Raw genomic sequence first — 144,179 nt, 5'->3', positions numbered from 1 at the left:
ATGTGCTAGTTAAATAATAACACATGAGAGCTTGGGCAATATCACGATTTATTGCCTGCCCTCGGGCTGGTGGTCATGATCGAAATACTGATGATGCCCGAGCCGTAGGCGAGGGCATCATCAGTATTTCGATCATGACCACCAGCCCGAGGGCAGGCAAAAAATCGTGATATTGCCCAAGCTCTCATGTGTTATTATTTTTATTACACCGAACAAGCAAACATGCAAAGAAACAAAAAACACAGACTTCTTCGAGTACAGTTCGCTTTCTGAGTCCGGACCTCAGCGTAAAATGTTGTGCCGAGTCTAGGGTTGCCGCTAAAGTTTGCCGATCTCCTCGGTGGCGTTTCCAAATTTGTTGCTTGCATAGTCGCTGAACACAGAAATTGCATTCCTTGTTGCCATTTTCGCTCGTTTGCTGTTTACTTGCATCAAAATATCGTCTAACTGTGCCGGTGACAGCTCTGCATGACGTTTCGCAGCCATAAGTTGCCAACTGCAAAGTACAACAAGCGAATGTCAATTTGTTTTGCGCAGAAAGGATGCGCAGTAAGTAAAATGACGTCATCCATGTAATATCAAATGCAGAGGGCATCATCAAGTTCGCAGAAGGCATCATCACATTCGCAGAGGGCATCATCACGTTCTTTTACATGTCACGTGAGTCGTGTTTAACCAATGGCAGTGCACGCTGAATGAGTGAGGTGTAATAATTTACTTTAATCTTAGCTACATCATATAACGCTTAATAGTCAATTTTCGTTGAGAGTTTGTCGATGAGGTGAGCAAAGGGCAGTCGACGCATGATATCCTCAATATCAGGTAATTACTCAATAAAAATAAGCCTCTCCTCAAGCATTAGACGTAGACATATTTTTTAAATATGAGATTAAAGATAATTTGCGAAAGAAATCTAACAGCTGTCACCACATCTCCTTTCCAACATTGAGTTTTAATCTAACTGAATCTGTGCGTTTGAATGTCGGACGATTGCTGTAAATTTAACCTAAAATAAGATTATAGAGGTGAATTATAGAGTGAAATTTCAGCAAAAATATCAATGTGTTATACATTGGCGTGTATGGGCAACGGATACAGAAATTCAGTACAAAACTAGTTACATGTGCTAGATTACTTAGCTACATCATATAAGGGTAAACAGTCAATTTTCGCTCAGAGTTTGTCGACATTCTCCTTGTTAGGTAATTACTCAATAAAAGTAAGCCTTTCCTCACACATTAGACATATTTTTTAACATGTGATTAAATATAATTTGCTAAATGAATCTAACAGCTGTCACCACATATCCTTTCCCACATTGATTTAAATGAAAAACTAACTGAATCTGTGCATTTGAATGTTGGACAATTGCTGTAAATTTAATCTAGAATAAGATGATTAGAAGTAATTTATATAGTGAAATCTCAGCATAAAATATCGATGTTTTATACATTGGAGTGTATAGGCAACCCATAAAGAAATTCAGTACAAAACTAGTTATATGTGCTACATTACTATTTTCCCCCAGCCCCTTGTCTACCTTTTTAGTAGACCCTTGATATTCAACACTTTCTGTCGTTTCTCATGCCTACACTTTGTCAACATAAGAGTGTTTACAAGAACAAACTATTTATGATCATCAGTCATTAAAACACGGCTGTTCCATTAGGTAACCTTAAGAAACTGGTTTATTAAAGAATATTTTTCTAGAAAAGCCCATACAGTGCGATTTATCAGTATGAATTTAGTGAATATTTCAATTCCCGTCTCATGGTACTCTCTTGATTCTGGAACTTCAAAGGCTCCCTCTTGACAGTTGAACAAACAGTTTTTCTGTGCGCCACCTCATTTTCTGTTCCATCCTTGCCGTTCATTGTGCTCGTTCCCTATAAAGAGTACACTGATCATTTCGCGATCGTGCTTACACGTGACAGGAGTTTAGAGCCGCGGGACTGCATCTTGTCGATCAAGGCAAGATGATGTGGCAGCGGTGATGCGGAGAGATACTTTGACAACAGATAGTATTAAAGTTTAGTGAAAACACATTACTGTTTGTCGCAAGCTTTCGTCATCATGCGATGACGTGGCTTACACGCGTACATTGTGGCTGAATGTCTGTTTCGCAACAGTAAATTGTTGGCGACATGTGAGCTACGATTACGTCATTAATTGTAAAATAAAATTGCGCGTAGTGACGTTTATGGTAACCTTATACCACAATAATGCTAATCTTCAAAATTAATGATAATCCGACATCATCATCGAACATTTGTTGGCAGATTCCTCAATATGTGACGGCAAAAAATAGTATTCCCCGACTACTGTAAATTTTATATTATAAGGTTTGGTTGAAGGCCGGAGAGAAAGATGCCCGACGCATGGCATCCACAGTATTACTTGTACAATAAAAGCCCTTGTGTTGTGACTAATCAAAATTTAAATTTTGAAATAGCTTCAAGTAAAACCATCCGCTGAAATACAAATAACGACTACACGAAGGCAAATACCGTCACCAGCAAGACTTAAGTAATATAAAATTGTATAAATCCTAAACATTGAGACATATGTCGACATTAAGTGTATTCTGACATATTGCCACGTTGTCAACGAATCTCATGGCAACAAATTAACGCCTAGCCCAAACCCCGCCAAATCCAATGCGGAATTCTGCCAAAAGATATTTCTATGAGGCTAAAAGCCAAAATACCGAATTCACACTTATATCACTTGCATTAGGGACTGGACAGAAATTACATTAAACGGGCGGTGTTTTTAAATGACACTTCGCGAATATAGTGACCCATCAAAAACATTTGCAAGAAAACGAGTGACTCTCGACAATTTTTATGCGCAAAAATCAGTAACCCTTCTTTTGCGTGTCACAGTCCGTATAATTGATAATATCTTAATTGGCATATAATTTCTCATTTGACCTTTGAACTTTCACAATTAATCACTTTGGTGAAATTCAAATATCATGTTTTTTGTTCTAATTTACCGGGTACTCTATCAAACACCCAATTCTCATCACGTATATTTATAAAAATTGCCAAACATTCTCAAAAGCACAGATTTAACTAGTTTTGTATTGTAAGAATATTATTCAAAGTTACCTCATAAACTGCAATATATTGTGAATCAACATTTGGTAAAATTCCAAAATTAAATTTCTTCCCACACACATGCACTTGTAACAGCCCTGGTCTGATCAAGTACATAAATTAAGCTTTTATGAATACACAGATTTCGCTACTTTTGTATTGGAAAAACATATTCATAGTTTCCCCATAGACTACAATATAAGGTAAATCAACATTTCGGTGAAATTCTTCCACACACACACATACACTTGTAACCGCCCTAGTCTAATCAAGTACATAAATCAAGCCTCTATGAATACACAGATTTAGCTACTTTTGTATTGAGAAAAATTATTCATACATTTCTCACAGACTACGATGTCTAGTGAATCAACATTTTGGTGAAATTTCAAAATCAATTTCTTGCACACTAATGCATTTGTAACCACCATAGTCTAATCAAGTACATATTTATCACTAATCAAAAGCTATAAATGCACAGATTTAGGTAGTTTTGTATCGGAAAAAACTTATTCATAGTTTTCTCATATGCTTACATTTATGTGTCAACATTTTGGCGAAATTCAAAATTCAAGTTTGTTGTACCCATATGTACTTGTTACCGTCCTATTATGACCAAGTGCATTAACACGTCTATAAATGTACACATATTCCTAGTTCATATTGGAAATATGTTCATAGTTTCCTCATACTCTACCATGTACAGTGAATCAACATTCTCTATGGAACACAAAAATCAGGTTTCGAGTGTACACACACGATGTACTTTTTTTAACCTCAAACTTCAAGCAAATTATATTTGCATAAATTATAAAACATATGTAAATGTATAGATACAGCTTGTTTTGTAGGGAGAATGTTTTATTAGTTTATCCAACAGATGCCAATGTATTGTAATTTGGTTATTTGAGAGAAACACTATATCAGTCACAGCTTGCCTTCTTATAGTTGCGCGAGTTGCGCAAAAATAATGACCCTCCCCTAAAGGCATGCGTGAAATTTCATGACCCTTCAAAATACTGGGCCGAAAAATTGCGACCCACCCAAAAGAAACAACGGCCTATCCCTATGATATTTCTGTCCAGTCCCTTAAATCATATGTCTGGACCAACTGATATACGTATTCGTAAAATTCAAACGGGCTGAATGAAATAATCAAACGGCCACCGCATACCCGTCTATAAAGGCATTTCGATAGAAAGGAAAATGAAATTTTAGCAATAAACATATACGTCGATATGTCTATTCGAGATACATATATTGTTTGGCCGTGAAATGTCACCGGTTGTTAGGTAATTTAGTATTACTCAAAAAAATGATATATATTCGAATTCGGTGATCCGGTTTTAAGACTAACAACTTTATTCATTGTTAGAATTTCCAGATATTTTGCGGCCAATCTATGATATATAATTAAAAAAGATTTGCAAATATAAATTGATTTTGCAGAGAGACATAGCCATCTCTCTTGTAAACACCAGAGAAAGACTTGTCTAAAATTCAAACGCTTTTTTGCAGGTATCACAAGCTGGTAGAGAAGTGTGATATTACTCTTCAATAAAGATCGCTGAGTGACATTGGTCCTTAGTTGGTGACCAATGCCTATTTGACTTAGAGATTGATACATGTGGGCAGGATACGCTTACTATTTGGTCTTTGCAAGAGATCCATATATCTGTTCTTTCACGAATTTGACTTTTGTATGTGTATACCGGTGCTTTGCTGTCTGTTCTGTGCTGTTTATGTCTATGTTTATAACAATTGACTATGTACTACGAATTTTGACCTAGTGTTATTGGATTATGAATGGATAAGATTGTGATAATTTTATAATTTTACTTTCTATGACATTAAGTCACGAGAACATGTATTTGCAAATTTGAAACAGTCCATTCCCTCACTGCACATAGTGCAGCTGTCGGATTGTTCAATCATTACGTTTGTTTGGTGAATACATGTATCACTTGGTAGAGAAATATCGTTTTACATGTATATTTGTGCTGAATGTGCATTCAGTTTTTGACCGTGGAAGATGGCGACAGTTCTTCGTACTGTCACAGTCCCCAGAGGGACTGAGGTACTAGTTACAAGTTCTCTGCTACGATATGTTCTCTGCTCTCCTGTTTCAAATTCCTCTCTACTGTATAAAATTAGTCTGCTACGACATTGGCGAGGGGTAAATTATTTCCATCACAACATAATTTCCATCACAAGTGTACATGTACATGTAGTACGAGCAAATCTCTATTCAGATTCTCTCCATAGGAATGAAACTTCGTTGTCCAATATTGGCAATCGTAGGTTTACGTGCGTAGTATTTCATTTGCGTGGAGACCATGAAATGAATTTCACTCCAATAAAGAAAATGTTAACTTCAGAAAGAGTTCAGACAACGGGAGACTGTGGTGGTCGGAAGTCAAATGTTGGCAGCACCTTTGCGCATGTCTCTCGGCTCTTCTTCCAGTCATAATAGTTCGAGGCTAGGGGGCGCTGTCCATTCGTCCAGAAGCGTTTTGCAAGCCCGAACTGCTGCAGTCGGTGCATTAGCACAATCAGAAATATGTCGGCTGTGCTTACATCTTTCCCGCAGAGAAAACTGTCTCCTACAGCAGATAAAAATATAAGCAAAAATCTTTCAATTAAACTGGAATCGATAAGCCTGTTCAGTTTATGTATTGTAAGAGCATATGATAGTTTTAAACATACACATTTTCTTAAAATTATTAAAATTATGTACCCCTCCTTATTAAATTATGTACCCCTCACAATTGGTAAAAGCGAAGGTTGCACGACATAATGAACGAGGCAAGGTCGAGTACATCATTGAAAGCAAAGTTTGCTTGAGTCCATTATTGGTCGGGAGGGGTACATTATTGCAATTATTTTATACTTTTGGCAATACCAGTGATTTGTAGTTGTAGAAACATTCTGTCAAAATGCTGGATATCGGATATATTATCAGTAATAGTCCCGGTCACAAAATTCACTGGTCATGATAACGCTATAATATAATTGTGAATGCTGTGTTGCATTACGAATGAATAAAAGGGACAAAAACCGAAACTTTTGATACATATTTCATTACTTTGTTCAAGAATCAAGTGCATTTTGCCCTTCTTCTCTTCCTCCTAAATTTGTGGTCTTTAAAATACAACGTTTTGATAAGGGAGCAGTAGACATTCCGAGACACATAAATTATAAGATTAGAATAAGAAGCTGTTTTTCGGTGAGAACAAAAGTGATGGAAAATATCAAAATTTAAAGGTAATCGAGCTTCTAATTCATTAAAAAAATATAAATTTACCGTCGGGAAATCTTCGTTTTGTTTCCTTTAGCTCGTCTTCTACTTCTATCATCAGCGTGTCAACTCTTGATAACGGTCTTGAAAACCGCCCTCACTAGGCGTATCCCATCTATTACTTTGTTTGTCTTCAATAAGTTGTTGGAAGACGGTACTCAACCCAGGATTTTCTGATGCTAACTTCCGTGCTTTCTTCGGAGCATCCTCGTGATAAACTATGGATGTTAATGAGTAAATGAGTATGTCTGAGTGGAATAAAAAAGACTAGTTTTCACTTGTCCATACCCTAAACACGACCTTACCCAATAGCTGATTCAAATACCTCAAAGCGGATACAAGTATATAACTCTTAGTATTTACCTAGTATAATATCTACAAAAAAAAAACTAAGTAAATTCTTTTTTCCTGGGTCTATGGCTAGAGGCTTGGTTTTGTTGGATACTGATCAGTATGGGGCCACGATTTGTCCCAACTATTTCAATTATTGCAGGATCGGGGCAGGATTCATTTATACAAATGAGCTTTCCCGTTGAGAGGATAGTTGAGGTAGTGGGCCATGATTTGAAAGTTTTATTTATTGAGCAATTGTTTACTGTAAAAGTATATAATTTGCTAAATGTCAAATTTTGCAAGGAACTTTCAAATTATTTACCTTACTTTCACTATCTCCACGAATACAACAGATACAGTTCTGGTATTTAGTAGGACAACTACTACATCTGTAGCAGCAAGAACGCTGCAGGGTACTTTGACACTGAGACATGTCTCAAACAGTTGAGCACACATAATGAATGGAAATAGATGCCAACCAGTGCTGCTTGCCGCCTATTAGCTCACGTGTTCACACACGTGAGCTAATGTCATAGCGACATCTGTCCGTCTTTCCATGCGTGTGTTTGTTTGTGTGTCTGTGTCTGTCTGTCTGTTTACACGATAACTCAAAGACGCCCTAACAGATTCGAGTCAGATTTGCTAGACAGGTACCATATGCTACTTGCCAGAACTGATTCGATTTTGGTAAGTGTGGCTTGCATATTAATGAAGTAACGATGTATCATTTTGTGTCATATAATGGTTTCCTATAGGGACAGTAATTATAGTGTCGACATATATCAAGAAATACTGCACAAAATTTCATGAAACTTTTCACAGATGAGAATCCAAGAATATTATGATGATACTGTGAGTGTCAGGTCAATTATCTGCTCATTTGCATATTTAATGAACTTTTGTAATTAGTGATATAACTCTGAAGTTTCTGCACCGAATTTGATGATACATGCAACAAATATTGATCTAATATATATATAATTGTACTTAGAAGCATTGGGCGGTGTCAAGTTAATAAATAAGTCATTTGCATATTTTATATAGTTTTGTAATTAGTCTTATAACTGCACAAAATGTAATGTGCTGCAGATACTGACCTCACAGATATCTAACTGTGGTGTAAAGCATTTAGTAGTGTGAAGTTCATTAAGGGTTCATATGCATACTTAATGATCTTTGTAATAAGGTATATATCTCTCAAATTACGCACAACATTTTGTGAAACCTGCAACAGATATTGATTTGATAAATATCTAATTGTGCTATGAAACATTGCATACTTTAACGATCAAGTTAATTAATGGTTCATTTGCATATTTAATGACCTTTGTAATTAGTGATATTACTCCAAAATTACAGCATTAAATTTGTTGAAACGTACTACAAATGTTGATCTGATAGATATCTAATTGTCCCGTGAAGCATTGAGCAGTGTCAAGTTATTAACAGCTCATTTGCATATCACATAATTTTTGTAATTAGTGATTATAATCTGAGAGTACTGTGCGAAGTTGACAAAACCTGCTACATATAATAATATAACAGATATCTGATTGTTCTGTGAAGTGTACTACTATTAATGAACCTGTTGTAAAACACGTGAGCACATTCATTTCACACCTGGTTTTTAGCGCACGTGTGTAAACACGTGGGCTATTGTCATAGCGATGTCTATCTGTCTGTCCGTGTGTGTGTGTGTGTGTCTGTGTGTGTATTTTAGTGTGTGTAGTGTGTGTGTGTCTGTCTGTCTGTCTGTTTACACGATAACTCAAAAACGCCTGAACGGATTGAAGTCAGATTTGGTACACAGGTACAATATGCTACTTGCAAGAACTGATTAGGCTTTGGGAAGTGTGACTTGCATATTAATGAAGTAATGCAAGATTGTTTTTTTCCGTAAGGAGACGGTAATGACAGTGTAGACATATATCAAGAAATACTGCACCAAATTTCATGAAACTTTCACAGATGACAGTCTCAGATTATTATGATGATACTGAGAGTGTCATTTCAATTATCTTCTTATTTGCATATTTAATGAACTTTTGTTATTAGTGAGATAACTCTGAAATTCCTGCACGAAACTTGATGATATTTGCAACAAATATTGGTCTGATATATATCTAATTATACTTAGAAGCATTTGGCAGTGTCAAGTAAAAAATAGCTCATTTGCATATTTTATGAAGTTTTGTAATTAGTCATATAACTCCGATATAACTTCATCAAATGTGATGAAATCTGCTGCGGATACTGATCTGACTGATATCTAACTGTAGTGTAAAGCATTTAGTAGTGTGAAATTAATTAAGGGTTCATTTGCATATTTAATGAACTTTGTAATTAGTGATATTACTCCAAAATTACAGCGTTAAATTTGATGAAACTTGCTACAGATGTTGATCTGATAAATATCCAATTGTACTGAGAAGCATTGAGCAGTGTCAAGTTAATAATTAGTTCATTTGCATATATCATGAAGTTTTATAATTAGTCATGTGACTCCGAAATAACTGCATCAAACGTCATGAAATATACTGCAAATACTGATCTGACAGATATCTGTTTGTAAAGCATTTAGTAGTGTAAAGTTAATTAAGGGTTCATTTGCATATTTAATAAACTTTGTAATTAGGTATAAAACTCTGGAATTACGGCCCAAATTTTGTGAAACGTTCTACAGAAATTGGTTTGATAAATATTTCATTGTGCTATGAATCATTGAACAGTGTCAAGTTAATTTACGGTTTATTTGCATATTTAATGAACTTTGTAATTAGTGACATTACTCTAAATTACAGCACTAAATTAAATAAAACGTGCTACAAATGTTGATCTGATGGATATCTAGTTGTCCCATGAAGCATTGAGCAGTGTCAAGTTAATTAACAGCAAATTTGCACATTAAATAAAATTTTGTAATTAGTGATTAAACTCTGAGAGTACTGTCCGAAATTGAAAAAACCTGCTACATATAGTGATAACATATATCTTATTGTTTTGTGAAGGGTATTACTATTAATGAACCTGTTGTAAAACACGTGAGCACATTCAGTTCATATCTGGTTATATTTGCATTTATGTAGATATCATCTGGAATGCAGTGCACAATTCTGGACTTTGTGTTTTTCCTCTTAATTTCGGACATTTGTCTTCAGATATTTATCTTAGAGTTCATTTTCCTTAACCCAACGTGTTCACACTCTTGATTTAGATCTCTTGGGTATCCCTGATATTTACCAGAAGATGAAAAATCGAATTCCCAAAGGAATTACAATGTTACCAAGTTTTGTGGTCATACAATCTGAAGATTGCGTTGATCGTTTTCAGCTGCTATTGAATTAAAACCTCTTTAATAGCTTATTATAATGCACTGGTGTAGTTCACATTCTCTTTTAAAGAACAGGAATAATTTGATGTGTCACATATACATGGTCTATGTGTGCCGTTGGAGTGGAACTGCTCCGAAGTCTATGGCTTAAATTACAAAAGCTATCATTTTATCTCACGGTAGACACTCCTTGATTTCTTCCATCTCTAAGTTTGATCTTTAAGCTCGGAAGAAGCGTTCAATTGGTAGACAGGTACCATATGCTACTTGCGAGAAAATTCGAGTGTTGGTTATGAGGAATCAATGACCGTTGGCGATTTGAACCGACCGTCAATCAAACGCTTGTATAAACTCTGTTTGCGGGATTAACAAAAGGCGCCAAAAGGTTGAGATCAGTTTGTGTAATTAATGTTATAGAAATCAAACATCGTCGTACTGGCCAAGTGTTTGACTGCGAGGAGAACTCCACGAATGCGAGAACCTGGGATTGAAAATTGCGGCTTTAAGTCATAATAAGAAGTTCAAAGCTGTAAGAAAGTGATGTGAAACGAATAGAATAACGACAGATACCTTCATTATTTTCTTTAAATTGCCGTTTCAAGTGACCAACCATTTTCCTTCAGAAATTTTCAATTTAAATTTCTACATAGGATATACCCATACAAAGATTTCTTCTTCTCGGAAATATCTCTGATTCTGATCTTTGTACGTTTTGTGAAGGAGAAATTGAAATAATTGAACATTTGTTCTGTTGGTGTACAATTAATCATCAATTTTGGAATTCCATAATTCATTTATTAAGAACGCAAAGTGGAATTTGCCGTGAGTTAGCTAAAGTTGACCTTTTACTCAGTAAGCCAGAGTTTAAAGCTATTGAAAGTGTTTTAATTATATTAACCAAAGATATATTTTCAGTTGTAAATGCCAAAAAATAGTTTACCGAGACAAGTGGAATCGTTAAATAAGTTGAGATATGAGTATGAGGCCGAACGAAAGGCTACTATGACAAATGCAATTAGTACATTCTAGAGGAGTTGGGCTGTCTTTCTTCTGTTTTGTAACTTTCTTTTTCTTTTCAATAAGTTGCATGTTACAAAACAATATTACGTAATCATATGTTTCATTTCCTTGCAGCATAAAGGCAATATCAAATCATATATTGCCGTCATGTAATTATATATTGACGCTATCTAAATAAGTAATTGTGTTTCCTAATCATATATTTACTTTACTATATACTATAAAGATAGTACCTAATAATTTGACAGTACATAACCAAATAACATGTTTCCAAAGAACATGTTGACATTACCCTGTAAAATAAATGCGACACTTAAAAATATATTGATGTAAAGTAAGGATAGGTTAGCATTGTCTTATGCTATAATGAAGTCATCTCATTATATACAGCAAAGCAATCTCAGAAGTCAGTAACGGCGTTCACTAGAAAACAATTACTTAACCTTTGCTAAATTGAAATCTACAATACTGCTAAATCCATCTGGCAGGCGTGTTAACCGGAAATGGTGTCAGAGAAAAGTACAGCATCATCCTCATAAAAAATAACAACATCTCTGCTAAATCAGGATAAAATTCATCCCTCAATAGCCGGTATAATATAATTTACGGGATAAATCCAATCAGTGGGCTGACCATGATCATTACGGACACCGATGGGGCAAGAAAAATATTATGTATATACCATTACAAGCACGCATAATTTAACACCTTCTTTAAAGCATGCAAAATTTTAAACATTTTATCTTTATTCCTCTTTTCAAAAGCACACTGATAAAGTTCTGCTAAAGACAAGGGAAATTCAGTCGTGAATTTTCAGTGTTACTTAAGATAATACATTTCTCCGAAAATCAAACTTAAGCTTACAGGTATAGAGCAGTGCTCTTTATAGACCATTTAACCTTCGAAATAATTTACAACTACTACACAAAATGTACATCTGAAAAAATTATCATACTTACTAAAATCACTGTCATGAAATGAAAAGTTCGGGTGTTTATTTTCAAAAGAGTAATTTAAGAACCCATTATTCACTCTCTTTCTCTCTTAATGTTGTACATATTTTATGTCAAACGTGAAACATGCGCGTTCTGACCCGGTGCTGGGCAGTTCATCAAATAAGGAGACAACGCTCGGACGCGGCGCGACACCGACCGATTATTTACTGTCAAAAGTCCCACATGTTTGTCAGAAAAAAAAGTCAAATTTGAACGTTACGTATTGGCATTTCGTGACACCCGAAATAAGAGCTTACATTCGGATGAATATCATTAACTTTATGCCAGGTGGCCTGAATATGACGAACGACAGAAATAGTAAAGTAACAATTTACTACTATGTACAGATTTAGTAGAGGCTGAAACATTTGTTCAAACTGTTCTCACAGGGAGCCTTTAACAATTCATTTTCGAAATAAATAATAAATACCTCGGGTGACAGAGAAAAAGTTTGGTTCTAGAGCAACGGATTACCAAAACCTAGAGACGGGGCCACCACTACAACCACTTTTGTTTGACATCATTGCAAGAAATCGCATGCGAAAGTTCTGTATCACAGGAGATATTCAGAAAGCTTTCCTGCAAATCAGAGTGCACGAACAAGACAGGGATGCACTGCGAGTTCTGTGGTATAACAATCTACAAGATCGTGAGGTGACGGAGTACAGATTCACACGAGTGATCTTTGGAGCGACGTCAAGTCCATATATTCTCGGTGTAACACTGCAGAAGCACATTGAGGACTATGAACAGGAATATCCAGCAACAGTACACAGCTTGCTGGAAGATACATATGTTGATGATATTCAAGGAGGTGGAGATCAAGAAGATGATGTTGCGACTTTCAAGGTGGAGTCCACCAAAATACTGTCAGAGGGTGGTTTCAATCTTCACAAATGGCATAGCAACATCGATCACCTCAGCGCAGAGAACGACAAGAAGGAAGAAGATACTTACACAACAAGGTTTCTTGACAACACATCTAGCAACGAGACAAAGATTTTAGGTATTCCATGGAACAAGGAGGAGGACACATTGACGATCAGTTTTGAATCATGTCAGAAGAGCAGTGAACCAATCACTAAAAGGACGATGATTGGGAAGAATGGGGAGATTAGAAGAGTACGATGAAATCATAAGAGAACAAATCAACATGGGAGTGATTGAGCCTTTACCAGCCAATCAAACGGGGGAGACAGTACATTATGTCCCACATCAGCCGTCATCCGAGATAAGGCAGAAACAACAAAGATGAGAATAGTGTATGATTGCTCAGCAAGAGCCAACGTGAGAAGCCCTTCACTCAACAACTGCCAAATTGCCGGAATCATGATAAACACGATAAACAGCAATAAACAAAATTCAGTTTTGGTCTAAACAACAACAAACAACAAATAATAAAGTCGGGAGGTTTTCCACACCCTCCCCCTATTAAAGTTACTTCAACTTTAATATAGAGGTTTCCTAATCGTCCTCATTCTCGTTAGCAATGACACCAACAAGGCGATCTACCGCAGCAGTCTTTGCCCGCCGAGCAGGGCGTCTCAACTCTTGGTTGGTTTGAGATCTTTCCTCTTCATCAGCTGAAGTGCATGTCTGGTTAATCACAGGGTCAGCTTCTGGTTCAGCTATAGTGCCAACCCCTGTTGCGTCGTTAGTTCCGTTGACTTCCAGATCACACACCAACTGGAGTGGCCTCTCAACAACATAGCCACTGCCTGTCCGGATCTTGTATCCTCTTATCACTCCATCTTTTCCTACGATGTTGTCTACAATCCGTCCTATCTTCCAATTTGCTCGATTCTTGGTTGTGTCTTTGAGTAGAACAATCGAGTTCTTTCCTGGTAACTCCTGATCTTTGGCCTCAACCCTCTTACTGCAACGTTCCTGCAAGGCGTGAAGGTACTCATTCAACCAACGTTTGCGAACATTTTCTCTACAGGATCTCAAGTACTTCAGCCGCTTACTCATCACATCTCTCGAGTCATCCATGTCATCGATGCTCTCCTCCAGAAACCGCGCTGGTTGTCCACGCAACAGCAGGTTTGGGGTGATCACTACTTGCTCGAAGTTTTCTTCCATATAGCACAATGGTCTGTTGTTCATGAACGTCTCCACATCGAGTAGAACTTCCTCAAGCTCTTCAAATTTCAGTAGTGCTCTTCCTATAGCTTTCGACAGACTTCTCTTCATGATGCCGATGAGTCGTTCAAAGAATCCACCCCACCATGGAGAACGTGACATGTTGAACTTCCACTCTATGTTATGTGTTGTCAAATAGTTGAACAAATCTTCATCCTTTTGCAACGTCGACAACCACCGTTTGGTCGCGATGAAAGTCTTTGCGTTGTCGCTCACCATGACTCTTGGTGATCCTCTTCGTGCAACAAACTCCTTCAACTGTCGCTTGAATTCATTCACAGACAGGTCTCTGCAAAGCTTAAGATGCACAGCTCTGGTGCTGGCACACGTGAAGAGGGCAATGTAAGCCTTTCTGGTCTCATACTTTTCTGATTTGTACATCAGTGGCCCTGCAAAGTCCACACCTGTCACATCGAACGGCTCAGTGAATACCGTTCTGTAGGTGGGCAGGGCTGATGTAGCTGGAGCATCTAACACCTTTGCACGATACTTCACACAGTAGCCGCATTCGTGTCGTATAGATTTGACTATGGATCGTAGCTTTGGGATCCAGTATTTCTCTCTGATCTTACTCATTGTTGTTGCAACTCCCCCGTGTAATGTCTGAAGATGGCAGTGCTCAATGATACGTCTTGCCAGGGCAGATCTTCTTGGGATGAAGATAGGGTTGTAACCTGGAACTCTGCCATGACACCTCAGTATTCCATCTTCATCTGCTGCTAATGTGACATCTGAAGTCATGTCGTTTGTTTGCTGTGTTATGTGGATCCATATCTTCTCTGATGCTGTGATCTCTGATTTAGTGAGTGGTCCCACTCGTCTCATCCCCTTACAGCCATCTATGAAACGCTTCATATATGACGTTATGCGTAGAAGTTTCCAGAATTTGAACTTGCTCAGAAGCTCTTGTGACCATGCTATCGTCTCATTCTGAGTTGCATCTTCCAGTAGAAGCATCACTTCTCTTTTCTTCGTTGACTTTTTCTCTGACTTTGCTCCCTCTGACTCGGAAATCTCTGGTTGAACTGGTCTGTCACCTTCACTTGAGAGCCAGTTTGGCCCTTGAAACCACATCGTCCCGAGTCGACTTGGTGCCGACCCTCTAGTTCCCAGGTCGCTTGGATTTTCTGCTGTTGGCACATATCTCCACTTGGACTCTGTCAGCTCGTCAATCTTCTTGACCCGATTGCGCACAAATGTTGACCATTCTCCACGGTTAGACAGCCAGTATAAAACAGTGGTGCTGTCTACCCAACTGTGACAAGCTGTGATGGGGAAATTGGCCAAGGCTTTGCTGACGTTATTCTGTAGTTTGGCTAGGGTATGTGCAGCAATCAACTCCAACCTTGGAATGCTCATGTGTTTAGGAGCTATTCTTGCTTTAGCTGTGAGTAGATTCTGGCTGACCGGTGTTGAGTTCTCATACGCAACGATGTATATTGCAGCACAAACCGCAGTCTTGCTTGCGTCAGCAAATCCATGCATCTCATAATGTGTTGGTTGTCAGTGAACACACAGCGTGGTACAGTTATGGTTGGTGTACGAAAATTTGCACTGTGGAAAACCTCCCGACTTTATTATTTGTTGTTTGTTGTTGTTTAGACCAAAACTGAATTTTGTTTATTGCTGTTTATCGTGTTTATCATGATTCCGGAAATTTGGCAAAATATTTTATACTACAGTTGATGCTCTGAACACTTACTGCGCATGACATAAAAACTTCGCTCAACAGAGACTTTTCTAGAGCTTTGACACAGTTATGAGAACCTACGTACAGGCGATGGCTGAACTTTGACCAAAATGCACATTTTTCAGGACACTCATTACTGTGCATGTACTATGATTTATTTGCGCGGACTGTGTGAACATGGACATATTTGTCACAAAGTTTCCGGCAACAGTTGCTTCATAGTTGAATTTATTCATGTTATTTTGTCGTGATTCTGGGGTTAAATTCTCATTACTACCAGATTTCCCATCATGCTTTTTAAACCTACAATGGCAACGCACATGGATGCGGCGTGCTGCTCTGTACCGTGAGTTTAAACGTAATAAACCAATGTTTTTTGTTGATCGAGAACTGTGAGTTTCTTCAGTGTCACTGGGAATGATCGGCGGCCAATATCTCTACACTAAATATTCCCCACACTGAACGGTGGCGACCACGACGGGAGAAAGAGCGTGAGTACATCATATAGGACTTTATAGTGTTGTACACAGCATTGCATCATCAATCAAATTAGATGAAAGTTACCGTGGGAAAGCAGAACTGACGCAGTTGCAACGAGGTTTTTGCAGTCGAATAACTGTTGATCGCAGTGCTTACAAGCGTGTACAAAACATGGCATTTACCGAGGAGAGATTCAAACGACAGCTGGCAATTGCCGAAATCAAACTTGATGAAATTGCAGAGCTATCCAACAGTGAGGACACGGTAGATATTACCACGGCATATGAACAAATAGGAGAGTTGATCAAGCGATTAGACAAATTGAAAGACGAGACAGCCGAATATCTGTTGGAAGCAGAGTCAGACTTAGAACATGTGAAGGAGTGGACATCAACACAGAAAGTGTCAATCCAGGCATTTAGGGAGGCGCGGCAGCGTATCAGAAAACAGCTGGACGAAGCTGTGGAAAGAGACGTACAACTCAAGCTTGAAAAAGAGCTACATATCCAGCGCGTGGTAAATGAGCAACAATCAAAATACAGAGTTCAACAACAAATGGAAATTGAGATGGCAACTGCACGCCAACAAAAACGAGAGGATGAGTGGTATAGACAGAAACTAGATTTCGAGAGACAGATCGAAGCCAACCGTGCCGAACGAGTTGACCACAGGGGGGAGCATGCATCTTCAACAGCGCCCTCAACACAAGCAGTGAAGCTTCAGAAATATACAATCACACCATTCTCTGGTGACTACAAGGACTGGTTACGTTTTTGGAATCAGTTTACAGTGGAGGTGGATGGTTCCAATCTTGCAGAAATCAGTAAGTTTAATTACTTACTAGAGCTAGTGAAAGACAAACCAAAGGAGGATATCCTGGGGCTACCACATACCTCAGAGGGATATCAGGAAGCCAAAAGAATACTAGTCGAGACATATGGGAAGGACATTAAGGTGCACAAAGCCTTGATAAAGGAACTTGAGGAACTACCAGTAGTGACCAACATTCACAAGTTGCGTGACATTCATGACTTTTATAACAGGCTTGCCAGGATAGTTCGCACTCTCACAACAATGAGGAAACTGACTACTGCACAAAGCTCAGTCTACACTCTGATGGACAAGCTTGGCCCAGTGCGAGAAGTTCTCGTACAAAAGAAGAAAAGTTACTTCTTGGCAGTAATGGAGAGTCTAAACAAGGTCGCAAAACTAAATGTGTGTATTGCAGTTCAGAAGATCATTCGAGTAACGGCTGTATGAAAGTACTGGATGTGGCCACCAAGAGAGCAATACTGAGAAGAAACAGGATGTGTTTCAACTGTACAGGATTTGGTCATCTTGCAGTCAACTGCAGATCCCGGGGATGCAAGAACTGTAAAGGAAAGCATCATACATCAATTTGTGACAAAGGGAAATCAACGCTTGATGTGTCGGACAATACCAAAGTGGAAAAGGGATTGAGCTCAGTGATGGATCATGCCTCAGCATTACATGCCACTGTTATTGCCAAAGTGGGGAAGGAGAAAGTTCGAGTCATGTTTGACACAGGTGCAGGGAGTTCATACATATGCTCAGACTTGATCACAAAATTGCACTTGAAGCCAGCGAAGACAGAACAACGTTGTATTGAACAGATGTACGGCACTGTAAGGAAGATTGTTGAGGTGTACAGTATCACATTACAGTCCTTAGCAGTTGATGGTTTCTCATTCAATGTGGAGTGTGTGAATGCTGAGAAAGGTATATTAACCCACCTACCTAACCCAGGCATTCCTGCATTGAAGAAACAACACAGACGACTCAGCCGGTTACATTTCAGTGAGGAAGAGACAACTGAAGTTTCAATGCCAGTTCACATCATCTTAGGAGTCGCAGACTACCAGAGGATTCGCACAACAGAACCTCTAGTCCTTGGAACCCACCCAGATAAGGATCCAGGAGCAGAGTTCACGATGCTGGGTTGGACAATTTCTGGACGGCAGTCAGGGAGAGAGAGTCAGACAGAGAAACAGTTCTTTTTGAGATCCAGCCAAGAAGAATTTGAGAAGCTGTGCTCACTGGATGTTCTTGGAATCAAAGACACAGATATAAAGGAAAGTGCAGCAATTCACGAAGAGTTCAAGAAACAGTTGACTAGGGCAGAGAGTGGATACTATGAAACAAAACTACCTTGGAAAGAAGATCATGTTCCACTTCCTACAAATAAGAGCTTGTGCACAGCTCGGCTATACAGCACAACAAAGAGACTAGAGAATAAGTCGGGAGGTTTTCCACACTTTTTTTTTTTTTTTTTTTTTTTTCGATCAAGAACTGTGAGTTTCTTCAGTGTCACTGGGAATGATCTGCGGCCAATATCTCTACACTAATATTCCCCACACTGAACGGTGGTCCTTCGAACCGATGGTCACAAGAGCTTCTGAGCAAGTTCAAATTCTGGAACTTCTACGCATAACGTCATATATGAAGCGTTTCATAGATGGCTGTAAGGGGATGAGACGAGTGGGACCACTCACTAAATCAGAGATCACAGCATCAGAGAAGATATGGATCCACATAACACAGCAAACAAACGACATGACTTCAGATGTCACATTAGCAGCAGATGAAGATGGAATACTGAGGTGTCATGGCAGAGTTCCAGGTTACAACCCAATCTTCATCCCAAGAAGATCTGCCCTGGCAAGACATATCATTGAGCACTGCCATCTTCAGACATTACACGGGGGAGTTGCAACAACAATGAGTAAGATCAGAGAGAAATACTGGATCCCAAAGCTACGATCCATAGTCAAATCTATACGACACGAATGCAGCTACTGTGTGAAGTATCGTGCAAAGGTGTTAGATGCTCCAGCTACATCAGCCCTGCCCACCTACAGAACGGAATTCACTGAGCCATTCGATGTGACAGGTGTGGACTTTGCAGGACCACTGATGTACAAATCAGAAAATATGAGACCAGAAAGGCTTACATTGCCCTCTTCACGTGTGCCAGCACCAGAGCTGTGCATCTCAAGCTTTGCAGAGACCTGTCTGTGAATGAATTCAAGCGACAGTTGAAGGAGTTTGTTGCACGGAGAGGATCACCAGTGTCATGGTGAGCGACAATGCCAAGACCTTCATCGCGACCAAACAGTGGTTGTCGACGTTGCAAGGGATGAAGATTTGTTCAACTATTTGACTACACATAACATAGAGTGGAAGTTCAACATGTCACGTTCTCCATGGTGGGGTGGATTCTTTGAACGACTCATCGGCATCATGAAGAGAAGTCTGTCGAAAGCTATAGGAAGAGCACTACTGAAATTTGAAGAGCTCGAGGAAGTTCTACTCGATGTGGAGACGTTCATGAACAACAGACCATTGTGCTATATGGAAGAAGACTTCGAGCAAGTAGTGATCACCCCAAACCTGCTGTTGCGTGGACAACCAGCGCGGTTTCTGGAGGAGAGCATCGATGACATGGATGACTCGAGAGATGTGATGAGTAAGCGGCTGAAGTACTTACGATCCTGCAGAGAGAACGTTCGTAAACGTTGGTTGAATGAGTACCTTCACGCCTTGCAGGAACGTTACAGTAGAGAGCTGAGGCAAAGGATCAAAAGTTACCAAGAAAAAACTCGATTGTTCTACTCAAGGACACGACCAAGAATCGAGCAAATTGGAAGATAGGACGGATTGTAGACAACATAGTGGGTAAGGATGGAGTGATAAGAGGATACAAGATCCGGACAGGCAGTGGCTATGTTGTTGAGAGGCCACTCCAGTTGGTGTGTGATCTGGAAGTTAGCGGAACTAACGACGCAACAGGGGTTGGCACTATAGCTGAACCAGATGCTGACCCTGTGTTAACCAGACACGCACTACAGCTGATGAAGAGGAAAGAGATCAAACCAACCACGATTTGAGACGCCGTACTAGGAGAGCAAAGACTGCTGCGGTAGATCGCCTAGTTGGTGTCATTGCAAACGAGAATGAGGACGATTAGGAAACCTCTATATTAAAGTTTAAGTAACTTTAATAGGGGGGGGTGTGGAAAACCTCCCGACTTTATTATTTGTATTTGTTGTTGTTTAGACCAAAACTTAATTTTGTTTATTGTTGTTTACCACGTTTATCATGATTCCAGAAATTTGGCGTCGATTTCCCGTAGGATGGCTTTGCGCAACTCTGGTAAAGTCCAAGCCTTGTTTCCGTGATATTAAAGCACGATTTCGATTCTGCCGAAAGCTCGGATTTGTAGGCAAAGTTTACACAGTTCGAAGGACGAGAATCTTTGTTGTCCTACAAGCGTGTATACTTTGCCTACAAAGCCGAGCTTTCAGCAGAATCGAAATCGTGCTTTAATAATCTTACACTCGTGTGTGTGAGATTATTAAAGCACGATTTCGATTCTGCCGAAAGCTCGGATTTGTAGGCAAAGTTTACACGGTTCGAAGGACGAGAATCTTTGTTGTCCTACAAGCGTGTATATCTACTAAACCTGATTGTTACTGTTCCTGGCGTCCCGTCCGGTAGCGCGGCGTAGCGTTGAAGGTGCATAGAAGTTCCATTTACAGGCTGGTGAGTTCCCACTCGCGCCGAAGCTTCCGGTCTGTCCTTTCACTCGTAGCTACGTCACTCGCCCACACGTGGTCGGGCTCGATGGATCGTTCTGTCAGAAATTGTCTCTCTTACCACATATGAATGTTCTCTAAATGTTCCTGAGTCTCACCCGTATCCCTTTTCCACTTTGGTATTGTCTGACACATCCAGTGTTGATTTCCCCTTGTCACAAATTGATGTACGATGCTTTCCTTTACAGTTCTTGCATCCCCGGGATCTACAGTTGACTGCAAGATGACCAAATCCTGTACAGTTGAAACACATCCTGTTTCTTCTCAGTATTGCTCTCTTGGTGGCCACATCCAGTACTTTCATACAGCCGTTACTCGAATGATCTTCTGAACTGCAATACACACATTTAGTTTTGCGACCTTGTTTAGACTCTCCATTACTGCCAAGAAGTAACTTTTCTTCTTTTTTCCTCCATGACGTGTGTCTTGCTGTATCATCTCTTCTCCCTGTGGTAACCCTGTCGTCACTAACTCTCAGGGGATTTCTCTCGACATACTTTCGTAGATTTTCAACAATCTGTTCCAAACCCCACTCTTCCCAATCATCGTCCTTTTGTACGAGAACTTCTCGCACTGGGCCAAGCTTGTCCATCAGAGTGTAGACTGAGCTTTGTGCAGTAGTCAGTTTCCTCATTGTTGTGAGAGTGCGAACTATCCTGGCAAGCCTGTTATAAAAGTCATGAATGTCACGCAACTTGTGAATGTTGGTCACTACTGGTAGTTCCTCAAGTTCCTTTATCAAGGCTTTGTGCACCTTAATGTCCTTCCCATATGTCTCGACTAGTATTCTTTTAGCTTCCTGGTATCCCTCTGAGGTATGTGGTAGCCCCAGGATATCCTCCTTTGGTTTGTCTTTCACTAACTCTAGTAAGTAATTAAACTTACTGATTTCAGCGAGATTAGAACCATCCACCTCTACGGTAAACTGATTCCAAAAGCGTAACCATCCTTGTAGTCACCTGAGAATGGCGTGATAGTATATTTCTGAAGCTTCACTGCTTGTGTTGAGGGCGCTGTTGAAGATGCATGCTCCCCCCTGTGGTCAATTCGTTCGGCACGGCTGGCTTCAATCTGTTTCTCGAAATCTAATTTCTGTCTATACCACTCTTCCTCTCGTCTTTGTTGGCGTGTTGCTGCCATCTCAATTTCCATTTGTTGTTGAACTCTGTATTTTGATTGTTGCTCATTTACCACGCGCTGGATATGTAGCTCTTTTTCAAGCTTGAGTTGTACGTCTCTTTCCACAGCTTCGTCCAGCTGTTTTCTGATACGTTGACGCGCCTCCCTAAATAACTGGATGGACACTTTCTGTGTTGATGTCCACTCCTTCACATGTTCTAAGTCCGACTCTGCTTCCAACATATATTCGGCTGTCTCGTCTTTTAATTTGTCTAATCGCTTGATCAACTCTCCTATTTGTTCATATGCCGTGGTAATGTCTACCGTGTCCTCACTGTTGGATAGCTCTGCAATTTCATCAAGCTTGATTTCGGCAATAGCCAGCTGTCGTTTGAATCTCTCCTCGGTAAATGCTATGTTTTGTGCACGTTTGTAAGCACTGCGATCAATAGGTTATTCGACTGCAAAACCTCGTAGCAACTGCGTTTGTTCTGTTTTCCCACGGAAACTTCGTCTAATTTGATTGATGATGCAATACTGTGTACAACACTATAAGTCCTATATGATGTACTCACGCTCGTGCTCCCGTCATGGTCGTTCCTCGAGCTCTTCAAATTTCAGTAGTGCTCTTCCTATAGCTTTCGACAGACTTCTCTTCATGATGCCGATGAGTCGTTCAAAGAATCCACCCCACCATGGAGAACGTGACATGTTGAACTTCCACTCTATGTTATGTGTAGTCAAATAGTTGAACAAATCTTCATCCCCTTGCAACGTCGACACCACTGTTTGGTCGCGATGAAGGTCTTGGCATTGTCGCTCACCATGACACTTGGTGATCCTCTTCGTGCAACAAACTCCTTCAACTGTCGCTTGAATTCATTCACAGACAGGTCTCTCTGCAAAGCTTGAGATGCACAGCTCTGGTGCTGGCACACGTGAAGAGGGCAATGTAAGCCTTTCTGGTCTCATACTTTTCTGATTTGTACATCAGTGGTCCTGCAAAGTCCACACCTGTCACATCGAATGGCTCAGTGAATTCCGTTCTGTAGGTGTGCAGGGCTGATGTAGCTGGAGCATCTAACACCTTTGCACGATACTTCACACAGTAGCCGCATTCGTGTCGTATAGATTTGACTATGGATCGTAGCTTTTGGATCCAGTATGCTTGGCCCTTGAAACCACATCGTCCCGAGTCGACTTGGGGCTGACCCTCTAGTTCCAAGGTCGCTTGGATTTTCTGCTGTTGGCACTATCTCCATTTGGACTCTGTCAGCTCGCCAATCTTCTTGACCCTATTGCGCACAAATGTTGACCATTCTCCACGGTTAGACAGCCAGTATAAACAGAGATTTCCGAATCAGAGGGAGTCAAATCATGAGAGAACAAATCAACATGGGAGTCATTGAGCCTGTACCAGCCAATCAAACAGGGGAGACAGTACATTATGAGATGCATGGATTTGCGGACGCAAGCAAGACCACTGTTTTATACTACAGTCGATGCTCTGAACACTTACTGCGCATGACATAAAAACTTCGCTCAACAGAGACTTTTCTAGAGCTTTGACACAGTTATGAGAACCTACGTACAGGCGATGGCTGAACTTTGACCAAAATGCACATTTTTCAGGACACTCATTACTGTGCATGTACTATGATTTATTTGCGCGGACTGTGTGAACATGGACATATTTGTCACAAAGTTTCCGGCAACAGTTGCTTCATAGTTGAATTTATTCATGTTATTTTGTCGTGATTCTGGGTTAAATTCTCATTACTACCCGATTTCCCATCATGCTTTTAAAACCCTACAATGGCAACGCACATGGATGCGGCGTGCTGCTCTGTACTGTGAGTTTAAACGTAATAAACCAATGTTTTTGTTGATCGAGAACTGTGAGTTTCTTCAGTGTCACTGGGAATGATTGGCGGCCAATATCACTACACTGAATATTCCCCACACTGAACGGTTTATATTGCTATCCATTTATTTCTGGATCCCAATGATAACTCTACATGAAAATACCAAATTTTCGATTTCACTCTCACAAGAAGATTGACTCCACAAGCTTTAATCAGCATTCTCCTTTTAAGCTGAAATACATTTAAGTAGTTCTCTATTATCTTTGCACTGACCGTCGTTTGTTAGGTACCAATGCCCCATGTCTGCGCTCGCCCAATTTTGGCGTCAACTCCTAAGATGTAGTTGTTTTGGATGACTATGGGCTTTGTAATCTCACGCAGTGTTGCATTCTTGTACCAAAGACCTGACACAAAATTCTTCAGAGGCAATGTTTTAACTTTCACGTGAGTCTTTTGTATAACCCTTGCAAGGGTTTTCATTTCGGATGGGTACTAGTCATCATGGCAGATTCGTTAACCTGTGTTTCCATGTACGCTCCAAATTCTCTGAACATGTTCAACCATACCCTTTTACCCGATGCAGTTGTATTAATGTATATGAATCCCGTGGAAATACCTCCTTCATGTATGGAGTTTGATGTCAACACGATGTCAAAGCCTTTGCATTTGCTTATAAACGGAAGAGCGTCATCAAACCATACTGCGTCAGATTCAATGACAGTGACAGGAATATTTCTCTGAAGTAAAACAACTACCAGCCATGTCCTCAAGAGAACGAACCGATAGTAACGAATCTGTCCGAAATACAACTTGAAACCTGTTTCGAAAGGTAGGAGTAACACTTGAATATCGATGTCCAGTTTGGATAAACCATCCATTGCATACTGATCTGTTGCTAGGAAGAGAACCCGAGGTAGCACCCCATGCATTGGACGTTACATGCCCAGCTCTTGGTGAGGTTTAAATAGCCACGATTAAGGAATTGTAAGGTGACAAAGCCATACTGCTTGGCGATCTTCCTTGAAAAATGAACAAACGTAGAAATGAATTCCGTTTGATCCAACAGCGTTTGATTGCCGATCACGAGTCTATCCTCTATGACCTGCTGCCCATCTTCCGTCTGTTCAGTCTGCTTTATATCGCATTTGTCCTCGCTACGGACAGTTGTGGATGTTGCCTTGTGATTAGGTGTTGATGAAGCAAGCGAATGATCTAAGTGGTTACTAGTACTCTCACTGTTCAACAGCTGCGACGGAGTCTCATCATCAGCAGAATTTGTCGGCATCTGATCGCTCTTCGACAGACGATCACGATGTAAATATGTGTGATCTTCATCGCGATGCAACAGTTTTTCAAAAAGTAGTAGTCAGAGGCAAGTAGACAAAGGACAACAACTATCACGAAGACTAGCAAACACTTTCTCGTACTAGGGGAAATCATTTTTGTGTTAATACTTGCTTCTAATGACGTTTTAGCTATTATGGCTTGCGTGGAGCTGACGGGGATGGTGCTATTCCTATTGGTCACATCACTTTTATACGCGCAGGGGTTTATGGGAGGGTTATGCACAAGTCATGCGGAGGGTCTCATTATTTCCAAAATCATAACGCTTATTCAAAGTTGACAAAGTGCTCGAAATGATATGAAATTGTACGATACGCTAAGAGTCAGAAATTGTGGCATTGAAATACTTATCTTCCAACATATTATTTTCATACGTATCCATTCAAAACTCAATTTTACATATGCAAAGAGATACACAAGTATGCGGTATGTATCCGACGTTTGTAATAATGATTCTGAGCATCATTGAATGAACAAACGCATAAACTCTTTCCAACTTAGAGTGATTCACAATCAAGAGAAGATAAAAGATCACCACATCGTGAATTTTCAAAAACGCTAATCTTTCTCTGTCCTTGTCTCTGTCTCACTCTGTCTGTCTGTTTCTCTGTCTCTGTCTGTCTGTCTGTCTGTCTTTTTCTGTCTGTCTCTCTTTTTCTGTCTGTCTGTCTGTCTGTCTGTCTGTCTGTCTGTCTGTCTCAGTCTCTCTTTTTCTCTGTCTCTGTCTCTTCTGTGTGTTTGTCTGTCTGTCTGTCTTTGTCTGTCTGTGTGTCTTTGTCTGTCTATCCGTCTGTCTGTCTTCTCTCTCTGCTCTCTCTCTGTCTCTCTCTCTCTCTCTCTCTCTCTCTCTCCTCTCTCTCTCTCTCTCTCTCTCTTTCTCTCTCTCTCTCTCATCACGTGAATGCCACATTTTATGGCGTATTTTTACCCACTCTTACGTAGGGTCGCTTGGAATTAATTGATTTCCATGCAATAACAGTTCCAATGTTCATGTAAGAATCCTGCAGAGAACTTAGCAACATTCACACACCCTCCATTTTAGAATGACCACTTTCCATCTATCCTGCTGAGGCATATAAATATACTACGTGATAGGGATTACTACGTGATAGGGATAAGTGACGCTGAATAGCGTGTATGCCGGCAGGTGCTTATAGTTACATCAAAATTAAATACACATGTCAACATTATGGGAAGAAATAATGCTGAATATCGAATTTTCCCAGCCAATGATCCTCTGTATTTCTCTGTAGAATGCATGGTATACTTCTTTCATGAACCTTCAAAATATCGCTAAATAGCCATTCAGCTTCGTGCCTTTCTGAGGAACTGACATTTAGCCAAATTACATGGATCTTAGCTACACCATAATAACGCTAAATGGTCAATTTTCGCCAAGAGTTTGTCGGTTCAGTTGGCAAAGAGTGCCCGACGCTTGACATTCTCGGTGATAGGTAATTATAGGCGATTAAAATACGTCTATGCTCACACATGTGAGTAATAAGCTTATATTTTAATGATTTAATTTTAAGAGGATTTTTTTTGCAAAGAGTCTAACAGCTGTCACTACATCTCCTTTCCCATATTCACTTTAGCACGGTCGACGAAAACGGTTTCAATTAACAACGTCTATATACAAAGAAATACAAAATAGGTACTTCAGACGCAGTTGCCGCATATAATAGGGCTCCATAACATTGCGTTGTATCGATCCTTAAGACTTTGACATCGTATTTTTATATCTTTCACGTTATGTGTCAACGAAGTCAGTCTTTAACACACCTCGGCCAACACCCTAACAAATGTAATATGACACATATTCTGACAAAAGAACAACTTATTAGGCTGAAAACCGAATCATAGAATGCACATTATCATGCATCACGTATGGAAAAACCATATTCTAGAAATAAGTGTTATACGTATTTATCATTACCGAAAGGAATTAAGGAAGTAATTGATATATATATATATATATATATATATATATATATATATATATATATATATATATATATATATATATATATATATATATTTATTTAATTAATATATATATATATATATATATATATATATATATATATATATTATATATATATATATATATATATATATATATATATATTAATGTCGTTGGCGGGTTGTTGCCGCGGGTTGTTGCCTTCGTTGCTAGATGATTAGGTGCCGTTTTGACAAGATTCAAAAATCTAAATATCAAGGTGTTTAAGGATCGATACAATATCTATGATGTTACCGGAGTCTGTAGTTAGCCATGTGCATTGGTTCATCCCCAGTCCCTTAACCACTGTGAGTCATTTTTATTTTCTTTATGGATGATTTTTAGTTAGGGGCTGGTCAGTTTCTTTTGGCCTATTGGTGGATTCATGGGGTCACTCTGTTTTTGACTTTGGTGATTCCATTCTTCCAACGGCCAAATATTCATTCTGTTTAAATTTGTGTGTGGAGAGACTGTTATTTGATGAATGCTTCTATCACTTTGGGCGGATTCCGTGACATCTTGCGGCGAAATGATATATCTAGTTGAAATAGGTATATCGATATATCAGTACTTTGAAATAACCAAATATCGAATGCTCGATATTGTGATCAGAGTATTTCTTGAAAATGACCATCACTGCGGAACTACAGCACCCAAAACGTGACCGCAGGCAATTTTATTGTGAAGTATATAGAATCAATTCATCATCAGAAACGTTATTACTTGAGCAATAAAAATAAGTAGCCAAATGTTACAACTTATCAAATATAATCATGCGAATGAGACACTTTACACAGTGACTTTCACAGCCGCCATATTTCCTTTTCCACGTTCACTTTTACTAAAAAAAAAATCACGCATAACGAACCAAAGGGACACAGATGCCACAAGCAAGGCTCTATTAACATAAAAATTGTATAAATTCTGAACACTTATCGATATTTTTCGACAATTTTTGTATTCTGACACATTACGACATTGTCACAAAATCGCTTAGCAACAAATTAAGCCCTTAAAACACCCTCGGCCAAATCCTAGCCAAATCGAATGCGACATTCGGGCAAAAGATAATTCTATTACGCTAATACCGAATACGCATTATCACTTGCATTAAATCATATGTCTGGACCAAATGATATAATGTAAAAATGAATGAATGAATGAAATAATCAAACGGCCGCCGCTGAGTACGGCAAAAAATGGTATATTGTAAGTCAGTGAAAAACAGTCGTTTTGTGGAGGGACCGCGTTTAGACGTACTTGATAGAAAGGAAAATGACATTTTTAGCGATAAACAGGCAAGTCGATACGTCTATGCGAAATCAATATATTGTTTAGTCGCGAAAGGTTACTGATTGTTCGGAAACATGGTATTACAAGAAAAAGAATAATTCGAATTCGGTAATCCGGTTTTAAGACTAATAGCGCTATTGATTGTTAGAATATTTCCAGACATTTAGCGGCCCATCTGTGATATCTACTTAAAAAGAGATTTAGTTAATTTAACAATTTTATTTTCCATGATATTAAGTCACAACAACATATGTTTGCAAACTTTAAACATTCCATCCCTTCACTGTACGTACATAGACGGCTATTAGATTGTTTCATTCATTCATTCCGTTTGAATTTGGCGAATACATGTATCACATGGCACGGAAACTTCGTTTTATTTTAATGGTAAATGTGCGTTCTATATATGATAAGCCACATCGGGGCTCGTGCAGGCATTCTTTGTAACAGCTTTCTACCTATTCAGTCAAATATCTAATCCTCGGCTAGCAGTGCAACCGCAATGTTGATCACGTCAGTCCAGGCCTTTCCGACAACCCCCCCCCCCCCCATGGCAGTACGTACGTACGCGTACGGCAAATCGTCGGCATACGACCACAAAATTACCTCTGAAAACTGTTTCACGCTGCACAATTCGATGACCCTCTGCTGGGAAGTAGCTATCCGACTGCTGCAGTCTTTTTGTTGAGGCTTTCCGTTTGTTCTCTATTGCCTTTATCAATGGGACAACGCGAAATGTTTTGCCGTCGCTAGCCATTGTTTACGTATTGATTTTGAAATTCGCTGGATATTGCGGGGGCAAGTCAGGTCGTAAGCCATGTGCGCATGAGCACCAAATTTACCCAGCAGCCTCGGCGAAAAGTTATACGGCCATAGGGCTCTATGGGGAAAGTTGTTTGTGATGATATTTACCAGAAGATGAAAAATCAAATTCCCAAAGGAATTACAATATTGCCAAGTTTTGTGGTCATACAATCTGAAGATTGCGTTGATTGTTTTCAGCTGCTATTGACTTAAAACCTCTCTAGTAGCTAATTATAATGCATTGGTGTAGTTCACATTCTCTTTTAAAGAACAGGAATAATTTGATGTGTCACATATACATGGTCTATGTGTGCCGTTGGAGTGGAACTGCTCCGAAGTCTACGGCCCAAATTACAAAAGGTATCATTTTATCTCACGGTAGACACTCCTTGATTTCTTCCATCTCTAAAATCGATCTTTAAGTTCGGAAGAAACGTTCAATTGGCAGACAGGTACCATATGCTACTTGCGAGAAAATTCGAGTGTTGGTTATGGGGGATCAATGACCGTAGGCGATTTGAACTGACCGTCAATCAAACGCTTGTATAAACTCTGTTTGCAGGATTAACAAAAGGCGCCAAAAGGTTGAGATCAGTTTGTGTAATTAATGTTATAGAAATCAAACATCGTACTGGCCAAGTGTTGACTGCGAGGAGAACTCCACGAAAGCGAGAACCGAAGATTGAACATTGCGGCTTTAAGTCATAATGAGGAGTTCAAAGCTGTAAGAAAATGATGTGAAATGAATGAAAAAACGACAGATACTTTCATTATTTTCTTTAAATTGCCGTTTCAAGTGACCATCCATTCTCCTTCAGAAATTTTCAATTTAAATTTCTACATAGGATTATACCCATACAAAGATTTCTTTTTCTCGGAAATATCTCTGATTCTGATCTTTGTACGTTTTGTGAAGTGAACATTTGTTCTGTTGGTGTACAATTAATCATCATTTTGGAATGACACAATTCATTTATTAAGAACGCAAAGTGGAATTTGCCGTGAGTTAGCTAAAGTTGATCTTTTACTCGGTGAGCCACAGTTTAAAGCTATTGAAAGTGTTTTAATAATATTTACCAAAAGATATATTTTCAGTTGTAAATGCCAAAAGAGTTTACCGAGACAAGTGGAATAGTTAAATAAGTTGAGATATGAGTATGAGGCCGAACAAAAGGTTACTATGACAAATGCAATTAGTACATTCTAGAGGAGTTAGGTTGTCTTTCTTCTGTTTTGTAACCTTTTTTTTCTTTTCAATAAGTTGCATGTTACAAAAAATATTACGTGATCATATATTTACATTTTACATCTTACAGTATAAAAGCAATATCGAATCATATATTGGTGTCACACAATTATATATTGACACTATCTAAATAAGTAAAGGCGTTTCTTATCATAAACTTACATTACTCTATACTATAAAGATAGTACCTAATAATTTGACAGTACATAACCAAATAACATGTTTCCAAAGAACATGTTGACATTACCCTGTAAAATAAATGCGACACTTAAATATATATTGATGTAAAGTAAGAATAGGTTAGCATTGTCTTATGGTATAATGAAATCATCTCATTACATACAGCAAAGAAATCCAAGAAGTCAGTAACGGCGTTCACTAGAAAACAATTACTTAACCTTTGCTAAATTGAAATCTACAATACTGCTAAATCCATCTGGCAGGCGTGTTAACCGGAAATGGTGTCAGAGAAAGTACAGCATCATCCTCATAAAAAATAACAACATCTCTGCTAAAACAGGATAAAATTCATCCCCTAAATAGCCGGTATAATATAATTTACGGATAAATCCAATCAGTAGGATGACCATGATCAATTACGGACACCGATGGGGCAAGAAAATTATTATGTATATACCATTACAAGCACGTTAATTTGACATCCTTCTTTAAAGCATGCAAAATTTTAAACATTTTATCTTTATTCCTCTTTTAAAAAGCACACTGATAAAGTTCTGCTAAAAACATGGGAAATTCAGTTGTTAATTTTCAGTGTTACTTAAGATAATACATTTCTCCGAAAATCAAACTTAAGCTTACAGGTAGAGCTCTTTATAGACCATTTAACCTTCAAAATAATTTACACCTACTACACAAAATGTACATCTGAAAAAAACTATCATACTTACTAAAATCACTGTCATGAAATGAAAGGTTCGGGTGTTTATTTTCAAAAAAGTAATTTAAGAACCCATCGTTCATTCTCTCTGTTAATGTTTTACATATTTTATGTCAAACATGAAACGTGCGCGTTCTGACTCGGTGCTGGGCAGTTCATCAAATAAGGAGACAACGCTCGGACGCGACGCGATACCGACCGATGATTTACTGTCAAAAGTCCCACATGTTTGTCAGAAAAAAGTCAAATTTGAACCTTACGTATTGGCATTTCGTGATACACCGAAATAAGAGCTTACATTCTGATGAATATCATTAACTTATGCTGGGTGGCCTGAATATGTCGAACGACAGAAATAGTAAAGTAACAATTTACTACAGATTTAGTAGAGGCTGAAAGAATTGTTCAAACTTTTCTCACAGGGAACCTTTAGCCATTCTCTTTCGAAATAAACAATAAAATACCTCTGGTGACAGAGAAAAAGTTTGGTTCTAGAGCAACGGATTACCAAAACCTTAATCGAAATTATCATTTTATATTGCTATCCATTTATTTCTGGATCCCAATGATAACTCTACATTAAAATACCAAATTTTCGATTTCACTCTGAGCAAGAAGATTGACTCCACAAGCTTTAAAGAGCATTCTCCTTTTAAGCTGAAATACATTTAAGTAGTTCTCTATTATCTTTGCACTGACCGTCATTTGTTAGGTACCAATGGCCCCATGTCTGCGCTCGCCCAATTTTGGCGTCAACTCCTACGATGTAGTTGTTTTGGATGACTATGGGTTTGTAATCTCACGCAGTGTTGCATTCTTGTACCAAAGACCTGACACAAAATTCTTAAGAGGCAATGTTTTAACTTTCACGTGAGTCTTATGTATAACCCTTCGAAGGGTTACCATTTCGGAGTTGGGACCAGTCATCATGGCAGATCCGTTAACCTGTGTTTCCATGTACGCTCCAAATTCTCTGAACATGTTCAACCATACCCTTTTACCCGATGCAGTAGTATTAATGTATATGAATCCCGTGGAAATACCTCCTTCATGTATGGAGTTTGATGTTGACACGATGTCAAAACCTTTGCATTTGTTGATAAACGGAAGAGCGTCATCAAACCATACTGCATCAGATTCAATGACAGTGACAGCAATGTGTCTCTGAAGTAAAACAACTACCAGCCATGTCCTCAAGAGAACGAACCGATAGTAACGAATCTGTCGAAATACAACTTGAAACCTGTTTCGAAAGGTAGGAGTAACACTTGAATATCGATGTCCAGTTTGGATAAACCATCCATTGCATACTGATCTGTTGCTAGGAAGAGAACCCGAGGTAGCACCCCCATGCATTTGACGTTACATGCCCAGCTCTTGGTGAGGTTTAAGTAGCCACGATTAAGGAATTGTAGGGTGACAAAGCCATACTGCTTGGCTATCTTCTTGAAAGATGAACTAACGTAGAAATGAATTCCGTTTGATTCAACAGCGTTTGATTGCCGATCACGAGTCTATCCTCTATAACCTGCTGCCCATCTTCCGTCTGTTCAGTCTGCTTTATATCGGATTTGTCCTCGTTACGGACAGTTGTGGATGTTGCCTTGTGATTAGGTGTTGATGAAGCAAGCGAATGATCTAAGTGGTTACTAGTACTCTCACTGTTCAACAGCTGCGAAGGAGTCTCATCATCAGCAGAATGTGTCGGCATCTGATCGCTCTTCGACAGACGATCACGATGTAAATATGTGTGATCTTCATCGCGATGCAACAGTTTTTCAAAACTTCGTAGTCAGAGGCCAGTAGATAAAGGACAACAGCTATCACGAAGACTAGCAAACACTTTCTCGTACTAGGGGAAATCATTTTTGTATTAATACTTGCTTCTAATGACGTTTTAGCTATTATGGCTTGCATGGAGCTGACGGGGATGGTGCTATTCCTATTGGTCACATCACTTTTATACGCGCAGGGGTTTAAGGGAGGGTCATGCACAAGTCAGAGGGGTCTCATTCTTTCCAAAATCATAACGCTTATTCAAAGTTGACAAAAATGCTCGAAATGATATGAAATTGTACGATACGCTTAGAGTCAGAAATTGTGGCATTGAAATACTTGTCTTCCAACATATTTTTTTCATACGTATCCATTCAAAACTCAATTTTACATATGCAAAGAGATACACAAGTATGCGGTATGTATCCGACGTTTGTAAAATGATTCTGAGCATCATTGAATGAACAAACGCATAAACCTATTTCCAAATTAGAGTGATTCACAATCAAGAGAAGATAAAAGATCACCACATCGTGAATTTTCAAAACGCTAATCTTTCTCTGTCCTTGTCTCTGTCTCACTCTGTCTGTCTGTTTCTCTATCTCTGTCTCTATCTCTGACTCTGTCTGTCTGTCTGTCTCTCTTTTTCTGTCTATCTATCTGTCTGTCTGTCTGTCTGTCTCGTCTCAGTCTCTCTTTTTCTCTGTCTCTGTCTCTTCTGTCTGTTTGTCTGTCTGTCTGTCTGTCTGTCTTGTCTGTCTGTGTGTCTTTGTCTGTCTGTCCGTCTGTCTGTCTGTCTCTCTGTCTGTCTCTCTCTCTGTCTCTCTCTCTCTCTCTCTCTCTCTCTCTCTCTCTCTCTCTCTCTCTCTCTCTCTTTTCTCTCTCTCTCTCTCATCACGTGAATGCCACATTTTATGGCGTATTTTTACCCACTCTTACGTAGGGTCGCTTGGAATTAATTGATTTCCATGCAATAACAGTTCCAATGTTCATGTAAGAATCCTGCAGAGAACTTAGCAACATTCACACACCCTCCATTTTAGAATGACCACTTTCCATCTATCCTGCTGAGGCATATAAATATACTACGTGATAGGGATTACTACGTGATAGGGATAAGTGACGCTGAATAGCGTGTATGCCGGCAGGTGCTTATAGTTACATCAAATTAAATACACATGTCAACATTATGGGAAGAAATAATGCTGAATATCGAATTTTCCCAGCCAATGATCCTCTGTATTTCTCTGTAGAATGCATGGTATACTTCTTTCATGAACCTTCAAAATATCGCTAAATAGCCATTCAGCTTCGTGCCTTTCTGAGAACTGACATTTAGCCAAATTACATGGATCTTAGCTACACCATAATAACGCTAAATGGTCAATTTTCGCCAAGAGTTTGTCGGTTCAGTTGGCAAAGAGTGCCCGACGCTTGACATTTTCGGTGATAGATAATTATAGGCGATAAAAATACGTCTATGCTCACACATGTGAGTAATAAGCTTATATTTTAATGATTTAATTTTAAGAGGATTTTTTTTGCAAAGAGTCTAACAGCTGTCACTACATCTCCTTTCCCATACTCACTTTAGCACGGTCGACGAAAACGGTTTCAATTAACAATGTCTATATACAAAGAAAATACAAAATAGGTACTTCAGACGCAGTTGCCGCATATAATAGGGCTCCATAACATTGCGTTGTATCGATCTTTAAGACTTTGACATCGTATTTTTATGTCTTTCACGTTATGTGTCAACGAAGTCAGTCTTCAACACACCTCGGTCAACACCCTAGCAAATGTAATATGACACATATTCTGACAAAAGAACAACTTTTTAGGCTGAAAACCGAATCATAGAATGCACATTATCATGCATCACGTATGGAAAAACCATATTTTAGAAATAAGTGTTATAAGATTCAAAAATCTAAATATCAAGGTGTTTAAGGATCGATACAATATCTTATGATGTTACCGGAGTCTGTAGTTAGCCATGTGCATTGGTTCATCCCCAGTCCCTTAACCACTGTGAGTCATTTTTATTTTCTTTATGGATGATTTTTAGTTAGGGGCTGGTCAGTTCTTTTGGCCTATTGGTGGATTCATGGGGTCACCCTGTTTTTGACTTTGGTGATTCCATTCTTCCAGCGGCCATTGTTATTCATTCTGTTTAAATTTGTGTGTGGAGAGACTGTTATTTGATGAATGCTTCCATCACTTTGGGCGGATTCCGTGACATCTTGCGGCGAAATGATATATCTAGTTGAAATAGGTATATCGATATATCAGTACTTTGAAAATAACCAAATATCGAATGCTCGATATTGTGATCAGAGTATTTCTTGGAAATGACCATCACTGCGGAACTACGGCACCCAAAACGTGACCGCAGGCAATTTTATTGTGAAGTATATAAAATCAATTCATCATCAGAAACGTTATTACTTGAGCAATAAAATAAGTAGCCCAATGTTATAACTTATCAAATATAATCATGCGAGTGAGATACTTTACAAAGTGACTTTCACAGCCGCCATATTACCTTTTCCACGTTCACTTTTACTAAAAAAAACCATCCACACATAACGACCAAAGGGACGCAGATGTCACCAGCAAGGCTCTATAGTAACATAAAATTATATAAATTCTGAACACTTATCGATATTTTTGACAAGTTTTGTATTCTGACACATTGCTACATTGTCATCAAATTGCTTAGCAACAAGTTAAGCCCTTAACAACCCCTCGGTCAAATCCTCGCCAAATCGAATGCGGCATTCTGGCAAAAGATAATTCTGTTGTGCTAAAAACTGCAATAATACCGATACGCATTATCACTTGCGTTAAATCACATGTCTGGACCATCCAAATGATATAATGTACACTGTAAACGGAATGAATGAAATAATCAACGGCCGCCGCTGAGTACGGCATAAGTGGTACGTTGCAAGTTAGTAAGAAACCGCGTTTAGACGTACTTGATAGAAAGGAAAATGACATTTTTAGCGATAAACAGGCAAGTCGATACGTCTATGCGAAATCAATATATTGTTTAGTCGCGAAAGGTTACTGATTGTTCGGAAACATGGTATTACAAGAAAAAGAATAATTCGAATTCGGTAATCCGGTTTTAAGACTACTGACATTAACTCATCAATCATTGTTAGAATATTTCCAGACATTTAGCGGCCCATCTGTGATATCTACTTAAAAAGAGATTTAGTTAATTTAACAATTTTATTTTCCATGATATTAAGTCACAACAACATATGTTTGCAAACTTTAAACATTCCATCCCTTCACTGTACATAGTGGGCTATAGTTGTTAAATGTGCATTCTGTATATGATAAGCGAACTCATCGGGGCTCGTGCAGGCTTTGTAATGGTTTTCTACCTATTCAGTCAAATATCTAATCCTCGGCTAGCCAATCGGGCGAGATGGATGTTTTGTTCTTGGTTATGGAGCAATTCGGGACAAACTCTATTTCTCAATATTTTTGTTGACTTTTATGTTTATCAGCAATTACAGGAGGTAGAGCTCTGCTCATTCAGCTCATAAGACACTTCGTAAAGGGTTTTCTTTGATTATTGATATAGCTCGTGTATATATACCTAATCCTAGACTTACCAGTAGGGCTAGAAGTTTGGCTTTCTCGCACTTTGACCAGTGAGGAACAAGAATTAACTTTTATTTCCCGGATTTTGGATGACCCCAGATGATCTTTGACCTACGTACTTTCACGTTTTTCAGCTGGCACACTAATTGAACATGTGTAAACCTGTTGATTGTTTGGTATTATTTTGCTCAGGACTCTGCAGCTTAATAATGAAGTTCTCGTTGGAAACCCGTAATTGCTGCCCTGCCAGTATGTTTATTTCTATTTTAGGCCCCCCCCAAAAAAAGAAATGTTTCTGGTCAGGCCTTTCTTTAAAAATGGTGCGGCGACGCGGCTTTTTTTTTTTTTTTTTTTTTTTTTTTTTTTTTTTCCTCCTCCTCAAGGGAGGGAGCAGGGTCAGTTAAAGCGCCAAAGCTTAGCGGCTAATTTGCATAATCATTTGCATATCATTAATTTATATTTGCATATGGATGTAAGCTTGCACATGCATCCACACATACATACATGTACACTCACAACAAAATGCAATGGTAACACACAAGTGTGCAGTTTGAACATCATGGAAACTCTTTATTACACTTAAATAAATCATCACAGTATTGTAATTACAATTGCAATTAAAACAGAAGATTCAGATTGAAACTTTGAGAGCAAGAAATGGTTCGTCTGATTGGAGTTTCATTAATACATATATTGCTAATAAATTGTCAAAACTTGCCAACAAAGAGGAAAATTCACAAGTTTAAGCTTTACACAATTCAAATGCAATTGACTTTTATATCGTTTTTGAACGACAAACACCGCGAATAATTTTTCATCACGGGGATAGATTTCAACCAGCGCCCCCCCCCCCCCCGCCCGCATAACGTCTACTTCCACTGAACATCGTCGTTCGATTCTTGATTTTAAAAATACCACCAGATGATCACAAGACATGAACTAAGTACAACTAGAATCCCTCGAAAATCAGGTGTAAAATCTTTCAGAGAACGTGTCAGAGTGGAACCACACACGACGCCAGGATCAATGTCAACACGTTATGAACCTGTCGACCAACATGGCCGCCGCCATATTGAAATTTATGCAATGTGAACTCGATCGCGATCGTGATCGTACTCAGACAAAACTCATCGTTGTACAATCATAATCAACCTCACCAGTCAACTCTTGTTTCTTTTGCGGTCCATTTCGTTGATCAAAGCATGGGAATGTGATCAAAGGCCCTGCTAGTGCTACACCGCCTACCTCTGTGAACACTTGTCCGCGATGTATACTGTCTTTGTTGGTCGTAATAGTCGTTCTGGAATGAAAATTTGTGAACAACCCAGCCGATTCTTCTATTGTTTTAACGTTCCTCTCAACACTTCCGGACAACTTATCTGATGCATACCATACTTCACACCTTCCACTCTTTCACCAGGTTAAAAGTTGCAGTGAGCGCTTATGTGTAGACAATGCAATCAGCTGGTACGCAGAGCGTGTGAACTAAGGATGGCGGGAATAGAATCGAAGAGTAGCGGGGGGGGGGGAGGAGAAAGCGTAGCGGGACCGCTATGGCCTGGGGATAACACTGAGTTTTGTAGTTTTATCAATATAGTAACATTTAAACTGTTCATGCAGTCACTGATCATGTGCCCCAAAGAATTTTCTTTCTCTTCAGCCGTTTTGGTTTGGTGTTATAGTAATCAGTATGTACTAGTTTGCCACAGCCGCCGGCCTCAAACCAGGAAAAAAAAAGGTGACGCGCTGTTGTTCAAGAGACGCGCGCGCTGACCAGAAACATTTCTTCTTTTTTTTGGGCCTTATCTTGCCATTTCCCAATAAGGTAGGCCGCGCGCGCTCTCAGGTAAAACGAAGTACATATTATTTCTTTTACTTCATCGCTTGTGATACCATGCGTACACATTTCAACAAATTCCACGTGTTGAAATGCAACAAGCTGAGTAGCAACTGGGTTCAATAATGTTCACGGATTCGATCATTCAGATCGATCGGCTGATCGGATCGGCCAGTTAGCTCGTCTATACATGGTGGCGCTCTCCGGGAGCGGCTCAGTGCACGGTTTCTCTCTGGGACCCGACGAAACCGAATTCCCTGTGTAGGAATTAGTCACTGCACCACGCCGTTGCCTGTGAAGCTAACATATGTTTCTGTAAATGAGCACGATAAAATTGTCAAAAAAGCAAGAAAATAAGTTCCAACTATTCTTACATTTGATAAACTTCTGGATGCGTTCCATTGGGAAGCTTGCGGGTTCCGGAATGAGGTGTGGATGTCGAACGCATCCCGCCATCAAAGAGTTGAATGCGATTGAGTCAGCCAAGTCTCGGAAGTGTAACACCCTTTTCCTTTCGTCCGTGTCCTCTGGGTGTAGGCGAATTGCTAAAAACCCATAGAAAGATACAAATCGTCAGTATTTAAAAAAGTTTTGACTAAAGTTTGCAAAAGTTTTCGTATGTCGTTGTCAATTGCTTTTCTATTAAGAGTGTCGATTCAAAAAACAGGTGTTATGTTGAACCTTTTTGCCTGACGCCAGCACACTGAGCGATGGCAGGGCCAATGTTTTATCTCTAAAGAAATAGCTATAAACTTGTTAAGCTGAATCGGTAATATTTCGTTCTTAGAATCGGTCAATCTATTAATTGCTTAGCAAAGTTCTTTGCTTTTGAATGGAGCGAAAAACAGGCCGCACACATATTCATACCTTTATTTTCCTCACAATCCTTGTAAAATAGCTTAGGGTTCGGTGCAAATTATGACCAAGTATCATGGAGATCCAACTATTTAGGTGTTTGATGTCAGTCCGGTGTAGTGATATGTGGATGGTCGAATTTATGTTTGATGTGCGTGAATTATTCTCGGCTTCTCATTTGCAGCATGGGGTTCTATAAACCACGGCATCGTGCAACTTACTGTCTGGAAATGCCTGGGCGAGGTACTCCAAATCCTCGGAGTATCGGCAACCACTCTGTCACCGTGAACGACGATCGGTATTTTACCGGCGGGGTTCAGCCTGATAAACCATGGATCAAGGAAGGTCAAGTTGATCAAGGAAACATTTTGCTGTCGTAGGTGATTCCCTTTTCAACAAGAGCCAGTCTTGCCTAAATGATGAACAAACAGCAACAACTGTATATGAGCTCAGGTTCATAATTTTAAAGAAAGGTCATTTTGTTAGTTAGGTCTGTGGCCCACGACAGGGAATAAACTCCCTAACACATCTGTTACCCTCCTTCCTCGGATTTCTATACATGCGCTCTCAAAATGCAGTTATTCAAAAATGGATTTCCTTTCCACACTTTCTTGCCTTTCCCACAATACTTTTCACTTCCTGCGCCTAGAGCTCATAAGAATAGGCATGACATAAATTACTATTATTATTATTATTATTATTATTGTTGTTGTTGTTGTTTCTGTTTCCCGTAAAAAGCGGTTGCATATTACATTTTTTCCACTTATTAGCTCGCGCAAGCGGCTCTTTGCTACGCAAGCGTCACTACTGACAGTAAGATAAGTCTCGGTTACCACGACTGCTGTGCGGCGCTGTCATCCAGCCGCCCCTCCAGAGTCTGGCAGTTTGGGGAAATCATGTTCAAAAATCTCCAAGCAAGATGCGGAAAAGAGCGATGAATCCTGGGAGCAACTGATCTATGATGTAGTCATTATATTTTGATAAAAAAGTCATGGAAAATGTAGGCTGAACATGTTTAGGATTATGATGTAGTGACTTTCGAAGTCCCATCTTATTACTGAGTGTGAACTCTGACTTTTAAATCCTGAATAAGTTGTACCGTATGTTCCTTAAATGATCTTGGACGTAAAGTTATACGATTCACATGCAGTCATTACTGAGGAGGGACTTCGAAAGCGTCCTCTCCATAACATTGAGGCTATAACATTGCGACAATTGTTCACTTCTGTCTGTTGCAAAAAACTATTTTTCGAGCTTTTATGAAATATCAATTGTTTTATTTATCTACTGACAAGTTTTCTTCCTAAAATTCTCCATCAACATGCCCCCCTTCCGAAATTACATGGCTCTCCCCCTCAGTCATTCAGTTTGGAAAATACAGGTCAAAAGTCGAGGTGTTATTTTCACAGGTGAGTGGCTTGCTACGTATACGGTCTGTGTGTCGCCCTTAAAGATACGGGTCAACGCTTTCCTTATGAGCAATGACCAGGGTAAGGCAAATAAGCATTTAAAGAAAATATAAATATTTTTCTCCAGATAATGAGGCCATTCATAGACGGTCTAATTATTATATTTTGAGATAAACAGAGTCATCTTAAAGCTTTATAGGCCTGTTTGAAGTAAAGAAATACCATACAAGGGTGCCATCGGTGACATAGACAAAATCAACGACACAAAGTCATGTGGAATTTGAAAACAGGGAACAGAAATATTTTCAGATCCGACTTTATCCAGTGCAAACTTTTCAAATCAGCCTCTAATACCCCGCAGAACTTCAAGCTCCCCTCGAATTCCTCAAGCCACTCCCCAGTATTGTGAATGCAGCCTTAAATTTCGATGAACTACAGGCCCGTAAAAATATCAGCCCCTCCCAAACCAGCACGAGGTAAGTCCAACTTCTTTAGTTACTGTACCGTGATGTTTGAGGAAAATGTTCTAGGCAAAGATATTCATATGAATACCCACCCTCTGTGAGTAGTACGAGATGTGATCATGATACAGCGTGATCTTCTCCGTAACACTCATGGTCTGCGTCGACATTTTACACAACTTTCTCTAGCTCGTGATCTCTTTTTGCCCCGATGATGACGTCACCAATAATCACGGAAGGCGTAATTACATGCACTGTTGTCCTGCAAAAGTCATCTCTAGCCATATACGAGTATGGCGAGAGTGTCCTACTTTGGCTACGCCGACTTCGGAGGCGGCGTAGGGCTAAGGCCACCTCCAAAATTGGACCAAGACGTCATAGCTGACCAAGACAATATTTGCAGACGGTGCAATAGGTCCACTTAGGGACTGGTCAGTTTCTTCGGCCTGGAGAAGGGGTGGATTATTTTTTGTGGACGTCAAAAAGTGGCTGACACCCCCCATTCCAACTTTTGAAAACAGGGTGACCTCCCCCCCCCCGGGACAAAGGTAAAACAAAAGGTGATATATATATATATATATATATATATATATATATATATATATATATATATATATATATATATATATATATATATATATATATATATATATATAATATTTTGGTATATTTTAAACATTCAGTCATTTTGTGTTTTAGTGAAATTGTTGGCATATCTGTTGTAAGATAGGAATTTCAAAGTTTTAATTTAATGTATTTCACCCTTTCTATGCATAACCAGATGTCCAGAACTGTTGTACATAAGTAAATCGCTAATTTCAAAGAGAGAACGTCAGTAAATCATAAACTTCATTGGGTAATTAGACTGTTGCCTGTCATCCAACCGCTACTCCTCAGAAGCCAAAGAGAGCCATTTTTACAGGTTGTAGCAAAATCTGATGTGCACAGTGTCTGATAAGAGTTTTTCCTTTAACGTTGAAGCTATAAAGAATGACAAAAACTGCCTTTTGTTGACTCATTTTACTCATTAAAAACATCTTTTACTTGAAAACCTGTGACATAAAGGAATATAGTTGCATCAATGAGAACTACAAATAGTTCGTCAATTTTCTCTTTCTAAATTACTATTCAAATGTATTGTGAACTATTTGTGCATTTTGCTTTCTTATACTGAATTCTCACAGAGAAAACAGAAAAGGGTCAGGAATTTGTCATGCTTTTCATATGAACTTCAGATTCCATAACGATTAGTAAATTTTGCATAACAGACTTTCAATTTGCAAACATCAAGATATCTCTGACATATATCTCTGATATATATTAAGGGGGCGGGCCCAAAATAGAAAACATCCAGATATCTCTGATATATATGTCTGATATATGAAGTCATGCGCTCGAAGGGCATACTGAAAAATATGTCTGTTACGTTAAAGGGACAAAGTCGGCCATTTTTCATGAATTTTGTTTGATGCAAGATACTACTTATATTGTTTAATGTGTTGAAAGATACTGAATGAATGGGTAACCATGCATATATTCGACCCTGATTTGAGACAAATTGAATGAAATTATCGCAAAAATGAATTAATGGTCATGATAATTAATTCATTTTCGCGATGGTTTCATGTATCGTGTCAAAACCGGGGTTCGAATATATGCATGGTCACCCATTCATTCAGTATCTTTCAACATGTCAAACAATATAAGTAGTATCTCGTAACAATAAAAATTCATGAAAAATGGCCGACTTTGTCCTTTAAAGTTACGAGCCCGGAGGGCGCGCCGAAAAATAGAATTGAACGGTGAAATTCTCGGTACGATGTATTTTAGGCAAGTATGATCCCGTATTCAAATTCAAAGTCACCCTGACGACCCCCGCCATTGGGCATTTAAAAACATGATGACCCCTATCACCAAAGTAAAAAATGGGTTAACGCCCATGAATCCACCCCCGGTCGAAGAAACTGACCAGTCCCTTAAATCATAGCGTGATGCCATGACATAGTGCCCACAGTCGTGACCGGGAGATTCAAACTTGATTTAAATTATCTCTGTAGTCGTGAAAATTGCCGTTTTTCCACCCATTTGCTGGAGGGCTGGTAAAACGAAGCCCAAATTTGATCAGTACGTTAATGCCGGGTCTCGTCATACCATTTTTAAATATATCGACTGCGAGTGGGGTGTTTTTTCGGTGCCTTGAATAATTGATGCGTGGGTACTTTCCAGTCATCCCTTGTGTGTATATGGGAAAGAATGGACACTGGCGCTGTACTCCACATTCTTTGCACCTCAAAGCCTTGGAAGTTCTACAATTGTTACTTTCTTTTACACTTATTTAGAAAATTGCGATAGAAATGAGTCAACAAAATATATATACCTGTGTTCTTCAAATTTATTACGAAGTAACAAATAACATGGATGTCATAAACAACATCATTAAACACCAAGATTACTCTATTTCCTGTGTGTAGAAACGACGATTTCTTCTATTTGTGAACAAACGTGTGTCTGGATCTTGCTGCAGTACAGTACACTGACAGTACCTCCAGTTTTGCCATGGGCTGTGGCCAGACAACAGACAACGAGAAACTCCCTGGCAGTTGCTAGACACACAGCAAAGTACTTCGCAGAAATCCTTTCATAAATTTCAGCTAACTCCAAGACCCAGGCCTCTTCGAGCTTAGTCTAGCTTAGGCGAACCCTCGAAGCTAGTAATTGGAAACGTTCGTACAGCTTCGAAAAGGGCGCCCCCGAGCCTTTCCGTGCATTTGTATTCGGTGTTGACAAGATTTGTGTCCAACTTTTCACTGATTGCCTGTCAACACAAAGTATATGTACACGTGCTCGTATTAGCAACTGTTATTGTTGAAAATTGATTTTAATTCCAGATTCTAAATTCCCTGTACACATTTATGACTCAGCACCAAAATGATGTTCATTTCAATATAACTATAAATAGCAAAGTAACGTATAATGAGAAAAGTCTTACAATTTTACTCTATTTGCGTGTGTGCGTGCGCGTTGGGGTGGGGGTTAGATATTTTAATCATCTTCTAAAGTAGGGTGGTTCACTCATTTTGACAAAAAAAATCTTTGCCGATCCTCCCGGCCAATCCATCCCATCCCTAAGGGAAAAACAGTAGATCCAATATCCAAACACCACGTATGTTACCCTGGTCACATCACGGTCCCTCACAAATCCATTCTGATTATTGTCTGCGCATGCGTCTAAAGTCAAAGTTTGTTATCTGCCTGCCGAATCTTCCAAGAGAGATCACCGTGGAGTCACGCAACGTGAACTATGTGCAAGTTCGGAGACGATTTCGTCAATTTAAACGACTCCCATGTTGATTGGGAGTTCATTTTGGAAGATAAAAATCCTGCGTCGACACGTACTGCTGCGAACCCAAGCCTTGCGTGGTCTTCCAATGTCCACAGTGTAGCAACCGATACAATCAGTTTGTATATAAATACCCATCGAGGGGCCGACCACGTCCACGGACTCTCGTGGGTAGGCACATACGAAACCTATACACGGCATGATTTGTATCTCACTTGATCCTCAATCAGGAAAATCCATGGCAGAGAGTTGGGCGCCCAGGCTTGGGGAGGTCATGTCACCAAAATGTCGCGACACTTGTAGGGTTTCTAGATTCTCTAAATTTGGCGATCTGACAATTCGAAAGGTCGACAAAATCAAAACATTGGGTTCGGCAGTAACTTGTGTCTATAAAAAAGAACAGATTCCGTCATGAACCTGATTGCCTACTTATGAGAAGACTGAACGATTGATAGGGACGCTCTTGACACCTCTGAACGATCGATAAAGGAGAAAAAAAGGGTCGGAAAAAACGTTGCACTATTACCATAACGCCAACTCTCAATGGGTCGACGCGAGCACCTTGCAAAAACAAGGTCATCGTAAGAGTTCCTTGATTTCGTGCATTGAATTTAGTTGAAAACGATTAAAAATTTCAAATCGAACTCTCAAAGTTTGGAACTGAGGAATTATCATGTTAAATCGATATCAAAGGGGGTTAAGGAAGACATTTTAGGATTTTCCCATGTAATGCAGATACGACTCGTCGATCCCAAGCGACGCCATTTTGTTTTCAGTTGAAAATATAAACGCGGCAAAAAAGACTAGTTTTCTTGTCGAATTAGGTTTCAAAATAACAACACAACACGATTCCCTATTTTTTCGAAGTCTTTGCCTTGTTAGGAGGTGCATGACTTACTTTTGTGATGAAAGGTGAAAAAACAAATGGGGAGTAAAATTCCCAGTGTTTCCGAAATGCGTGGCGTCGGTCAAGATCACCTCATGGCTGAACTCAGCCATAAAATACCATCCAAGATTTCTCGATAGTGACCTAGATCTTTAAGAAACTGTTTTACTCATCGTCTCACGTAGCCACAAAAGTCTTCAAATACATGCGAAATAGTGCAGAAAGATGAAAATAAAGTAGCTTGATTGACTGAAAATCGTAGAATACCGGAGCGGGACCGTGTTACAAGACGCCACTGAAACAAGACGCTAACATGCCTATGACGTCATTCGCTTCCTGCGTCCGCCGCAACGCGGACTGTTGGCAACTGTGTAGGTGATTAGCACCTTTGAACAAAAGCGTTTCTTGACCGTTTTGTGGAGGGACTGTGGTCACATGTACTGAGAAAATTTTACCCGTGGTGCAACAAATCTTATGCAATCTTAGCTATTATCCTGAACAAATTTTGCATGCTCTCGAAAGCAAATCACGAGGCCCTTTAAAAATGCTAAGTAAACGGTCGTGACTTAAAATGAGTCATAATTTGCAAGGTAATGGAAAGTAAAAACAGTTAACAACGTTGAATCTGAGAGATTCATTCGTTTATTGTTTAACCTTTCAGACAGATGAAAACATGTCAATGAGTCAAATGAAATCCACTACTTGGTAGATCACCACTCAGACAGAATCATTAGTTTCAAACGACCAGGGACTGTTTGTAGTATTTAAACCAACAATTTGTCACTCGGGTAACGTTTTCTGGTTTACAGATTTTTATCATTTTATTTTGAGTCTTTTTTCAGATTATTTACAAACTACAATTATTGACAATCCTGCGTAACGCACAAATTATTTAAGTTGCCTGCGTGAAGATGTGCAAAATCAAATACAATCGGAATACTACCAGTATCAAAATTTCAGATATTGAGAGTTCGCTGGAATTACTTTGAAGGCTGAAAGTCGAAGGTAGGCAGAACCTTAGGGACGGACCATTAGATCTTGGGAGGGGGTGGTGGTCAAAAACAGAAAAAAAAAATTTTCAGAGCAGAAAGTTAGAAAAAAAAAATCTTCAAACTAGTTTGCAAATAAAAAAAAATATATAAGAAGACAAAGGCGTAAAAAAAAAAATCTGCAAAAGTCTTTAAAATTTTGAATTTTTTTTAGATTTTACCGACAGTAAGCAACTTCTGTATTTGTAATACATCCTCCCGGCACATTTTTTAATTTTAATTTATACATTTAGAGTGACTGTATCCCTTATACTGGAAGTTGTGTTTATCTTATCTTTTCAGGACTTTTGTATTCTGATCACTTGAAAATTATAAATTATAGAGCCTGTTTTCTACTTGTTTCCTGCGTACAAACCAGCAGGTACACTAGGTAAAACATTGAAACTATGGTATGGTTGTCAAGACAGAAAGTTGTATTTGCCTTTTAAGATCAAAAAAGGGCAACAATTGCTCTAAAAACACAAATATGCAAATTTCACTATATTATTGTACTTGGGCCTCAGCCCAAGTACATTTGTTTTCATTCCGTGGGAAAAAACTCTGTAAGGTATAACCATTCCTGGCTGAGACCAGGGAGGGCAAAATGTCTTGGCTTCATCTTTCTTGGCATAATAAATGGCGTAATGATGTTAACTGAATGGAAGTGCTGCTCTCAGCCAGTCTTGAATAAGTGAGATGTGAATATTAATGCTTCTCTATCTGAGTTTTTGCCACAAAATCTTCTGAATATAATCAAAATGTGCATCGAAATGCAACAATTAATGCACCCTCCGTTTCCTAGGCGATGGCACGACCCTTGCTACACCCACTGGACGAGCCAAAGTGGGAGGGGTAATTTCAGTTTGGTCGAACAAGAGGGCTCGAGACCAGAATTTAACATTTAAACTTGAAACATGTTTAATCGCTGACAAGATGTGGACTAGTGTTAATCGAAGTAAAATTGTGAAAAGGAAAGGTTTTATATCCCGGACACAATGAAAAACATTACGACTGGAAACTGTACCCCCAGTTGAGAATAGTAATGCCACAGCGATGGAGAACACTTATCCTTGAGCTGAGAAAACCAGACCATCATTTCGAAATAGAGCTGCAGATTCGAGAAGCTCGTTCAAAATAGCTAGGTACACCCCATATAGGGGTGGTTTCGAGTTTTGAGGGCAAATTTCGCCTCCTTCATATAGAAATCGTACGTTTGTTTTTCCAGGAGAACACACCATTTGACACAAAATTTGCATGTAAAGGGGTCGCCAGTAAGCACGTGGTCAAATCTGGCATAAGAAACAATATGAAATGTTGGGTAAAGCCAGTCCAAAATAAACTGATTTGAACTTTTGTGTTTTGTAATTTATACCACTGCAGTAACATTACTTTTTTTGACAACTCACACAATGTATACGTTTTGAAACTGAATACTCCGACGTATTCTGTGTCTCCTTTGCTAAAAAATACGGTATGCCGATTACCATGTAAGGAGATGATGACGTCAAGACAGATTTGTAGTGTGTTTGGTCCTGGATGGTGCACGAAGTTTTGTCAAGGTAGCTTGTGTATTTATTTCCTAAATGGGAGAGATTAGGGTCGATCTAAACGAAGGCCGAAGAATGTTATGATCCTCTAAGCGAGCTGAACTCTAACGCGAATGGTTGGATAATTTGGAGGATGTCCAGAATGATCTTGTCTCATTAAGATTATTTGGCGGTCAGTATTGAATTTCAACTGCGTCACAAGTTTGCGAAATGAGTATTCCGTCGAACGGTCAACGAACGATATTTTAGAAATCTGGAGACATGGCACATCGCATTTTTATTTTAATATTTTATATTTTACATAAGATGTAAGAAGCAATGATTTTGTCGAAAATTCTGAAAAAATATAGGAAGATTTGATCGCGAACACATTTTCACTTGGGGTCAACTAGCTCTGCGTACGATGCTGTGTGTTCCGTTACAGCTAATCGCCCCGCTCACCACAGCCCTGCAAAGACCCATACGCGTACGTAGGGTCGTGACTTCAAATCCATTTTGGGACTTGACGTAAAAAGCCAAATTACTGCCGAAATTCAGCGTTCTTGGGCCCAAGCCGTATCCCAGCCTACCTCAGCTACTCGATCGCTTCCAAAATGACAGTCTTTTATTCACTTCTCGTAAATAACCGTCGATGTCGGCAACTCTCTCGCTGGCCCTGCGTACGATGCTGTGTGTTTAGCTGTAGCACATAGCATCGTACGCAGGGCTAGGGGTCAACATGGGGTCGCAGCCATGTTGCCTCAAAACTTATTTCTGTCTGCACTCAAAACTCAAAAATGTCGGATATGAACCTGAAAAATCGATGCAATTTTGTCAAACTTCGGCGAAATTTCAGCATATAGACAAAATTTCATCTAGGTAAGGTAAATTTACTGAAATTTGATCGACAAATAATCCTGAGCTTGAACGTGACAGCTCGCCTTCTCCGGGAAGTCTAGCCCTGCGTACGATGCTGTGTGTTCCGCTACAGCTAATAGCCCCGCTCACCACAGCCCTGCAAAGACCCGTACGTAGAGTTGGTGACTTCAAATCCATTTTTGGACTTGACGTAAAAAGCCAAATTACTGCCGAAATTCAGCGTTCTTGGGCCCAAGTCGTATCCCTGCCTACCTCAGCTACTCGATTGCTTCCAAAAATGCCAGTCTTTTATTCTTTTTTCGTAAATAACCGTCGATGTCGGCAACTCTCGCTAGCCCTGCGTACGTACGCAGTGTACGCTGTGCATTCCCCTGTGTGCGTTCCTATAATAACTGTTGCGTTGTTTTTACTTAGTGCCCACGGACGAAGTCTTGGGGGAGTTATAGGTTTGGTCATGTCAGTCCATCCGTCCGTCCGTCACGCAGATATCTCAGACATGCCCTGGTCAATTTCTTTCAGACTTTGCACAAGAATAGTACCCAACCCCATACAGATGCACGTCGATTTGTTTCACAATGCGATCGAATTTGGCCGTGTTAGAGGACTTTTTAGTTTACACCTCCATAGACTCCCATGTATAAGGCAGTTCTCCATAGACTTTCATGTATAAGGCCAAGAAAAATAAAATTTAGTTTCTCATCGTATTCATATTGCCTAAAGGATGCAGTGACACAGTTTTTTGTCCCCACGATAAAGTCCAGGGGGCTTATAGATTGGGTCATATCCGTCCGTGAGTCCATCAGTGAGTCCATCGGTTCACGCAGATATCTCAGACATTTTGACAAAATATCATGTGACCTTGGTGACCTTTGACCTCAAATATACATTATTGTCCATAACTCAGTAACCACAAGTGCTAAACCTTTCATATTTGGTATGATGGGACACCTTATGACGCCACATATTGTACCTCATTAATTATGCGCATATCTAATTTTGAGCGAGCCAATAGAGCTAGAGGTCTGATTTTTGGTATATAGGGATAAGTTAACAATATAATTTGTTTGACAAAACGTCACGTGACCTCAATGACCTTTGACCTCAAATATACATATTTGTCCACAACTCAGTAACCACAAGTGCTACACCCTTCATATTTGGTATGATAGGACACCTTATGACACCATATATTGTACCTCATTAATTATGCGCATATCTTATTTTGAGCGAGCCAATAGAGCTAGAGGTCTGATTTTTGGTATATAGGAATAACTTAGCAATACAATTATTATGACAAAATGTGACGTGACCTCAATGACCTTTGACCTCAAATATATATATTTGTCCACAACTCAGTAACCACAAGTGCTACATCCTTCATATTTGGTATGATAAGACACCTAACGACACCACATATTGTACCTTATTAATTATGCGCATATCTAATTTTGAGCGAGCCAATAGAGCTAGAGGTCAGATTTTCGGTATATAGGAATAACTTAGCAATACAATTATATTGACAAAATGTCATGTGACCTCAATGACCTTTGACCTCAAATATATATATTTGTCCAAAACTCAGTAACCACAAGTGCTACACCCTTCATATTTGGTATGATGGGACACCTAATGACACCACATATTGTACCTCATTAATTATTCGCATATCTAATTCTGAGCAAGCCAATAGAGCTAGATGTCCGATTTTTGGTATATAGGGATAACTATAGGGTAGAAATCTAAATATGCCCATCTAAATATTAGACATCTACCATCGAGAACAAAAGAAATTTGCTGTAATTTCAATATTTAAGGAGTTTAAGCAATTTCCACTATAAATAAAGAACCCCTGCCTCAAACTCCACAAAAGTTGCTAGACATATTTTGCCGTTGTCATGCCATTGCTTCGTTTAATAACCAGTTAATCAAATGCCTAATTGACAGGAGGAAATTCAAGACCATATTTGAATAGTAGTATATATTGTCCTCAAAATTACTCTATCACGGCCCAAGTACTCATTGCCTTCAGCAATACTGCCTTGTTTAGCTTATTTTAGCTTCTCAGCGTGTCAAAATCAATTGTAAATCATGAGATATGCATGATGTTTGGTGGGGTGAATGTAGGCATTTCACCACACAGTAGAAAGGGAAGCCAGGAAACCAAAATAGTCAATTTTCAAAACTATACGAAGCTACTGAGGAGCAAGAAGACCATGTTTCAGAGGAAGATGTGTAATCCGAAAAAAATGCTCCCAAAGTGCCACCAAATAACACCATTTTTATCTCTATTTTTCAAAAGCTCCAACAGCAGGAGGGGGGACACCCCCTCCTGACCTCCCCCGCAAAAATACTCCCCAAGTGCCACCAAATAACACCATTTTAATCTCTATTTTTCAAAAGCTCCAACGGCAGGAGGGGGACACCCCCTCCTCACCACCCCTTGCAAAAATACTCCCCAAGTGCCACCAAATAACACCATTTTAATCTCTATTTTTCAAAAGCTCCAACGGCAGGAGGGGGACACCCCCTCCTGACCACCCCTTGCAAAAATACTCCCCAAGTGCCACCAAATAACACCATTTTAATCTCTATTTTTCAAAAGCTCCAACAGCAGCAGGGGGGACACCCCTCCTGACCTCCCCCCGCAAAAATACTCCCCAAGTGCCACCAAATAACACCATTTTAATCTCTATTTTTCAAAAGCTCCAACGGCAGGAGGGGGACACCCCCTCCTGACCACCCCCCCGCAAAATACTCCCCAAGTGCCACCAAATAACACCATTTTAATCTCTATTTTTCAAAAGCTCCAACGGCAGGAGGGGACACCCCCTCCTGACCTCCCCCCGCAAAAATACTCCCCAAGTGCCACCAAATAAAACCATTTTAATCTCTATTTTTCAAAAGCTCCAACAGCAGCAGGGGGACACCCCTCTCCTGACCTCTTCCCAGTGACCGCTTGCGTGGCCACATGTTTGCCCTCTTTATCTTCAGACAGCGACGAACGAAAAAAAAATTATAAATCTGAAAATTACTCTGAAAAAAATTTTGCACAGCTAATCTCAATTGGAAAAAAAAATTCAGAAATTTACAATAGTAAAAAAAAAATTTTCACAATTTCATTGTGACCACCCCCCCCCTCCCCCAAGGTCTAATGGTCCATCCCTTAGCACAAGTCTCTCTTCGCAACATCCATTCGTAGTACGCCAACACATGGGGCGCTGTCCATTGTCCAGAAGAGTTTTGCCATCCCATACTGCTTCATTCGGTGCATTAAAATGATCAGAAATATGTCGGCTGCGCTCACATCCTTTCCGCAGAGAAAACTCTCTCCTGAAGACAATAAAACAAAAGTGGAGGTTTCTTACAACTCTCTCAAAGGGCGATCATAAATGTTCAGTTCATTTCTTGTAAGGAGTTTCAACCTGCCATTAGTATGTTACTGATGGTTTTACTTAGGGACCGTTCAGTTTTTACGGCCTGGGGGCGGCAAAATCTTGTCGCCAGTGTTCAAAAAAAATATAGACCACCTGCATTTTTCGTGAAAAAAAGATGACCCTCCCTTTGTCAGACGAAAAATATTGATGAACCCCCCCCCCCCCCCGAAAAATAACCAAAACCTATATGTCAAATTTACCCGACCGTTTGGATTTGAACTCCGGTACGCGGCGCACTTTATTTGTGTAGAGAGATGCCAGTGCACAAATTCTCAGCCACATCCATGCAAACGTCTGTTAATTAGGACGACTGTAAGGCAATTTTTAACTTCATTTCCATAGACAACTTATGTCCATGGACAATGTATAAAGTAAACTTTATTGGAGTGGAACGCGAAAGGCATTCCTCCGGTTAAGATGGTAATGGGTATTACAATAAAGTCAATTTTTGTAGTGGGCCGCTGCAGGCGGCCCGCCGTTAAGAGGGTCATGTGTAATACATAAAGTATAGTTATTGTAGTTGGTCGTTGGCCGGTAAAGAGGGTCGATCATGGCCATGGCATAAAGTGAACTTTATTGGAGGTATTATGTTTTTGAAAATGTGGTGACCCCCCCCCCTTTCCTACCAGTGAAAAAGTGATGACCCCCCCCCCCCCTTCGCGGATTCCAAAATTAGGATGACCCCCATGGATTTTGCCGGGCCCCCTTCGGCCGTAAAAACTGAACGGTCCCCTTAGGAAGGACAAAAATATATTCCTCGGATTTTCTGGCATCCCAACAGAGGCTAATTGTTATCATATTAAAACAATGAGTGCTGGGAAAATATTTCTACTCGGGGAGTAGCCAATAGCACGATAAATATTGTATTCAATGAATTTATGCCATTTATAGAGCACAAATTAGATAGTTGTTGATGTTTCAATTAGCAAGTAGAATGCACTGCACTGTTATTTTTCACGTTTGATTCCTAGTCCAGACAAAAGCGCACTTGTCAACGGTAATAATGCACTTTACACATGTACAGGCTGAGTAGACAATCTGAATACTGTGTATCTCAACACGCTTTGAGTATTTAGGAAGCTATGGTTGACATTACAAATAAAAATAGAGAAATTCGGATAGTTTTCAATCGGATTCGAACCCACAACATACGGCATCAGTCGCTTAGCTGAGAGGCCACAGACAGAACCACTCGGCTAAATCTCCACTCCCCAATAAAAGAGTGGTTCAATAGCCGGCTAAGTTGTTACATTTTTCTGACTGAGACCGCTCAACACGTTGTAGAGTTCATGAAGCACTCACGCACGCATGCTCACTATCATACATCGCACATACACACTTTATCGAAGCGAAGAAACGAATTTCATCGCTTTAACTGGGCGAACGATAACCTCGGGGACAATTCTGTCCACCAGCAGTGTTACCTACCCAGGGTAGAAAATTCGGATAGTTTTCAATCGGATTCGAACCCCAACATACGGCATCAGTCGCCTAGCTGAGAGGCCACAGACAGAACACTCGGCTAAATCTCCACTCCTCATTAAAAGCGTGGTTCAATAGCCGGCTATTGTTGTTACATTTTTCTGACTGAGACCGCTCAACACGTTGTAGAGTTCGTGAAGCACTCTCGCACGCATGCTCACTATCATACATCGCACATACACACTTTATCGAAGCGAAGAAACGAATTTCATCGCTTTAAACTGGGCGAACGATAACCTCGGGGACAAAAATCACTTAAGGTTAGAGCTGCTGGTCCTTTAAAAATACCATCCTACTACCCAGCCATAGAATACGCACAAAAGGAGCTGTGTACTCGAAGACTCGACTTACAGATATATATTGACTACCCAATGTCATTATGCGCCCTTATGTTCAATTTTATATAATTTTATATGGCCCAGAGCTGTTCCTCATCCGAGCATCATTGAACCAATATCACAGAAGGGATGCATTTGAATGAGCGAAAGTTCAACGATGTTACTGTTCCCAATAAAATGTTCACAGCTTTGAAACAAGGTTATTGACTCGAGGCACCAGAAACAAACCCAGAGAAGGAGTTTGTGCCGAAGGGCTTGCATCAATATAGACATGATGTAAACAACAGGACAACCTAAGGCGATAGTTAAGGTAGTATGCACCTCGAAAGTGAAAGACTTAAACTTTTGCTCTAACTTTCCTCAAGGAATCTTTCAATCATTCTCTTTCAAAATCAAGAATAAAAAACAGGGGGTCACTATGCAAATTTTGGTACTAGAGAAACAAATTACCCAAGATTTACCAATATTTGAAATTCTAAATGGCCGCCATCCCTTTATTAACTCTATGGAGAAAAATAAAATTTTCTAATTTCGAAAAAGTAAGCCGGTGAAAAGTTTTCTTACACAAAGAGCTTTAAAATGAACCCCCCACAAGTGGTATATCTGAAGAGAATTGTGAAAGTTTGAGAGTCCGAATATCTATCCCTGAGGTGCGTTCCACCTTCACTGTACCGTCAATTTTTACATTTTCCTTTTCATCTAATCACAGACAGAGGAAACGTACACAGACAATGGAGGCTAAAAGCCTAATGATTTCTCTTCACCTTACACGCTTTCTTTGTTTTTGTTTATATTTATATCAGCCGATTTCATAATCATCAGCTGGTCTCGAACTCACGAAATATCTGATGATACGAGGCCAACTCTGAAATAAATTTCGTTTCAGTTTGCAGTGAAACATTAAAAGTAACACAAGTGACAAACCATCTGGGTATCTTTGTTTAGTTTTCTTCAATTCGTCTTCAACCTCAGACATCAGACTGTCAGCCCTTGAAAGAGTGTCTTTGAAGTCGCCCTCGCTCTGTGAATCCCATCTCGGTTCTTTTGTTTGTATTCAATTATTTGCTCGTAGACGGTTCTCAACTCGGGGTGTTCTTTCGCCAACATCGCTGCTTTATTGGGAACGTCTTCGTTCCCCACTATATGTGAATAAAAACCAATAGATAGAAGTATCATGTTAACTTTCCTTTCACAGGGAACAGTTTGTACTGACACAATTACACGCTATGATATTTTATTTGGATAATGTCACTTATTCGATTTTTGTAGTCTTCGAGAAATCTCATTTTATTTTACGGAATCATGAATTATACCGCAACAGTGCTTGTCGAACCATGTTTTAACCCGTCTTAAGTACAGAATAGGTTAAAGTCTCTCACAGGCAATACTTTCACTTCTTTTTTATTTTTCTCACGAGTTTGTCGATTCTCCTTTCGTAACAAATCGTGTGGAAATGCCTGATCTTTTTACACTTTTTGGCACAGTCTGCATACTTGTAGTGTCCCAGTCACCGTCGACAACTGAATATCATTTGTCAACAGTACATATTGGGTATTGCACATAATGCGTTATGTTTGCAGGGCCTAGGCGTCTATTTTGTATTTCGTCAATAGTTACGATGAAGAAAAAAGGAGAAAATGTGAGTTTCTGAACACAATGATGCTGACGTCAGAATGTATACATACACGTATGATCCATCTGCAAAGTTTCTGTTGAAATCTTATTTTTGCTATCATTGTAAAATTGCTGTTTGTATAAAGAGTAACCGGAGTATGTGAAGAAGTTTTCTTTTGTAGTTTGAGACGTTACCGTTTTCTGCTTAGTTCCTGCAAATGCACTGCAAGGTTATGAAAACCACTTGTAACGTCTGTTTAAAAACATAGAAATTCATAAATACGCAGAGTCGCTATTGTAGTTTATTTCATTTTGATTTTAAATCATATTATCACAAGTTAACAGTTATTTCATTCATTCTGGGAATCACAGTCGCTAACACACCATACATGTGATAGCCCACCTTTAATAATCTTCTCCATTCGTCCTGGTGGAAAATTCGGAGGTTCCGGAACGAGGTGAGGATGTCGAACACATCCCGCCATCATGGCGGTAACCTTGATTGAATCTGCGAGATCTCGAAAATATATCACTCTTTTCCTTTCGTCTGAACCATCTGGATGTAATTGATTAGCTGGAACGAAATTGAAATAGGTAACGAGTGTTCTTTGCTCAAAGGTGTGAGGCTAACGTTGCATTGTATGCTGTGAAAATCTCGACCACAGACGTTGAATGTGGTACCACACAGCCATCATGGTAGGAAGCGCTATTGAATCTGCGAGATCTCGAAAATATATCACTCTTTTCCTTTCGTCTGAACCTTAAGGTAGAATGCGCCTCGGGGACCGATATTCGGACTCTCAAACTTTTACAATTCTTTTTGATATACTACTTGTGGTGGTTCAATTTAAAGCTTTTGGTGTAAGAAAGACTTAGAAGTACCAAAATTTGCACGGTGATCCCCGAGTTTCATGTTTAATTTTGAAAGAGAATGGTTGAAAGATTCCCTAAGGAAAGTTTGTGCAAACGTTTCAGTTTTTTTACCTTCAAGTCGCGTACTAGCTTAACCCAAAACCTAGCGTTATCCTCAAACATTTTCTACGTATCCATGACATATTCTCTTTAAGTCGGCAAACCACGAAAAAGAAGTGTGATTTAACGACAAGCCTCGACATAAACAGGGTAATTAATTCAAATTTAATAAATCAATCAATTCAATTTTATCTTCGGTTTGGAATGAAATAAGTCTAAATAACAATAATTTCAATAGGGTGGTGAGATATGTATTGTCAAAATCACTTCAAGAGCTTGAAATATTTTTTTATTATTGGGCAAAAAAACCCACCCGGAAATACTTTCTAACCTTAAGATTACGTAATGTAAAAAGTCCACTATAAACTTACTGTTTGAAAATGCCTGGTCGAGGTACTCCAAAATCCTTGGAGTTTCAGCAACTACTTTATCACCGTGAACGATGATTGGTATTTTACCGGCGGGATTCAGTTTGATAAACCATGGGTCGACGAAAGCCAAGTTGGCTATGGGAACGATTTTGCTGTCATAGTCGATTCCCTTCTCAGCAAGGGCCAAGCTCGCCTGCGTAAAAAAACAAGTGGTGGCAAACAAGGTGGCTGCACGCTAGACTTTTTGCAGAATATTTGAACTAGATGAATCCCTAAGGGTCGAAGTCTGGTAATGAAACATTCAGGAATTACTGGAAATTGACCTTGACTGCATATCTTAAAAGCCTCACAGGCTGTATCTTTCTGAATTTTTCTTAACAAAAGTACCCACCAATCTTCGGAGAGATGTTTTTGATCCCCGTTATCAACTTGAAGCCATATTTTCTTTGAAAATTTCACTCTTTCAATCTTTGGCGATGGATTCGGTCGATTGTCCACAGTTTTTTGTGTATTCGCTCTCGCCGGTCATATTTGATTGTAAGTCAAGAATCATTTAACTATATAATCTAAGTTTGTACGTTGGTCGCGACTGTTTGAAGAAAAACATCATGTGGTCACACTTCAGTAAACATTTTTACGCAAGTTGCTTTTTGATTTCCAACCATCATATCGAAAAAAGACACATGAAGATACAGCTTATGGGGCTTTAATGCAGTGATCAAATCCACGACACAAGATTTAGGTCAGGCTAGGAACTCAGTTGCACTTTGTTGCCTAACATTAACAAAAAAGTAGTCAAATAAACTTCAAGTTTACACTTGCCTTTATATAGATATGTTGTGACAATAGTTTGATATCAATGCAGGTCGCCACCAATTATATATATATATATTATATATATATATATATATATATATATATATATATATATATATATATATATATATATATATATATATATATATATAATGCAAACATTCATCCATTATCCACATATGTTTGCGTACATACATACATAAGCACATACGTACGTACATAAATAAGTACATACATACTTTTTTTATTGTCACTTACCAGAAAAACGTGTACATTACATTTGTTACAGATTACAAGAATCCAATGAACATATCCCAATATTGACTATGAAGATCATTTCCATCACATTCTTTTGTACAATATCTGATTTTTGTACAGTCATTAAGTAGGAACCTAAACCAGCTAAATTAGGCGTGACTTTTGCGTATCTACATTTAAAAATGATTTTTTTTAATTAACGGGAGAAAATAATTCAACGCATACGATTGTGACTTTGTGTACGGAGAATTGGGCTCAGAAGTTATGCCCAAGAGAACTTCTAACGGTGAGAATTCAATGGTGATACCACAAGAATTTGAAGTTTCAACTCTATCTGATGCCAGAACTTGAGAATATGTTCACATTCAAAAAAACGATGAATAAGACTCTCCGTATAAATTCCGCAAAAACTGCACCTGTCTGAGTCGACAATCTGTCTAATTTTCAAAAACCTATTGGTTGTAAGGATTCTAGAGAGAATTCTGCATTGAAAATTACGCAAGCTACAATCTCATTGTAATGGCAAAAGGCAGAGCAAAATACTTTTAAACTCCAGTTTACCTAAAAGCAATTCCCACTTGTGTAGACACCTCATAGGTTTCAGGTATTCATGCATATATTTCTCCAATAAAATTACATAGCCTTTTTCAAAAGAACCCTTTGCAAAAAAGACGTTTAGCTGCGATATTACTTCCTGATTTAAAACTCCCGGCCCATGGATCTCTCTCACTCAAGACCTTTGTATGGCACTAATCAAACCATAGTATTCAAGAAATTATACTTGTTACAAAAACCTGCAAATTTCAAGAATGAACCTGACTCATCTGCCATATAAAAAAGTAAATAACCGCATGTTGGTACCAATTAGAGTAAAAGACTGTATTATTGTTAATTTTGATTTCAGGATTAAACCAGATACACTGAATTTGCACACCAACTCTTCTTGTCTTAGAAAGAGTATTGGACCAACCTAAGGCCGAATACCAAAATTTATGATTAATGAAATGTTTGCTTGCAAACTCTCTCTCACCTGTTCTGTTGAGAAATAAACAAAACAATCAGGGCTAATCCCGCCCAGGCTCTAAATAAATGAGCCCATTGACAATCCTGATTATGCATTAATCTATGGATCCAAGAAGCATGAATAGCTTGTATAAAAGTTGGAATATGTGTCATCCGCAAACCCCCTTGCTTATAGTCATAGCAGAACCTTAATCTGTTTGTTCTGAGCTCCAAATAAATTTATAAATGGTACGAATCAAGGAATGCATTAAGTTTTCCGGCATGTGGGGGAGAATTGAAAAATTATTTTCCCACACAGAGTAAGAGGACGCCATGACCATTTATCAAGCAACAGTGACACACCTTCCACACTTTGCGAAAAAATTGACTCTTCCAACCTTTCAATATCTACACTAAATCTTATCCCTAACACATTAAAACTATCATCCGTCCACTTAAGATCTCTGTCTGGAAGGAGAACTTCTCTAGAGTGGCGTTTGGAGCCAAACCATACTAACTTAGTTTTATCATAATTTATACGGAGACCAGAAATACGTGAAAAAGACTCCAAAACTTACAAAAGGTTTCTCAAAGAATTTTTAGAACCATCTAAGAATACAACCGTATCATCTGCATATTGACCGAGTAAGAACTCTTTCTCTCTTAACCTAATACCTTTAATGCCTAGGTTTGCTCGAATTTCATGCGCGAGAATTTCCACACATGTTATGAAAAGATAAGGTCAAAGGGGATCACCTTGACGAACACCTCACTCTAAAGAGTAGAGTGAGCGAAATTGCCATTGTTAATAACACAACTTGTTATCTTTGCATAAAAAACCTCCACCCATTTACGAAATGAAGTACCAAATTGAACCGGGGAGAACTTTATCAATGAATTTCCAGGACAAAGTATCAAAAGCTTTTTCAAAATCTAACAAAACGAGCAAGCCTGGGACATTATCTAACTGTGACGTCAATAACACGTCATAGATTAACCTTGTGTTCTCACCTATGTATCTACCCTTAAGAAAACCCTTCTGATCTGAATGAATAATATTTGGTAAAACCTTCTTCATGCGACTGGCGATCCGATGACACCAGAAGCAATTTTATAATCTGTATTAAGCAACGTGATAGGCCGCCAGTTCTTCAACAAAAATCTATTCCTATCTGGCTTGGGAATACAAGTGATAATACCCTGTTTTTGAGAAAACCGATAAATGGCCAGAGCGATAGGCACATTTATAGCGTCAACAACATAACAACCAATATCCGGCCAAAAAAACTTGTAAAACTCTGCTTGGAAACCGTCTGTACCCGGTGACTTGTTGTTTGCAATTGTTGAAAGGGCTCGCTTACACTCGTCCTCGGTCAGAATCCCCTCCAAAGATTCTTTTCAAAGTCACTTAACTTTGGTAAAGTCTCTTCATGAGACAAGAAATCATCAAACGAATCATCGCAAGAGTCTAGAGTTTCGGGAACTGAGTATAAATTTGTATAAAAATCAGCTTGTGCCTTCAAAATGACTTTATCATCAGTTGTATGCGTTCCATCGCCGAGATGAAGCTATAGTCTTATTGATATAATTACGCTTAAAAGAACAAAATAATTGTTGGCTTCTCCCCCTCTACAGACCACCTCGCCCGTGCCCTAATTCGACTGCCCTCAACTTTCTCGCGACGTAAATCAACAAGTTGCTCCTGCTTCAAGAGTAGTTGTTCACTGAGCTCGTTTGACGGTGAGACATGTATTCGTGATTCAAGCTTTTCAACTTCTAATTGAATTGATTCCTCTGCCTGGATACGCTCCGCCTTTTTCCTAGCAGAGAAGGGGATCGTAGCGCCCCTTATTTTCATCTTTAGAACATCAAAAAAAGTGAATCAGAAATACTAAACTTAGTCCCCGTTCCTTGATTTTCTTCAACTTTATATTCATCTACGGTTTCTGTATTCTTGTATTCTTGTATTCTTTACTAACTGAACATAGGCTCGATCCCGCAGCAAAGCAGTGTTGAATTTCCAAAAACCCCTTCCACGTTCATTACGGGTGAAACGTAATGATATGGAAATTGTTGAATGGTCACTACGATAACCGGCACTAATATCTGCTGTAGAAGTCATAGAGACAAAATCAGGTGTTACAAGGAAATAATCTAACCTGCTTTGAATAATGGTTTGGGTTATGCCGTCGCCACGTGTACTGTCGGGAATTCTCATTGAACATACGCCATATGTCAACTAGATTATATTCATCGCAAATACTATCTATTTCGTATCGTGCAGACGTATGTGCATCTCGAGTAAGGCCATTTGTGTCTGAGTGAAAATTCCTGACTAAAGTCCAGTCTCCTACCATTATAACAGAATCATTGCCGATAGAACTAATCTTCTCTTTCAAATTGAGAAAAACTCGGGGGAATCTTCGTTTGGACCATACAGACAAACTAATGAGAACCGAATGTGCTCAACTGTGAGGTCCAAAAGAATGTAGCAGCCTTTGGTATCACCTTGCTGTGAATGCAATTTATATTCAAAATTATTCTTAAATAAAATCATGACCCCTCTACCTTTTGTGTCCCGGCACTAAAAAAGACAGGTGCTCCCCACTCCAAATGCCACCTAGTAATGGCATTTACGGTACAATGAGTCTCTTGTAAACAATAAATTGATGCGTTTTTCTTGCGTAAGCGATTCATAACATCCTTCCTTTTGGTAACGTCACGCAGACCTCTCACATTGAGAGAGATAATCCCAAAATTCTGACTCATATCAATGGCTGAAACAAAACTGTACGACATTTAATATTAAAACTAAAACTGGAAACAGAGAAAACTTCAAATCTACACATGGTTCCCTCTTGAACATCTTCACATAGCTGGCGATGAAAAATGACTTCATAAAAGCCGAATAAAAGCCTTGTTTATAACTGACAAGCGACAAAATAGATAAACGAAAAACAATGCGAAACAAGCAAAACAACAGGGAGACAACACAGATGAAGGAAAGACACATTGAGGAAAACTTTGGGCGCAAAAAAATCAAAATATACAAAACATGACTCTCACTGGTGGCCATATAAAAAAATTGGTGGCTAATGTTGCATCAATGTCGACGATATGGAATCGAAAACGACAAACAACAAATTTCATGTTCAAACTGTTATGTGGCAAAAATTAACGAAGTTCAGGAGCCATGACGTGGCACTCCTGTGGATTCATACGAGCGCCCTCAGTACATACATACATTCATACATACAATACATACAAACACTCATACATACAATACATACATACATACATGCATTCATACATTTATACATACATACATTAATACGTACAATACATACATACATACATACATACATACATACATACATACATACATACATACATACATACATACATACATACATACATACATACAATACAGACATATATACAGACAGACAGACAGACAGATAGACAGACAGACAGACATTAAAATAGATAGATAGATAGATACAGACATACAGACATACAGACATACTGTTACGTGAAAAAAAAAACAAAAACCCGTTGAATGAGCAGTTTCTCTTCAAAATAAAATCCATTCCAAAAATATAATAAAACTAGTCGCTAACTCAAGGGATAAAGTACAAACTATAAAAGTCTACAAGCTACTTTTCTCACATTCCTGGCCACTGGGATGCGGGAGACAGTGTGGGAAAAATCGATCCCACACTCTCAGAAACCGTCCCACACTCTGCAGTGAATATTACACGAGCTCTGATTGGATGATAAACAGGCTGTTTTGTTCCACGCGCAAAATGTTATCCAATGGCACGACGAGTAACACACGGACTAGAACTACAAAGTAAGCAGGTCAAAGTACAGTGGCAGACGACAGAGTTGTCACGATTTTTGATAATATTGTACGTGTCTTATATGAATTTAACGCATTTTGTGGTCATGTGAGAAAAAGAATCTCACACACCAAGGACCTGGGATCAGATTTCTCACACTCGTTGGGGATATTTTGTCTCACACTCGCCTGCGGCTCTTGTGAGACAAAATATCCCCAACTCGTGTGAGAAATCTGATCCCAGGTCCTTGGGGTGTGAGATTCTATTAATCTCAGCTGGATCGACACACCACTCCAGAATTATCTCATACAGTGAGACAGTCCTTTGACTTGCTTGAAGACTTGAGTGTAAAGGCCACGGTACTAGTGCAAAGTCTACAGTATAAATCAAGCGTGGCAGTGAGACAATGTGAACAGTCCTGTCGCTTGCTTGAAGACTTGAGTGTAAAGGCCACGGTACTACTAGTGCAAAGTCTAAAGTATAAATCCAGCATGGCAGTGAGACAATGTCTTGAAAACTAAACTGCTGGAGTTTCCAAAAGTCCTGAAGTATCAATGAATTGCCAGGTTTGTCATCAAGTTTATTCCCTTGAACATAGATATTTATATTGTCAAATTGATGAGAAATGTTGGAGAAAGGTTAGATATGTTGTAACCAGCCTACTGGGTCGTACGATCACAATAACTCCATCACATGTTATCTTTTCATGTTTTTCTGATGGCACGGTTCCAAAAAATTACCAAATGGTTGTTAAACTTCTGATTCTTCTAGGGGAATGGAGTACACAAGTTTTGGGTTGCAGAAATGAGTACCCTGTGTGAAATTATACTTAAGAATGAGTTTGTGTTAAGATATAATTTTGGAAAAGAAATCTACAGAAGAGATGACATTTTAGAAATTTTAAGAAAAGTTGATAGACTTATGTAATTCTACATATTTATACCTTTCCTGTAATACATGAAATTGTACTCATCTCTATCTTGATATGGAATTTCACCATTAAAAGACAAAAAAATAGTCCTGAAGTAACATGTCTGTGACAGGATCCCAAAAAATGTCTGACTAAACCACGCAGCCCCAGTATTTATACTAATGGTTATACAAAGAACAATCCAAAACTTCTATTGATATACTAATCACTGCTCCAAAACATATCCACCTGTGACTAATGTGAATTTCCAGGTCATGAATGACAGTGATCCTAAGAATGTTCTAGTTTCATTTAACTCAAGTCATGAGTGTGGGGAAAAATGATCTACTTAACAATACATACATACATACATACATACATACATACATACATACATACATACATACATACATACATACATACATACATACATACATTACAGTGGTTTGCTTTGAAGCATTGGCATTAGACGAACTAGAAATATTGTCTAAATCGAGATGTTGCCAACAATGTCGAGTGCCATTACCTGTAACAGCTAAGCGGTAGCATGAGTTGATCATAAAAAAATCAACTCTGCAACAGTTGAAACATTGTCTAGAAGGAGGTCAGACGTAGTCTAAACAACACCACCACATACAAGTCTTATCACTTGCTTTGGGGTGTAGTTATTTGACTACATGTGACCTGCTGCAAGGGCAATGTTTCAACTTTGGGAGAGTTGATTTCTCTGTGGTTGACTGCTCAGCAGATAAATACAGCATACAGTGTTGGCAACACCTCAATTTAGACAATATGTCTACTTCGCGTAATGCCAATGCTTCAAAGCAAACCACTGTAATACATTAATACATTAGTACACGTACATGTATTTATATGTCTCCCCTAAATAGTAATTCAAGTGTGAAATACGGGTCAACGCTTTCCTGTACGAGCAATGACAAGGTTTCGGCATAATAAGTATTCAAAGGAAATATTGGTATTATCTCCAGATAAAGGGGCATTCATAGACGGTCTAAATACTAACAAATAAACACACACACACAAACAAACAAACAAGAGGCCAGGGTTCCCTGTGTTATGTGTCGATTGGTTCAAGCAAAATGTCGAGATGTTTTTTTTACAGTGACTGGCCTGCTAGGTTAACTGTCAATTTGTCTCCCCTAAATAGTAGCTGTAGTAATTCAAGTGGGAAATACGGGTCAATGCTTTCCTTTACAAGCAATGACCAGATCCGGACCAGATTTTTCCAGATAAAGGGGAATTCATAGACGGTCTAATCATATATTCTGAGATGAACAGTGTCATTTTAAAGCAGGATAAGCCTGTTTGAAGTAAAGAAATGCTTTACAAGGGCGCTATTGGTGACATAGACAAAATTGACGGTACAAAGTCATGTGGAATTTGAAAATAGGGAACCGAAATATTTTCAGATCCGCCTATACACAATGCAAACTTTACAAATTCCCCCTCTAATATCCCCTAGAACTTCACGTCTACTCGAATTCCTCCCGCCCCTCGGCAGTATTGTGAATGCAGCCTTAAATTTCGATGAACTATAGGAACGTAAAAATATCAACCCCTCCAAAAGCAGCAAAGGTAAGTCCAACTTCTTTAGTTACTGTACAGTGATCTCGCAGGAAAATGTTCTTGGCAAGAAAATGTATAGGAATATGAATACCTACCCTCTGTGAGTAGTACGAGATGTGATCGTGATATAACGTGATCTTCTCCGTAACATTCATGGTCAGCATCGACGTTTTGCAATACGAATACGATCACTGATACCCTGACCTCGTTTGCCCGAGGATGACGTCACCAATAGTACCGGAGGGCGTAATTACACGTAGTGTTGTCCCTGCAACAGTACGGGTCATCTATAGCCCTATACGAGTAGGGCGAGAGTGTACGGCTTTTGGTTATGCTGCCTCCCAAAGCGGCGTCGCCGGGGCCGAACACTCTGGCTATACTCGTAGCGTTAGGGTCATCTAAAAAAATTTGACCAAGACTTCATAGCTAGCGCTGGCCAAGGCATTATTTGCAGACCGTGCGAATGGCCAACTTAAATCGTGACTTCATGACGTAGTGCCCACAGTCGGGACCGGGAGATTCAAACTGAATTCAAATTATCTCTGTAGTCGTGAAAATCACCCCTTTGCCACTCATTTGATGGCGGATAGGTAAACGAAGCCCAAATTTGATCAGGACGTTAATGCCAGGTCTCGTCATACCACTACACACACACATATATATATATATATATATATATATATATATATATATATATATATATATATATATATATATATATATATATATATGTATGTATGAAGAGTGTTCCCATCTAAGACACGGGAAAGCCTACATTGAGCCGACTGATCCATTAGCTAAATTGGTAGAGCATCAGAAATGTATTCGGGGGGTGTGGGTTCCAGTCCCGCATGGGTCACTTTTCATTCGTCAATGTATTATATAAATATATATATATATATATATATATATATATATATATATATATATATATATATATATATATATATATATATATATGTAAACAACATCATTAAACACCCAGATTACTCTATTCCCTGGGTGTAGAAACGTCGATTTCTTCTATTTGTGAATAGAATAGAATAGTTACTGCAGTACATGACACTGACAGTACCTTCAGTTTTGCCTTGGGCTATGGGCTAGAGGGCAAAATACTTAGCTGAAATCCTATAATAAATTTCTAAAACCCAAATCTGGTCGAGCTTAGTTAGCCTAGCCGGACCCTAAAGCTAGATAGTTATTGGAAACGTCCGTACAGCTGGGAAAAGGGCGCCCTTGACTTGTTTGTGCGTTTGTATGCGATGTTGACAAGATTTGCGTCCAACTTTTCACTGACTGCCTGCTAGCTCTGCATGGCAGGGCTGTGTGTTACCGGCGTTATACAGCCTCCCACCACAGCCCTGCAGACTGATATAGAAAAAACTGCTGGTCCACCTGCAGAAATACATCGGGCAGTTTATCCGCCGAAAACAGCCGATTTTGAATCCAAAACTTGCATTGATCTTCGTTTTCGAGCACACCCACCTCGCCTAGGTACACGATGTGCCCAGCCGCGCTTGTAAACTTACGCATAGCCTACTTTTCTCTCTCTATGCGAGGGAAGCGATCGTATCCGCCGCCATTGTTATTGTCATTCAACCCATGAGCACTCGGGCGAAAACCAGCCTATTATTAAAAGGGCAATTCTCTGTGTGCAATCTTTTTATTTTACTACGTAAACATATGAAAATATGAAAGAGACTTTTAACAGAAAAAATATTGGAAAAGGGAACTGTAAAGTCAAAGTATTGCGAATCGCACCTTGTTAAACGTCAAATTCTACCATTTTTTACCTAAACATATAATAAAGGGAAATGCCTTGTATGAAGTCTGTTTTGTTTGCTCTAAGGACCTGTCACAAATACGAAATAGACTTTTGGGCAATGCCTTGTGTGAAATCTGTTTATTTGCTAGAAGGCCATGTCACAAATATGAAATAGACTTTTAACAGAAAAAATATTTGGACGCAACAGCTGTCACAGTCATGTGTTGAAGGGTACCGCAAAATCACGATTTTTAGCTGAGACAACGAAAATATTTATTAACTATGTCTTTGTTTAAGTCATATGCCGAGCCTAACTTATACATAGCCTGGTTGTGGGGTATCATTAGCAAAGCGATTTATTTTTCTTTAAGGTGAACTTTTGTAATATACAAATATCCTTTACAGTTTTCATGAAATAGGACCAATACTTACCTAATACCCCAAAAGATTACATTTCAAATTACGGCTTATCTAACGTTTTAGGATTTGCTTTTGCTCCACACAATACAGAAGGCAATATAATGCTTATATGAAATTCGTTTTGTTTGTAACAAACGTATGTCAAAATATGAAGTGAACTTAATATAATTTAGTCGCCACTGGGATCATATTTCTAGGGGTACACAGATACGGCAAATTTCCTGAAACATATAAATTTTTATCAAACACGTTTTTATGAAAGAATTCAGCCAAAATCATAGTCACGGATGATCTCAAAATATTATCAGCATCGTATATTGAATTATTTTGTTTCAAGTTTGTTTTGTAAACTGTATCAATGAGCACAGCTAATTCAACAGTTTAGCTGATCCAATAATCGTTTCTAAACATTATACATTACATCAAAATTACCTGGGCGTTCCTGAAGAAAAGCTTGTATAGATATATCAGAAAGCTGGACTTTCTTCATTAACAAAATATTATGGAATAGATATACCTGATATTTAGCTGCTCTAATTATCGTTTCCAAACTCATAAATTAGCATAAGTGTCTAAAGATATGTCATATAGCTTGGCTTTCTTCAATAACAAAAATAGGGATATGTCCAATATTTAGCTGCTCTAGTGATAATTTCTAAACTTCATAAATAAGCAGAAATTTAGCTAGCCATTCTTAGGTACTTTATTCCTGGATATATCCGATATTTGGTCGATTTCATTATCGTTTCTAAACTTTGCAAATTGGCTCAAGTTTAGCTGGCATTCTTCAGTAAAATATTTCAGGATATATCCCATATTGAACCGATCTAATTATCGTTTCTAATCTTTACGAATTAAATCAAATGATGTTCAATAGTTTAAAAGCATGTGTCTGATACTTGATCGACCTCATTATTGCTTATACACTCAGTATACTTTATAAAGTAGTTCAGATTTAGCTGGGCTGACATGTTCAAAACGTTCAAAATTGGTAATAGCTTTTCTGTAATTGTATGTCACTGAATGTGCAAATGATTTATTGTGAATACAAAACTGCGTAAATTCTCTGAGATTTATGTTTCAATCTGGACTAGAGTGTCACTGTTTGTAAAGGAAGGTTCCCATTTGATCAGATAATTGGCCAGCCAACACTACCTTGCTTAGGTCTTGGGTGTATGTGTCAAGTGGATAACAAGAAAATGATTGGCAAATATTTAGGATTGTCGTTTAGACTTGTTGTCTTAGCCTATGTAAACACCATGGAAAGGAATAAAATACTCGCAAGCTGACTAGATATGCAAAAGCAAGCAGAGATCCGGGGAGTGCCAAGCCCGGACGTGACGGACAAAAGTGCAGGATTGTGTTTTAGCTTTACTTTCCCTACCTTCCATGTTTGTTAAAACAAAAGAAAGTGGAGTAATACAATCTAATTTATGGTACCATGTTTTTGCATTTCAACAACAAGTTATGTACGACCAAGAAATTAGTACCAAAATATACGATGATCAAAATACTATAGGCATGAATCCATATATATATTTATGCAATAGACCATCGACATTGAAATAACTCTAAAACCAATATCTAAATCATGAAATAGATATCAAATTACAGAAGATAAGTTTCATGTGAAATGAATTATGAAAAGTTATGTATAAAATATAGTACATATAGCCGAAAAATAATATAAAAATATGATCGTGTTCTCCACGTGGTCAAATTTTAAACGGCCGCACTTATGTACTAATTGTAGTTACATGATAAATCTCTAACATTGACAATTATGGGATTATATAAGAGATTTCCCCCAAAATGTTATTGTTTTTAACGTTAAAACTAGAAGGGTTGTTATACAGTGAATATTATTGTACTTTTTGTATGTAGGCCTACGCGTGAATGTAGATGAACAAGAGTGAGAGATAGGGTTAAATTCCCCGCACAATTTTCCATGTCAGGCCTTGTGATTTAACACCCTGCAAAACTTGTCAATGGCTGACTTATAACAATTAGAAAAGATTATTAGTCTATGTCAAAATATTGCACATATTCAACATTTCTACTCAAGAACACTCAATCCATTGGAAGAACATGGAACAGGCTGTTTTTACACTCGGACGCATCATACCCTCCCCACCACAGCCATGGGCCAATCTAGGCCTATTTGCAAAACCTGGTGAGTGTCGCACGCACCAGCTACAACTCTAAAAATGCTTAAAACTGGTGCACCAACGATTAAAAATAAGAATAAAATAAATAAACTCTTAACAATACCTTCTGATAGTCTAACTACACAGAACAGCTGACAGCTGATCATCGTATAAAACATTCAATTTGACAATTTTGAATCTTCCATTTTGCCTTGTTTCAACCATATTGTCAATAATTTTATTAAGAGAAACCGTTTTTCTAGTAAAATGACATTATAAAACAATAAAAATGCAAATAGTAATCTTAATGTGCATTTATGATGGCAATACATCCACTATTCACCACAGAATTATCCGTAAGAGCAGCACTATGGGATTTTACAGTAATCGATGGTAATCATATTTAAAAATGTCCGCCACACCAGAACGAGGCTCTACCTGTGAGGGATCGGTATCCAAATTGATTTTAAAACAAGAAAATATGCAAATGGTAATTCTAATAGGCATTTATGATGAAAATACGTCCTCTATTCACCACAGAATCATCCGTATGGCAGCAACTATGGGATTTTATAGTGACTGATGGTCGCCATATTTAAAAATGGCAGCAACACCAGAACGGGGCTCAACCTGTAGTGGCTCGGTATCCAAATTGATTTATATTATGATAATCTACATTCGTACCAAATGTCATGCTTTTATCACAAAATGCACAATTGTTATGAAAAGTTTGGTTATGGCGCACCACTACTAGCTGAGTGGTGGTTAGAAATGATATTTATTACAGTGTGCAACATCGCGATGCTCTTTTGTTAGCAAGGCTGGTTTTCGCCCGAGTGCTCATGGGTTGAATGACATTAACAATGGCGGCGGTTACGAACGCTTCTCTCGCATAGAGAGAGAAAAGTAGGCTTTGCGTAAGTTTACGAGCGCGGCTGGGCACATCGTGTACCTAGGCGAGGTGGATGTGCTCGAAAACGAAGATCAATGCAAGCTTTGGATTCAAAATCGGCTATTTTCGTGGATAAACTGCCCGTCGTATTTCTGCAGGTGGACCAGCGGTTTTTTCTAAATCAGTCTGCAGGGCTGTGGTGGGAGGCCGTATAACGCCGGTAACACACAGCCCTGCCATGCAGAGCTAACTGCCTGCCTGCCAACAAAAAGTATATATAACGTGATCGTACTTGCCATTGTTATTGTTAAAAATAATTCTAATTCATGATTCTAAATTTCTTTTACAAATTTATGACTCAGCACAACATGTTGTTTATATCAATGTTACTATAAATAGCACTAGTAACGTAGTATAAACTAAGTTTTACGATTTTCGTTTATTGGTGGATGTGCGTGCTCGTTGGGATGGGGGTTTGGCTTTTGAATCATCTTAAAGAGTGGGTAGGATGGTTCATTTATTTTGGCAAATAAAGACTTTGAAATTCTCCCTGCCAATCCATCCCATCGCTAAGGGAAAAATAGTTGAACCAATATCCAAATACAAGGTGTGTTACTCTGGTCACGTGTACCGAGAAAATTCTACCTCTGATCCAACAGATGATGCAACTTAAGTATTATCCTGAACAAACTTTACACGCTATGGAAGGTAAAACACGACTAACTCTTTGAAAGAAGGATCATTTCAAAATGCATAATAAACGGTCGTGACTTAAAATGAGTCATAATTTGTAAACTGATGGAAAGTAAACAACAGTTCACAACGTTGCATCTGAGAGATTCATTCGTTTATTGTTCAAACGTTCAGACAGATGAAAACATGTCAAATGAAATCCACTTCTTGGTAGATCACCACTCTGACAGAATCATTAATTTCAAACGACAAGGGACTGTTTGTAGTATTTAAACCAACATACGTCACTCAGTTAGCGTTTTCTGGTTTACAGCATAAACCCATAGGGGATAGCCTATATATCCGTCCCCAGGGGTGGGTAGGTGTTTTGTTGTATTGCTAATAAAGGTTTATTCTACCAAACTTTGGTGTTTTGGTCTTGCACTGCCCTTGACAATCTTGCGTAAACGTTTTATCAGCATGCTGCATCTATTATCTGACCAGTTTGATTGCCTAATTCGCCAAAGCAAGCAAGGTGGTAATTTAGTCTATTATCTGATGAGTTTGAGTGCCTAATTTGCCAAAGTAAGCAAGGGTAAATTACTAATCTGTGGACGCTGTCACCAGATTATCACCGGATTAACTTTGACAAAGTCAACAACGAGCGCACCAGCAAGGTATATCTTCAGTTATACCTTGCTGGTGCGTTCGTTATTGACTTTGTCAAATTTAATCCGGTGATAATCTGGTGAGAGCGTCCACAGATTAGTAATTTACCCTTGATTACTTTGGCTAATTAGGCACTCAAACTCATCAGATAATAGACGCAGTATGTTGATAAAACGTATACGCAAGATTGTCAAGGGCAGTGCTAAGTTAAGACCGAAACACCAAAGGTTGGTAGAATAATTCTTTATTAGCGATACAACAAAACACCTACCCACCCCAGGGGACGGACATGTAGACAACACCTGTGATAAACCGAATGAGGTGTGGTTTTTTTCATCAATTTATTTCTTGGAGTCTTTATTTTTCAGATTATTTACAAACTACAATTATTGACAATCATGAGTAACGCACAAATTATTTAAGTTGCCTGCGTGAAGATGTGCAAAATCAAATACAATCGGAATACTACCAGTATCAAAATTTCAGATATTGAGAATTCGCTAGAATTACTTTGAAGGCTGAAAGTCGAAGGTAGGCAGAACCTTTGCACAAGTCTCTCTACTCAGCATCCATTCATAATATGCCGACACGTGGGGGCGCTGTCCATTCGTCCAGAAAAGTTTTGCCATCCCATACTGCTTCATTCGGTGCATTAAAATGATCAGAAATATGTCGGCTGCGCTCACATCCTTTCCGCAGAGAAAACTCTCTCCTGTGGACAATAAAATAAAAGTGGAAATTTCTAATAATTTGCTCAAAGGGTCATAAATGTTCAGTTCATTTCTTGTAAGGAGTTTCAACCTGTCATTCTATGTTACCGATGGTATTAACACAGACAAACAGAGAAACAGAATAGCAACGGGTATTGTTTTTCAAAGCGTGAAGCGGTTACGTAACCCATCCATGTTCGCCTCGCCTCAGGTAGCTCTCGCCTCTCTTTTCCGAAGAGTGCCGACCATGCATCCTTCGGTAATTTTCGGATTTTCGCCACTTGTTAAGCGCAAGTATGTTCGGAAAAGTTTGTGTTGCTGTTTTCGTGTGGTGCTGAGCGGAATTGGCGTGCTGGCGAAAACGGGAGTGTTTTGAGCTTCAGGAAAGTGAGTTTTACCATTTTAAAAATTCCTCTCATATTTTTAAGGAATATATAATGAGTGCGTTTGAACCAAATTTGAAAGTCTTTTATCGATACTGTCTGGTTTTACTCAATGGTTTACGGTTAGTCATACCGTCTTTTACACGTTCGTCAAGGAAGGTCATGTTTAAGAAACTGCTGGCTTGTTATGTTTTGATTGGCGTGAAGCAGTGTTTCTGCCCTGAGAGGTCACAAAGTAGTCACTTACCCCGGGAAAGCTATTGTCGCCATTTATAACTCGCGCGAATGTTTACAAAAACCGATAAAAACAGTACAGGAAGTTGCCCATGTAGTTTGCACAATGAGAAAAGCTCCACGCTTGGAGCTTGCATCATGTGATATGGAAGGGAGCTAGCGCATATGTAAAAATCATCCTTGGTGAACTTCCCCTTTAATATACACATAATATAAAGAGCAGGACAACCTTCAATTATAGTTAACTTTAGGGTCGATTCTACCTTTTCCTGTCCATCTAATCATAGACAGAGGAAGCGTACACAGACAGTAGAGACGAGACGCCTCTCTTCACCTTATACGATTTCATTGTTGTTGTTTTTTTGTTTGTTTTTTGTTTTGTTTATATTTATATCAGCCGATTTCATAAACATCAGGTGGTCTCGGACTCAAGAAATACCTGATGATACGAAGCCAGTTCTGAAATAAATTCCATTTAAATGTGCAATGAAATATTAAAAGAAACTAAATTTACAGACCATCAGGATATCTGTGTTTAGTTTTCTTCAGTTCGTCTTCAACTTCAGACATCAGTCTGTCAGCCCTTGAAAGAAGGTCTTTGAAGTCGCCCTCACTTGGTGAATCCCATCGGTTCTTTATTCTATTTTCAATCAGTTGCTCGTACACGGTTCTCAACTCGGGATGCTCTTTCGCCAGCATCGCTGCTTTATTGGGAACGTCTTCGTTACAAGCTATATGCAAATGAAAATGAGAGAAAGAAGTATCACATAAACTCCCCTTCCTCCCCACAGAGCCGTGTAACGATTTTTACTGACACAATTACACGTTCTGATATGTTATTGGAAAAATGTCACTTTTTCGATTTTGTAGTCTTCGAAAAGTCTCTAATAATTTTTCGGAATTATGAAATGTACCGCAACAATGCTTGGCGAACCATATTTTCAACCGGTCTTTAATACAGAATAGGCGAAAAGCTTCTCATAGGCAGTACTTCCACATATTTTTCATTTTTCTCACTGGTTTGTCGATTCTCCTCTCGTAACCAAATCGGGTCGAAATGCTTGATTCTTTTTCGCTTTTCAGCATAGTCTGTATATTTGTAGTGTCCCAGTAACCGTAGACAACTGAATAGGACTCATTTGTCAACAGCAATATTGGGTATTTAAACCCAAAACAATAATAAAAAAATAATAAAAAAATAATTCAATTCTTGAGAAATATTTAACTAGTTGACATTGGAATATTTCGTAGCGCTTTTAGCATGTTCAGAGTGTCAAGCCATAATTTGCGTGCAGAATGTTAGCGTTTTGAAAACATTGATACTGAGATCAATGAGAATATGCCAATCATGTACTTTAAAACAAGTAGAAAACGAATTGCATTATTTCTCGTTTGCCCTGTATATAATGAAATGAGAAAGAAATTCTTATCGTCCTTTTATTATGATTACCGACGATGGAAAAATTCACATTACTCATGCGTTCACAGAATCGTGATACTCAGTTCAGTCTGTCAAACTTCTTGTTTTATAGCTTTAAAAGGACAGAAAATGTATTACAATATCTGCAACGAATCCTCCTTCTGTGTATTTGAGATTTTCTGTAAATAGCCTGCAAGTATTCTTCCTTTTTCCAATGTTGTCTGTTAACACTATTTATTTTCATGAATTGTATAAGGGTCGGTGGCCTATAGAACCAAATGTTGGGTATTGCACATAATGCGTAATATTTGCAAGGCCTAGACGTATACTTTTAATTATTTGATATATTTTGTACTCCTACAAAAGTAGGATGACGAAAAAAGCAGAAAAAGAGAACGTGCTTGTTCATACACAAACGTATAATCCGTCTGCAAAGTTTCGGTGGAAATTTCATTTAGGATCTCATTGTAAAATGGCCGTTTGTATAAAGAGTAACCGGAGTATGTGAAGAAGTTTTTTGTAGTTTCTGCAAATGAACTGCAAAAGATTAAAAAACTTAATGGAAAACATTTGCAACATACGTTTGAAAACAGAAATTCATGATTTTAAATTATACAAATTATATAATTACAATCTAACAGAAATTTTAAATTGCTCATTCATTCTAGGAATCTCAATCGCTGACACACCGTACGTGTGATCTCTCACCTTTAATAACCTTCTCCATTCGTCCTGGGGGAAAATTCGGGGGTTCCGGAACTAGGTGAGGATGTCGCACACACCCCGCCATCATCTCATGAAGCGTGATTGAATCTGCGAGATCTCGAAAATATATCACTCTTTTTCTTTCGTCTGAATCGTCTGGATGTAAGCGATTTGCTGGAACAAAATTTATTCTTCGGTTTGGAATGAAATAAGTCTAGCGTCAATTTAATTTCATTTTAATACAGTTCTCATTACGCTTGTTTGCTTAGAATCAAGTATAAATTATAATCAAGGAATATGGTGATCCTACTATTTTGGTGACCGCTATCACTGAATGACATCGGTTTTGTGCACTCCGAGGGGTAAGTGGTAAGGTATGTATGGTCAAAGTCATTTCAAGAGCATGAACTATTTTTTCATAATAAGGCACATAAAAAGACCCTGAAATAATTTCTAACCACAAGGTTACGTAATGTAAACTGTCCACCAAGTACTTACCGTTTGGAAATGCCTGGTCGAGGTACTCCAAAATCCTCGGAGTTTCAGCAACCACTCTGTCACCGTGAACGATGATTGGTATTTTACCGGCGGGATTCAACTTCACAAACCACGGATCGACCAAACCTAAGTTGGCTAAGGGAATGATTTTGCTGTCACAGTCGATTCCCTTCTCAGCAAGGGCCAAGCTCGCCTGCGGAAACAAACAAAATGGTGGCAAACAAGGAAGCTGCACGCTAGATTTTCTGCAGGATATTTGATCTTGATGATTGCCTAAGGCTCGAAGTCAGGTAGTGAAACATTCAGGCTTTGCTGGAAACTGATCTTGACTGCAGATCTTAAAGCGCCACTAGTTGTATCTTTCTGAATTTTCTAACCACAAATACATATCTACCAATCGTGAGAGATGTTTTGATTCCCGTTATCAAACCATAAAAACTCTTTGAAAATTCCAATCTGTGGCGATTGACTTGGTCCTTTGTTCACACTTTTTTATATTGGCTTAAAGTGGTCAGATTTGATTTGTAAGTCAAAAATCATTTACCTAAAATCTAAGTTAGTACGTTCGTCGCCGGTGTTTGAACAAAACATCACCTGTGGTCAATTTTTACGTAAATTGCTTTTGATTTCAAACCATCTTATCGAAAAAGGGACATAAAGCTACAGCTATAATGGGGCTTTAATGCAGAGATCAAATCCAAGACCCCGGATGTAGTTTAGACTAGGAACTAATTAGCATTTCGTGCTAACATTTTCAAATAACTTAGTCAAATGAACTCCAGGTTTACACTTGCCTTTATACAGATGGATTGTGACAATAGTTTGATATCACTGTAGGTCGCCAAGATGAAGACTTTCAAACCCCTTTGATACTGCTATTTTTGAGAAAAACCTTTTTCTGTTTTAAATTTTTCAGTAACAAAACTTGAAAATGCGTGTCACTGAGAGCTGTGCTGACCTGCATTCACTCTACTTCAAGAAAATGAGTTTCATGAGAGCTGCCTGAAGGTAGATTGCGTCTAGGTGAGTTCTTTCTGACACCAGAAATTTTACAATACTTTTCTGTTCTACCGTCTATATTGTCTCATTTTTAAGGTGGAGTAAATTAGGTTTTAAGGGAACCATCATTATTAACGGCCGAGAGTCGGAGGAATCTGAGGGGAGTCACTCAAAAAAATTAAAAACAACAGGGGGCTCAAATGTTGAGAGAAAGGTTGCTCGATTTTTGGTGCAAATGCATTGAAACACCTCTTGAATTGCACCCTTCCACGCACCAATTTCTAAAATATTCTATGCGAGAGGATGGACATCCTCTCTCCCCTTTCGGTGTTCTAAAAGTGTTAATGAGTAAAAGTACAAATTGAAAACACCTCTCAGATTGCACCAGACCTAACGATTGCATACATCTCAAAATTTTCCACTCAAGAGCCTCTCGCGTGTCTCTCCCAATCACAGTACTTTCAAATTCAGCCCTGTGAGATATCTTAGTGAAAATCCTGCCATGATACCCATTCAAAGTAAACAATACTATATGGTTGGATTCTGGTAATAGCGTGAGCTTTCATATCTACGTATCTTTGTTGCGACTTTGAATTTCATTTTGTTGGTTTCACCTTTTTCAACCGTAATGAGATAGCCGATGACAATCTAGCAGGGCCTTTACTATTGCTGTACTTTTGTAAATTTTATAAATACATGTATTGACATTCAACTTTCTGAAGGGGGGATTCAGTCCTAATTTCAGTGTTAGTGAGGGGGATACTCAAATTCATCAGGGTTGGCCGAGGGCTTACTCGAGATTTCAGAGGTTCCTTTGAAATTCCTCCGATTACTGCCCCCAGGACGTAGATAATGACGGCTCCCTAACGATCTTGTTTTTGTGAAAATCGAAAATTTAAAGAGAGCATTGCGGCCATTTCCCACTTTCAATATAGAACGCTATTGGAACTAATTTGGGATAATTGGATGGTGAAGTAATGTCGATTTACCATACAAATGTAATCTCATCTGCTTTTCTTTTTATATTACACACTTGTTTTCATGAGTAATTTGCAATATTGCAACATTCAGCTATATTGCACATTACACTTTTGAGCAATTTGAGAAATAAGAAAATCCAATTATCCCAAATTAGTTCCAATCGTGTTATAGGTAAGTTTTCCGTAATTTGTTTCTCTAATATCAAAATTTGGACGGTGACCATCATTTTGAAAGGGCGGGGTTCAAAGTTCGAGCAAAAGTTTTAAATCTTATATTATCAAGGCTTGTCTTACGTCGAAAGGCTCGGACATAGCTGAGCGACTAAGGTTTGTTATTTAGCAGTTTGTTGTTAAATGACTCGAGTATGTGACAATTTTACTGTAAAATGATGGATGCAAACACTCTGTCACACCACACACACATATATACATGCAAAACTTGAACAGTAATTCAAATCTGATGAGAGGTCAGCATGTCACCTTAGACACAAGTATGTCAAAGTTATTTGTGCTAAGGCCAAAAACATATAGTGCTGTTCCGATAACCCAACCTATTTTTCACCCGCCGATCCTAGACTTTTAGAGTTACATAAACACGGAAGTGTAAAGCTCACGCATTTTCACCTGGCGTTTGATTTTTGCTTGAATGAGGATGTCTTTTATGTTTTTATTCTAATATGCTATGATACGTTTATCTGGAAATGCTGTTTTGATTGCTCTGAACCACTGAAAAGTGCGTATTAAAAAATAAATGTTTTTTTTGAAAATTCCCTGCATACCTACCTACCGTATTTTTAAAACCATGTTATCGGAACCGAACATTTTTTTTTTTTTTTTTTTTTTGCGCCAAATTAAATGACTCGAGTGTGTGACAATTTTACTGTAAATGGTCAATGGTCTCTTCAAGTTCCTGTCAGTTTATCAAAATATAAAGCTGAACATGTCTGTATGAAAACTGTCAAAATGTCACATTTTGGCATAGTAACAATAGCAATATTTATTGTGTCGTATATGTCAATAAGCTTCAGCTAACCTGGGGTTATCACCCGGATTGGTGCATTGCACTAGTGGTGCACAGTGGCCGTATCCACAGGCTCGTGTAGTTAGAGCACCTCCTCCTATCGTACATGCATTGGTAGTGGGTCGCACGCACCTGTGCCCGTATTGAACAATTGGAAGCACTGTAGCTCCAACGCTCACCGTGGCTAGGCCTTCTTACCGACCATAGGCCTTTCACCACAGACAGAAAGACATGCCTTTTAATGCCCTACGACGTATAAATCTGTGGAACAACACCGGTTAGCAGCAGTCACCGGCGGTTGACCTGTCGCTTCGCGAATCCCCTATGTAATGTTTTGTCCGCGTAGGCGATGTAGGGAATTCGCGAAGCGACGGCCTACGCGCCTGTGGCTGTAGTACTGTAGTTCGAGGTTTTGCCTGGGTATATGGGTCGGACGGCAAAACCAGATTTGCCGTCCGACCCAAATACCAAGGCACAGCCTCAAGCTACAGTACTGCACTACGTGCATTACCGGTCAAATCTCAAACCATCGGAACATTACAAACCCAGCTTCTCTTTTCTGCATTGTGAACGGAAAGCGAAATGTCCTTGGCGAGAACTATGAACGTGAATACGCACCCTCTGTGAGTAGTACGAGATGTGGTCGCGATATAACGTGATCTTCTCATGGCCACTCATTGTCTATGTTGGCGTTGTGCAAATCAGGGTCTCCTACGATCTCCTAAACCATGGGCACGTCTGTGGTCCCGGAAATTGTAACACATGACAAATATGACCTTTCGACTAGAGTTACTCGGAGATAAACATGGGTCAACTTGGTGAAGCATGTTCGTTTATGAATAAATATGTGTGATTTTGCTCAGGCTTCTTTATTTACATTGACATCGATAAAGTACATGCCCTGTAAACGAACTAAGCCAAGGAAGAGCCCAGGAAATTAAACCCATGATAACTAAAAACTGAAGATGCAAAGCTAGAAAATCGAACAACCTTCTAGCTGCCTGAATACGTACACCAGACAACCATTCATAATACGCCGACAAATGGGGGCGCTGTCCATTCGCCCAGGATAGTTTTGCCATCCCGAACTGCTTCATTCGGTGCATTAAAATGATCAGAAATATGTCGGCTGCGCTGACATTTTTTCCGCAGAGAAAACTCTCTCCTGAAGATGAATGTGGCCTTAAACTTCGATGAACTATAGCACCGTAAATATATTAATCCCTCCAAAAAGGCAGCAAAGGTAAGTCCAGCTTCTTTATTATAACACTACAGTGATTTGCAGGAAAATGTTCTTGTTCACGTCATAGCTAGCGCTAGCCAAGGCATTATTTGCAGACCGTGCGATTGGTCAACTTAAATCTTGACGCCATGACGTAGTACCCACAGTCTTGACCGAGATATTCAAACTGGATTTAAATTATCGCAGTAGTCGTGAAAAACACCGCTTTTCCTCTCATTTGCTGGGAGATAGGTAAACGAAGCCCAAATTTGATCAGGACGTTAATGCCGGGTCTCGTCAATATATATATATATATATATATAGAGAGAGAGAGAGAGAGAGAGAGAGAGAGAGAGAGAGAGAGACTGCGAGAGTGGTGCTTTTTCAGTGTGTACTCTGTCTTCTTGGCACCTCAAAGCCTCACCTTGGAAGTTTATAATTATTATTTTCTTCACAGACAAATTAGAAACAGACTAGCAACGCGGCATGCCTTTTGTTCCATGGTCGTCTCGGTAGACTATTGCCTTTTCATGTTAAAATGAGCTTCAAGGTGTTAAATTTTTTGGAGACTTTGTTTGTAGTGGATAATTGCACGAGATTATGCGAAAACACGACGAGATGGCATCGTGCTGCCAGTCGCGTAGCAACCATAGTTACTTTGTGAGTTCTCAGGGCAGAATCACTGCTTCACGCCAATCAAAACATAACACGCCAGCAGTTTCGTCTCTACTGTCTGTGTACGCTTCCTCTGTCTATGATTAGATGGACAGGAAAAGGTAGAATCGACCCTAAAGTTAACTATAATTGAAGGTTGTCCTGCTCTTTATATTATGTTATATTAAAGGGGAAGTTCACCAAGGATGATTTTTTACATATGCGCTAGCTCCCTTCCATATCACAAGATGCAAGCTCCAAGCGTGGAGCTTTTCTCATCGTGCAAACTACATGGGCAACTTCCTGTACTGTTTTATCGGTTTTAATTTGTAAACATTCGCGCGAGTTATAAATGGCGACAATAGCTTTCCCGGGGTAAGTGACTACTTTGGGACCTCTCAGGGCAGAAACACTGCTTCACGCCAATCAAAACATAACACGCCAGCAGTTTCATAAACATGTCCTTCCTTGACAAACGTGTAAAAGACGGTATGACTGAACGTAAAGCATTGAGTAAAGCCAGACATTATCGATAAAAGACTTTCAAATTTGGTTCAAACACACTCATTATATATTCATAAAAATATGAGAGGAATTTTTAAAACGGTAAAACTCACTTTCCTGATGCTCAAAACATTCCCGTTTTCGGCAGCACGCCAATTCCGCTCAGCACCACACGACAACAACAACACAAACTTTGCCGAACATACTTTCGCTTAACAATTGCCGACAATCCGAAAATTACTGAAGGATGCATGGTCGGCACTCTTCGGAAAAGAGAGGCGAGAGCAACCTAAGGCGACGCGAACATGGATGGGTTACGTTACCGCTTCACGCCTTGAACAATACCCGTTGCTAGTCTCTTTCTATATTTGTCTGTGCTTTCTTTTACAGTTACTTAGAAGGTTGTAGTAGAAATGAATCAGAAGAAAATACTTGTGTTCTTCAAATAGCAAATAACAACATCAACAACATCATTAAACACCCAGATTACTCTATTCCCTGAGTGTAGAAACGTGGATTTCTTCTATTTGTGAACAAAAGTGTATCTAGACCTCACTGCAGTGCAGTACACTGACAGTACCTTTAGTTTTGCCTTGGGCTATGGGCTAGAGGGCAAAATACTTCGATGAAATCCTATAATAAATTTCCAAAACCCAAATCTAGTCGAGCTTAGTTAGCCTAGCCGTCCTCAAAGCTAGATAGCAATTGGAAACGTCCGGACAGCTGGGAAAAGGGCGCCCTTGACTTGTTTGTGCGTTTGTATGCGATGTTCACAAGATTTGCGTCCAACTTTTCACTGAATTCCTGCAAACACAAAGTATATATAACGTGATCGTACTTGCCCATTGTTACTGTTAAAATAATTTTAATTCAAGATTCTAAATTTCTTGTACACATTTATGACTCTGCGCCAACATGTTGTTTATATCAATGTTACTATAAATAGCACAAGTAGCGTAGTATAAACAAAGTTTTACGATTTTCGTTTATTGGTGGGTGTGCGTGCTCGTTGGGGTGGGGGTTTGGCTTTTGAATCATCTTATAAAGTGGGTAGGTTGGTTCACTTATTTTGACTAAAAAGACTTTGAAATTCTCCCCGCCAATCCACCCCATCCCTAAGGGAAAAACAGTTGAGCCGATATCCAAATACAAGATGTGTTACTCTGGTCACGTGTACTGAGAAAATTCTACCTCTGATCCAACAGATGATGCAATCTTAGCTATTATCCTGAACAAACTTTGCACGCTATTGAAGGTAAAACACGACCAACTCTTTCAACGACGGGTCCTTTCAAAATGCTAAATAAACGGTCGTGACTTAAAATGAGTCGTAATTTGCAAACTGATGGAAAGTAAACAACAGTTCACAACGTTGAATCTGAGAGATTCATTCGTTTATTGTTCAAACGTTCAGACAGATGAAAACATGTCAAATGAAATCCACTTCTTGGTAGATCACCACTCTGACAGAATCATTAGTTTCAAACGACAAGGGACTGTTTGAGGTAATTAAACCAACAATTTGTCACTCGGTTAGCGTTTTCTGGTTTACAAGATAAACCGAATGAGGTGTGTTTTTTTCATCACTTTATTTCCTGGAATCTTCATTTTACAGATTTTTCACAAACTACAATTATTGACAATCATGAGTAACGCACAAATTATTTAAGTTGCCTGCGTGAAGATGTGCAAATTCAAATGCAATCGGCAAAACTACAAGAATCAAAATTTCAGATATTGATAATTCTCGAGAACTACTTTGAAGGCTGAAAGTCGAAGGTAGGCAAAACCTTAGCACAAGTCTCTCTACTCAGCATCCACTCGTAGTACGCCGACACGTTGGGGCGCTGTCCATTCGTCCAGAAGAGTTTTGCCATCCCATACTGTTTCATTCGGTGCATTAAAATGATCAAAAATATGTCGGCTGCGCTCACATCTTTTCCGCAGCGATAACTCTCTCCTGTAGACAGTAAAACAAAAGTGGGAAATTCTAATAATTCTCTCAAAGCGTCATAAATGTTCAGATCCTTTCTTTTAAGGAGTTTCAACCTGTTATTCGTATGTACTGATGGTATTAATTAGGAAGGACAAAAAAATTCCTCGGATTTTTCTGGCATAGCAGCAGAGGCTACTTCTTATCATATTAAAACAATTAATGTAGGGAAAATATATCTACTTTAGTAGTAGAGAAATATTGCATTCAATGAATTTATGCACTTCACAGAACATCAAGAAGATACTTTCAGTGTTTTAGTTCTGTATTTTGTTTTAAGGCTTACTTCGGATCCTTAATGCATTCCCCATTATTGTTTGAGTCTTACTGCATTGTATTCTGAGGTACAATAGGACCTTGTATAAAAAGGGAAATGTTTGAACTTTTTGTTTATTTTGTGGTTTTTTTTTTACTCTGAGTGGCATGACTTTGTGTTGTTACTGTAATCATCAAGGAGACTGTCTTGCACTCTGAAATAGGCATAGCACGCTTCAAGTGATAAGGTACTGCTTTGTAGAAAGTTGCCTTAGTTGTACTCGAAGAAGTCACATGGTTACTGGAAAGAAGCTGACTTAAAATTCGCTGAAATAAAATAGATACAATGCGGATGTGCTTCCGGCTATTTTGCAGAATTTTAAAGGAAAATTCAAATCGGCTGATGCAGAAGCTACCGTTCCAATGAACAGTTATTTATTTTAGCTGTCCTTATTAAAATATTAAGTCATCATGACGTTTAAAAATAAACACATTTGTTCTCTGATAAGTAAAATGGCCAGTAACTGGGTTTTTTTATTTGTCTACTGCAACCCACGTTTTAGATCGTCAACTAGCATGTAGAGTGCACTGTTATTTTTTTACATTTGATTTCTTGTCCAGACTAAAACGCTTTTGTCAGCGAAAATAATGCAGTTTACATATGTACACGCTGAGTTGACAATTTGAGTACTGTGTATCTCGACATGCTTTGGGGAGTAGAAAAGGAAACTATGGTTGGCATTGCAATTAAAAATAGAGAGAAAATCACCTAAGGTTAGAGGTACTGGCCCTTTAGAGGGAGGCGGTCGTCGGAACTGCGCTCAAAGGTCGCTAGGCACCCGTACAACCGATGTAAATATACTGTATCTAAAGTATGTTGGCCATTGATGAAAGTTAAAACATGTTTTTCATAATATACATCGTAAAATTTAATGTTGCAACTATATTGACGTGATGCATCTATATAAAGTGCATAAAATGCACTGTTTGTGAACAAGATAGTCGCCTCCCTTTAACAGTACCATCCTGCTACCCAGCCATAGAATACGCACAAAAGGAACTGCTAAAAGGCTTGACTTACAGATATTACATATGTGGACTACCTAATTTCACTAGGCGACCGTATCTGTTACTTTCATCATAATTTTATATGGCCCAGAGCTGTTTCTCATCTGAGCATCATTGAACCAATATCATACAAGGGATGCATTTGAACAGGCGAAAATTCAAGAATGTTGTAGTTCTCAATAAAACGTTCACGGCTTTGAAACAAGGTTATTGACTTGAGGCACCAGAAACAAACCCAGAGAAGGTGTTTGTGCCGAAGGTTTGCATTAATAATGTAAGCACTTTGTAACAGTTATGTAAACAACAGGTCAACCTACAGTGATATTTAACTTTACCGTCGATTTTACTTTTTCCTGTCCATCTAATCACAGTAGAGGCGAGAGGCCTTTAATGATTTCTCTTCACCTTACACGCTTTCTTTTGTTTTCTTGTTTGTTTGGGTTTTTTGTTTTTCTTTATATTTATATCAGCTGATTTCATAATCATCAGCTGGTTTCGACCTAAAGACATATTTGATGATACGAAGCCCGCTCTGAAATAAATTCAATTTAAATTTGCAATGAAATATTAAAAGAAACTAAACTGACAGACCATCAGGATATCTGTGTTTAGTTTTCTTCAATTCGTCTTCAACCTCAGACATCAGTCTGTCAGCCCTTGAAAGAGTGTCTTTGAAGTCGCCCTCGCTCGGTGAATCCCATCGGTTCTTTTTTCTATTTTCAATCAGTTGCTCGTAGACGGTTCTCAACTCGGGATGCTCTTTCGCCAGCATCGCTGCTTTATTGGGAACGTCTTCGTTACCCACTACATGTGATTGAAAATGAGAGATAGAAGTATCACATTAACTTCACCCCCTCCCCAAAGAGCCGTGGAACGACTTGTACTGACACAATTACATGTTCCGATATGTTAACGGAAAAATGTCACTTTTTCGATTTTGTAGTTTCCGAAAAGTCTCTAATAATTTTTTCGGAATCATGAAATGTACCGCAAGATCTCAAGAGTGCTTGACGAACCATGTTTTCAACCGGTCTTCAAAACAGAATAGGCATAAAGCTTCTCATAGGCAGTACTTTCACATCTTTTTTCATTTTTCTCACTGGTTTGTCGATTCTCCCCTTGTAACCAAATCGGGTCGGAATGCCTGATTTTTTTTCACTTTTCAGTATAGTCAGTATATTTGTGTCCCAGTCACCATCGACAACTGAATAGAACTCATTTGTCAACAATAATAAAAAATATTAATAATTTAATACTTGAGATATATTTATCTATAGTTGACATTGGTATATTTCGTAGCGCTTTGTCATGTTCGGTGGCTTTAATGAAACCAAATAAACATATAATAATGTAATGTCGGGTATTGCACATAATGCGTTATATTTGCAGGGCCTAGGCGTATACTTTGCATTATTGTCAAATACAGGATGAAGAAAAAGAGAAGAAAAAGTGAATGTACTTGTTCCTGGAACAAAAACAATGATGACGTCAGAATTTATACACAAACGTATAATCTGTCTGCAAAGTTTCGGTGGAAATCTTAGTTTGGATCTCATTGTAAAATGGCCGTTTGTATAAAGAGTAACCAGAGTATGTGAAGAAGTTTTTTTGTAGTTTCTGCAAATGCACTGCAAAAGTTTTAAAAAACGTAATGGAAACCACTTGCAACATATTTTTGAAAACAGAAATTCATAATGGCACACAGTCGCCGTTGTAGTGTAATTTGATTTTGATTTTAAATTATAGAAATTATACAATAACAATTTAGCAGAAATTTTAAATTGCTCATTCATTCTAGGAATCTCAATCGCTGACACACCGTACGTGTGATCTCTCACCTTTAATAATCTTCTCCATTCGTCCTGGGGGAAAATTCGGGGATTCCGTAACTAGGTGAGGATATCGTACACACCCCGCCATCATGTCATTACTCGTGATTGAATCTGCGAGATCTCGAAAATATATCACTCTTTTCCTTACGTCTGAATCATCTGGATGTAATCGATTTGCTGTAACGAAATTTATTCTTCGGTTTGGAATGAAATAAGTCTAACGTCAATTTTTTTTTTAAAGACAATTCTCATTATGCAGTTTGCTTAGAATCAAGTATAAATATTATTATCAAGGAATATGGTGGTCCTGCTATTTTGGTGACCGCTGTTACTGTATGAAATAGGTTTTGTGAGGGGTGAGTGGTAAGGTATGTATGGTCAAAATCATTTCAAGAGCATGAATTATTTTTTCATTATTGGGCACAAAAAAAGACAGTGAAATAATTTCTAACCACAAGGTTACGTAATTTAAACAGTCCGCTATGTACTTACTGTTTGGAAATGCCTGGTCGAGGTACTCCAAAATCCTCGGAGTTTCAGCAACCACTCTGTCACCGTGAACGATGATTGGTATTTTACCGGCGGGATTCAACTTCACAAACCATGGATCGACGAAGGCTAAGTTGGCTATGGGAACGATTTTGCTGTCATAGTCGATTCCCTTCTCAGCAAGGGCCAAGCTCGCCTGCGTAAACAATGGCAATATAAGGTGGCTGCACCCTAGATTTTCTGCAGGATATGTGAACTAGATGATTGCCTAAGGCTCGAAGTCAGGTAGTGAAACATTCAGGCTTTGCTGGAAACTGATCTTGACTGCAGATCTTAAAGCGCCACTAGTTGTATCTTTCTGAATTTTCTAACCAAAATATATATCTGCCAATCTTGAGAGATGTGTTTGATTCCCGTTATCAAACCATAAAAAATCTTTAAAAATTCCAATTTTGGCGACTGATTCGGTCGTATGTTCACACATTTTTATTCTGGCTTGAAGTGGTCAGATTTGATTTGTAAGTAAAAATCATTTACCTAAAATCTAAGTTAGTACATTCGTCGCCGGTGTTTGAACAAAACATCACATGTGGTCAATTTTTACGTAAATTGCTTTTGATTTCAAACCATCTTATCGTAAAAGGGACATAAAGATACAGCTATAATGGGGCTTTAATGCAGAGATCAAATCCAAGACCCGGATGTAGTTTTGACTAGGAACTGACTAGCACTTCGTGCTAACAGTTTCAAATAACTTAGTCAAATAAACTCCAAATTTAGACTTGCCTTACACAGATAGATTGTGACAACGGTTTGATATCACTGTAGATCGCCAACATGAAGACTTTCAACCCCTTTGATACAGCTATTTTTGAGGAAAACATTATTCTGTCTTAAATTCTTCAGTAACAAAACTTGAAAATGCGTGTCACTGAGAGCTGTGCTGACCTGCATTCACTCTACTTCAAGAAAATGAGTTTCATGAGAGCTGCCTGAAGGTAGATTGCGTCTAGGTGAGTTCTTTCTGACACCAGAAATTTTACAATACTTTTCTGTTCTACCGTCTATATTGTCTCATTTTTAAGGTGGAGCAAATGAGGTTTTAAGGGAGCCGTCATTATTAAGGGCCGAGAGTCGGAGGAATCTGAGGGGAGTCACTCAAAAAAATTAAAAGCAACAGGGGGCTCCTAATTTTGACAGAAGGAAAGGGGAAAACTCAACTTTTGGTGCAAAATGAATAGACACACCTCTTGAATTGCACCATTCCACGCATCAATTTCTCAAAATATTCGATGCAAGAGGGTGGACACCCTCTCCCCTTTTGTGTTCCAAAAGTGTTAATGAGAAAAAGTACAAATTGAAAACACCTCTCAGATTGCACTAGACCGCACCATTGCACACATCAATTTCTCAAAATTTTCCACTGAAGAGCCTTTGTCCCCCCCCCCCACAGTACTTTTAAATTCAGCCCTGTCAGATATCTTAGTGAAAACCATGCCATGATACCCATCCGAAGTAAACAATACTATATGCTTGGAATACTTGTTATAGCGTGAGCTTTTATTTCTATATTTTGTTGTGACTTTGAATTTCATTTTGTTGGTTTCACCTTTTTCAACCGTCATAAGATAGCCGATGACAATCTTAGAAGGGCCTTTACTATTGGAGTACTTTTGTAAATTTTATAAATACATGTATTGACATTCAACTTTTCTAAGGGGGTTCAGTCCTAATTTCAGTGTTAGAGAGGGGGATAGTCAAATTCATCAGGGTTGGCCGAGGGGTTACTCGAGATGTCAGAGTTTCCAATGAAATTCCTCCTTACTGCCCCCAGGACGTAAATAATGACGGCTCCCTAACAATTTTGTTTTTGTGAAAATCGACAATGTAAAGAGAGCATTGCGGCCATTTCCCACTTTCAATATAGAACACGATTGGAACTAATTTGGGATAACTGGATGGTGAAGTAATGTCGATTTACTCGACAAATGTAATCTCATCTGCGTTACTTTTCAAATGACACACTTGTTTTTATGAGTAATTTGCAATATTGCAACATTCGAATTCAGATATATCGCACCTTAAAATTTTGAGAAATTTGAAAAATAAGAAAATCCAATTATCCCAAATTAGTTCCAATCGTGTTATAGATAACTTTTCCGTAATTTGTTTCTCTAATATCAAAATTTGGACGGTGACCGCCCCCCCCCCTGGAATTTTTATTCATCATTTTGAAAGGGCAGTGTTTAAAGTTCGAGCAAAAGTTTTAAATCTTATATTATCAAGGCGCGTCTTACGTTGAAAGGCTCGGACATGGCTGAGCGACTAAGGTTTGTTATTTAGCAGTTTGTTGTTTATTGACTCGAGTATGTGACAATTTTACTGTAAAATGATGGATGCAAACACTCTGTCACACCACACATATATACATGCAAAACTTGAACATTAATTCAAATCTGATGAGAGGTCAGCATGTCACCTTAGACAAAAGTATGTCAAAGTTATTTGTGCTAAGGCCAAAAACATATAGTGCTGTTCCGATAACCCAACCTATTTTTCACCTACCGATCCTAGACTTTTAGAGCTACATAAACACGGAAGTGTAAAGCTCACGCATTTTCACCTCGCGTTTGATTTTTGCTGGAATGAGGATGTCTTTTATGTTTTTATTCCTATTATATGCTATGATAGGTTTTTCTGGAAATGCTGTTTTGATTGCTCTGAACCACTGAAAAATGCGTACTAAAAAAATGAAAATATTTTGGAAAAATCCCTGCCTACCTACCTACCTACCCTATTTTTGAAAACCATGTTATCGGAACAGCACTTTTTTTTTGTTTAATGAAATGGGCCGCCAATGGTCTCTTCAAGTTCCTGTCAGTTTATCAAAATATAAAGCTTGGACATGTCTGTATGAAAACTGTCAAAATGTCACATTTTGGCATAGTAACAATAGCAATATTTATTGTGTCGTATATGTCAATAAGCTTCAGCTAACCTGGGGTTATCACCCGGATTGGTGCAGTGCACCAGTGGTGCATAGTTGCCGTATCCACAGGCGCGTGTAGTTAGAGTGCCTCCTCCTATCGTACATGCATTGGTAGTGGGTCGCACGCGCCTGTGCCCTTATTGAACATTGGAAGTACTGTAGCTCTCACAGGTGTCCGCAGTTGCCGGTGTACATGCATAGAGAGAAGGCCCCTTCTCTCGACGTATACTACACGGCAACTCCACGGACCTGTGGTAGCTCTAACGCTCAGCGTGGCAGGGCCGTTTGTTACCGACCATAGATAGGCCTCTCGCAACAGACAGAAAGACATGCCTTTTAATGCCCTACAGCGTATAACCATAGACGTTACGGTCTGTGGCACAACACCGGTTAGCTGCAGTCACCAGCGGTTGGCCTACGCCCGTTGCTTCGCGAATCCCCTATGTGATGTCGACGTAGGTGATTCGCGAAGCGACGGGCCATCCGCCTATGGCTGCAGTACTGTAGCTCCAGGTTTTGCCTGTGTATTTGGGTCGGACGGCAAAAACCAGATTTGCTGTCCGACCCAAATACCAAGGCACAGCCTCGAGCTATAGTACTGCACATTACATGCATTAACACCGGTCAAATCTCAAACCATCGGAACATTACACTGCAAGTCCACCTTCTTCTTTTCTGCATTGTGAAAAGACAGGGAAATGTCCTTGGCGAGAACATTGCTCTATGAACGTGAATACGCACCCGTTGTGAGTAGTACGAGATGTGGTCGTGATATAAAGTGATCTTCTCCGGACCACTCATTGTCTACTTCGGCTTTGTGCAAATCAGGATAGCGCTGTTCACCTACGATCTCCGAAACCATAGTCTTGTTTGGCCACGTCTGTGGTCCCGGAAATTGTAACCAATGATGCACACATGACTCATGACCTTTCAACTAGAGTTACTGGGGACTAAAAGGGGTCAGCTTGGTGAAGCTTGTTCGTTTATGAATAAACATGTTTGTTTTTGCTAAGGCTTCTTTATTTACCATGAAATCGACACAGTACAAGGACATTAAACCCATGATGAATAAAAACTGAAGATGCAAAGCCAGAAGACCGAACAACCTTCTGTCTGAGTACGTACACCAGGCCACGCTGAACGCAGTCGCGACTCGCCAGCGGTTAGACACATGGCGAAGGCCGCTGTATGCATTAGAAATGTAGAATAGTATTAGAAATGTACAAAAATATAAGAATAATATTATGACCTGTGAGCATAAAATAACTTAATAAATCTAAAATAATACTTTAAGCACATATCTCAGTGTTTTCACATAAAGTAATGGCTATACACATAATTATATAGTGTTAGCACTTAACATAGTATTCTTTCTTAATAAAACAATTCATCAGCCTGATGTACTACTATCTTTAAACTCAAGTCTGCTGAGGCTTTCCCATACGAATACGTTGATTTAAGCGGTTACTTTCGGGTTTATTTTTCGGGGTGAGGGGGATTCACTGCGTTTGACAGACAAAAAAATGAATACCATCTTTTGAAGGACCATTATTCCCACAGAATCATCGGTTTCAAACGGGAGCCGGTCACATGTGCAGCGTTCTGTGGTTTACAAGGTTAACCTAAAGAGGTGTGATTTTTGCATCCTTTTCTTTTAGCAATTCTTACTTACATGTAGACTGTTGACAAACTGTAATTATATACAATCACGAGTTAATGTACGAATTATTTGAGGTGAAGCTTGTCACCGTGAAGACGTATGGCGTCCAGTTCCATAGGAAGACTATTAAATCATTTATTTCAGTTTTCTGGAATTACTTTGTTGAGTGAAAGTAGAAGATGGGTAGTGCCCGTGCACAAGTCTCTCTCCTCAGCATCCATTCATAATACGCCGACAAATGGGGGCGCTGTCCATCCGTCCAGAAAAGTTTTGCCATCCCGAACTGCTTCATTCGGTGCATCAGAACAATCAGAAATATGTCGGCTGCGCTGACATCTTTTCCGCAGAGAAAACTATCTCCTGTAGATAGTAAAATAAAAAGGCAGGTTATATCATTTCCCTCAGTCTTTTTAAGGTTGAATGCGCCTTGGGAACAGATATATGACCCGGACTCACAATTTTTATTTTTTGTCTTCCACATGCGGGGATCATTAAAAGATCTTGGCGTTAGAAAAATGTTCAACGTAGGTTTTGAAAATTGAAAATTTTATTTTTCCCTTTAGAGTTAAAACACAGAGATTGCAGCCATTTTGAATTTAAGATATCGGTAAAAGTAAGGTAATTTGTTTCTCTGGTATCAAAGTTTGCACGGTGACCCCTGATTTAATTCTTGATTTGGTAAGAGAAAGGTTGAAAGTTTCATTGAGGAAAGTTTCGAAAAACAGTTTTTTCAATTTCGAGGTGCATGCTAGTACCGTAATGATTGCTTTTCCCCTCATAAGCTTTCTTAGTGCACCGTTTGTTTATTTGTCCATTTTGTTACGTCAGCTGATTTCATAATCATCAGCTAGTCTCGGGCACTGAATTACAGAAATTAACGCACATTGCCGTTCAGACATCATCTAGGTAGAGGTGAAATTTAACATACATTGCGACGATTTATCGATTAATTCAAGCCAGGTTGAGACTCGTGGCTTCTATCATGAATGAGAAGGCCCATCCCTTCACAATAGGGCATGCACTCAATGTAGATCAGCTGTGGTTCGTAAGTTATAGCAGTGTATCCGTAATTCATTAAGGACATCGGTCTGGCGTCAGATTGTCTTGTCTGGAAATTTACTTGCTAGAATACATTTTCAAAGGAAAACAAAAGGCTATGACATCTCCATAATCGCATATGTGGTGGTGTTGTTTTGACTTCAACTCTGCTTGCAACCAGACAAGATGACATTTAAACGTTCAGTGAAAAACTTTACGGAAAAACATATATTGCTGTGCACAACTGTCACCATGCATAGGCAAATATACAAAGTCACATAAAGATTGTAGCTTATGCAAGGTTTCCAGCATATTACAAGAAGTCCAAGCACTTCTTTTTATTTAAAACAAAATTCATTAAAACAAAAAGAACGGCTCTGTCCCTTACGGGTAGTATTCGCCTAAAAATTGAAGGACTTAAACGTTTACTCGAATTTTCCCAAAGAAAACTTTAAAATTATTTCCTTTCGAAATCATGCGTTAAAATCAGGGGTCAACGTGAAAATATTTTTACTAGAGAAATGAATTACCCGAAATTACCGATTCTTGAAATTCAAAATGGCCGACATCTCGGTGCTAACTCTACGGAACAAATAATTAAATTTTCGATTAAAATATTTATAACATGGTGAAAACTTCAGTTACTCCATGAACTTCAAAATGACCCCCCACAAGTGGTATATATTAGAAGCGTATTGAAAAAAGTTCAGAGTGCAAGTGTCTGTCCCCCCAATCCACGGGCGCGTTCTATCTTAAATCTGATCTGTAAGTATACAATTCTTGCAAAGCGTTTTTCATGTCGGCTGCTAGCCTTGACTCAGCTGAAGCCACTGATAATACATTCTAACAGTTCAAAAGCATCGTCGTAAACCACGCGCCTCTTTACGGCAACAGCTCAGCGCTACTGATTTTTGCGTAGGTCAGCGGAGCGGAAATTATTGCTCTGGCTTGCGAGAATGTTCAAAAGGCGATTTGCGTTTATTTCTGTTCTATCAGATAACACAAAGCAAGCAAAAAAAACTGAAAGAAACAAGTCATATAGTGATGACAGACCATCAGGATATCTGTGCTTAGTTTTCTTCAGTTCATCTTCAACTTAAGACATCAGTCGGTCAGCCCTTGAAAGAGTGTCTTTGAAGTCGCCCTCGCTCGGTGAATCCCATCGGTTCTTTTCTTTGTATTCAATCAGTTGGAACGAGGTGAGGATGTCGTACACACCCAGCCATGATGGAACGAACCGTGATTGAATCAGCGAAGTCTCGAAAGTACATCACTCTTTTCCTTTCATCTACATCGTCTGGATGTAAGCGATTTGCTGGAATGAAATTGAATTGTGGAAGTTAACAAGTCTTTGAAAAGTCACGGACAAACAGCAATGGTCACTGCTAGCACTGATGTTCTCATATCTGTCTTGAGGAAAACTCGTGAATTTCTGAAATTTACGGGCGTTCTCAGTCAGTAATATATTGTGGCGCCCTCATAAGATGGTGCATTCAGTGGTTTTCTGTTCCGGTTGTGATTAACTGTGTAACGCACTCTACACGGGCGCAGCGAACAAACGCCATCGAGAGGAAGGGCAGCGTCACATTTGGCTTCATAATAGTGTACAAATCTTCATCGACCATAAAGTTACAACACATTTGTGAAGAACAATCCTCGACAAACAACTTACAGCATTCTGTTTTAACTTTGGAAAAATCTGTTAAACGGTTACGTCTTGACGAAAATATGGTACTCACTGTCCGGAAAAGCCTGGTCGAGGTAGTCCAAAATTCTGGGAGTCTCTATGATGACTCTGTCACCGTGAGTGACGATGGGTATTTGACCAGCGGGATTCAGTTTGATAAACCATGGATCAACGAAGGCCATGTCAGCCGCGGAAACGATTTTGATATCATGGTCGATTCCTTTCTCAAGGAGAGCCAATCTTGCCTTCAAAAACAAGTTAACCAATGACAATGACGAAAACAAAAACAAACAAAGAATACCTTTCATACGAAGAGGGCTGAAAAGTTTGATATATTGTTGTTTTTGTTTCGTAGGACAGGTTTGTTTTCATTTGTGTTCTTTGAGTCTCTCTCCTAATCATCGTTTTTGCTAGCCGTGACAGGAGCTTCGAATCTGAACAGTCGCCGTGTGACGTTTTTTTCTGCAGTGTACGCACGCTATAAAGTGTAATTCGTCCATTTAAAGCCCCAGTGCTGCTAACTTTTGATGATAATTTCACCATTTTTATTTTGAATGTTAACCATAATTCCTTGTTCTTTTCCCCAAAAGAATGTTGATATACACAGTATCCAGCTTGTCAACTCAGCCCCTACGGTTGTAAACTGCATTGTTATTGTTGAAAACTGACTTCTGGTCCGGACTAGAATTCAAATGTAAACAATATTCATGCATTTTACACATATAGACGCTAAGTTGACAAGCTAATTAGTGGGTTTTTCAACATTCTTTGGAGAGTAGAATAAGAAGTTGCAATTGATTTATAAAATAAAAATAACGAAAAAACATCAAGAGTTAGCGGCACTGGGGCTTTAAAAGACGACTTGTATGGCGACAGTGGTAACAACGTCGGACCTTTGCATTATGAGCGTAGAAAGTTACGCATGAATAAGACAAGATCGCTGAGTGGCTGAGGAGTTTCAACGAAGTCATTTTTTGAGAAAAGGAACCTACAGTTCTATCGTGTGAGAAATATGTGATAGGTAACTGCGTGAGTAACACAGCAACGATGCTGCTGCATGACTGCGTCTGTCGCGTTTTGTTGGCCGTAGAAACGAATGAACGTTGTTATATCAAATTTTATGTGTTGAATACAATATTGCTAAAAGTTGAATCGATAATATCAACGGGAATTAACGAACGATACTCAAGAACGCTTTGGTCTCACTGGTGCATCATTTCACCTCTAATAGGTGGGGGCAACCCACACCGGCGTACTTCCACAATGTATTTTATTTAACTGGATCGTCGAATGTCAGATAGTACGAAGTGTTCCTTCATCGCAATTTGCTTTCCCGATTTTCCCGATTCTGTGAGGGGAGGGCTGGGGTGATTGAATGTAACCTCGTGGTGTAAGGACCATACCCGAATAAATACGGCCAACTATGTCAGAACTATGTCACAAGGTTCAAGAAACGTCTGTACTATATGTAAATCAGTCAGAAAGCTTGGCAGGTAACTGCAGTGCGCGCGGTAGCTGGAGGCGTGGCAAAGAATTTAACTTGCAACAGTTAAACCCCGAACTACTATACTGCAGGCAGGTAATGGAAGAAAGGGGATCGTTAGAGCAACTCTTAATTACATACCCTCTGTTGTTATGTAGGTCATTTCCCCCACACTCATCATGACCTGAGTTCAATTAGTCTAGAACATTCCCAAGGTCACTGCCTTGATGACCTCACAACCTTGAATTCAATTAGTCATGTTTGGAATGTTCTGGAAAGTTGATTAGTTGGTAAGGGAGATAATTTTAGAACAGTAATTAGCATGTCAATAAAAGTTCTAGATTGTTCTTACATGCCTTTATAAAGGGACGTGCACAGCTTCCAGTCAGACTTTTGGGATCGTGTCTCTTGTGTGTTACTAAACTCCAGCAGTAGTCATTCTCAAGACTTTTCAAGACCTTCACTGTCAACGCTGGATTTATACTGTGGACTTTGTGCAGCTTCAAGCCTGCAAGCCAAAGGACTGTTCATTCATTCGACTGACTGTTACAACTCTGAGACTGGAGCTTTGCCGTCCCAGCTGAGATAAGTAGTCTGTACACTTTTAAAGCTTGTACTCTATCCCTGACTTAGCAATTAGTTTTATTTTGTAATAAATTCTGTTTAAACGTTATTTGCTGAGTTCACCCTTTGTTCGTTTTCTCTGCACGTAACAATTGGGGGCTCGTCCGGGAGACGAATATTTTGAGCCGTTTGACAACATTTTGCCAGCCTTTTCAAAACTACTTTACACTGTGAACTCAGCGAAATCCAATCATGGCGGAATTTAAACCAGACGAATTTATGGATGACCTTGATCAGGACACATTTAATTCCCTCAGAAAAGACAACCTCATAACACTGGCCAATTTCCTTAAAGTAGAAGTCAAAAGATCTATGCGCAAGAGGAAATACAGTACCGTATTGCCAAACATCTAGTTGATTTAGGCCAATTTGAGGAATCCACCCTGAAAGATTATGAGCCCGAGTCTACCTCTGAACTCAGAAAATTAGAATTAGAAATGCAGACAAATTTGGAGATCAAGAAACTAGAATTACAAATGAGAGAGAAAGAATTACAAATGGAAGAAAGACAGAGAGAAAAGGAGAGAGAATTGGAAGAACAGCGATTACAGGTAGAAATAAAACGTTTAGAGCTTGGACAGTCAGGAAAATTCTTCCCTTCAGACAAGTTTGACATCACTAAGCATTTCAGGTTAGTTCCCCTTTCCAAGAAAAGGATGTTGATAAATATTTCCTTCATTTTGAGAAAATTGCTCAGAGTCTGAATTGGCCTAAGGAGTCCTGGTCTATGCTTTTGCAGAGTGCTTTGGTGGGTAAAGCCAGAGAAATTTACATTCAGTTGTCAGTAGAGCAGGCTTCAAATATGATTCTGTGAAGGAATTAATTCTCAAGGGCTATGAGTTGGTGCCTGAAGCTTACCGTCAGAAATTTAGGGATTGTGAGAAGGTGAAGGATCAAACTTATGTTGAATTTGCTCGAACAAAAGAACAACTGTTTGATCGTTGGTGTTCTTCTGAAAAGGTCAGTCAGAATTATGACAAATTACGACAGCTCGTTTTGATTGAGGAATTTAAAAGGTGCATCCGGAGTGACATCAAGACGTTTATCAATGAACAAAGGCAGATACATTAGAGGTTGCTGCACGTTTGGCCGATGATTATTCATTGACCCACAAATCTTCATTTCTCAGCAAACCATCCCAGTCCTTTTCATACAGAAACAATGCAGGTAAATTTAACTCCTCCTTTTCATCCAAGAATTTCTCAAAGGAAAGTAGGAAATCAAATGACAACAGTTCACAAAATTTAAGTAACACTCACACATCATCAGATCCCAAGTCTCAATCTCCTTCTGACAAACAGTTCGGTACACTTTCTTGTAATTATTGTAAGAAAGACGGCCATTTAATGTCAGATTGTTTCAAATTGAAAAGAAAACGTGAAGGTCAAAGTGGTCAAAGTGGATCTAAGCCAACCGGCTTTATTTCTTCATCAACTCAATTAGAGTCTAATAATGTGTGCAACACATTTTCTGAGGTTAAATCCCTCTATCCCCAATTAATGAGGTCAAGGTCAATTTTCTCAGGATAGCATTATGGGTATTTTCGAGCCATTTATTCATAATGGTTTTATATCACTTTCTAGTGATTTCTCTTCCACTACCCCTGTCAAAATTTTAAGAGATACCGGGGCTTCCCAGTCTCTTTTGTTGGCAGATACCCTGCCGTTTTCTGAAAAGTCATTTTCAGGTTCTAAAGTTCTTATTAAGGGGGTAGATTGTAATGACTACATTCCTGTTCCTCTCCATAATGTCTATTTGTCTTCGGACTTTGTTTCTGGACCTGTGGCTTTAGGTATTAGGCCTTTTTTGCCTTTTGAAGGGATTCACCTTCTTCTTGGAAACGACCTTGCTGGGGACAAGGTCATTACTAATCCACTTGTGACTGATAATCCTACTTTAGATCAGGATCCAGAGCCAATTGAACAAGAGATACCCGATTTATTTCCTTCATGTGCCATTACTCGAGCCATGTCAAAGAAAACTTCCGAGAATCAAAATACTCTCAAAAATAATGTCACAGATGTTGACTTAAATGACACCTTTCTCAGTCAGGTGTTTGACACGGATCATTCCGTTATCCCTCGTGGATTTGAAACTTCCAGTAAAACTTCTGCTGACCAAAGTCAGACATTTTCTAGATCAAATCTCATTGCAGAACAACACAAAGACCCAGATATTTTGTCTTTGTTTGACAGGGTAGATGATGAAGGTAAAACTTCAGATAGCTCTGTTTCCTATTATACAAAATCTGGTATTCTCATGCGTAAATGGAGACCTCCAGACGTTTTGGTTGATGACGATTGGGCTATAAACATCAAATTGTGGTTCCAAAGCCCTATCGTGCTGAAATATTGCGCCTGGCCCATGAAACCCCCTGGGCTGGTCACTTAGGAGTCAGGAAAACTTATCATAAAATTCTCAGTCACTTTTTATTGGCCTAATCTCAGGCAAAATGTATCACATATCTGTAAAACTTGTCTCACATGCCAAATGGTAGAATGAAACCAAATCAGGGCATTCCAAACGCCTATTTACACCCAACTCCTGCATTTCAAGAACCATTTAATAGGATGCCTATAGACTGTGTTGGGCCCCTACCAAAAACAAGATCAGGAAATGAGTACATGCTGACAATAATGTGTACATCAACTCGGTTCCCAGAAGCCATACCACTGAGAAACATAAAGACAAAGACTATAGTGAGAGCTTTAGTCAAATTTTCACTTTATTCGGCTCCCTAAATGTGTCCAGTCCGATCAAGGCTCCAACTTATGTCTGGTATTTTTCAACAAGTAATGGATCAGCTAGGCATTAAACAGTATACGTCATCCGCCTATCATCCAGAAAGTCAGGGTGCTCTTGAGCGATTTCATCAAACTTTGAAAACCATGATTAGGACCTACTGTTTCGATACAGAGAAGCAGTGGGATGAAGGAATTCATTTTCTGCTCTTTGCTGTTAGAGAGTCAATTCAAGAGTCTCTTGGTTTAGCCCATTTGAGCTTGTATTTGGACATACAGTCCGTGGCCCACTTAAAGCCCCAACTCCCGTATAAAAGCGCGAGAACCTACGAGAATGGTCATAATGGTGGGATATTCAAACGTACTCGGTACGCTCTGGACGTCGTCAATAAAAACCGTTAATTTAGAAATCTACCGATTAATTTTTTTCTTGGAAATTGAGGGATATGTGTATAAGTATTTGGAGCACAATATAGTTGGTTTCTGACGAAATTAAATTTGAAATGACGTCTGGAACCAGGAAAAGGATAAAATATTTGCCGGTAATATCACCGGTATAACGTTCGATGTTCAGTTTGAATCTGCATGATTGACATGATATGCAAATTGCAAATGAGTCATTAGCGATACGTTGTTTACTTTTTACGTACGTAGCGTTGATTGTTTTTCTCGAGGGTTTATGGTTCAACGCGGGGAAAAAACACCAAATACTCGGAGCGTACCGAAAGATACAAACGCACACACACTGTGTATAATAAATACATGCAAACACATTTGATTAGGTAGTTCTCTTTTTGGAAAATTTGTTGGTCCTGAAAAGGACCGTTTTCATTTATGTTGGCCTACCTGAGCCGTACATTTTACAGACAGGAAGGCCTATTCTTGACCGCGGACATCCGGGAACTTGCGGATTTTTACGTCATTTTTGCGTCACACTGCCGTGAGAACAAATATTGAAGTGTGGATTTTTCAACATTTACTACAGCAGCATTCAAATTTTCAACATTATGTCAATGATAAACACTAAGTTCTGTACTTTGTCACATAATTTCTGCATTGTTCACTGTCTTGTATAGTCAAATCCCATTTCACCTCACTCGCGTGCGTGAGGTGAAAGTGACGTCACTCCGCGGTCAAGAATACTGTCATTTATTGCCCGACATAAAGTACGTCTGGTATGTTCGGGTTGAGACCACGGACAAGTACCAGCATAAATTCTGGCATGATCTCTCACTTTGTCTACACTGTCTGTATATCTTCTGTCTTCTTTTCAAATTTCAAGTTTTACCCTCGAGTCAACGTACTGTTGAAAGCGCAATCATCGCAATGCGATATGCGTAACTATCGCTTAGCTGTTTCCAAAAGTGATATACATTTTCTTTCCCGATCTAAAGCCGTGCATGCCTATGTAACACAAAACAAGTAGCCTCCAGAATCCAATGTGCTGACAAAACCGGGATTTTTTGACGCCTGCTATCGCCTTCGGCATATTCGGTCGTCACTGCTGGGTCACTTATGCTGATCAGACGTCGAGTTGACAAACGTCGCCGGCGGCAGCTGAGGTCACCGTACCAATCATCCAATCAGTTGCACTCAAATGTCCATGCTCGATCCCCATCACAGCTAGCTCCAATTCATTCCTGGCAAAGAAAATTCCCGAGGCTACCTCCTGCTCATCAGTGACCGCTATCTTCATAAAGCCAGCTGGCATAGTGTGATTAGCAGTCTGACTGACTACCATACCACGCATTTGTAATGAACTAGAATCGCGACTGCGTGGGGAGTGTAGAAGTGCAAGTGCACTCGATTTTGGCGGGATCGTTGAAAGTAGCGAAATACTAGAACTCACCATTTTATAAGGAGGGATGAACATTGAAATGAATACTCCGAGAGATCATGCGATCACTTTATTCTGATTTTATTTCAGGTGATTAAATATTAACAGGTTTGATTTCTAAAATAAGTATTTTTCAGAAGCTTTTTGAAATAATCATAAGACAACAAATCGACACCACATTTCATTTCGGTCACCATAAAACTTGTAATCGAAGCCGGGGGAATAGTCGTCGGTACCCTCCCATCCGCGACAGCGCCGAGGTCATGAGACAACGAAATTTTGAAAAGGAAACTACAACTACCATCCAAGAACTGTGGAAAACTACGTTTTATAATGGAGACACAGCCCTGCCTCGCTAAACTAAGGTCGAATAAGGAAAGGATTGTTTGTAAGACAAAAGCTCTACAAAATTTGGTAGACGACTCGGCCGTTGAGCATAAATGTCCAACGTCGTCCATTGAAATAACCACACTCGAAAAATTTGGACATCTAGTAGGCGAATTTGCTGTTCTTTCAGAACTGTTTTGATTTTTTCCCGTTCTTTCCTGAAATGCGGCATTTCTAGGACGGCGTTTGGACAAAACGGTGCTTCATTTATATCAAGGCAAATACGACTCTGCAATCAAGACTCCCTGCAAGAGTGATGTACACTATGACTGACTGAGCCGAGGAAAACTCCGATAATAGATCCCGTGGCAGAAAAACTACTCGTTGGGTTGGATTTCTTCATCGTTTACCTGTATACAAAGATGCGGATAGCTATTGCCACTGTCATGATATGCATTATGTTGAATCATTCAAAAACGCGCAGAATACAATGACAAACGCTTCGTTTTCGGACGAGAAACATATAAATACCATGACGCATGAGATCTAAGGAGTGTCGACCGATCGCCTGGCAACGTCATCACGGTTTGTACAAATCCGAGGCGACGCCGCGCCGAACCTCTGCTCCAGTGAGACTTCGAAAAAGTCTATGTTCAAGACAAACCTATGGAGGAAATGAGTGGATGTATCGTATGGAAAGTAAACCGTAAAATTGGGTGAAAATAGTATACGTAAAGTCACCGTGCAGTCAATGTTTACATTATGTGGCGTGCACGTTCTATTTTGGAGGTGTTAAACCAGCTGTTTTAATTTGATACTTTTTGTTCACAAAGAAACCATATTAGTTATGTTTTGCTCCGCCCATTTTTATCGATTTTTCTCGGTAGGGCCCTACCGAGAGTTACCGGTTTAAGCTCGTTAAAGAGAAATTCCTATCAGACGATGAGGATTGTCTGAATATTTTGCAATATGTGTCCGATTTTCGTACGAAACTCTCTAAAGCATGTGAATTAGCCAGAGAAAATCTTGAGTCATCTCAGCAGTCAATGAAAATCAAATATGATAAAAGCACCTCAAAACGGAAGTTTGAACCAGGTCAAAAGGTTCTTGTTCTACTTCCAATTCCTGGCAAACCACTCCATGCTCGTTACTTTGGGCCATACCTAATTGATAAGAAATTGAGTGATTTAAATTACATCATAATAACACCTGACAGGCGAAAACAAAAAACAGCTATGTCACTAAATATGCTTAAGCCATATTTGGATAGGGATAATCCTACTATAACTCAGCCTGTCAGTGCAGTCAGTTCAAACCATTATGAAGATAGTGATACTAAAACTGACTTGAGTGAAAATACTCTAAACTCAAAGCTGGCTCGGTCAAGCTTCAGAACTCAGAAATCCTGGAGAAGCTGGAGTCTACAAAGTTGGCACACCTCCAGCCAGAACAACAACAACAGGTGAAAGAACTGCTCCACGAATATCAACACCTGTTTCAAGATGTTCCAACGAGGACGAACGTCATCTATCACGACGTTGATGTTGGGGACAGTAAGCCTGTAAAACAACATCCATACAGACTGAATCCAACAAAAGCGAAATATCTCCAGGAAGAAGTCAAATACCTGCTGGACAATGACTTTATTGAACCCAGTAAAAGTAACTGGAGTTCGCCGTGCATACTTGTTCCCAAATCAGATCACAGTTATCGTATGTGCACGGACTTGAGAAGGTCAACACTTTAACAAAGACAGACACTTTCCCAATCCCGAGGATTGATGACTGCATCGACCGAGTGGGAAAAGCCAAGTATGTGACAAAATTTGACCTACTGAAGGGATTTTGGCAAGTCCCTCTGACGGATCGTGCTCGTGAAATATCCGCCTTTGTTACACCAGACGGATTGTTCCAGTACAAGGTGATGCCATTCGGAATGAAGAACTCTCCGGCAACGTTCCAACGGATGATCAACGACGTCATATCCGGGCTAGACGGGTGTGCAGCCTACGTTGACGACGTCGTCCTGTATAGTGACACCTGGGAGGAACACATCAAGCTCATGCGGAAGTTCTTTGAGAGACTGAGCAAAGCAATGTTGACTGTCAACCTTGCCAAATCTGAGTTTGGTTGGGCAAGGGTAACTTACCTCGGACATACTGTAGGACAGGGTGAGGTAAAACCTGTTGATGCCAAAATCAGTGCCATTTCAAGTTTTCCCATACCAAACTGCAAACGACAACTGATGCGCTTTCTCGGTATGGCTGGTTACTACAGAAAATTCTGTCCAAATTTCTCCACAATTACTGAGCCTTTGACTAACTTACTTAAAAAGAAAGTAAAGTTTGTTTGGTCAGAGCAATGCCAACAGGCATTTGATACACTTAAAGCCATACTGCAAAGTGCCCCAGTGTTGTCTGCACCAGATTTCATTTTGCCATTCAAATTAGCTGTAGATGCTAGTGATACGGCTGCTGGTGCTGTTTTATTGCAAGAGGATAGTCATGGTGTAGATCATCCTGTTTGATTTTTCACGCAAATTTAACAAATCCCAGAGAAACTACTCTACAATTGAAAAAGAGTGTTTATCTTTGATATTAGCTTTACAGTATTTTGAAGTTTATGTTACTTCTTCAAATCAGCCAATAGTGGTTTATTGATCACAACCCTCTTGTTTTTCTACAGAAATTTAAAGGCAAAAATCAGAGATTGCTAAGATGGAGTTTAATGTTACAGGAGTTTAATCTTGACATTAGACATATCAAAGGCAGAGATAATTTAATTGCAGACTGTCTCTCTCGTATTTAGAGTTTATTGTTGTTCACTTTCAAGAAATTTTACTTTAGAGTAAAAAAAAAATTTGAGTACTTAAATCTTTTTCAAGATTACATTTGCAAAAGAAAGATTTTTCTTTGAAAAATTTTTTTTTTTTGAAGAGGGGTGTGTGTTATGTAGGTCATTTCCCCCACACTCATCATGACCTGAGTTCAATTAGTCTAGAACATTCCCAAGGTCACTGCCCTTGATGACCTCACAACCTTGAATTCAATTAGTCATGTTTGGAATGTTCTGGAAAGTTGATTAGTTGTGTAAGGGAGATATTTTAGAACAGTAATTAGCATGTCAATAAAAGTTCTAGATTGTTCTTACATGCCTTTATAAAAGGGACGTGCACAGCTTCCAGTCAGACTTTTGGGATCGTGTCTCTTGTGTGTTACTAAACTCCAGCAGTAGTCATTCTCAAGACTTTTCAAGACCTTCACTGTCAACGCTGGATTTATACTGTGGACTTTGTGCAGCTTCAAGCCTGCAAGCCAAAGGACTGTTCATTCATTCGACTGACTGTTACAACTCTGAGACTGGAGCTTTGCCGTCCCAGCTGAGATAAGTAGTCTGTACACTTTTAAAGCTTGTACTCTATCCCTGACTTAGCAATTAGTTTTATTTTTGTAATAAATTCTGTTTAAACGTTATTTGCTGAGTTCACCCTTTTGTTCGTTTTCTCTGCACGTAACACTGTGAGTAGTAAGAAATCTTATCGTGGTATAGCGTAAGCTTGGCTTCACCCATGTTCTTCGTCAGTCTGTTCCGCAGCTGCGCTAGCCTACGCAAGATGCTGAATGTTTTAAGTCCAGTTCGAGTCAGCCTCGACAACCTTCGTGTTACCGTCGTGTTACGGTAAGAAGTCATAGGTCGTGCCACGGCACGCTTGATCAGACTCAGAGTGACACTGTGACCCATTGTAGCAACACTAATGTGATTTTTAGAAGTTTGAAATTTGAAATCTGACATCCAGATTTACGTATGCAAAACTCAAAGTCACTTTACCAAATCTACAAGCAAAATTTGAGCGCTTTCGCCGAGTGAGAGGATGTGCCTAAAACCTTTTTTTTTTTTTTTTTTTTTTTTTGAAATTTCATCATTTGAATGAATCAGGATAGGTTAAACCTTGGAACCCGCAGAAGAAGTGGAGGCTGCTAACATCACAATAGATAAAGAAAAACAAGGTCAAAATGTTACAGTCGGAAATCTTTTCGAAAGAGAATAAGGATTAGCCATGTTACATTGTAATTGCTAAGGATACAGCCATCTTTGTGTCAGGCGAAATTCGGCACTTAAAGGGACAAAGTCGGCCATTTTCTACAAATTTTCGATGGCAAAATCCCCAGTCGAATCAATATGCGACCCAAATAGTGACCATACATGGCTTCCGGGATATATACAACCGCATTCTTGCTCTTTTACGTCAAGGTTCAATGATTGTCTGCGCGTCCACGTGATTTGAATTTTAGCCACCATGGTTGAACCCCATCAAATAACGAATTACTATGCACACTACTACACGTCATCGTTAGGAAGAGTGCGTAAGCGGTCTGTGACCTTCACAGAAACGTCAACACAAAGAATAACGAGGAATACACGCATAAACAAACTACTGTAAAATGTTGAAACTTGAAAGGGCATATTTGCTTGTTTTTTATGTTTTGTTTTGTTTGTTTTTTAATTATTTTATTGCAGTCATCAAAAAGAAAGAAAATACATTATACTTCACTATTCACTGGATTAAAAATATTACGGTTCACAGATAAAAGAAAAGGTGAAAATTAAGATTCTTCCAATACTTGTAACATGTCTCCCCACTTCTTAATATGTTTGTCGAGTTTACTCCTTCGAATAGCAATATTATGTAACGTTCAGTTTTTTGTATGTTGAAAATAAAGGACTTAAAATTAACAAATGTTAGTGTTTTCTCTTCACATCTACTAATGTAAATATATCTCTTGGCAACTAATAAAACAAAATTTAACAGCTCTGGTAATGTGGGATCTCCTAACAAAATCACTCTGGCTGAGACAATATTCGTACAGTGAAAATATATTCCCCAGGTCTGGAAAAGAGTAGACCAAAATTTCTTAGTTACCTCACACTCATAAAACAAATGTATAACAGTTTCAATATCACTCCGACAAAAGGTACAATTTGAGGTAGGTACTTTAGATGGAATTATTTTATGCAATCTTCTGTTTGTCATAAGAATGTTATGGGTCAATTTCCATTGGAAGCTTCTAAGCTTAACATCAAGTGTGATTCTAAAAGGCAATTGATATATTTCTTTCCAACTTTCAACAGAAGTACCTAATACATGATCATAATAGAGCTGCGATGTTGGAACCTTAAAAAAATTAGAAATAATAATTTGAGTAACAATTTTTGTTTTACACTGAAGCAAACTTAAGGAAATATCTAAAAAATTAATATTGTAATCATTTTCAATCATATCCTCAGCGTTAAATCTAGATGTGTCAGTATGTTTTTTTCCACTCTTTTGGTAGCGAATGGATAATACCACACCATTTCAAAAAGGAATATTGTGGAAATCTGTTCCCAAAAGTATTCCAATGCAAAATATTGCCTACATTATCAAAAAGCTGACCTACATAAAAAAGGCCAGCATCATAAAATTCTTTATAAAACACAGATTTACCATTTATCAAAATGTGTTGGTTATTCCATATGCACTGATTCAAGAAATATTTATCTGACTCAGTCTCCTTAGTTAATTCTCTCCATGTTGTAAGCAAACTTTTTTCAAAATCTGACAAAGAGACAGGCAATAATTTAATATCAAAATTACATTTCAAAAGCACACTGATACCGCCTACAGTTTTTAATTTCTCTTTCAAGAAAAATTTCCAAGGATGTGAAAAGTCATCGTCAAAAAAACGACGGAGCCAGTTTATCCTCTGAGCTTTGTAGATTGCAAAAATATCTGGCATTCCCAAACCACCTTGATTTATACTACCAACCGCCGTCTTACGTGCAACTTTGTCAGGTCCATTCCATAAAAAGGAGAACAACAAACTTTGAATTCGTTTTAGACTATCAATATTAGGTTCAGAAAGGTTAAGAACATAAAGAAAGCGTGAAATGCCAAGAGATTTAATAATTTGAACCTTTCCCAACAGTGAAATATGACTATTTTTCCAAAACTTCAAACATTTCTGTAAACTTTCCATGGGTTTGGCGAAATTTAAACTTCTTGAGGCTTTCTTATCATAAGAATATAATATACCCACAACTTTAATGGGGCCTGTTGGCCATATTACATCAACAGGTTTATCAGTACGTCCCCGCCATTTACCTAACCAAAGAGCTTCACATTTCTCCTTATTTACAGATAAACCAGAAATTGAGTGAAATTCTTCAAGAAGTTTAAATAAGCAACGGACTGAAGTGATATCTTTAAAAACACATGTTAAATCATCTGCATAAGAAGCATTCTTTAGCTCTGTCCCATCAAATTTTATCCCCCTAATATCTGGATTAGAACGCAAACTTACAAGAAAAATTTCCAAAGCAAGGATAAATAATAATGGTGAAATAGGATCACCCTGTCTAACGCCACGTGAGAGACTAAAATAACCTGTACTCGTACCTTTATTCATAACACAACTGGAGATATTTGAATAAAGACATTTGATCCAATGTATAAAACTTTCACTAAAATTAAAGATTTGAGTGCCTCAAACAAAAAGGGCCACTCAAGTTTATCAAACGCTTTTTCAAAATCTATTGTCAACAACATCCCTGGAACATCATTTGTGTCTGTATAATCCAAAATATTATCTATAAGTCTGACAGTATCCCAATAAATCTATTTTGACAAAAGCGGTTTGTGACTCATGAATAACGGTGGGAAGAACTTTTTCCATTCTTTTAGCCAAACACTTTGTAGCAATTTTATAATCCGCATTAAGCAAAGATATAGGCCTCCAATTTTTAATATATCTTTTATCTTTGCCCTGTTTCTCTAGCAAAGTTATTACACCTTGTCTTTGAGAAATAGAAAATTGACCAGTATGAAATGCGTTATTTAAAGAATTCACTAGAAAATGACTTACAAGTGGCCAGAAAAACCTGTAAAAATCAGTAGGAAGGCCATCATTTCCGGGAGTTTTATTAGCAGGAAATAATTTAATTGCTTGCCAAGCTTCATCTATCGTTATCATACCTTCACATGATTCCTTCTGCCCAACATTCAATTTTGGAATATCTGTGTTTTGTAAAAACTTATGATGCAGCCCAGAATTGCCTTCTTCATTTTTTACAGAGGAAGAATAAAGCTTCTCATAGAAATTTTTAATTTCAACACTGACGTCTTTTGTGGCGGAAATAAAAGAACCATCTGACCTAATCAAAAAATTAATATGGGACTTTTTTGCATTTGCTTTCTCTAGATTTAGAAAATATTTAGAATTTTTTTCCCCAAATTCATGCCAGTTTGCACGTGACCTAATAATTGCCCCCTCAGTATCATAATCATATTCAATCTGAAGGTCATTCTTAACAGAGTCATACTGAGTTAAAACAAGTGGAGAGGGATTGACTGCCAATTCCTTCTCCAAATCAAATATCTTTTTTTCCAAAATAACAATCTTATTTTTCCTTCTTTTACTTTTTTCTTTACTGTACTGGATAGTCTGTACCTTAATTTTGTACTTCAACCAATCCCATACACAGGAGATATTTGATAGGACAGAACTTTCTTCAACCCAATGTGGAAAATTATCATAAATTATTTTCACATAATGTTCATCATGCAATAAACTTGTATTGAACTTCCAATATGAAGGACCTCTGTTAGTTGGTTCAACTTTAAGTTCTAAAACAATTGCTGAGTGATCAGATAAAATACAAGGGCAAATAGAAGTATCAGAAATAATGTTAAGAATATTGTCACTAACAAGAAAATAATCAATTCTACTTTGAATAATGGAAGGGTTAAACCTTTTCCAAGTAAAAGACAATTCTTCAGGATGTAAAGTTCTCCAGACATCACACAAATCAAAGGATTCAATAAAATCATGCATTAAGGTAAGAGAGTTTTTCCAAATCCTTGGGTTTCCACCCTTCCGATCTCTGTTTTGATCTAAAACAAAATTATGATCACCTCCCCAAATGATAGAAATAGCCGGATCAGTCACATTTTCCAAAACAGTCTGAAACAGATTTTTCAAAAAACATGCATGCTGGTACTCATCCGTAGGTGCATAAGAATTTACTAGAAGAAAATGTCTATCTTTCATTAAAACATCTAGGATAATATATCTTCCATTAATATCTGACACAACTTTGTTAACTGTGTAGTCACAATTACGAAAATTAGTAATTACCCCCCTACTATTGGATTTACCATGTGAAAATATCACGTTTCCTTTAAACTGGCTAGACCAGAATTTTTCGCTTGACACTGTACTATGTGTTTCCTGCAACATCACAATATTTGGTTTCTTTTTTGAAATCCAACGGAAAATTGATTTACGTTTCTTTGGGAGACCAAGTCCTCTTAGGGATGGACCATTAGATCCTGGGAGGGAGGGTGGTCAAAAACAGAAAAAAAAAATTTCAGAGCAGAAAGTTAGGAAAAAAAAAATCTTCAAACTAGTTTGCAAAATAAAAAAAAAATAAATAAGAAGACAAATGCGAAAAAAAAATCTGCAGAAGTCTTTAAAATCTTGAATTTTTTTTAGATTTTACCGACAGGAAGCAACTTTCTGTATTTTTAGTACATCCTCCAGGCACATTTTTAATTTTAATTTATACATTTAGAGTGACTGTATCCCTTATACTGGAAGTTGTGATTATCTTATCTTTTCAGGACTTTCGTATTCTGATCACTTGAAAATTATAAAATTATAGAGCCTGTTTTCTACTTGTTTCCTGCGTACAAACCAAGCAGGTGCACTAGGTAAAACATTGAAACTATGGTATGGTTGTCAAGACAGAAAGTTATATTTGCCTTTTAAGATCAATGTAAACAGATGTAGGCCACATCAGGTTCATTTTTTCACAGCATTTTATTGCAATGATGAATGCAAGAATGGGTGAACAAACAGAAACACGTCAATAATGATAAAACAACATGCTTTAAAAAGGCATTTTCTCAAAAACCAGCCTCAAAAAACAACAGCAACACATTTTTTAACATTCAACAATACACTACATAGAATGCCATCTATCCAACAAATCCCAACACAAAAACACACAAAAGGGTTGAACTTTGAAAGTTCTCGATAGCAAATACTGAATAAATCTGCATGAATAATCGTTTGTATGTAGCAAATGCTGAATGACAATTATCTGAAGAATTCCACCACAAAAAGAGCATGATTTAAACAAATCTTAAGGGACTTATGTAGCAAATTTCAAAGAAATTGGATAAGCCCTTTCAGAGAATACAGATTTTTTTGACAATGAATGGCATAAATTGCCCTAAAAAGACAAATATTGAAATTTCACCACATCTATATACCTCCAATCAATTTGAACATGCTGCTACAGAGAAATAGATGTTGTGATCAAAAAGGGCAACAATTGCTCTAAAAACACAAATATGCAAATTTCACTATATTTTGCAAATAGCCATAGGCCAAAAAAAAAAAAGAAATGTTTCTGGTCAGCGCGCGCGTCACTTGAAAAACAGCGCGTCATCCTTTTTTTTCCTGGTTTGAGGCCGGCGGCTGTGGCTAACTACATACTGATTACTATAACACAAAACCAAAACGGCTGAAGAGAAAGAAATTCTTTGGGGCACATGATCAGTGACTGCATGAACAGTTTAAATGTTACTATATTGATAAAACTACAAAACTCAGTGTTATCCCCAGGCCATAGCGGTCCGCTACGCTTTCGCCTCCCCCCCCCCCCCCGCTACGCTTTAAAATATTCCCGCCATCCTTTAGTTCACACGCTCTGCGTAGCTACCAGCTGATGCATGCATTGTCTACACTAGCTGCATAATTGTAGCCCTTGGTTGGTGGGGATTGGGCTTCTGTCGTGCGGCTCGCGCCTTGCCCCAACCAGGGCTACAATTTCTCCCAATACCTGCTCGTGTAAACGCTGCAGTGCGGATCTACACTGCATGGTCCAGGCACACACGGGGCCGCATTAGGGACGATTCAGAATTTACTTCCAGGGGGGGTGGAGGATTTTCAGGGGGGGCCACCCATTTTTCCCAAGAAAATTTAGGGGGGGCCAGACAAAAATACCACAATCTTTTAGGGGGGGCCAAGGAAAAAAAACATCAATTCAATATTTGCCCAGAATTTCTGATCTCTACAAAAGAGAACCATAGACGCTACCTGGGTGACAGATAAACTCAACATGTTTAGTTAAACTCCTTTAGCTGCCAAATTCGGTAATATTCACAGTGGTTTGTTTTATGCATCTATAGCAGTATCTTGTTCTCCTCCCTGAAGCGTTATGAAATGTCCAGTATTTAGCATGTCAATACAAACCATACAGTGAACAGTCAGGGTTGTTTTTGTTGAAAAGAGATCTCAGATCAAGTCCAGACTAGAATTCATTTATCAACAATAACAATGGTCATTTATGTTCACACAGGTATGTTGCTAAATACAGCATTGGGTGTTCTATGTAGTGATAGAATAACAAACAAATGCTGATACACAGAGATGAACATTGAACAAATGCTAAAAATTACAGCAAATGTCTTTTTAAGGTTGGGTTTACCTTGTAGCTGGTAAAGCAGTTGAAAGTTGCATCATAAAGAAGTGTTAATTTATGCAAATGTATGCAAATCACCCGATTTTTTGGCTTCTTTTGCCTCCCAATTTCAAAATTTCCAAAGAATTTAACTCCACTCCGGCTGGGTCAAATTTTCTGAAATTTCACATTATGTTTTTTAAATGCTATATAACACAACAACTATCAATTGGTTTTGTTTGGCAATAAAGCTCTTACATTTTTAATAAGAGGCATTTTGAATAAGAGGCATTTTAATTTTGCTGATCATGATTTTAATCAATTATTAGTGTCAGTCTTTAAACCCCTACAATTTTAAAATGAGGATGGATAATGCCAAATAAAATAGTTGTTTTTTCTACATGAATACTCTCCTTTCAAGTGAAATATTACATTTCAGAAAATACTGTCTAGATTTTGACTTAAATAAATTTTTATCATTAATACAAAAATTGAGGTTTTTTACCCCAAATATACACCAACTTCATCCTTTGAGTAAACTACTGCTACTGCTACTCTTCTTTTCTGCTTCTTTTTTCTATGTTTCATTCTCATCAATTTTACCCTTTCTAAATTTTTTAAATGTTCTACATAACTTTTTACAGTGCTTACATCTACTATAAACTTTTTGAAAATAATTTATGGCCGTCTCATCTTCAAGGTGCTTTTCAGCGAATAGTTTTTTAATGTTGAAAATAAAAATATTATGTATTACTGTCAAAAATATATGGTGAAAAATTTACAAAAGGGTTGATTTTCCAATAATCCTGTATGCGCATCCAGAAGATCATGTGGCACTGCGCCAATGCTATGGTGTCGGATTGTTGAAATATTGTGTACACAAGAAATTTGCTGTAGTCCAAGAAGTGATCTCAGTGTGTATGAGGCTAGGAGAAATGTGGATAGGCTTACACATTGTGTATTGATACTAACACTTTTGTGTCCCATTCATTCTGATATGTATAATCAAAGATTTCACAGTGGCGGCTGGCAGAAAAGGCAAAAAAACAAATTAACATTTATTGTTTCGTGTCATCTGAATACATGCGCATCATGACTTTTAAAATTAAAGTTTGTTAAAAAAAATTGAAATACGCATGCTCTGTCAATTTTGAAAAGTACTGCTGACAAAATTAGAAAAAAAAGAGAAAATTAAAAACAAGTTGGCTTTCACCAATTTTAATTCCTAATGTTTAAAACTTTCACCGTGAGTCTGCAAATATTCAGCATCATCAAATGAAAATGTATGCTGAACGTGTGCATGTACATGTACATCTCACTTTCCAGAAATATCTGGATATCTGCAAATGATGTACCATTAAACTTCAAGATATATATCACTTTGCCAATTATCTGCTCCTCTGATTTTCTGTTCACCATTTCTGACTGACATCTTTGCTTGTCTTTGTGTGCATCATATGTATCAGTGAGACATAACGAAAAAAGTATTCATATTTAGTAATTAACTTTTCTTTAGAAATTTACAACCAGATATGTTTATTGCTACCCTTTCCAAAAGTGTGCCACTTGCAGTCCCTGCAAATCATTCTTTTTATAGTCACATAACCCTGAAATGATTTGTTATATCATCGATTAATGTCCACTAGGCCCTACAGTTCCTGCAACTTGTTAGACTAGATATGTCTATAATGTACCGTATAAGCATGCATGTATATATTAGGGGGGGCCATGGAAAAAAAACAGGAAAGATGAGGGGGGCCATAGATTTTTTCTATAATTTACTAGGGGGGGCCATGGAAAAAAATCACCGAGAAAATAGAAAATCCTCCACCCTCCCCCTGGAAGTAAATTCTGAATCGTCCCTTATCAGAGAATCTCCCCTTACCGTGTGCAAATTTCACCATAATCCTGCTCCCAGATAATGTTAGAGCCCTTGTAACTCCTATCGATGGTCAACTTTACTCCTTGCGGCTGAAAAATGACAGTTTAATGACTCAGGCGCGAAGTCAATTCGAACCTGACCGCCGTCGTTGAACTCTGTACCCAGCCGACTTGTACCATTACATTTTAGGGGTGGCCGACAGGTGTGAGGGACTAATGAAAACGGTGGCACTAGCAGTAGCGCGCTAGTGGCAGTAGTTGTTATTTTAACGTTATCTTTTCGAAGGATTGTAAAAAGGTCATAGGACCGTTTGCTCCTTTTCAATTACTGCAAGAATACAACTATCGCTGAAAGCAAAGAGAGACCAGTGACCATTGAAGAACTTGCCATCTTTATTTCTGAAGAAGTGAAAGAGATATTCACGCCATGCAAAGTCTGTCGTCTGGTCTTTGTCATTTTATACAGATGCTCTGACAACAAGAGGACACCGCAATATAATTATAAGATATCCAATCGATATTTACGGCTACTATACTATACGATATAGATCTCTAAGGCTATAAAATCTTCGATATATATCGGATATTTACCCGCCTAATTAACAAACTCTAGTATCATCTAGTAGCGAAGTTCGAACCAGACTAGCGCTTGGCCAGAGCTGTAAAGTGGTGAAATGTCTGACATATATTCGCGACTCTTTTTAATCTTGAAGCTTATAGTGGTACATTTCCGACTGTTTCAAATGTGCTGAAATAGTTCCGATTCATAAGGAGGCTCTAAGAGTGATGTCAACAACTATAGGCCTATCTCCCTCCTACCAGTTCTTCTACCTAAAATACTAGAAAAACATGTTTATATTAGTTTTTACAGTTTTATGCATTTAATCTTTTTGTCACAACTCACAATCATCAGACAACGTTAACATCACTCTTGTCACATTGCTTTAGTCAAGTTAACTGACCAGGGTCTATACTTTTACAGAATATGGATGAAGATTTACGTGAAGATTTTTCATCGTTGATCATAACATTTTGCTGAGCGAACTTTCTGTGTACAGGTTTTCTGACTTGTCACTGAAGTGGTTTCGATCATACCTTACAGGAAGAAGTCAATGTTAGTTTTAGGTGTACACGCTCATGTTTTGTCGATTGGTGTGGTGTATCTCAGGAGTCCATTTTTGGTCCATTTCTGTTTTGATCATGTTATGTATGTCATTTTACCCCACACTCATCATGACATGACTGTAATTAGTCTGGAACATTCTCAACTTTGTGTAAAAATGGGAAGCTTAGATACTACTACTACTGTGACTACTACTACTACTACTACTACTACTACTACTACTACTACTACTACTACTACTACTAATAATATAATAATAATAATAATAATAATATAATAAAGGGACAAGTCTTCGTTGCGGTGCTTCAAATCTTATTAGATTTATTCAAAACTGTTGAGCTCAATATCAAAGCAGGTATGTAAAACATGCTGATTACAAGGAATTTGTTAAAGAGAAAGATGTATCCATGAAAAAGCACAGACGTGAAAATGATGTAAAGAAATCCTCATACAACCCGGCCTACTACGTCATAAAGATGTATGTTGACAGACAAGAAAATGCCGAAATTTTAAACTGATAAACACTGCATTATTGAAGTAGTCATGAACAAACGGATGGAGGAATTCCATCTGATTAAAATCAAAGGTAGAGTACGCGGTACTCTCTCGCTGTCGCCTCTCACTACGCGACAGCGAGAGAATACCGCGTACGCATAAGAAGACGTCGCTGTACTCTACATCTGATTTTAATCAGATTGGAGGAAGTCGTTCCTATATTGACCCTATTTCCATACTGAATTCATCATGCACACTGTAAAGTTCACTATGGTTCGAAGCGAGACTACATAAATGTCCTGTGAGAAAATTAACCTGGAATGTAATCCGCGTTTGTGTAATGGGTTTATTAAGATAAAAAATGTTACGACCGTACAAAAACAGTAAAATACCTACGTGTAGTATACAAATAGCAAAGTATTTGGCAAAGTATAAGTATAGTTAAACTATAAATAAATATCGGCAATTTCACAGACCCGGCGTGCCGTGGCACAAGGCTAGTCATTGTAGTATCATCTAGAGTCCGGAAATCGCCGATAAATATTCGGTAAGTATAGGCGATTTCACAGACGCAGCGTGCTGAGGCACAAGGCAAGTCATTCTCGTCCAGTGTCGATCGGCGATTTCACAGTAATCCCGAAATCGTCGATATGTCAAACTTTGATACTAGATGGTAAATATCCGATTAAAAAAAATTGTGCAAAGTCACGCCGTCATGGACAAGAATGCCGTTTTGGCACCCCACTTCACACATTGTGACCTTTTTAGTCGAACAGATTTTGCTTGGAACCACTCTTTCCACATTGAACAACAGCGGCATCTTGTTCATGTAGTTGTACCATGAAGGTGGATGGTTGAACTTAGTTGTGAAAGTTGAACTAGTTATGGAGTTTAACTTAGGCACGCTCTGAACAATGTGCATGGGCACTAAGCTCTCACTGCTTTAAATGACCCGTTCCCGTGTAGGATTTATTGAACTAGTACGTAACTTTAATATTTGAGAAAGTTGGGAAGATACAGCAGAGGATTTATTGAACTAATTAAAATGCGTAGTTGAACTTCGGCAAAAGTATCTCTCTTTATTCACTAAGAGTTACATATTGTCATGAAAATTACCCATCCTTTCACTCCCATAAGCTAGTCCTACGAGTATGGCAAGAGTGTCCGGCTTTGGCTCCGGAGGCAGTGTAGGGCTCGTAGGGCTACCCGTAAGCATGCTCATTCAGCTCCCTCACACCTGTCGGCCACCCCTAAAATGTAATGGTACAAGTCGGCTGGGTACAGAGTTCAACGACGGCCAGGTTCGAATTGACTTCGCGCCTGAGTCATTAAACTGTCATTTTTCAGCCGCAAGGAGTAAAGTTGACCATCGATAGGAGTTACAAGGCTCTAACATTATCTGGAGCAGGATTATGGTGAAATTTGCACACGGTAAGGGGAGATTCTCTGATAATGCGGCCCCGTGTGTGCCTGGACCATGCAGTGTAGATCCGCACTGCAGCTTTTACACGAGCAGGTATTGGGAGAAATTGTAGCCCTGGTTGGGGCAAGGCGCGAGCCGCACGACAGAAGCCCAATCCCCACCAACCAAGGGCTACAATTATTGCAGCTATGTTTACACATAAGCGCTCACTGCAACTTTTAACCTGTGTGAAAGAGTGGAAGGTGTGAAGTATGGTATGCATCAGATAATTGTCCGGAAGTGTTGAGAGGAACGTTATCAGTCTGATAACTGGGGGTGCTATTTGCATATGCTAATGAGATTTCCTTTCGAACGACGCTCGGCAGCTCAGCCCACAGTGTGACCGTTGGCCAGCTAATAGAGTTTTTTAGTCGCGACAAAATCCTCTTCTTTCACCGATAATTATCATCGGAGACCAACTAAATCTCTTCAGTTCGGTTTTCTAAAGAGGTAAGTGACTTTTCAAGGCTGTGTTTGAAGAATGAACGTGAATTTTGCGATTTCAGTGATTCTTCACGGTACGATGTTGCACGTCGAGCGCGGACTTTTGTTGCTGTACCAACTACGGTAGCATGAAGTTAGGCCCCCAAAACTAGCATAGTTCGTGTAATTATACTATAAATTAGCTTTTTGCCGCAGAATTTTGTCTGTTCAGGCTAGGAATTTGATGTTGGGCGGCAAAATTCGCCGCAATGTTTTGCCGCTAAAATCCAATATGGCGCCAACTCAACACCATAGTGTGCCGTACGCTATACACGCATACACGCGTACTCGCATACGATCGTAGTGCACTGTACGTATTTATAGATCAAATGTTGCTTTTCTTTGGAAAAACACGAACATCAAGTGACACTGTAAGGTTACAATACGTAAATATAATGCAACAGTTATTTTACGCATTTTTCTCATTTTTTTCCAGGGTCATCACAGCCCGAGGAGGGCTTCCAGTCGGGTCTTCCCCGAGAAAAGCTTGTGTACATGGGTTTATTGGTTGTGCACTTCTCGCCTTTTTGACGTAAATTTGGTGTCTGATTTGTCTCAGCTTGTTGCTTTTTAGATCTTTGAGGCTTAAGTATTGATTAAACTTCAGGTACATTTACAATAAAACTGTTGTTTACATTGCATTGCATTTAGAACGTTCATTAATTTTCTGGGTGAACTGTCGTTTTGTGTGATTGTGAAAGATGTGATATTTTCGTTCATCAAAGGTGAAAAGGAGTGGTTTGAAAAGGAGTTGTAAAGATGCATTTATTGGAAAGATATGGTGCTGAGACCGTGCAAAAAAAGTTGCAGATCAATAATAAAAAATATCAAAAGGAATCTGTGCCTAAATGCTAAGAGCAAACAAAGTTTGCTTGTAATTAATGATCATCTGCTGCAAGCCAATATGAGAAACAATAAGAAAAAAGTTCACTCATAATGAAGTGAAACACAAGAAAAGAACTTAATCAAAGAAGTGTAAACAACGCACATAAAACCCCCTTAGTTATTAGAAATCCCTCAGAATAAAAACTATCAATTCCTGAAATAACAACATTGAGTAGAGGCTTACAATTTATCCCTTCGTCAAAATGGCCTATCATACATGTCATGAAGAACAAAAATGATAACATTTACAGAATGAGAATAAAATTCATCATGAGGCACAAATGATCTGTAAGTCACCCGTCCAAAATGAAATCGAAATGGGTCAAACACGCACACAAATCACAACTATAAACTGCTTCGCGGTGATAAACTGGGGATATCGGAAATCCATTTCAACACAACCAAACCGAACAAGTACGATCTTCTCCTAGACTTGTATAAAAATAAACAATTTGAAAATGATACGATCATACATCTCGATCCCTTGAAAACACATAATACGCACACCAAAGTGGTTTCTAATACCCAAATCACACAAAAATCCTCCAGCATCAGCAAATTTGTTGAACATCAAATTCCCCGTAGCTGCCTTGGCCAAACACACAAAATATTGGAACACATAGGCTACATGTATACCTTACAACTGATTGTACAGACCAGCCAACGCATATGTATCAAAAACACTCATGAATTTGTCAACAAGCTACATAAAAAATACCAGATTGTGCATTTATGTGCAGAAATATATACCCAACAAGCTGAAGGAAATCGAAATGGGTACCGCAAACAAAAGTAAAAGGGCTTCTCGTAGACATTTACAGATCGATAAACAAATGACCATCGGACCTTTCCTCAATTTGAAAAGTGTACCAAATCCAGTAAAATACCACTATGAAGTCGAAATTTGGTATGCATATTCAATTGATACTGATAAAAAATCTGTTGAAATTTGGTCGGTGTTCAAGACCCGGAAGACCATTTTCTAGCCCCAGTTCTCCTTCATGGACAGACAGAAATCGCGTTATGCAACAGAAGGCAGTCATTATACACATTGAAATTCTTTTGACAGCATGTTTATTTGTTCACGAGAAACTGTTTATATCCGAAACAAATTACTAAAAAATACATACTACCTATAATTTTCACTCAGGTCAGTGGTATAGCGTCAATTCCGGCATATTTAGGCGACCCATGCTAGCTTGACCTCAGCTTACTGAGACGATCCTAGTTTTGAAGTGAAAACGAGGCTATTTTTCTGAGGGCGCTGTTCAAATTTCACCCCCAGTTATCAGACTGTTAACACAATAGAAGAATCGCTGGGTGTTCACAAATTTTCATTCCAGAACGACTATTACGACCAACAATTGAACAAAGACAGTATAAGCTACATCGCGGACAAGTGTTCACAGAGGTAGGCGGTGTAGCACTAGCAGGGCCTTTGATCACATTCCCATGCTTTGATCAACGAAATGGACCGCAAAAGAAACAAGAGTTGACTGGTGAGGTTGATTATGATTGTACAACGATGAGTTTTGTCTGAGTACGATCACGATCGCGTTCGAGTTCACATTGCATAAATTTCAATATGGCGGCGGCCATGTTGGTCGACAGGTTCATAACGTGTTGACATTGATCCTGGCGTCGCGTGTGGTTCCACTCTGACACGTTCTCTGAAAGATTTTACACCTGATTTTCGAGGGATTCTAGTTGTACTTAGTTCATGTCTTGTGATCATCTTGGTGGTATTTTTAAAATCAAGAATCGAACGACGATGTTCAGTGGAAGTAGACGTTATGCGTGGGGGGGGGGGGGGGGCTGGTTGAAATCTATCCCCGTGATGAAAAATATTCGCGGTGTTTGTCGTTCAAAATGATATAAAACTCATTGCATTTGAATTGTGTAAAGCTTAAACTTGTGAATTTTCCTCTTTGTTGGCAATTTTTGACAATTTATTAGTAATATATGTATTAATAAACTCCAATCAGACGAACCATTTCTTGCTCTCAAAGTTTCAATCTGAATCTTCTGTTTTAATTGCAATTGTAATTACAATACTGTGATGATTTATTTAAGTGTAATAAAGAGTTCTCATGATGTTCAAACTGCACACTTGTGTGTTACCATTGCATTTTGTTGTGAGTGTACATGTATGTGTGGATGCATGTGCAAGCTTACATCCATATGCAAATATAAATTAATGATATGCAAATGATTATGCAAATTAGCCGCTAAGCTTTGGCGCTTTAACTGACCCTGCTCCCTCCCTTGAGGAGGAGGAAAAAAAAAGGCCGCGTCGCCGCACCATTTTTAAAGAAAGGCCTGACCAGAAACATTTCTTTTTTTTTTTTTGGCCTTAGCTTGTCAAAATCAATTGTAAATCATGAGATATGCATGATGTTTGGTGGGATGAATGTAGGCATTTCACCACGCAGTAGAAAGGGAAGCCAGGAAACCAAAATAGTCAATTTTCAAAACTATAGGAAGCTACTGAGGAGCAAGAAGACCACCTTTCAGAGGAAGATATGTAATCTGAAAAAAACGCTCCCCAAGTGCCACCAATAACACCATTTTTAGTCTCCACGGACACCGTCCGGGGGACTTATAGGTTTGGTCATGTCCGTGCGTGTGTGCGTGCGTGTGTGTGTGCGTCCGTCCGTCCGTCCGTCCGTTCACACAGATATCTCAGAGATGCAAGAAGCGATTTCATTCAAACTTGGTACAAGGATTACTTCATATGTCATACAGATGCACGTCGATTTGTTTTGGGATACGATCCAATATGGCCGCCAGGCGGCCATTTTATTACGATTTTTTCATGTACAGAGCCATAACTCAGACATGTTTCAACCAATTTTATTCAAAGTTGGTACAAGGACATTGACCAATGTCATAGATATGCACGTCAATTTTCTTTGTGATACGATCCAATATGGCCGCCAGGCGGCCATTTTATTACGATTTTTTCATGTACAGAGCCACAACTCAGACATGTTTCAACCGATTTTATTCAACATTGCTACAAGGACATTGACCAATTTCATAGATATGCACGTCGATTTGTTTTGTGATACAATCCAATATGGCCGCTAGGCGGCCATTTTATTACAATTTTTTCATATACAGAGGCATAACTCAGGCATATCTCAACCGATTTTATTCAAAGTTGGTACAAGGACATTGACCAATGTCATAGATATGCACGTCGATTTGTTTTGTGATACAATCCAATATGGCTGCTGTGTGGTCATTTTGTTACGATTTTTTCATATACAGAGGCATAACTCAGGCATATCTCAACTGATTTTATTCAAAGTTGGTACAAGGACATTGATCTATGTCATACATATGTACGTCGATTTTTTATGTGATACGATCCAATATGGTTGCTAGGCAGCCATTTTATTACGATGTTTTCATGTACAGAGCCATAACTCAGACATATTTCCACCAGTATCAATCAAAGTTGACATTGACCTATTTCATACATATGCTCGTCAATTTGTTTCACGTCATGTAGCAGTAACATGTCAATTATTGAAGTTTCGTAAGTAGGCTGATATGTCAAGAAATATGTACTGCATCAAATTCATGAAACTTTATACAGATGTTAACCGATGTTAAGCTCACATTGCTTTAACATTGAAAAAGACATTTATCAGTGTCATTTTAATTAATTTGTAATTGCATAAGTAATGAACTTTCCTAATTAGGGTGATATAGCCACAAATTAATACAACGTCAAATGTGATGAAACTTGATACAGATGTTGATCTCATAGTGTTGTAAATACTGCATCAAACTTTATGAAATATGGTACCAGTGATAATCTGTTAAGTGTTAGAATTGTATGCAAAATGTTTTGCAACATCCTGTTGATTAATTCCTAGTTGACTCATTTTATGAACTTTGAGATGGTGGCCTACATTGGTTTTATGTTTTCATCACCATGGAACTCATTCTTGGCCATTGAGCGCCATCTGTATCAAAGTATTTTTATCACAGACCTAATTAATGAAGAGGACTCTATCCTCTTAGGACAATATCAAAGTACCCATTAACAAGTGGGGACTGTGTCATCAACGATGACTTGTAATCTCTATTTTTCAAAAGCTCCAACGGCAGGAGGGGGACCTCCCCCCGCAAAAATACTCCCAAAGTGCCACCAAATAACACCATTTTAATCTCTATTTTTCAAAAGCTCGAACAGCAGGAGGGGGGACACCCCCTCCTGACCTTCCCTCCGCAAAACTACTCCCCATGTGCCACCAAATAACACCATTTTAATCTCTATTTTTCAAAAGCTCCAACAGCAGGAGGGGGACACCCCCTCCTGACCTCCCCCCTCCAAAAATACTCCCCATGTGCCACCAAATAACACCATTTTAATCTCTATTTTTCAAAAGCTCCAACAGCAGGAGGGGGGACACCCCCTCCTGACCTCCCCCCTCCAAAAATACTCCCCAAGTGCCACCAAATAACACCATCTTAATCTCTATTTTTCAAAAGCTCCAACGGCAGGAGGGGGACCTCCCCCCGCAAAAATACTCCCAAAGTGCCACCAAATAACACCATTTTAATCTCTATTTTTCAAAAGCTCAAACAGCAGGAGGGGGACACCCCCTCCTGACCTCCCTCTCCAAAAATACACCCCAAGTGCCACCAAATAACACCATTTTAATCTCTATTTTTCAAAAGCTCCAATGGCAAAAGGGGGAGAGCCCCCTCCTGACCTCCCCCCGTGATCGCTTGCGCGGTCGCTTGTGGTGCTTCGCACCACATCTTTGCCCTCTTTATCCTCAGACAGCGACGAACTAAAAAAAAATTAGGAATCTGAAAATTTACTTTGAAAAAAAAAATTGCACAGCTAATCTCAATTGGAAAAAAATTTTTTTGGGAAATTTATGATAGTAAAAAAAAATATTTCACAATTTCACTGTGACCACCCCCCTCCCAAGATCTAATGGTCCATCCCTTACATTCAAAGATAAAAGTTTAATATCAGTATCTGACATAAAATATAAATGTTAATTCTATTGATTTTCCAGTGAAAAAAAAAAATTGACTGCATTTTGCCACAACAAAAAACACAAAACGCATCACACAACAGACATGACGAAACGACAAGAAACAAAACCTGGAAAAGTTCCACAAAACACCACACTCTCAAGATGATAGAGAGCAAAAAAAGAGTGGAAAATCCCCAAATTACAGTACAACACAAAATACCCATAACCGCCTCACTCCCCCTCCCCCCCCCCCCAAAAAAAAACCAACGCCACAAAACACGTGCTCACTCAAAAAAAAGAAACACGCCCAGGTCGGACCCGAGTCTGTGGAAACTATATTATGAAAGAGACCTTAAACAGAAAAATTCAGAGTACAATGTTTATCGTTTACCGAATCCGAAAGTGGATTCAAACTGCATTCTCCGACTCACTGTCTGGATTATACACTCGACCGTTTATGAAAACTTTTCCGTCGTGAAACTTCACCCGCTTGCCTTCTGCATACGCTTTGTTCATTATCGGCAGATACTCTTTTTTCTTCTCATAGTCCTGTAGACATAAATCTTCTTTGACACGAATTCCAGAACCTTCAAGCACTCTGCGCGATTTTCTCAAAATCTTCTGTCTGGTTTGACGATACATAAACTTCACCAGAACTGGTCGAGGCGGTGTACTACGCAAATTTCTTCGGTCAAGATGGCGCCGCGGTGGCACGCGATGGACATTCTCAACCTCACTCGGGTCAACTTCAAATTTCTCTTTCAATAAAGTACGTACTTTTTCAAAGCAACAGCTTCTTCCTTCTCGTCTTCCTCTTCTTTCAGACCATAGATACGTACATTATAACTCCTAGTATACCTCTGCAACCTCAAGTTTTCTTCTTCGGTCTTTCGGGTCACAATTTTCATCTCCTTCACTTCTTTCCTCAGTGCTTCCACTATGGACTGGTTTTCACTGCACGTTGCAGCTGTGAATTCCATTGAACGTTCCAGCTCCGTCTGTATCTTTTCAATTGTCTCTACCCGTTGTAGCATATTGCCGAGGTCATGAAAACCTTTATCCATTTTCTTCTCAATTCTTCTCATCATCATGAACAAGCTTACCACTGACAAATTTTCTTCATCTCCACAGTCTATGTTTTCAACCATGTCGGTGTCTGCTAACGTGGACTGTGTTTCATTGTCTTCACCTTCAGCCATCTTGTCCATGAAGTCTGTTATTTTACCGTTCTTCTTTCCTTTGCCTTTTTTCCCGAAGCCTTTCTGTCGCATGGTCTCAAACTTCCACAGTCCAAAGATGATGACTTTAGCCAACTATTTAAACCCTTTTGAGTCTTCTAACGTACTATTTACACAGCAAAGTTCCACAGGACTCGGGAACCGACGCACACTTCCAGTTACCACGTGTGAGGCATCACGTGACTCCCCCCCCCCCCCTATTTGCTTGTTAGTTTAACTATCGAATGGCACGGACTGTGAAACAGAAATAAAATCATTGACTCAATAGTTCTATGATAAAACTAAATAAGGATGCGTGTGGGACGGCTGTGGTGTTGACTCAATCACTCAATCCGCTGATACGGACAGCGGATTAGCAAGTTGGCAATGTTTTCGGAGCAATTATAGTGGTGTATACACAAGTTGGAGAGGAGACAAGGACTTGTCGGTAATAATAAAGCAGTCAGACGGTGTAGAGTTGAACTCTTTATTTGAAATATCACAGTCAAAATTAATAAAATCAAATAAGGTAAACCGTTGTACAAAAAACACCTTCCTCCCCACCCGAGGGGACTTTCCCCTGTACCCTGTGGTATATGCATGGTCATTCATTCATTTAGTGTCTTCCAACATCTGAAACTATGTAAATAGTGTCTCGTATTAAACAAAATTCATGAAAACTAGCCGACTTTGTCCCTTTAATGTATTGCAGCCTACGTCTACATGTAACAACAAAACAGATTTAAGATTCCAGGTGATGCTACGTGTAAGATACCCTCCTCGTCGTGAGGTTTAATGACATTCCATGAGTTCAACACACTTTCATAAAACTGCGTATTCTTACAGGAAATCAGATCTCGTAAAACGGAGTGTTGTGCAGAAGACTTAAAAAGACAACGCAGGATAGCTTTTTCCAACATGCCACTCCACAGTTTACAAAACATGGTATCCACATGAATTGAAAAGACCGTACCTTCAGGCTAAATATTGCCATGTGACATTCGACAAGCATCCACTGTTAACAGTTGCAAGCATAAATTAAAGACTCAGTTGTTTGCCAAGCCACAGGGACTGTGGCCAAGCCATGTAATGTACACCGACACAACCGCGCCGCTGAGAATAACATTGCTTATTGATTTTGGCGCGTGTAAACATTTTGATTGATTGATTAATTGATTGATTGATTGATTGATTGATTGATTGATTGATTGATGTTACAACCACCGGAATTGAAAGGTGAGGCTAATCCCTTACTTTTTAGTCGCCTGATCCGTTTAGTGATAAAATAATAAATTAATTTGTCCACTCCTTGCAGTACATTATTCGGTACGACGATGTTTAATGTTTAATAGTTTTCGATAGCGCTTTTTCTACAATAAAATATTAAAAAGCGCTTTACAACAAGTAAATAATACCAAATATACAATAGATAAAAAAAATTGATGATCATTGGCGCTAGGTGTATTAGCATCGACAAGCCAAGTGAATTTACGGACAAAACTCCACGAAAGTTAACTCTCTCTTTCCCCATGAATTTAAATTGTTCTCAAATGTTTACAAATTTTTGGCTCCGAGTTTAAGCTTTTACATTTCTTTTACCGTACCCGTACCATACACGCAGAGCCTTTACTGGTTTATTAGTCCATTCTAAGGTAGAATGCGCCTCGCGGACAGATATTCGGACTCTCAAACTTTTGCAATTCTTTTCTGATCTACCCCTTGTAGGGTGCATTTTAAAGCTCTTGGTGAACGAAAACTTTCCACCGTCTGTATTTTTCGAAAAACGAAATTTATTTTTACCTATAGTTTGGGATAGCGACCATTTTCAATTTCAAATATCGGTAAATCTCGGGTAATTTGTTTCTCTAGTACCAAAATTTGCACGGTCGCCGCCGATTTCTATTCTTGATTTTGAAAGAGTACGGTTGAACGATTCTTTGAGGAAATTTTAAGCGAAAGTTTAAGTCTTTCACTTTCCAAGCGCGTACTACCTTAAACCTGCAGTTCCCAGTTACAACGCTGCCTTACTTCCTAGCCACACTGCTTGTGCTTTTTCTATGTCTTGCTACTTTTTCAAAATCATGCATAATGTCAATTATCTTTATCACAGATTGTTCTTTATGTTCAAAGACATTGATGTCATTATCATCTGCAGTCTCCACATGGCATAATAGAGGTAAACATTTGACCTCATCACACTAGCGTATTTGCACTCTAGACTTCAAAACATAAAATAAACAGCAAGGCGTTATGTTGGCACCCTTGACCAACCCCGCTATTTAATGAAAACAAGTTTGTTACCAAACCATTGTTCCTATTAGACAAAAATATCGGAAGTAAACTGCTATCGCATACGCGGATTTCTAACAATTACTCTCGTTTATTCTGAATCTGAATAAATACGTTGCAGGACCAGAATTCTGGTATATCATCAACAGGAAAAAGAGGGCACAAAGAGGACAGCTAGTAACACTGGAGGGCTGCCTTAAAGGCATCAACTGTACTAGCATGTACAATATCTTCATCTAAATTGTTCCAATGAACAATAGTTCTCGGGAATAAAGAATATTTATAAAGATCTGTATTACTGTGAGGTAACTTGAAACAACGAGTATTCATTGACGCATATCTTTCAACTATGTTATGACAAGTAAAGTCCTTGAATTGTTTTGGTTTGATTGATCTCTTTGGTCTTTCAGGAACAAGGTAAGTGTCAGAACGTATAGCTGGTGTTAAACCCTCTGCAATTTTGAACAAGAACAAAAGGTGGAGATTTTCCTTCTATCTTTAAGCAGAGGGATGTGATTTTCCCTTAGCAAGTTTGTAATTGTACCGGGTTCTCTATCTTTGTAATTATTGGATATAAATCGGACTGCTCTATTTTGTATACGTTCAAGTTTGTCAATGCTCATCTGCTGAAATGGATCCATATAATTGCGCCATACTCCAATGTAGATCGAACTAGCTTTATTACTTAAAACGTCTGACAAACAAAGTTTTGGGCATGTCAGCCGCTAGAGGGAGGACATCACTACACTAAAATTGGTTTCGGATGGATGCCTACTTTGAAACACAAGTCAAAATTTTTGCACTACAATGTTAAACCAACAGCGGGATATATTTCAAGGCTTTTCTCCTGTTCTGCTTTTTTACATTATAAATCATTACAATGAAAAATTGTGGGGTTGCCATCGAAATGAATCATACTTTTCTATTTAAACGGAAAATTTCGGCACTTGCTGAATTTACTTAGTAAGCTGAAAGTTGAAAGTCGGCAGAGCCTGTGCACACTCCTCTCTCCTCAGCATCCATTCATAATAAGCCGACAAATGGGGGCGCTGTCCATCCGTCCAGAAGAGTTTTGCCATCCCGTACTGCTTCATTCGATGCATCAGAACAATCAGAAATATGTCGGCTGCACTGACATCTTTTCCGCAGAGAAAACTGTTTCCTGTAGATAGCAAAACAAAAGCAAGGTTTTTATATCATACTCAAAGTGTCATGAACATAAGGTGATGACTTGTGATTAGTTTCAACCTTGTCGGTCATTTGTTATCTGTAATCACGGAGGGACCGTGTTACAATACATTAAATGACATGACCAAGCACGTTACGGAGTCGGAAAGAGTTGGGTGTATACAGAACATATGGCTAGAGGCCCGAGGAACACCCTTGTGGTTCGTATACCAAAGTTTATGTCGAGCAATCTTAAATAATCGCTTTCCTTGGGCCCTTCAGTAAGGCTGCGTTTACATAATTCGTAATGGTTGGGTGGATGGAGGAATTCGAGGGGAATTTGAAAGTTCTGTGGTTAGTAGAAGGGTGGGTTTTTAACGGTTTGCACTGGATATGCAGGGATTGGACATTATGATAAATGTTTGGCCAAGTATAGAGTAGGGGTGAACATTTTAGATCATATAGAGGGGTGGGATTTCAAATGTCTTTTGGGGTATTGTGGGGAATTCATCTAAAACGAATTAAGATTATAACATCTCAATTCCTCCAGTCTCTCTCGGTATTTGTAAATACAGCATAATCACACAACACAATGCCAACTCAAGGACTCGGATTTAATACGGGGGATGAGGAGGAGGCGGAGGCGGCGTGCGGTGGATAAACTCGAATTTCAATCCACGCACAAGATTTACACATCGATAATAGGCGATGCGCCAATAGTGGAACAAGTTACACATGACTTAAATTTTCCTTTAATTTAATGTAATCATACTTTAAACTATTGATTTTACTTCTTGTCTTCCTCTGAACGTTTTATGTTTGTTTTTGGGGGTTTTTTTTTTTGCAGTACAGCAATTATGATGCCGTGTGAATCGTTGTCCTCGATTAATTAATAAAGGCAATTTCAACGACGAAATCAAAGTCTATTTTGATCAGAAACTTCTGAGAAACGTGACTGACAGACCATCAGGATATCTGTGCTTAGTCTTCTTCAATTCGTCTTCAACTTCAGACATCAGCCTGTCAGCCCATGAAAGCGTGTCTTTGAAGTCGCTCTCGCTCGGTGAATCCCATCGGTTCTTTTCTTTGTATTCAATCAGTTGCTCGTAGACGGTTCTCAAGTCGGGATGCTCTTTCGCCAGCTTCATTGCTTTATTGGGAACTTCTTCGTTGCTCACTATATGTTAATGAAAAATCAGGCAATGAACGTATCACAGCGCGGATCTGCTCTTCACAGAGCCATTCCGTGATGAACAAGTTTAATTTGACATAATTGGGACAATATCGATCTACTTGTTGATCATTGTGTTGATTTGGTATTATTCGAGAATGCGCAGATCCTTTGCGGCATTATGAAACACACTTTAGCGGTGATTAGTAAATTCTGTAAGTCTACTTTTTATCGACTCTTACCTTTAACCATCTTCTCCATTCGTCCTGGAGGAAAATTCGGGGGTTCTGGAACGAGGTGAGGATGTCGTACACAGCCAGCCATGATGGAACGAACCGTGATTGAATCAGCAAAGTCTCGAAAGTACATCACTCTTTTCCTTTCATCTGCATCGTCCGGATGTAAGTGTTTTGCTGGAACGAAATTGAATTGTGGAATTATAATAAACAAGTTTTTTACAAGTCACGGACAAACAGTTATGGTCATTGCTAGCACTGATGTTCTCATTTCAACCACTCTATACTGTCTCGAGGCGTATGGGCGTACGGGCGTTCTCAGCCTCAGTCAGTAAGATATTGTGGCGCCCTCATAAGGTTGTGCGTTCCGAAGCTGACTTCTGTTTCGGTTGTGAGTAACTGTGGTTGCCCCCACGCGCTAAACTAGGGGAAGGACATGGACGTACAGTGTCACATTTGACTTGATTACTGTACAAAACTGCATCGTCCATTAAGTTAAAACACATTTATGAAAAACAATACTCGACAAACAACAACATTGTGTTTTAACCTTGGAAAAACTTGCTGAGGGAGCGTTCAGTTATTACGGCCGGGGTGGGCCGGCAAAATCCAGGGGGTCACCTTAAATTTGAAAACTGCCAAGGGAGGGTCATGTATTTTTCAAACAGCTCAGAGGGGGTCACTTAATTTACATAAGTATCCGTCCCGTCAAAAAGCAGTTTCAGTGTTCAGAAATATTCTTGGAGATAAATATGATTCACTGCATGATTTCATTCTCTGAAGTCATTTAACTGTAAATCTGAACAAAATTTATCTGTCACATGACCATCTTGGCTAGGCAACTCTTAGGCTTGTCTAATCGTAAACCGAGCTCACTGAGGGCAATGAACAATTCCTGTTACTTACATATTAGAGATATAGCAAGTTTTGTCAGGGAAATTATTTAACAGTTACCTGTAGACTACTAGTACCATGAAAAGTGAAATTATACTTTTAGGTGAAATTCCAATATCAAAGTTGTTGTCAACATCTGGACTTTCAAATACCCAATTTGAATCAAGTACATTTGTATCAATTATCAAACACGTATAAAAGCACAAATTAATTTAGTCTAGCATTGTAAAAAAAATTATTCATAGTTTTCTCAGGTAGACTTCAATGTATAGTGAATTAACATTTTGGTGAAATTCCAAAACCCAATTTCTTGATCACATATCAACCTTTAACCATCCTAGTCTAACTAAGTACTTTAAAATGAATTATCAAATGTCCATAAATACACTGATTTAGATAGTTTTGAATTGGAAAAAAATTATTCATAGTTTTCTCATAGACTACCATGTATAATGGATGGACGTTTTCAGTGAAATTCCAAAATCAGATTTCTTTTACACATAAATGCACCTTTAACCATCATATTCTAATCCAGTACAATTATGTTAATTATTCAATGTCTATAAATGCACAAGTGAAGCAAGTTTTTCATCGGAAAAAAATATTCACAAATCATCATAGATTCCCATGTATAGTGGATGAACATTTTAGGTGAAATTCTAAAGTCAATTTTTTTTCTCCACATACCAGTTGTAACAACCCTATTCTGATTAAGTACTTTTATGTCAATTATTAAATATCTATAAATGCATAGACATAGTTTTGTATTGAAAAAGTATTACATAGTTTCCTCATAGACTACCATGTATAGTGAATCATTATTATCAACAGCTGATTATCAATTAAATCCAAATTTCAAATTTTTTTACACACACAAGCTTGCGCAAAAATATTGCGATCCACCTGTAATTTCTGTCCAATCCCGTTGAGGGGTAATTTCAAAATTATAGCAAGTCAGAAGGGGAAATTTGAACATGAACACCTTGTGAGTTTGTAAGGAGGGTCATTTGAAAAAATCTGAGAATCTTTTTTCGGGGATTCTATCGGCCCCCCCCCCCCCTCCAGAGGTGTATGTGTGTGCAGCTTTACTCAAGCACTGTGGGGGAGGGGTCATGAAATTTTTGTCATCTTAAAAGGGGGCCATTAATTATTTGTGCAATGGGTAGGGGGGTTCACTTATTTTCACTGACGTGCAGGAAGAATTTACCGGCCCAGCCCCGGCCATAATAACTGAACGCTCCCTAAACGGTTATGTCTTGACGAAAATATGATACTCACTGTCCGGAAAAGCCTGGTCGAGGTAGTCCAAAATTCTGGGAGTCTGTGTGATGACTCTGTCACCGTGAGTGATGATGGGTATTTGACCAACGGGATTCAGTTTGATAAACCATGGATCAACGAAGGCCATGTCAGCCGCGGAAACGATTTTGATATCATGGTCGATTCCTTTCTCAAGGAGAGCCAATCTTGCCTTCAAAAACAAGTTAACCAATGACAATGACGAAAACAAAAACAAACAAAGAATACCTTTCATACGAAGAGGCCTGAAACGTTTGATATATTGTTCTTTTTGTTTCGTAGGACAGGTTTGTTTCCATTCATGTCCCTTGAGTGTCTCTCCTAATCATCGTTTTTGCTAGCCGTTACAGGAGCTTCGAATCTGAACAGACGCCGTGTGACTTTATTTCTGCAGTGTACGCACGACTAAATTGTAATTTGTCCATTTTTAGACGGCTTGTGTGGCGACAGTGGCAACAACATCGGACCTTTGCATTATGAGCGTAGAAAGTTACGCATGTATAATACAAGATCGCCGATTGGCTGAGGAGTTTCGACGATGGGAACCTAGAGTTCTACCGTGTGTGTAACATGTCATAGGTAACTGCGTGAGTAACACAGCTACGGTGCTGATGGTTCATTCAGTCGCGTTTTCTCAGCCGTTGAAACATGCGTCGTATGAACGTTGTTATATCAAATTTATACGTTTAATACATGATTGCTACAAGTTGAAACGATGATATGGGAATTCACGAACGATACTCAAGAACGCGAGCGCTTTGGTCTCACTAAAATCTTGGTGCATCTTTTCACGGCTAATAGGTGGGCAACCCACACCGGCGTACTGTCCAATCGTGGCTTTCACTTACCCCACAGTTAGAAACACTTAACACTGTTTTCTTCCACAATGTATTTCATTTAACTAGATCGTCGAATGTCAGATAGTACGAAGTATTCCTTCATCGCAATTTGCTTTCCCGATTTTCCCGATTCTGTGAGGGGGAGGGGTGGGCTGATAAAATATAACCTCGTGTTGTAAGGGCCATGCAACGTAGGGGAGAGGCGCCTACCCGAATAAATACGGCCAACTATGTCAAGGTTCAAGAAACGTCTGTATTGTGTGTAAATCAGTCAGAAAGCTGGGCAGGTAACTGCAGTGCGGTAGCTGGAGGTGCCCCAAGGAATTTAACTTTGAAAAGCAAATCCTCGAGCTACTATACTGCAGCAGGTAATGGAAGAAAGGGGATCGTTCGAGCAACTCTTAATTACATACCCTCTGTGAGTAGTAAGAAATCTTATCGTAGTATAGCGTAAGCTTGGCTTCACCCATGTTCTTCGTCAGTCTGTTCCGCAGCTGCGCTAGCCTACGCAAGATGCTGAATGTTTTATAGTCCAGTTCGAGTCAGCCTCGACAACCTTCGTGTTACCGTCGTGTTACGGTAAGAAGTCATAGGTCGTGCAACGGCACGCTTGATCAGACTCAGAGTGACACTGTGACCCATTTAAGCAACACTAATATGACTTTTAGAAATTTGAGAGCTATCTGGCATCCAGATTTACGTATGCAAAACTCAGTCATTTTCCAAATCTACAAGCAAAATTTGAACGCTTTCGCCTAGTGAAAGGATATGCCTACACCTTTTTTGAAATTTCATCATTTGAATGAATCAGGATAGGTTAAACCTTAGAACCGGCAGAAGAAATCGTGGCTGCTAATATCACAACAGATAAACAAAAACAAGGTCAAAATGTTACAGTTGGAAATCTTTTCGAAAGAGAACAAGAATTAGCCATGTTACATTGTAATTGCTACGGAGATACAGCCATCTTTGTGTCGGGCGAAACTCGACACTTAAAGGGACAAAGTCGGCCATTTTCTACAATTTTTTCTATGGCAAAAATCCCCAGTCAAATCAATAGGCGACCCAAATAGTGACCATAGAAGGCTTCCAAGATATATATAACCGCTTTCTTGCTCGTTTACGTCAAGGGTCAATGATTGTCTGCGCGTCTACGCGATTTGAATTTTAGCCACCATGGTTGAACCCCATCAAATAACGAATTACTACGCACAGTACTACACGTCATCGTTAGGAAGAGTGCGTAAGGGGTCTGTGACCTTCACAGAAACGTAAGCACAATGGATAACTAGGAATACACGCATAAACAAACTACTGTAAAATGTTGAAACTTAAAAGGGCATATTTGCTTGTTAGTTTAACTATCGAATGACACGGACTGTGAAACAGAAATAAAATCATTGACCCAATGGTTCTATGATAAAACTAAAACGATGTAAGATTGCTATGATGATAGTGAAACAGGTGCAGAGTAATACATTTTCCTTTTTTTCTGCATTATTTGGTAAACATATATTGATATATCTAAATCTTCGTAGACTTTTAAGATATAAGCAAATTCCGTGTTTGTTCACTGCATGAAAACCCAATAATACTTAATGTATTAGCATGGATTATTGCCTGTATTTTAGCTGAAGAGTGCATATACAGATGAATACAGTCAATAATCCATCGCTTGTATTCAGCAAGCCTGTATTCATGTGGATTCATATGAATTCACATGTATTATTCCATAATACAGGTAACTCATTAGTGTGAATTTATCTGTATTATTGCGTTTTCACGCAGTGGTTTTTTTTCAAACATGACATGATCACTTGTTGAATTTTGAAACGTCGCACCCAGAAATGCGACTGAACATCGGTGATATCGTGACACCGCCGAGTACTATACATCGATACTGCTCACGATTGTTAGTTACCTATTGACACACAAAATCTGTTCGATGTTATTGAACGGTGCATCTCTCTGATTATTTTTCAATTATTTGTGTCAGTTGAAAGGTATTGCATGACGTGTCACTGTGTGTGTTTTTTCACAAGCGGATGCTCACAGCAGTGAACAGCCGAATTAATGGTAAAGACCATTTATTCTTTCTCGCGATTTTTTTTTGTCGTGTCTAAAACCGGGGTCGAGTATATGCATGGTCATTCATTCATTTAGTGTCTTTCAACATCTCAAACAATATGAATAGTGTCTCGTATCAAACAAAATTCATGAAAACTAGCCGACTTTGTCCCTTTAATGTACTGCAGCTTACGTCTACACTTAACAAAAAAACAGATTTAAGATTCCAGATGATGCTACGTGTAAAGATACCCTCCTCGTCGTTTGGTTTAATGCTACTTCATGAGTTCAACACACTTCCATAAAACTGCGTATTCTTACATGGAATCAGATCTCGTAAAAACGGAGTGTTGTGCAAAGGGCTTAAAAAGACACGCGGGATAGTTTTTTTTTTCCAACATGCCACTCCACAGTTTACAAAACGTGGTATCCACATGAATTGAAAAGACTTTACCTCCGGGCTAAATATTGCCATGTGACATTCGACAAGCATCCACTGTTAACAGTTGCAAGCATAAATTAAAGACTCGGTTGTTTGCCAAGCCACAGGGACTGTGGCAAAACCATGTAATGTACACCGACATAACCGCGCCGCTGAGAATAACATTGCTTATTGATTTGGCGCGTGTAAACATTTTGATTGATTGATTGATTGATTGATTGGTGTTACAACCACCGGAATTGAAAGGGGAGCTAATCCCTTACTTTTTAATCGCCTGATCCGTTTAGTGATAAAATAATAAATTAATTTGTCCACTCCTTGCAGTACATTATTCGATACGACGATGTTTAATGTTTAATAGTTTTCGATAACGCTTTTTCTACAATGAAATATTAAAAAGCGCTTTACAACAAGTAAATAATACCAAATATACAATGAATAAAAATCATTGATGATCATTGGCGCTAGGTGTATTAGCATCGACAAGCCAAGTGAATTTACGGACAAAACTTCACTATAGAAAGTTAACTCTCTGTTTCTTCATGTATATAAACTATTCTCAAATTTTTACAAATTTTTGGCTGTGAGTTTAATATTAGTGCACTTTAAGGTAGAATGCGCCTCGGGGGCAGATATTCGGACTCTCAAACTTTTACAATTCTTTTCTAATCTACCACTTGTGGGGTTCATTTTAAAGCTCTTGGTATACGTAAACCTTTCACCGTCTTAGTTTTTCGAAAATCGACTTTTTTTACCCATATTTAGGGATAACGGACATTTTCAAGGTCAAGTATCGGTAAATCTCGGGTAATTTGTTTCTCTAGTACCAAAATTTGCACGGTCCCCCTAATTTATATTCTTGATTTTGAAAGAGTACGGTTGAACGATTCTTTGAGGAAATTTTAAGCGAAAGTTTAAGTCTTTCACTTTCCAAGCGCGTACTACCTTAAACCTGCAGTTCCCTGTTACAACGCTGCCTTACTTCCTACCCACACTGCTTCTGCTTTTTCTATGTCTTGCTGCTTTTTCAAAATCATGCATAATGTCGATTACCTTTATCACAGATTGTTCTTTATGTTCAAAGACATTGTCATCTGCAATCTCCACATGGCATAATAGATGTAAACATTTTACCTCATCACACTAGCGTATTTGCACTCTAGACTTCAACACATAAAATAAACAGCAAGGCGTTATGTTGGCACCCTTGACCAACCCCTCTATTTAATGAAAACAAGTTTGTTATCAAACCATTGTTCCTATTAGACAGAAATTTCGGAAGTAAACTGCTATCGCATACGCGGATTTCTAACAATTACTCTCGTTTATTCTGAATCTGAAAAAAACGTTGCAGGACCAGAATTCTGGTATATCATCAACGGGAAAAAGAGGGCACAAAGGACAGCTAGTAACACTGGAGGGCTGCCTTAAAGGCATCCACCGTACTAGCATGTACAATATCTTCATCTAAATTGTTCCAATGAACAATAGTTCTCGGGAATAAAGAATATTTATAAAGATCTGTATTACTGTGAGGTAACTTGAAACAACGAGTATTCATTGACGCATATCTTTCAACTATGTTATGACAAGTAAAGTCCTTGAATTGTTTTGGTTTGATTGATCTCTTTGGTCTTTCAGGAACAAGGTAAGTGTCAGAACGTATAGCTGGTGTTAAACCCTCTGCAATTTTGAACAAGAACAAAAGGTGGAGATTTTTCCTTCTATCTTTAAGCAGAGGGATGTGATTTTCCCTAAGCAAGTTTGCAATTGTACCGGGTTCTCTATCTTTGTAATTATTGGATATAAATCGGACTGCTCTATTTTGTATACGTTCAAGTTTGTCAACATTCATCTGCTGAAATGGATCCCATATAATTGCTCCATACTCCAATGTAGATCGAACTAGCTTTATTACTCAGAACGTCTGACAAGCAAAGTTTTGGGCATGTCAGCCGCTAGAGGGAGGACATCACTACACTAACATTGGTTTCGGATGGACGCCTACTTTGAAACACAAGCCAAAATTTTTGCACTACAATGTTAAACCAACAGCGGGATGTATTTCAAGGCTTTTCTCCTGTTCTGCTTTTTCACATTATAAATCATTACAATGAAAAATTGTGGGGTTGCCATCGAAATGAATCATACTTTTCTATTCAAACGGAAAATTTCGGCACTTGCTGCTATTACTTTGTAGGCTGAAAGTTGAAGGTTGGCAGAGCCTTTGCGCAAGTCTCTCTCCTCAGCATCCATTCATAATACGCCGACACATGGGGGCGCTGTCCATTCGTCCAGAAGAGTTTTGCCATCCCGTACTGCTTCATTCGGTGCATCAGAACGATCAGAAATATGTCGGCTGCGCTGACATCTTTTCCGCAGAGAAAACTGTCTCCTGTAGACAATAAAACAAAAGCAAGGTTTTTATATCATCCTCAAAGTGTCATGAATATCAAGATCATGACTTGTGATTACTTTCAACCTTGTCGGTCATTTGTTATCTGTAATCACGGAGGGACCGTGTTACAATACATTAATGAATGTTCGCATTTAAGCATAAATTACCAAGCACTTTACAGAGTCGTAGAGAGTAGAGTTTTGATAGATCATATGGCTAGAGTCCCGAGGAATACCCTTGTGGTCCGTATCCGAAAGTTTGTATGGAGCAATCTTTAATAATCGCCTTTGTTGGGGCCCTTCAGTAAGGCTGCATTTACATATTGATGGGTGGGGGAGGAATTCGAGGGGGATTTGAGGGTTCTGTGGTTTGTAGAGGGATGGGTTATGAACGGTTTGCACTGGATGTAGGGATGGTATCTGAAAATATTTTGGTTCCCTATTTTTTTTATTTTTAAATTCCACAGTATCTTTAGTAATTTAATAAAAATGAAGGAACAACATTCTTATTTTTATTCTACTATACAGTTCCACTGTACAATAATTGCACTAAAACATTCCTTTTTAAAATTCATCTCTGAGAACAGTCTTCAGAAAGTTTCAAAATTACTCTTAAAATTCACAAAACTTCCCATTAAAAATTTCAAAACTTGTTTCAGAAAGTGTGCAAAAGTGTTCAAAATAGCCTTAAATACCCATAAAATCTCAAAGGGACCAACAGGGACACCCTTGGACACACTCTGTAGAGATGGCAAATTCCACTCTCGCGAGCTGTCCCATACAGATATGGTGTAAAACAAAATATTTGAGTTAATACAAAGCGCCAAAATGCTGAAAAATATTTCAAAATGCTGGTTTAATACAGTTGGCTCAGTAAATGTTTGGCAAATTAATAGTGGGGGTAAACATTTTTGATCATATAGAGGGGTAGGATTTGAAATGTCTTTTGGGGTATTTTGGAGAATCTAAAACGAATTAAGATTAACATCGCAATTCCTTCAGTCTCCCTCGGTATGTCTTTGTAAATCCAGCATAATCACACAACACAACGCCAACTCAAGGACTCGGATTACGGAGGAGGAAAAGGAGACGGCACCATGCCCCCCTTCCCTGGATGAGGTGCGGAACCAAATCCACGATCAAAGAATGGTGTGTTCGAGACCGGCGAGTGGCAAGAGTTGCGGACAACAGTTGCGGACTCACTAGCAAAGGACAGAGACTTTCGAGCAAGCGTGTTGTCGTGCCGCACTTTAACAAGTCACTGCACTCCCCACTATAGTGCAGATGATTATGCATTTCTCGCCTATTCGATGATGGAGTAAATGAAATTTTTAAAACAAAACGAAACGTGATAGACCACTTAATCTCCTTATATGATCAGAACATTACGTGTCCATTTCATGTTATGTTTACATGATCCAAATCTGTCCATTTTAAACCACTTTAAGAGACCTGAAGCAATGAACCAGACACCGCTATGAGGTTAACATTAAAAGTACATTACGCAGTTCCGACGTGCTTGGATAAAACTCAAACTCCAATCCACGCACAAGATTTGCACATCGATAAAAGGCGATGCGCCAATAGTGGAACAAGCTACACATGACTTAAATTTTCCTCTAATTTAATGCAATCATGCTATTGATTTTACTTCTTCTCTTCCTCTAAACGTTTTTTGTTTGTGTTTTTTGTGTGTGTTTTTTTGGTTTTGGTTTTTGTTTTTTGTTTTGTTTTTGCAATACAGCAATCATGATGCTGTGTGAATCGTTGTCGTAGACTCATTAATAAAGGCAATGTCCACAACGAAATCACAGTCTATTTTGATCAGAAACTTCTAAGAAAAGTGACTGACAGACCATCAGGATATCTGTGTTTAATTTTCTTCAGTTCATCTTCAACTTTAGACATCAGTCGGTCAGCCCTTGAAAGAGTGTCTTTGAAGTCGCCCTCACTCGGTGAATCCCATCGGTTCTTTTCTTTGTATTCAATCAGTTGCTCGTAGACGGTTCTCAACTCGGGGTGCTCTTTCGCCAACTTCGCTGCTTTATTGGGAGCGTCTTCGTTACTCACTGTATGTGAATGAAAATCAGGAAATGAAAGTATTGCACGCCGCGGACCTGCTTCCCAGAGAGCTATTCCATGGCGCATAAATTTATTTTAATGTAACTGGGAAATTTCGCTCTTTTCACCACTTTTTGATTTTATGTTCAGGCGGGAAGGCTGCAATGTCGTACAGGATTATGAAACTAATGAAACACTTTAGCAAAGCTTCGTTAAAAATCTTTAATACGTCTTACAGACTTTGAACTCTTACTTTTAACAATCATCTCTATTCGTCCCGGAGGAAAATTCGCGGAGTCTGGAACGAGGTGAGGATGTCGTACACACCCGAGCCATGATGGAACGAACCGTGATTGAATCAGCGAAGTCTCGAAAGTACATCACTCTTTTCCTTTCATCTGCATCGTCTGGATGTAAGCGATTTGCTGCAACGAAATTGAATTGTGGAAGTTAAGGTAGAATGTGCCCCGAGGACAGATATTCAGACTCTCAAACTTTTACAATATTTTTTGCCTACTATTTGTTATTTTGAAGCTTATGTAGTAAAGAAACGTTTCACTCGGCTAAGTTGTTTTAAAATTGGGAATTTTGATTTTTCCTACAGACATACAACGGGAATAGCGGCCATTTCAATCTCAAATATATCGGTAAATATTGGATACTTTGTTTCTCTAGTACCAAACTTTGTGCGATGACCCCTGAATTTTATTCTTGAATTTGAAAGTGACTAGTCAAAAACTTGCTTGACGAAAGGTAGAGCAACAGTTTCATTCTTTCAATTTCGAGGGGTAAACTACCTCAACAAGTTTTTTTACTGAAAAGTTCGTATATAGGGTTCTCACTTTAAGTTCTTTCTCAGCGGAACAGACCAATTTTTGACAAAGTTCTCAGCCAAGAGGCACAAGTAACATTGTACGTCCAGAAAACTTTTGTACGGGTTGAATAAATGTGGTTGCGCTCATTCGATCACCACATTGGCATATAGCGAATCGATGTGAAGAATGCTCCAAAAGACGTGCAACGTTATATTTGGCTGCGCCTCTGTAAAACTGCATAACACGAAGTTAAGACCGTCTATTATAACAAACATGTTCCTATTACAATGCAAAATTGTCTATAAAAGATTTAAAGTAACTATTAAAACGATCTAGACATACAATACTATGGTACTCACCATCAGGAAAAGCCTGATCAAGGTATTCTAGAATTCTGGGAGTTTCGGTGATGACTTTGTCGCCGTGAGTGACAATGGGTATTTGGCCAGCGGGATTCAGTTTGATAAACCATGGATCAACGAAGGCCATATCAGCAACGGAAACGATTTTGGTGTCGCAGTCGATTCCTTTCTCGGCGAGAGCCAAAATTGCCTTTAAACGTAAATTTAACAAACGATAACAATAACAATGAGAAGGACGACAAAGACAACAGTAATAACAACAGTAAGCAGAACAAGAATAAGAATAAAAAATTCTTGAATATAATTTTTCAAACGAGCAACAGCATTGTAACTTTTGATATTTCTGTTTGCTTTATAAGACACAAATTATTTCTGGCAACATGGTTAATAGTATCGTAGGATCGTGGGTCACAACTTTACATTTTCTACAAAATGATAGATCAAGCGTCAAAAGTTATGCTCGTGTTATGATATCAATCTAACCTTAGTAGGGTTCATTACTTTAGGTCAATGTCTCAAATTTCCCACCGTCAAAAATATAAATTTTGCATGTATTCACATCTAGACATAGAGGTACTTAAATGTTTACCGCTGGCCATGGGGATTTTGTCGGGAAAATTATTTTCAACACTGATCCCTTGATTAATCTAGGAACATCTATACTCAGGAAAATGGTAATTGTGATAGGGAATTTAAATGGGAAATTTAAATGGGGAAGCCGAATTTTTGTAGTACCATCTCGCTTGGCAAAACACAAGAGGTACCACCCTGGATCGTGTTGCTTCCTGAATAATCGACACGAACACTGGAAAAATTACGATAAATGAAAAGATTGAATACGGAAGCCTAAATCGAGCACTTACAAACACTGACTTCGCTGCAAGGATTAAGTTACCTAAACACAGGGAATAAATTAGAAGGAAGTAGAGTGGACGAGTGGAGTCTTGTATTGCGAGGTACTTTTGTAGGGAGACAACTCGACGATTGCTTTGTTGATTGGAACACAGTCCCTTCTAGGCTCAGTTTCAGGTTCCAGTCTTCTTCCTCGCTTGTTTTTGTTCTGTTCTATACTCTCGCCTCCTGCGTCTTCCTCTTCCTCCTCGATAGTCTTTCCGCCCCCCCCCTCCCTCCACCTGCTGGACTCCCTTTGTTTCTTCCCACTTGTCTTCACCTGGCATGTTACGAATATTAAGTGGAGTGGGTACCTTTTTTTTATTTTTTTATTGGCTTTCAGAAAAAGAAAGCAAAACAAAAATTACAGAAAAGAAAAAAAACTAACAAAAAAAACCCAAAAAAAGCAGGACAGTGCTTCGGTTTAAAATCTCAAAATATTCTAATCGCAAAATACTTGATTTTGACCATTTTGAATCTGTGTCATCCTTATAAAAAAAACTTAATTTATATTTATGTTTTTCTACTGTTATTCTTTCTTGTACCCATATTGTAAATTGTCGAATCTTTGGTATTATGTGCAATCTTCTGCAATCATATATGTATTTCTTACCTAAAATTACTAAAACATTAACAGTGAATGTATCATCTTTCGTTATAATTCCAAAGATAACATTCTCTGGAATCAGTGTTATTGGAATATTACAATTTTTCAGCAAAAGCGATTCTACATCACTCCAAAATTGAAGAATATATTTGCACTCAAGTGGAGTGGGTACTTTACGAACATCAATTGAAGTGGCCAGCGGTAATCATTGTAATATCTCTATGTGAAGGCATATTTTCGATGGTAGGATGAGATTTTGATCTGAAGTAAGGAACCGATGAGGGCGACTATGAAGATGATGATTATGATAATTATGTAATTTTCAGCGAAGTTATTATAGTGCTTTCACACTACTTCAACAGGTCGAAGCTTTTGATGAAAAAAGAATGGTTTAATCGTTTAAATTCACATATATCCACTGTACGTACCACCCTTTCTTTTGAATTATTTTTTCTCCAGTCCAATTTCATAATCATGTTCCGCCACAGTTTTCTGGCGAATGAAATAACTGGACCACCGGCTCGTAAAATTCGACAAAAATGCAACTTCTTGCACATTTGGACAGTAATGATAGCCTGCCCCAAGTAACGATATGACAATTTGTGATGCCAAACTTCCACTCGGCAGAAAATACGATTATGTCCCCATCAGACTCGCGCACATTATTATATTTGCACGGAGCTGGTATTCTTTGCGACTCTAAGTGTTGCAGAACGTTCCCATTTATAATCCGTATCGGATATCGGTGGTTTGTGACCTCTTGCTCCACACCAGTTCGCAAGGTCATTGCAGGTGAGTTGGTAAACAGGCCGAGTTTGTCGGAATTTTTTAGCCACGGACCGAGATGCCACATAACCAGGTTGTTGAAAAATCTTCATGTCTTTTATATGAGTATATTGCGTTCAAGCAATACGTGGTATGCCTGAATGTAATCTGTGCTAATTAATATACTCTGATGAATTATACCTTGAGGCCAACCTGCATTCAGTGCGCTAATCTACAAGAGAATAGGCAAGCTTTAATATGCGAAAAACTTTCTCTGGATTTTGCATCCATGACTTGCGAAACAATGTCAATGGAGCACAAGCGACTCGACCTTCTATCAACAGTGTGGACCTACTCTGTCTGATTTAGGTCACAAGGTCCAAGCTTTCTGTATGTCTATAGATTGGTTGGCACACTTTGCAGATAGTAGCTGCAGCAGAGAAGCTCGAGGTGTTGCATGGGTCGGGCGGTAAAACCTCGAGCTACTATACTGCAGCTGTAGGCAGGTAATGGAAAAGAGAGAAATCGTTATGAATTACATACCCTCTGTGAGTAGTAAGAAATGTTATCATAGTACAGCGTAAGCTTGGCTCCAGCCATGTTCTTCGTCAGTCTGTTCCACAGCTGCGATGGTCGATGCAAAAAGGTGAATGTTTGGAGGTCCACGGTAAGCCTTGCCAACCTTAGTGTGCCGTCACGTTACAATCTTGTGGGATGTTGGGAGGTCATGCAATAAAACAAGTCCCTCACGTGAAACATGCCCCGGTGCTAAAAGTGCAGTAAGATAGGGGTTAAACTCAAGTCTGAAACGCGCTTGACAATGATCAGAATGACACTGTGACCCATATTTGACTTTGACCCAACCAACTTTGAGAGCTATCTGTCATCCAGTTTTACAAATGGTTACATGTTGGCGGACGATAAGAAAAATTGCCGTACTTACATATGTAAAGTGACTGTCATTTTACCAAACCTACAACCAAAATTTTAACGCTTTCGCCATGTGAGAAAATGTGCCTACAAAATTATTTTTCAAATTTCATCAAATTTTGAAGGGATCATGATGACTTTAACCTTG

General features: G+C 38.8%; 8 protein-coding genes and 2 long non-coding RNA genes across 11 annotated transcripts; 3 read left to right on the top strand and 7 right to left on the bottom strand.

The window, feature by feature from the left end:
- The first annotated feature begins 12,615 nt into the window (after positions 1 to 12,615).
- On the top strand, positions 12,616 to 13,209 carry LOC139144419 (uncharacterized). Its single transcript, XM_070715121.1, has one exon. It carries the CDS (start codon positions 12,616 to 12,618, stop codon positions 13,207 to 13,209), a length of 594 nt encoding a protein of 197 aa, XP_070571222.1.
- Positions 13,210 to 13,542: 333 nt separating this feature from the next.
- Positions 13,543 to 15,705, bottom strand: LOC139144418 (uncharacterized). Its single transcript, XM_070715120.1, has one exon. It carries the CDS (start codon positions 15,703 to 15,705, stop codon positions 13,543 to 13,545), a length of 2,163 nt encoding a protein of 720 aa, XP_070571221.1.
- A 3,895-nt stretch (positions 15,706 to 19,600) lies between these two features.
- LOC139144417 (uncharacterized) lies at positions 19,601 to 20,298 on the top strand. Its single transcript, XM_070715119.1, has 2 exons — positions 19,601 to 19,915; positions 20,029 to 20,298. Exons 1-2 carry the CDS (start codon positions 19,601 to 19,603, stop codon positions 20,296 to 20,298), a joined length of 585 nt encoding a protein of 194 aa, XP_070571220.1.
- An 18,890-nt stretch (positions 20,299 to 39,188) lies between these two features.
- Positions 39,189 to 41,722, bottom strand: LOC139143079 (uncharacterized). Its single transcript, XR_011554519.1, has 3 exons — positions 41,635 to 41,722; positions 39,891 to 40,081; positions 39,189 to 39,359 (listed from the first exon to the last, which is right to left on the bottom strand). It is a non-coding gene; the product is annotated as an uncharacterized lncRNA (long non-coding RNA).
- Positions 41,723 to 55,427: 13,705 nt separating this feature from the next.
- Positions 55,428 to 66,012, bottom strand: LOC139144416 (ganglioside-induced differentiation-associated protein 1-like). The gene is made up of 4 exons (XM_070715118.1): positions 65,920 to 66,012; positions 57,410 to 57,602; positions 56,470 to 56,640; positions 55,428 to 55,591 (listed from the first exon to the last, which is right to left on the bottom strand). The coding sequence occupies exons 1-4, from the start codon at positions 65,986 to 65,988 to the stop codon at positions 55,428 to 55,430; spliced, it is 597 nt and encodes a 198-aa protein (XP_070571219.1). The 5' UTR covers positions 65,989 to 66,012.
- A 6,714-nt stretch (positions 66,013 to 72,726) lies between these two features.
- On the bottom strand, positions 72,727 to 80,077 carry LOC139143850 (ganglioside-induced differentiation-associated protein 1-like). Its single transcript, XM_070714433.1, has 5 exons — positions 79,958 to 80,077; positions 76,340 to 76,532; positions 75,845 to 76,015; positions 74,235 to 74,447; positions 72,727 to 73,101 (listed from the first exon to the last, which is right to left on the bottom strand). The coding sequence occupies exons 1-5, from the start codon at positions 80,015 to 80,017 to the stop codon at positions 72,896 to 72,898; spliced, it is 843 nt and encodes a 280-aa protein (XP_070570534.1). The 5' UTR covers positions 80,018 to 80,077; the 3' UTR covers positions 72,727 to 72,895.
- Positions 80,078 to 82,976: 2,899 nt separating this feature from the next.
- LOC139143851 (ganglioside-induced differentiation-associated protein 1-like) lies at positions 82,977 to 91,250 on the bottom strand. Its single transcript, XM_070714434.1, has 5 exons — positions 91,087 to 91,250; positions 87,360 to 87,552; positions 86,874 to 87,044; positions 85,627 to 85,839; positions 82,977 to 83,679 (listed from the first exon to the last, which is right to left on the bottom strand). The coding sequence occupies exons 1-5, from the start codon at positions 91,144 to 91,146 to the stop codon at positions 83,474 to 83,476; spliced, it is 843 nt and encodes a 280-aa protein (XP_070570535.1). The 5' UTR covers positions 91,147 to 91,250; the 3' UTR covers positions 82,977 to 83,473.
- A 222-nt stretch (positions 91,251 to 91,472) lies between these two features.
- Positions 91,473 to 143,808, bottom strand: LOC139143849 (ganglioside-induced differentiation-associated protein 1-like). 2 transcript variants are annotated; one of them, XM_070714431.1, is made up of 5 exons: positions 143,645 to 143,808; positions 140,836 to 141,028; positions 139,915 to 140,086; positions 139,457 to 139,669; positions 137,100 to 137,598 (listed from the first exon to the last, which is right to left on the bottom strand). In XM_070714431.1, exons 1-3 carry the CDS (start codon positions 143,699 to 143,701, stop codon positions 139,917 to 139,919), a joined length of 420 nt encoding a protein of 139 aa, XP_070570532.1. In that variant the 5' UTR covers positions 143,702 to 143,808; the 3' UTR covers positions 137,100 to 137,598; positions 139,457 to 139,669; positions 139,915 to 139,916. The 2 variants fall into 2 exon arrangements, with proteins under 2 accessions (XP_070570533.1, XP_070570532.1); XM_070714432.1 differs by lacking the exons at positions 137,100 to 137,598; positions 139,457 to 139,669; positions 139,915 to 140,086 and adding exons at positions 91,473 to 92,365; positions 94,097 to 94,358.
- LOC139143845 (uncharacterized) lies at positions 117,503 to 118,337 on the top strand. The gene is made up of 2 exons (XR_011554677.1): positions 117,503 to 117,658; positions 118,128 to 118,337. It is a non-coding gene; the product is annotated as an uncharacterized lncRNA (long non-coding RNA).
- On the bottom strand, positions 127,747 to 133,246 carry LOC139143848 (ganglioside-induced differentiation-associated protein 1-like). The gene is made up of 5 exons (XM_070714430.1): positions 133,108 to 133,246; positions 131,835 to 132,027; positions 129,669 to 129,839; positions 129,220 to 129,432; positions 127,747 to 128,250 (listed from the first exon to the last, which is right to left on the bottom strand). The coding sequence occupies exons 1-5, from the start codon at positions 133,162 to 133,164 to the stop codon at positions 128,045 to 128,047; spliced, it is 840 nt and encodes a 279-aa protein (XP_070570531.1). The 5' UTR covers positions 133,165 to 133,246; the 3' UTR covers positions 127,747 to 128,044.
- Positions 143,809 to 144,179: the final 371 nt, after the last annotated feature.

Source organism: Ptychodera flava, chromosome 11 (assembly GCF_041260155.1).
Source record: "Ptychodera flava strain L36383 chromosome 11, AS_Pfla_20210202, whole genome shotgun sequence".
NCBI classification, from domain to species: domain Eukaryota; kingdom Metazoa; phylum Hemichordata; class Enteropneusta; family Ptychoderidae; genus Ptychodera; species Ptychodera flava.
The sequence above is the reverse complement of the archived record's forward strand: the minus strand, read 5'-3'. Positions and strand labels throughout refer to the sequence as shown.

What these genes read in the sequence shown, in the direction of transcription:
- LOC139144416 (XM_070715118.1), bottom strand. Translation starts at nt 65,988, where the DNA reads ATGCTGACCATGAATGTTACGGAGAAGATCACGTTATATCACGATCAC. An exon ending in TCTCGTACTACTCACAGAGG is followed by an intron (nt 57,603 to 65,919) that starts GTAGGTATTCAT and finishes TTTTTTACGCAG; the next exon opens with GCGAGCTTGGCCCTTGCTGA. An exon ending in AATGGAGAAGATTATTAAAG is followed by an intron (nt 55,592 to 56,469) that starts GTGGGCTATCAC and finishes ATTCACATATAG; the next exon opens with TGGGGAACGAAGACGTTCCC.
- LOC139143849 (XM_070714431.1), bottom strand. Translation starts at nt 143,701, where the DNA reads ATGGCTGGAGCCAAGCTTACGCTGTACTATGATAACATTTCTTACTAC. An exon ending in TTTCTTACTACTCACAGAGG is followed by an intron (nt 141,029 to 143,644) that starts GTATGTAATTCA and finishes TTACGTTTAAAG; the next exon opens with GCAATTTTGGCTCTCGCCGA. An exon ending in TGATCAGGCTTTTCCTGATG is followed by an intron (nt 140,087 to 140,835) that starts GTGAGTACCATA and finishes ATTTCGTTGCAG; the next exon opens with CAAATCGCTTACATCCAGAC.
- LOC139144417 (XM_070715119.1), top strand. Translation starts at nt 19,601, where the DNA reads ATGTCACGTTCTCCATGGTGGGGTGGATTCTTTGAACGACTCATCGGC. An exon ending in TACGATCCTGCAGAGAGAAC is followed by an intron (nt 19,916 to 20,028) that starts GTTCGTAAACGT and finishes GTTCTACTCAAG; the next exon opens with GACACGACCAAGAATCGAGC.
- LOC139143850 (XM_070714433.1), bottom strand. Translation starts at nt 80,017, where the DNA reads ATGAGTGGCCATGAGAAGATCACGTTATATCGCGACCACATCTCGTAC. An exon ending in CGACCAGGCATTTCCAAACG is followed by an intron (nt 76,016 to 76,339) that starts GTAAGTACTTGG and finishes ATTTTGTTCCAG; the next exon opens with CAAATCGCTTACATCCAGAC. An exon ending in TAAACACAGATATCCTGATG is followed by an intron (nt 73,102 to 74,234) that starts GTCTGTAAATTT and finishes TATTGTCCACAG; the next exon opens with GAGAGAGTTTTCTCTGCGGA.
- LOC139144418 (XM_070715120.1), bottom strand. Translation starts at nt 15,705, where the DNA reads ATGCATGGATTTGCTGACGCAAGCAAGACTGCGGTTTGTGCTGCAATA.
- LOC139143848 (XM_070714430.1), bottom strand. Translation starts at nt 133,164, where the DNA reads ATGGGTGAAGCCAAGCTTACGCTATACTACGATAAGATTTCTTACTAC. An exon ending in CGACCAGGCTTTTCCGGACA is followed by an intron (nt 129,840 to 131,834) that starts GTGAGTATCATA and finishes ATTTCGTTCCAG; the next exon opens with CAAAACACTTACATCCGGAC. An exon ending in AATGGAGAAGATGGTTAAAG is followed by an intron (nt 129,433 to 129,668) that starts GTAAGAGTCGAT and finishes ATTAACATATAG; the next exon opens with TGAGCAACGAAGAAGTTCCC.
- LOC139144419 (XM_070715121.1), top strand. Translation starts at nt 12,616, where the DNA reads ATGCGAAAGTTCTGTATCACAGGAGATATTCAGAAAGCTTTCCTGCAA.
- LOC139143851 (XM_070714434.1), bottom strand. Translation starts at nt 91,146, where the DNA reads ATGAGTGGTCCGGAGAAGATCACTTTATATCACGACCACATCTCGTAC. An exon ending in CGACCAGGCATTTCCAAACA is followed by an intron (nt 87,045 to 87,359) that starts GTAAGTACATAG and finishes ATTTCGTTACAG; the next exon opens with CAAATCGATTACATCCAGAT. An exon ending in AATGGAGAAGATTATTAAAG is followed by an intron (nt 85,840 to 86,873) that starts GTGAGAGATCAC and finishes AATCACATGTAG; the next exon opens with TGGGTAACGAAGACGTTCCC.